The sequence below is a fragment of the Mustela nivalis genome (genome assembly GCF_964662115.1).
Source record: "Mustela nivalis genome assembly, chromosome: X".
NCBI classification, from domain to species: Eukaryota; Metazoa; Chordata; class Mammalia; order Carnivora; family Mustelidae; genus Mustela; species Mustela nivalis.
Genome location: NC_139040.1, coordinates 64,052,226 through 64,196,404, shown reverse-complemented (window position 1 = coordinate 64,196,404; position 144,179 = coordinate 64,052,226). Strand labels below are relative to the sequence as shown.

At 38.0% G+C, this 144,179-nt stretch overlaps 1 long non-coding RNA gene across 1 annotated transcript; it reads right to left on the bottom strand.

Annotated features, from left to right (window-relative positions):
• Nucleotides 1-22,948: 22,948 nt before the first annotated feature.
• Nucleotides 22,949-138,592, bottom strand: LOC309855605. The gene is made up of 8 exons (XR_014306879.1): nt 138,333-138,592; nt 136,472-136,548; nt 132,477-132,557; nt 130,892-130,992; nt 75,868-75,895; nt 72,535-72,739; nt 69,894-70,023; nt 22,949-24,046 (listed from the first exon to the last, which is right to left on the bottom strand). It is a non-coding gene; the product is annotated as an uncharacterized lncRNA (long non-coding RNA).
• Nucleotides 138,593-144,179: the final 5,587 nt, after the last annotated feature.

Genomic DNA, 144,179 nt, shown 5'->3' with positions numbered 1-144,179 from the left:
TAGCTGATCTCCTGCTAGCTGAAGTAGTCTCAGCCTGCTACTTCTCTGTCATCTTCCCTTACCTCCCTCTCATTCCTGGTTTTCAAGGTTGGTTCAATATTTGCAAATCAATCAGTGTGATAGAACAAATCAATCAGAGAAGAGAGAAGACCCACATGGTCCTCTCAATTGATGCAGAAAAAGCATTTTACAAAATCCAGCATCCGTTCCTGATTAAAACCCTTCCAAGTATAGGAATAGGGGGAACATTCGTGAACTTCATCAAGTCTATCTATCAAAAACCCACAGCAAATATCAGTCTCAATGGGAAAAAGCTCACAGCCTTCCCATTGAGATCAGGAACACGACAAGGATGCCCACTCTCACCACTCTTGTTCAACATAGTATTAGAAGTCCTAGCAACAGCAATCAGACAACAAAAAGAAATAAAAGGTATCCAAATTGGTAATGAAGAAGTCAAACTCTCTCTCTTTGCAGATGACATGATTCTTCATATGGAAAACCCAAAAGACTCCACCCCAAAACTACTAGAACTCATACAGCAATTCAGTAATGTGGCAGGCTACAAAGTCAATGTACAGAAATCAGTTGCTTTCTTATACACTAATAATGAAAATACAGAAAAGGAAATTAGGGAATCGATTCCATTTACTGTAGCACCAAGAACCATAAGATACCTGGGAATAAACCTAACCAAAGAGGTAAAGGATCTGTACTCAAGGAACTACAGACACTCATGAAAGAAATCAAAGACACAAAAAGATTGAAGAGCATTCCATGCTCTTGGATCGGAAGAGTAAACATTGTTAAAATGTCTATACTGCTAGAGCCATCAATACTTTCAATGCCATTCCAATAAAAATTCCACTGCCATTTTTCAAAGAGCTGGAGCAAACAATCCTAAAGTTTGTATGGAATCAGAAGAGACCCTGAATTGTTAAAGAAATGTTGAAAAAGAAAAACAAAACTGGTGGCATCATGTCGCCTGATTTCAAGCTTTACTGCAAAGCTGTGATCACCAAGACAGCATGGTACTGGCACAAAAACAGACACATAGATCAGTGGAACAGAGTAGAGAGTCCACATATGGACCCTTAACTCTGTGCTCAAATAATCTTTGACAAAGCAGGAAAAAATATACCATGGAAGAAAGACAGTCTCTTCATTAAATGGTGCTGGGATAATTGCACAGCTATATTTAGAAGAATGAAACTCGACCATTCTATTACACCATCCACAAAGATAAATCAAAATGGATAAAAGACCTCAACATGAGGCAGGAATCCATTAAAATCCTAGAGGAGAAAATAGGTAGAACCTCCTCAACATTGGCCACAGCAACTTTTTCAAGATATGTCTCCAAAGGCAAAGGAAACAAAAGTGAAAATGCATTTTCTGGGACTTCATCCAGATCAAAATCTTCTGCATAGCAAAAGAAACAGTCAACAAAACAAAGAGGCAACCCACAGAATGGGAGAAGATATTTGCAAATGACAGTACAGAAAAAAGGCTGATATCCAGGATCTATAAAGAACTCCTCAAACTCAACACACCAAAAACAGATAATCATGTAAAGAAATGGGCAGAAGACATGAACATACACTTTTCCAATGAAGACATACAAATGGCTATCAGACACATGAAAAAATGTTCATCATCAGTAGCCATCAGGGAGTCAAATCAAAACTACATTGGGATACCACCTTACACCAGTCAGAATGGCCAAAATTAACAAGAGAGTAAACAACAAGTGTTGGAGAGGCTGTGGAGAAAGGGGAACCCTCTTAAACTGTTGGTGGGAATGCAAGTTGGTACAGCCACTTTGGAAAACAGTGTGGAGATTCCTCAAGAAATTAAAAATAGAGCTTCTTTATGACCCTGCAGTTGCACTATTGGGGATTTACCCCAAAGATACAGATGTAGTGAAAAGAAGGGCCATCTGTACCCAAATGTTCATAGCAGCAATGGTCACAGTCACCAAACTGTGGAAAGAACCAAGATGCCCTTCAACGGACAAATGGATAAGGAGTATATGGTCCATATACACTATGGAGTATTATGCCTCCATCAGAAAGGATGAATACCCACCTTTTGTATCAACAAGGATGGGACTGGAAGAGATTATGCTGAGTAAAATTAGTCAAGCAGAGAGAGTCAATTATCAGATGGTTTCACTTATTTGTGGAGCATAAGAAATAATATGGAGGACATGGGAAGAGGGAGAAGAGAAGGGATTTGGGGGAAATTGGAGGGTGGATGTGAACCATGAGAGTCTATGGACTCTGAAAAACAATATGAGAATTTTGAAGGAGTGGGGGGTGGGAGGTTGGGTTAGCCTGGTTGTTGGTATTATGGAGGGCATGTATTGCATGGAGCACTGGGTGTGGTACATAAACAATGAATTCTAGTACACTGAAAAGAAATTTATAAAAAAAAAAAAGATTAAAAGTAGATTAATGGCAAAAACAAAAAGAAGTTTGATACCAGATTAAAGAACTTTCACTTCCTTATTGTATTTATTCCTATGTATTTTATTATTTTTAATGCTATGGTAATTGTGATCATTATCTTTATTTCTTTCTCAGATAATTTGTTTTTCATGTATAGAGGTACTACTGATATTTTATGTTAATTTTGTATCCTGAAGATTTTCTGAGCCTATCTATTAGATCTAAAGTTTTTGGTGAAGTCTTATGGAACTTCTATATATAAAATAATATTATGTACATTTAGAGGAAATTTTATTTTTTCCAGTTCTGACCCTTTTCTTTCTTTATTTTATTATTTTTTAAGATTATTTATTGGGCGCCTGGATGGCTCAGTGGGTTAAAACTTCTGCCTTCGGCTCAGGTCATGATCTCAGAGTCCTGGGATCGAGTTCTGCATCTGGCTCTCTGCTCAGGAGGGAGCCTGCTTCCTCCTCTCTCTCTCTCTCTCTCTGCTTGCTTCTCTGCCTACTTGTGATCTCTGCCTGTCAAATAAATAAATAAAATCTTTAAAAAATAAATAAATAACTCCTATTAAAAAAATAAAGATTATTTATTTATTTATTTGATAGGCAGAGATCGCAAGTAGGCAGAGAGGCAGGCGGGGGTGGGGGAAGCAGACTCCCTGCTGAGCAGAGAGCCTGATGCTGGGCTTGATCCCATGGCCTTGAGATCATGACCCTAGCTGAAGGAAGAGGCTTTTACCCACTGAGCCACCCAGGTGCCCTCTGACCCTTTTCTTTTTCTTCTCTGATTTCTCTGACCAAACCATCCTGTATTGTACTGAATAGAAATAGTGTGAATGGGCACTTTTTTTAAACTGTTTTTATCTTATTTTTCCTTTCCTTCATGTTCATCTATTTTTTTACTTAAATTCCACATGAGTGAAATCAAATGATATTTGTCTTTCTCTGACTGACTTATTTTGCTTAGCATAATACCATCTAGTTCCATCCATGTCATTGCAAAGGAGAAGATTTGGTTTTTTTAATGACTGAGTAATATTCCATTCTGTACATATACCACAGCTTCTTTATACATTCATCTCTCAATGAACATCTGGTGTCTTTCCACAGTTTGGCTATTGTGAAAATTGCTGCTATTAATATTGGGGTACATGTGTCCCTTTTTTTCACTACACCTATATCTTTGGAGTAAATACCTAGTAGTGCAATTGCTAAGTCACAGTTTAGCTCTATTTTTAACTTTCTGAGGAATCTTCATAGTGTTTTCCAGAATAGCTGAACCAGTTTGCATTCCCACCAACAGGGGAAACAGAGGTTTCCCCTTTCTCTGTGTCCTTGCCAACATCTATTCTCTCCTGAGTTGTTAATTCTAGCCATTTTTTTAAACCTGTGTCAGGTGGTATCTCATTGTGGTTTTGATTTGTATTTCCCTGATACTGAGTGATGCTGAGCATTTTTTCATGTCTGCTGGCCATTTGGGTGTCTTCTTTGGAAAAACATCTATTCATGTCTTCTGCTCATTTCTAACTGGATTTTTGTTTGTTTGTTTGTTTGTTTTATGGGTGTTGAGTCTGATATGTTCTTTATAGATCTTGGATACTATCCCTGTATCTGATAAGACATTTGCAAATATCTTCTCCCATTCCTTATGCTGCTTTTTAGTTTTGTTGACGATTTCCTTTGCTGTGCAAAAGCCTTTCATCCTGATGAAGTCTCAATAGTTCATTTTTGCTTTTGTATCCCTTGCCCGTGGAGATGTGTCTAGCAAGTTGTTGATGCCAAAGTCAAAGAGGTTACTGCATGTGTTCTTCTCTAGGATTTTGATAGATCCTTGTCTCATAATTAGGTCTTTCACACATTTTTAGTTTATTTTTGTTTATGGTGTAAGAAAGTTGTCCAGTTTCATCTTCTGCCAGTGGCTGTCCATTTATCCCAACACCATTTTTTGAAGAGACTGTTTTTTCTCCATTGGATAGTATTTCCTGCTTTGTTGAACATTAGTTGACCATAGATTTGAGGGTCAATTTATGGTTTCTCTATTCTGTTCCACGGATCTATGTGTCAGTTTTGTACCATTATTATGCTGTTTTGGTGATTACAGCATTGTAATACAACTTGAAGTCTGGAATTGTGATGCCTTCTGCCTTGGTTTTCTTTCTCCACATTCTGTTAGCTATTCAGGGTCTTTGTGGTTTCATAGAAAATTTTAAAATTGTTTGCTCTAACTGTGAAAAATGCTGGTGGTATTCTGACAGGGGTGGGATTAAATGTGTAGATTGTACTGGGTAGCATGGACATTTTAACAATTTCTGTTAACAATATTTGTTATATTCTGTGATATATTTGTTATATCCTGTGACTTTGCTGAATTCCTTTGTCAATTCTAGCAATTTTGGGGTTTAGTCTTTTGGATTTTTCTACATGGAGTATCATTTCGTCTATGAAGAGTGTATGTTTGACTTCTTTTTTGCCAATTTGGATGCCTTTTCTTTCTTTCTTTTCTTTTTTTTTTTGTTTTGTTTTCTTTCCTTTTTGTTGTTGTTGTTGTCTTATTGCTGAGGCTAGAACTTCCAGTACTCTGTTGAACAACAATGTTTAGATTTGACATCACTGTCATGTTCCTGAACTTAGTGGAAAATTCTCAGTTTTTTCCCATTGAGGACAATATTCACTGTGGGTTTTTCATAGATGACCTTTATGATGTTGGAGTCTGTTCCCTCTATCCCTAAGTGGTGGAGGGTTTTTTATCAAGAAAGGATGCTGTATTTTGTCAAACTTTTTTTTTTTTTTTGTATCTATTGAGAGGTTCACATGGTTCTTATTCTCTCTCTCTCTCTCTCTCTCTCTTTTTTTTTTATTAATGTGGCATATCACATAGATTGATTTGTGGATGTTGAACCACTCCTGCAGCCCAGGAATAAATCCCACTTGGTGGTGGAGAATAAACCTTTTAACTAACAATTAGCTAGTATCTTGCTGAGAATTTTTACATCAATGTTCGTTCAGTATATTAGTCTGTAATTTTTCTTTTTGGTGGGGTCTTTGTCTGGTTTTGAGATCAAGGCAATGATGGCCTCATATAATGAGTTTCAAAGTTATCCTTCTTTGTTTTTCTGGAAGAGTAACAGAAGAATAGGAATTAATTCTTCTTTAAATGCTTTGTAGAATTCCCCTGGGAAGCCATCCAGCCCAGGTCTCTTGTTTTTTGGGAGATTTTTAAATTTCTGATCAATTTCCTTGCTGGTTGTTGGTCTGTTCAGGTTTTCTATTTCTTCCCATTTTATTTTTTTCCTGTTTTGGTAGCCTATATTTTTCTAAGAATGCACCCATTTCCTCCAGATTGCCGAAATTATTGCCATATAATTGCTCATAATGATATCTTTTAATTGTTTTATTTCTGTGCTGTTTGTGATCTCTCCTCTTTCATTCATAATTTTACTTAGTTGGGTCCTTTCTCTTTTCTTTTTGATAAGCATGACTATAGGTTTATCAATCTTATTAACTCTTTAAAAAAACAGCTCCTAGTTTCATCTCTGTGTTCTGATTTTTTTAAAAATTTCTATATCATTGATTTCTGCTCTAATCTTTATTACTTCTCTTCTCCTGCTGGATTTAGGTTTTTTTTTTTAATATCTTTTTTCCTGCTCCTTTTGGTGTAAAGTTAGGTTATGTATTTGACTTTCCTTACATCTCGAGGAAGGCCTATATTGCTATATACTTCCCTCTTAAGACCACCTTTACTGCAACCCAAAAGTTTTGACTTATGTTTTCTTTTTCATTTTCCTCCATGTATTTTTTGCATTCATATTTAACTTTCTGGTCAACTTATTCATTCTTTAGTAGGATGTACTTTAACCATGTACTTGTGAAACTTCCAAATTTTTTCTTGTGGTTGACTTCAGGTTTCACAGGATTGTGGTCTGAAAATATGCATAAGATCTCTTTTTGTAGTGGTTGAGTCCTGATTTGTGACCCAATGTGTGATCCATTCTGGAGAATGCTCCACATGCACTTGAAAAGAATGTATAGTCTGCTGTTTTAGATTTAAATGCTCTGAAAATATTTAAGTCCGTCTGGCCCCGTGTGTCATTCAAAACCCTTATTTCCTTGTTGATCTTCTGCTTAGATGATCTGTCCATTGCCCTGAGTGAGGTATTAAAGTCCTTAATTTTATTGCATTATTATCAATGAGTTTCTTTAATTTTGTTATTAATTTGTTTATATATTTGGATGCTCCTAAGTTATGGACATAAATATTTGAAGTTGTTATATCTTCTTCTTGGATAGAGCCTTTTATTATAATATAGTGTCCTTCTTCATTTCTCATTATAGTTTTTGATTTAATACCTAGTTTGTCTGATATAAGGTTAGCTACTCCAGCTTTCTTTTAATGTCCATTAGCATGATAAGTTGCTCTCCACACCCTCACTTTCAATCTGGGTTATCTTGGGGTCTAAAATGAGTCTCTTGCAAGCAGCATATTGGCCGTTTTTAAAAATCCATTTTAATACAATGTCTTTTGATTGAAGGATTTAGTCCATTTACTTTCAGAGTAATTATTGAAAGATATAAATTTAGTGCCATTGTATTACCTGTAATGTCACTGTTCCTGTAGATTGTCTCTGTTCCTTTCTAGTCTTTGTTCTTTTGGGCCTCTCTGCACAAAGTGTCCCCTTTAGTATTTTTTTGCAGGGCTGTTTTAGGGTTCATGAACTCCCTTAGTTTTTGGAAACTAGTTTTAGAAACTCTTTATCTTTCCTTCTATTCTGAATGATAGCCTTGTTGGATAAAGTATTATTGGCTGCATATTTTTCCCATTTAGCACACTGAATGCATCATGGCAATCATTTGTGGCCTGCCAGGTCTCTTTGAACAGGTCTGCTGCCAGGCTTATGTGCTTATTCTTGTATATAAAGGACCTCTTGTCCCAAACTGCTTTCAGAATTTTCTCTTTATCTTTGTAATTTATGTTTCCCTATAAAATATTGTGGTGTTGACCTATTTTTGTTGATTTTGAGGGGAGTTCTCTGTGCATCTTGTGCTTAAATGTCTGTTCCCTTCCTTGGATTAGGGAAGTTTTCAGCTTTAATTTGTTCAAATAAACACTCTGCCCTTTTTTTCCTGTTCTTTTTTTAAAAAAGATTTTATTTATTCATTTGAGAGAGTGAGTGAGCCAAGGAGCATGAGCAGGGGGATGAACAGAGGGAGAGGGAGAAACAGACTTCCTATTGAGCAGAGAGCCCAACATGGGGCTTGATCCCAAGACCCCAGGATCATGACTTGAGCTGAAGGCAGATGCTTAATCGACTGAGTCACCCAAGTACCCCTTCCCACTTATCTTCTGGAACTCCTATAATAGGGACATTATTTTACTTTATGGAATGGTTGCATTCCCTAAGTCTCCCTTCATGATCTAATTGTTTTCTTTTCCTTTTCTTTTCAGCTTCATTATTTTCCATAATTTTATCTTCTGTATCACTAATTTGCTCTCCTGCTTCATTCATACTCATTTTTATGACCTCCACTTGGGACTGCATTTCAGTTACAGCATTTTTAATATTGGCCTGACTACATTTTAGTTGTTTTTTTTTTTTTATCTCTACAGGGGATTCTCAAGTGTCTTCTATGTTTTTTTCAAGCCCAGTTAGTATCTTTATAATACATGTTTTAAATTGTCATTCAGACACCTTACTTATATCTTCATTGATCAAACCCCTGGCTCTGAGTAGTACCTGCAGTACTTTATTTTGGAGTGAATTTCTCTGTCTCATCATTTTTCCCAGGAAAGAAAAAAAAGAAAAACAGAAAAGAAGAAAAAAAAGGAAAACAACAACAAAAATAACAATAACAATGGCAACAACAAAAAAGACAAAAACAAAACAAAACAAACTGGATCCTTGGTGTGTTTTGGTCTTCTTGTTGAAAGAAACTAGATCCCAAAATAAGAAAAAGTATATGTGTGTATACACATAAAGCAAATTGAAAGAAACAAAAATATATATAAAGTTCATAGAAAAATAAAAATTACAAATGAATTAAAAACACAATTGAAAAAACTAAGAAAATAACTGAAAAAACAATAAAAAAAGAATAAAATTTCAAAGGATGTTAGATACTATTTTCCCCTAGAGATGAAGGTTTGCAACCCTCTATGATCAGTAAATTTAGTGAGAGTGAGTTTTTTGTGTTGTTCAGAGGTAGGGGCCTCTTGCACTGATTCTCATTGCCCTAGTGGAAATGTTTCCAGTGCACAAGGAGGCAGGGCTTGGTGTAAGCTGCTCCAGACTCCACCAGGTGGTGCTGTTTTTTTAGCACTGACGGTGGGATGTCTTTTAGCACTGATGTCTTTTAGCACTGACGGTGGGATGAATATTTTGGCACCCTGCTCTCTAGCCCCAGAACTGGAAATTCATGCCCCCCACTCTTCAGTGAGCCCTCACAGAAGAGCAATCCATCACTCTTGTTTCTCTGGTTTCCATCAGAACTCTGTGTTCACCCTGCCTTTGTCTGAGCTTTTTTATTTCAGGCAGGAGACTGAGTTTCAAAACCAAATTTTAGGGACTCCCGCCACACTGACCTGTGCTGTTCCTCCCAAGGAGAGTCTCACCACACTTCTGCCTTTTCCTGGATGCATCCCAGGAAAGCAGTTGCACAACTGCTTCACAGTTTATGGCAACACAGATCAGAAAGCCGGCACCCAGACGACTGTTCTTAGCCAGTTTCCACACTCCTTTGCTGGGGAACAGTGCTGCATTTATGCATCACTTATTCTTGCGACCCAGGGAACCCTTGGATCATGGTGTCACACCCAGGATTCTGCCCTGCTTGGCTACCTTAACACCTTAAGCGAGACACACCCCCCCACTCTAGCAGACTTCTAAAAGTTCTGATTTTGTGCTCTGCTGCTTATAATATTTTGTGGTAGCCTCCTTAAACAGGCTCCTTCTTTGCTGCCATCTTTAGCTATATTGCACTGGATTCAAGACTTCACATCTCCTGGGGCACCTGGGTGGCTCAGTGGGTTAAGCCTCTGCCTTCAGCTCAGGTCATGATCTCAGGGTCCCAGTATCAAGCCCCGCATCAGGCTCTCTGGTCAGCAGGGAGTCTGCTTCCCCACCCTCCCTCTCTACCTGCCTCTCTGCCTACTTGTAATCTCTGTCTGTCAAATAAAAAAAAATATTTAAAATAAAAAGACTTCAAATCTCCTACTTTCCAAAAGGTGGTGGTTTTTCTACCTGTAGACTTGCAGTATTTGTTTTCTCAGACCTCTGATTTTTGGGTGTTCAGAATGATTTGATAACTATCTAGTTGTATTCAAGGGAGAAGAAAAACAGGGTTTCCCTACTCCGCCACCATCTTAACTCTTCTGCTGTCAGTGGGCACTCTTGTTTTTCTCCTAATCTTCAGGGAAATGATTTCAACCTCTCACTGTTGCCTATAAGGTTAACTGTGGCCCTGATATATGGTCTCTATTATGTTGAAGTGTATTCTTTCTATACCTAATTTGTTGAGAGTGTTTTTCATGAATGGCTGTTGGATTTTAGCAGATGTTTTTTCTGCATCCATTGAAGTTTTTTTGTAACTTTTTCATTCTATTAATGTATCATATTGTATTATTTAGCATATTTCAGTCCCATTTGATCATAGTGGGTGATCCTTTCAATGTGCTATGAAATTTGGTTTGCTAGAATTTCACTGAGATTGTTTGCATCTATGTTCATCAGGGATATTGGCCTATAGTTTTCCTTTCTTGTAGTGTCCTTTACTGGCTTTAATATTAGGGTAATACAGGCCTCACAAAATGAGTTTAAAATTGATCATTCCTCTTAATTTTTTTTTAGAATAGCTTGAAAAGTATTGGTAATAGTCCTAATTTAAACATTTGGTTAAATTTACCAGTGAAACCATCTGTTCCTCGGTTTTTCTTCATTGGGAGATTTTCTACTACTGATTCAGTCTTACTAGTAATTGTTCTGTTCAAATGTTCTATGTCTTTCTGACTCAGTCTTGGCAGGTTTTATGATTTAAGAATGTTTCCATTTCTTCTAGGTTGTCCAGTTTGTTGGCCTATAATATTTCATAGTATCCTCTTAAGATCTCTGTACTTCTGTGGTATCAGATGTAATGTCTCCTTTTCTATTTATAATTTTGTTGATTTACGTCTACTCTCTATTTTTGTTGGAGAGTCTAGCTAATGGTTTGCCAATTTTATTTACCTCTTGAAAGAAGCAACTTTAAGTTTTGTTAATTTCTTTCTGTTTTTTTTGCCATTCTCTACTTCTTTTATTTCTGCTCTAATCCTTATTTGCTTCCTTCTGCTAATTTTGGACTCAGTTTGTCTTTTTCTACTTCCTCAAGTTGTATGATTAGGTTGTATATTTGAGATGTTGTATATTTGAGATTATGTATATTTCTTGTTTTTAATGGGGTGATTACCACTATAACTTCCCTCTGAGATCTGCATTTGCTTCATCCAATAAGTTTTGTATGTTTTGCTTCCATTTTCTTTTGTTTCAAGATACTGTTTTTATTTCCCCTTTAATTTCTTCTTTAGCCCTTAGGTTTCTGAGGAGAGTGTTCTTTTAATTTCCATGTGTTAACAAATTTTTGAGTTTTCATTGTGTTATTGATTTGTAGCTTCATATTGTTATGGTCAGAGAAGATACTTGATATGATTTCAGTCTCTGAATTTTCTAAGAACTTGTGTGGGTTAACGTTTTGTCTATTTTAGATAATGTCTCATCTGTGCTTGAAAATGATGTGTATTCTGCTTTGTTGTATGGGATGTTTTGTATTTGTTAGGTTTATTGGTTTATGGTGCTGTTCAAATCTGATGTTTTCCTGCTATTTTTATGTCTGGATGATTTATCCATTAAGAATGGAGTATTGGGGCACCTGGGTGGCTCAGTGGGTTAAACCGCTGCCTTCAGCTCAGGTCATGATCTCAGAGTCCTGGGATGGAGCCCTGCATCGGGCTCTCTGCTCAGCGGGGAGCCTGCTTCCTCCTCTCTCTCTGCCTTTCTGCCTGCTTGTGATCTTTCTCTGTCAAATAAATAAATAAAATCTTTAAAAAAAAAGAGTGGAGTACTAAGTCTCCAACTAGTATTGTGTTGCTTTTTTACTTCTCCTTTTAGTTCTGTTAACATTGGCTTTATATATTTATGTGTTCAAATGCTGGGTACATAAATATTTATAATTATTACATTTTTGATTGACTGACTCCTTTTTTCATTATTTACTAAACTTTTTGGTCTCTTTTTACCAGTTTTAGTTTAAACTATTTATTCTGATGTAAGACTAGCTACACTTAATTTTGCTGATAACCATTTGCTTAAAATACATTTTCCCATCACTTTACTCTCAATCTATGTGTGTTTTTAAGGCTAAACTGAGTCTCCTGTAGACAGAATATTGATGAATCATGGTTTGTATTTATGCAGTAATCCGATGAATTTTGAGTAGAGAATATAATCAGTTTATGTTTAAGATAATTATTGATAAGTAAAGATTTACTATTGCCATTTTGTTAATTGTTTTCTGACTGTTTTGTGAGTCCATTAATCGTGGACCCCTGTCTTAATGTTTTATCATGTTTTAATGTCTTTTTGTATCAATATGTTTCCACATCTTTATCATATTCTTTTATGTAATTACCTCAGGTTCTTCCTTTGTGGTTACCATTAAGCTTGCATAAAATATCTAAAATTATAACACCATATTTTAAGCTGGTAATAACTTAATTTCAGTAGGATTTCTAAACTTAACATTTTCACATCTCATAATTGAGGCTATTGATGTTATAGTTACATATTTTTTATACTGTGAAACCAATATCAAATTATTATAGTTATCTTTATTTTTACTGTGTTTTATTTTAACTTTTAAGCTAAAGTTGTGAGTGACTTGCACTCTACCATATTCCATAATATTATCATATTACATAATCTAACTTTTACTGTATATCATCAACAATAAGTTTTATGCTACCTTTTAATGTTTTTATGATGTCAATTAGCATTCATTTATTTCCATTCAAATAACTCACTTTATTATGTCTTATAGGGCAGGTCTAGTGGTGATAAATTCCCTCAGCTTCTAATTGTTTGGAAAAATATTTATCTCTTTTTTTTCTGAAGGACAGCTTTGCTGTTATAGAATTCTTGATTGACAGGGTTTTTTTTCCCCTCTCCATATTTTGAGTATATCTTCTTTTTTTGGTAAATATTTTATTTATTTATTTGACAGAGATCACAAGTAAGCAGAGAGGCAGGCGGGGGGGTGGGGGGAAGCAGGCTCCCTTCTGAGCAGAGAGCCTGATGAGGGACTCAATCAAAGTAACCTGAGATCATGACCTGAGCTGAAAGCAGAGGCTTAACTCACTAAGCCACCCAGGTGACCCTTGAGTATATCTTCTTATTCTCTCCTGGGCAATACATTTTGTTGAAAAATCCACAACCAGCCTTATGGGTGTTCCCTTATATATAACTTCTCATTTCTCTTGCTGCTTTCAGAACTCTTTCCTTATCTTTGCCTTTTGATTATTTCATCATAAATGTCTCAGTGTATCTCTTTCTGTTTAACCTATTTGGAGTTCTTTGGCTTCATGGATCTAGATGTCTATTTCTCTCCTCAGGTTTGGGAAGTTTTCAGGAATTATTGTTTTATTTATTTTTTAGGAATTATTGTTTTAAATATACTTACTGTTTCTTTATATATCTCTTCTCTCTCTGGAATTTTCATAATGCAAATACTGTTTCTTTTGATTATGTCCTATAAGTCTCATAGTCTTTTTCTAATCATTTATATTATTTTCTCCTTTGATAATTTCAAGTGTTTTGTCTTCTAGACCTTTGATTCTGTTTTCTGCATGATTGAATCTGCTTATAAAGCTCTCTGTTAAATCCCTCTGTTCAGTCACTGTATTTTTCAGCTCTAGGATTTTTACATGGGTTGTTCTTAGTTTGTTTTTTTTTCTTTGTTAAACTTCTCATTTTTCTCATGCATTGTTTTCCTAATTTTGTTTAGTTTTCTGTCATGTGTTCCTGTAGTTCACTAAACTTCTCTAAAAGGACTATTCTGAATTGTCAGGCAGTTCATAGATATTCACTTCTATATAGTCCATTATTGGGAGCTTTATTAGTTTTCTTTGGTGGTGTCTTGTTTACCTGATTTTTCATGACTCCTGAATCCTTACCTTGGTATCTGTACTTTTTGAGTAATCATTTTCTTCTCCCAGACTTTAAAGCTTCACTTTGGCAGAAAGAATTCTTCAGTAGTCAGGTAATTTTGGGTTTTTGGACATGTCTACTGGTATCATCCTTGCAGGTGTATCTTGTCATCAGAGTCTATTTTTGTATGAAGCCATGACCAAGCTCTGAGGTTGGTTGGAAGGGGGTTGCTGCTGGATGAGAACAGTTGGCTTGGAAAAGACTTCTGGCTAGATTTCCTCCCAAGTGAAGATGAGGAATGGGCTCCAAATTTGCCTGACTTCTCTGTCCATACTTACTAGATAGTTGGGGCTGGATACTATATCCAATAGTATATAGTCCTATTAATTAACTTGCCTGCACTAGCAGGGCAACAGGACTAGCCCCAGGGGCTGAAAACCTGATTATTTGGGAACCTGAACTAGACAAGACTTCCCTGAATTGCTTGGCCAGGTAGAGTCACTGTCTTGCTCTATGCACAGGAAAAGACACAGACAGATCTATTTGTTCAGCTGGTACTGTAAAGAAGGCTGTTACATGTACTACCTGTGTGCTTTGCTTAAGTTCCCTGCTTACGTGGGCTGAAGGCTGTATTCAGCAATGGGCAGGGCTATGAATTAAGTTCCCTACTCAGACACAGTGTGAGAAATGACTCCAAATCCAGCAAACCTTTTGGTTTGTAGACTTAAGCTGACCCATGCCTCAAGTTTCCTAGCTGAACAGGACCAATAACTTTGCTTTGCGTATTAAAAGCTTTACCTGCCATACTCTTCTGTAGCATTTTTGGCTTATTTAAATTTCCAGGTGCTCTGGCCTGCCTTTTTTAATCAAGGAAGGCCAGAAACTAACACAGCAGTAGGCCAGGTTATTCCGCTACCCTGCCTGGGCAGGGGCAGGCCAAGTTGCAGGGCATACAAAATTCTTGGTTTGAAGACCCATATCAGACAGACTTACATCTCATGTCTCCTCATTAAATGGTGCCACTATCTTGTATCTGTAAATGAGCAAATCCATTGTTTGAAAATGCTACTTGGATGCTGAAGGTTGGAATATTGTTTGCCAAGATCCAAGTGCTGGTTCTTTAAAGCACTCTCTACTCCATCACAATTAGACTCTCAGTGGTCAAGCCCCATGGATTCCACTACAATCCCTGTGGAATTTGACCAGAATAGAAGTTTCCAAGAAATGACCCACAATTCTGGTGGAGCTTGACATCAACCTTGGGCACTCTTTTCTTGCTGGAGGAACTGTAGGCTCAGGGGAGACCTCTCATAGTGCTGAACTGCCCTAAGGATGAAGAAATGTGGTCAGTGTATAATCAATTCTCTTAACCTTCTAATGCAGGCTGTCTTGGTCTTTGTGGTTCAGAGAGTGGTTCAGTCTCTCCCACATATTCTAGTAGTCTCTCAGTGGTGTTTTGTTCATGAATAGCTGTTTATTGCTCTTTTTGTGAAAGGAAGCAAAGACAGAAACAACTATGGTGCCATCTTGGTGATGTCACCCTCCTGATCATTAGATTTTGAGAGTATTTTAAAACCTCTAACCACAATTTTTTGCATATCTATTTGTTCATTCAAGTCTGTAGATACTTGCTTTAATCCCTTTTGAGTCTGTATTGTTTGACATATATGTTTTTATTTTGGCTACAAATTACTTCCCTATTTTCTTTATCAAGTTTTTGTTTTAATTCTATTTTGTCATAAAAAATAATGCTATTTCAAAATTTTGCTACATTATTCCTTAAAATCCTTTCATTCCCTCCAGAATACAATCTAAACTCCCTATCATGGCTAATAATCATTTCAGGATACAGCTCTGGTCAAATCCTCCAACCTCACCTCCACCACTTAGCACAAATACCTTTATTCCCACTATTCAGAATGATTTTTATTTTCTTCAATATGTCCAAACCACTGTGTTCTGAGATTTATGCTTTCTGATGTTTTATTATACTATGACTCTTCCTCAGTCTCCTCATGTGCTTTACCTCTATCCCAACTGTCCTTCTGGTTTCATCTTTATCTCCTTCTTAAACTGCAGATGCACAAATGAAAAGAAGTAATTCAAATGTCTTTCTGACACTCAACTTTCTGGTCACCAGTAAAAACTGGATTCAAAAAGGTGATCTTTCTGAATGCAACGAGTACAAGTGACATAAGCCTTTACCTGAGGATCCATGGGAAGATGTCCCATGGCACATGCCAAAAGTAGTAGTGTGGTGTTAGCTCTGGAAAGAGAATACTGAGGCCATGAAAGTTAGGGTCCAGTCCTGTCTAAACTACTACAAATAAGCTAGGTGACCTGAAGCAAGGTTCTTGTCCTCATTGGGCCTCTGATTTCTCCGTTAACAAAAAAAGCTGATTTAACATTTAAGTTTCTTTTTTTTTCTTTTTTTAATTAATTAATTTATGTATTTATTTTAAGCATAACAGTATTCATTGTTTTTGCACCACATCCAGTGCTCCATGCAATCTGTGCCCTCTCTAATACCCACAACCTTGTTCCCCCAACCTCCCACCCCTTGCCACTTCAAACCCCACAAACTGTTTTTCAGAGTCCATAATTTCTCATGGTTCACCTCCTCTTCCAATTTCCCCCAACTCCCTTCTCCTCTCTAACTCCCCTTGTCCTCCTTGCTATTTGTTATGCTCCACAAATAAGTGAAACCATATGATAATTGACTCTCTCTGCTTGACTTGTTTCACTCAGCATAATCTCTTCCAGTCCCGTCAATGTTGCTACAAAAGTTGGGTATTCATCCTTTCTGATGGAGGCATAATACTCCATACTGTATATGGACCACATCTTCCCTATCCATTTGTCCGTTGAAGGGCATCTTGGTTCTTTCCACAGTTTGGCGACCATGGCCATTGATGCTATAAACATTGGGGTACAGATGGACCTTCTTTTCACTACATCTGTATCTTTGGGGTAAATACCCAGTAGTGCAATTTCAGGGTCATAGGGAAGCTCTATTTTTAATTTCTTGAGGAATCTCCACACTGTTCTCCAAAGTGGCAACATTTAAGTTTCTACTTAAGGAAAAACAATGTGTCCACAGAGACTTGTACTTTTATGTTCATAACAGCATGATTCATAGCACCCAATAAGTGACAAAAATTGGAAAAAACTCAAATGACCATTTACTGGTAAATGCTTAAACAAAATGTGTTATATTTGAATAATCAATTGATAAGATTATATATATATATATATATATATATATATATATATATATATAGCTATTACTCAGCCATCAAAAACAATGAAATCTTGCTATTTGCAACAACATGGATGGAGCCAGAGTGTATTATGCTAAGCAAAACAACTCAGTCAGGGAAAGGCAAATACCATATGATTTCACACGTATGCAGAATTTAAGAAACAAAACAGATGAACATAGGGGAAGGGAAAAAAGAGAGGGAGGCAACCCCATAAGAGCCTCTTAACTATGAAGAAGAAACTAAAGGTTGCTAGAGGGGAAGTGAGTAGAGGATGGACTAAATGGGTGATGGAGGGCACTTGTGATAAGTACTGGGTGTTATATGTAAGTGATGGGTTACTAAATTCTACTCCTGAAAGCAATATTGCACTATATGTTGACTAACCAGAATTTAAATAAAAACTGAGACAAAGGACATAATAACAAAAAACACACAAAAACGTAACAACAACCAAAAAAAAACAACAAGCAGTAAAATGCTATTCACCAATAAAAATAAATGAAGTACTGATCAGTGCTACAATGTGGGTGAATCTCAAAGACTTCATGCTAAGTGAAAAAGTTCAAGCCAAAAAAAAGCACATATTATATAATTCAATTTTTATGAAATGTACATAAAAACAAATCTACAGTGATCAAATATATTAAATTTTGCCTGGGACTGGGGTGGAAATGGGGAATCACTGCAAAAGGACATAAGGAATATTTTGGTAGTAATAGAAATTTTACAAAATTAAATTGTAGTGATGATAACAAAACCTTAAGTTTATAAAAATTCATTCAATTACACACTTAAAATAGGTGAATTTTATGTTATAAAAATCATAACTTGGTAAAGCTGCTTTTTAAAACAAGTAATCATAAATAATTCAAGTCTGTTCATATCAATCTCTTCAAAAAAAGTTTTTAAATATGGGGAAGGTGTCAAGATCTGTTGACAGACACATTGCAAACACTGTAATTTTGTTTGACAGTTTGAATTTTAACAAATAATGACAGTTTTTTGATATGCCAAACTCATTTGGTAAATGTGAGAAAATTTCTGCCAAATACTTCAGTTTTAAAAAAAATAGTCTGTCTACATCATTTTTTTCAAATTTACAAAAAGAATGCATAGAAAAAATGATGCTTGTTTAGCTTACAAATCAATCACATGAGCTTTTTATCAAGACAAGTATATACTAGTATGCAGTATAAATACTTCCCATTTCATCACACAGAATACTAAAAAAAAAAAAAAAGCTCATATTGACATATAATAAAATTAATCTTTTACTGCTTCATCAAGGGCATTTTAAAATGAAACAGGTTGTTTTTTTTTTCTGCAAGTGTATGAAGTGAAGAATAAATGAACTCCTAATACAGTTTGGTGACACTGGTTTTTTTGTTTGTTTGTTTGCTTGCTTATTTTTTAAATTTTATTTTATTTTTTTGGTGTTCCAAGATTCATTGCTCATACACCACACCCAGTGCTCCATGCAATATGTGCCCTCCTTAATACCAATCACCAGGCTCACCTAACCCCCCACCCCTCTCCCCTCCAAAACCTTCAGTTTGTTTCTCAGAGTCCACAGTCTCTCATGCTTCATCTCCCTCTTCTTTTTCCCCCAATCCACTTTTCCTTTCCTTCTCCTAGTGTCCTCCATTGTCGCCCTCGGCCCGCAAGAAAGACAATCAGCCTGGTATGGTGTTAATGCTTCATCCATTTATTTCGTCAACTTCCTTAGCTTATATGTGGCAGGGTGACCAATAAGGGGCCAAGCAATGGGGAGAGCCAATGAGAGTCCTGTTACTATGCTGATTAAATTTGAAACAGCCAATGACTATGTCCTCCTTTAGGCGGGTTTCACCAGAACGTTCGTTGTTTACTTGCAGCATATTTTGCTTGCAGTGAGCCAAGCGCCATCTTGTAATGGCGGGGACTTTCCCGGCTGGAGGCGGTCCCCGACATCTTCCCCTTTTTTGTTTTATGGCAGACATCGTGCCTGTCTTAGGTCGTCAGTAGCAGAAAACATCCTTACCCGTCATCAGACACAAGATATCGATGATCTCTGTCCTGTCTTAGGTTGGTATGTTTCTCTACTGATCTTACCCATCTTTACCGATCTAGCATGCTTAGCCATATCTGGGGAGATGTCCCAGCCTCTATTGACATAAGGGCTTGTACTATAGCTCGGCTCTGCTCTCGCTGCTGTGTTCTCCATTGGCGAACTTTTCTGAATAGAAGCAGAAATTCAATAAGAAGGAGGACAAGAAGACCAATTGTGCCAGCCCATTGTTTGGTGAACTGGAACATATTGCTGAATGTTTGAAATAGCTCTGGGAGGGAAGCTGGTTGCACACACGTACTATTTACTCGAGTTATCTCAGCCAGAAGGATTCGTGTGAAATTATTAAATTGAGAGAATTTTACAGGGGTAACACAAAGGGGTGGGGGTAAGACCCTGTAAGACGGTAACATTACCTTTAATGGCAGTGTGATTATATGGCTGAAAATGTCCGAGTGTTTGATTACTCAATTGGATACATGGGGGTGATGTTTGGTTCATGTCTAAGGTAAGGCCAGGCTTTAAGGATTGCTCACAATTCACGGGTCGCTATTGGTGGGAGGTGGAGTGTTAATGCTCCCCATATCAGTAGTATCAGTGGCATCTTCTTTAGCGCTGTCTTCAGGGTCTGGGGCTTGTCGGGTTAACTGCTCAGGAATCCAAATAGGTACTTCCTTGTCCTGTGGAAAAGCACAAACAGAACCTCTGCTCCAGATTAGTACAGGGTCTGGACCCTTCCACTGTCCTGTAAGAATATCCTTCCAAAGGATTAAAGGCTTGGGGGAGGAGTTGGTACGTGCTGAATGTCTCTCAGCTGCTGCATGTCCATTTTTATCAAGTGTTAGAATCGTGTTTAGTTTGTCTTTAGGGGACTGAAACGTGTCCCCTATTCCCCCTTTTTGTTTTAAAAGAGCTTGTTTGAGGGTCAAGTGGGTGCGTTCTACTATAGCTTGTCCTTGAGGGTTGTAGGGAATACCGTGATTTAAGGTAATATCTAGTTGGGCAAGGAAACTGCGGAATGATTGTGAAGTATATGCAGGGCCATTGTCCGTTTTTATTTGTCGGGGTTTACCCCAAGTGGCGAAGGCTTGAAGGCAGTGGGAAATAACGTCTTTGGTTTTTCTCCTGTATGGATAGAGGCAAAAATGACTCCTGAGCAGGTATATCTACCGAGACATGTACATATTTGAGTTTGCCGAATTCAGGGATGTGAGTTACATCCATTTGCCATATATGGTTGGGCAGTAAACCGCGTGGATTTACTCCTAGGGAAGGTGACGGAATCAGCGTCACACAGTTTTTACAGGATACAACTATGTCTCGGGCTTGAGTTTTTGTTATATTAAATTTTAATCTGAGTGTGAGTGCATTTACATGAAACAGTTTGTGAAAGTGTTTTGCTTGTTGTAATGTATCCTCTATTGTAAAGATAAACTGTTCTTTTGTTAGTAGATCCCTGGTGCGGTTACCTTCTGCTAGGGGACCAGGTAGAGTTGTATGTGCTCTGATATGACCTATAAAAAATGGGGCTTTTCTGTCCCATATTATTGTTTGGAGGTTTTTTAAGGCTTTGGTAATAGAGGATTTGGTACTAATATGACCTACATTTTCAAGAATGGAAATGGCTTGAACAACATATTTGCTATCTGACAAGAGGTTGAAGGGTTCATGATGAAATAGTTGAAAGGCTTTTGTAACGGTAAGTAGCTCTGTGACCTGTGGGGAAGAGCTCTGAAACAGGAAGGTCCAATTTTTTTCCTTTGTGACTACAGCACCCACCCCATGTTTGGATCCATCAGTGAAAACCAATTTAGCACCATCGAGTGGTTTGTGGCGAGTTGCCCTAGGGTAAATGAGTGGATGGGTTAAGCTAAATTGAAGCCATGGGCTTGTAGGATGATGATTATCGAACTTTGCTGTAACAGTGGTCATGGTTATAGCCCAATCATCATCACATGCTGCTAAGCAGGTTAATTGGTCTTGTGTATAGGGAGTGACGATGATGTCAGGTTGTCTGCCAAATGCTGTGACACTGAGTTTTACACCCTTCAGTATAATTTTTGCAATGGCGTTTGGATACCATGGCAGAATTTTTCCTGGGGAGTAGGCTAGGTTGACCCATGATATGGGTCCTTCCTGCCAGAAGACCGCAGTGGGGGCTCGTTCCACAGCGAGAATACAATAATATAGCGTTTTTGAATAATCAATTCTGTCAACCTGAGCAGCTTACAGTCTTTTTTGAATTAATTCGATAGCTGCTTGGGCTTGTCTGGACATATGACGGGGTGAATTGAGATCAGCATTTCCTTTGAGCGTTTCAAATAAAGGATGTAATTCTTGGTTTGTAAGCTTTAAATAAGGCCTAATCCAATTAATGTCTCCTAGTAGCTTTTGGAAGTCATTTAATGTTTTTAAATTATCTGTTCGTAGGGTTACCTTTAAAGGTTTAACTTTAGTATCATCAAGTCTACTGCCCAGATAGTCCTTGATAGATGTTTTTTGGATTTTTTCTGGTGCTATGTGTATCTCAAACTGCTTGAAATGTTTGACAAGAAACACGGATGAACAGCTAATCCTGTTAATGCTGTGGAGCTTCGCCCTAACAAGAGGCCCACGGTGTCTTGAGGCAATGGGCCTTTGAAATCCGATTCTACTATCTGGGTACCCATCTCAGGAGTTAATACAAGTCTGGTGGTGGCGCGGATGTCCAATCCGGTGCTCCCTCTTGTGGCCCGCCTGGGCTCGTCAGCGGATAATGTGAGTGGGCCACTTGTTGGAGCACTCCATACATTTGAGGGCCCTGGGGTGAAGGGCTCCGCTTCCCGTTTTTTGTTTTTTGTTTTTTTTTTTTTTTTTTTAGTCTTTGGGTGGTAGAGGATTGCCTTGTATATCTCTCACTGATCGACACTCGTTGGCCCAATGAGCACCTTTGCCACACCTAGGGCACAAGCCAGGTCATTTTTTTACCTGGTTTGGTCCCTTGTTCCCAGGGCACTCCTGCTTGAAATGCCCTTGGGCTCCACATTTATAATAACCCTCTGTGCCTCCCTTATTATTTCGACATTGGGGTCCTTGAATGCTTTGAAAACCTTGGGTAATGGCCGACGCTAGCACCTGCCCTTGTATAACACTGTCATTAATGTCTCTGCATACTTTGATATATGTACTTAAATCCTTAGCTTTCCATGGTCTGATAGCCTCTTTGCACCATTTATTGGCCTGTTCATAAGCCAGTTGTTTAATTAGAGGCATAGCAGTGTCTGCATCACCAAAGATCCTTCCAGCCGTTTGCATCAACCTTGCAACAAAATCAGCATATGCTTCATTTGATCCTTGTATTACCTTAGATAACTGACCTTGTAAGTCCCCACTACCCTGAAGTGTTTTCCACGCTTTGGTTGCAGAGGCTGCAATTTGCAAGTATACTGCAGGGTTATACTGTAATTGCTCATTCCTGCCCACATAGGGTCCCATGCCCATAAGCATGTCTAAATTCCACTGCAGGTTACCGGCTGCGGCGTTGTGCCGAGCAACATCTTGAGAGTGTTCTTGCCATGCTGTCTTCCATACCAAGTATTGTCCACCGGAAAGTGCGGCCCTTGCTAGATTCCCCCAGTCTTCTGGAATTAAGTTCATTCCTGCTATAGACTCCACTAAGGAAATAGTAAAAGCCGCTTGAGGACCATACTGCATAACTGCTTCCTTCAATTGCTTGACTAACTTAAAGTCAAGCGGCTGGTGGTATCGTTGGTGATTTTGGTCCTCTAAAACTGGGAAAGCTGAGGTGAGGCCAGCTTCTTTCCATTTAGTTGTCCAACTCTCAGTAGTAGGTGCATGACAACCACATATATCCCTATTCATACAAGTGTTATACGGTGGTGGGGCACTAGGGGTTGCTGTGGGCAAAGACTGTAAGGGCTCAGGTTTCTGCCCCACCTTTTGCTCTAACTCCTCCCCTGACATTTCCTCTTCCTTTTCGCTAGAACTGTTTCTTTCTGAAGCACGAAATGACCGAAATGACCGTTCCTCTTTAACTTCCTCAAGGGCCTCAGCTCCCTCCTGAATAGCTGACTCACATCTCGGCTTATGTCCCCCAAGGCATCCTCTGACCAGAGTCCATATAGCTAATGTTCCGGGCAGCAATGGTTTGCTTTTATCTCTTTTCTTAAGATCCTCTCCTAAATGGTCCCATTGCGGAATATTTAACAAACCCTCATCCAAAAACCAAGGTGCAACGGTTTCCACTCTAGAAATGCTCTGGCAGTTTTTGATTTCAGAGGTGCACTGTTGGCTTTGAGAAGGTCCTTTAAAGAACCCTCCAATCTAGATTTTGATAATTCAGAACCCATCTGGCCGCTTAGGTTAATTTCACAAGCAATAAGAAAATCCCGGCTCTATGGCCGCCCCTCTTCTTGTTGTGGTCTTGTAAAATCCTGGCTCTATGGCCGCCCCACTTCTTGTTGCAGTCTTGTACAAGATTCCCACCACTTTGATCGTGGTTCCTTTCCTGCTTACCTGCGGTTTTTCTCCTTGCAAGGTTTACTACTTGTTAACAATTCCCGGGTCTCAGCACCATTTGTTGCCCTCAGCCCGCAAGAACGACAATCAGCCTGGTATGGTGTTAATGCTTCATCCATTTATTTCGTCAACTTCCTTAGCTTATATGTGGCAGGGTGACCAGTAAGGGCCAAGCAATGGGGAGAGCCAATGAGAGTCCTGTTACTATGCTGATTAAATTTGAAACAGTCAATGACTATGTCCTCCTTTAGGCGGGCTTCACCAGAACGTTTGTTGTTTACTTGCAGCATATTTTGCTGGCAGTGAGCCAAGTGCCATCTTGTAATGGCGGGGATTTTCCCGGCCGGAGGTGGTCCCTGACACGACATGTTATTTCTTATGCTCCACAATTAAGTGAAACCATATAATTGACTTTCTCTGTTTGACTTAATTTCATTCAGCATAATGTCCTCCAATTCTGTCCATGTTGATACAAATAGAGCTACCCTATGTTCCAGCAATTGCAGTACTGGGTATTTATCCCAAAGACACTGATGTAGTGAAAAGAAGGGCCATCTGTATCCCAATGTTCACAGCAGCAATGACCACAACCGCCAAACTGTGGAAAGAGCCAAGATGCCCTTTAACAGACTAATGGTGACCCTGTTTTAATTCATGCAAAGATAGCACCAGTTTTACTCACTATTGCTTTTAAAACATCAGCGTAAATGTCAACATAAAAATGTAAATAATATAGTGATGTATTTATAAAAATAGTTCTAACCCTAAAAATATCATAAAAGGAACTTGGAGAGCCCCAAGGGTCCAGAGATCACAATTTTAGAACCACTGCTTTAAGGAATCTCTTGCATGTGTACACCAGGATACATTTATTAAAATGTTCAAAGTAAATTTATTTTTAATTCCTAAAAATTGAAAATTAAATTTTCAACAATAAAAGAAAAAATAATAAATCAAAATACATATCCAGATATTGGTATAATATACAGTGTTAAAAATTAATTAGCTATGTATAATAATACAATATCATAAAAACATAATATTGAAATTTTCCATCTCCAGTCATGATGAATTAACATGGACCAGATTTATCCTCCCGTCATACATAAACAGAAAACCTGAGAAACTATATTTTCATATATATTTTATATATATTTCATATATATTCATATTCATATATATTCAAATATATATTTCATATATTGAAATATATTTCAATATATTGAAAATTTCCATCTCCAGTCATGATGAATTAATATAAACCAGATTTTTTCTCCCATCATATATAAATAGAAAACCTGAGAAAATATATAGTACACCAGGTTTCAGACATCAGATAATAGGCAGCACAGGGCTGTAATCCAAGAATAAAAGGAAATAAAATGAAATAAATGCTAAAATTGGCCAGGCATTCTGAACCTTGGAGCAAGAAGAGTGATCCCAAACAGGACACTGGCCGAGTTAAATATCAGAGTTTGGAGATCTGGCTGCTGGAAATGGTGGGTCAAAATTACAGAAAGAACCATGCATAAAGAGTTCCAGAAATTTCCATAAAGATACCCTTGAGTTTATGCAAAATATTAAGAAATGCATACATAGAGTGATTCTAAGAGGCTGGGTAAATGGAAAACAGAAAATCCTGATTTAAACATCTCCCAAAGTTCACACAGGGAAGGAAGATATTTGAAATAAGACAAGCAAGAATACAGAACCCTTGTTAATCACTCAGAGAATTTGGGAAGGACCACAAAAGGACTCTGCCTTAGTATTGTAGCTAAAATATCACCAGAATAAAGGCCAATCTAAACTTATACAGAACATAAAAGCAAAAGTGAAACAATTAACTGGACTACCAGAAAGAAGCTCAACATTTTTAAAAGGAAAACAATAAAATCCAGACACTCTAAAACACAAAAGTGTAAGTGTAAAGGACCAAATTAAAATTTATTACACAAGCTCAAAGTCATGAAAATGTAGCTCACAACCAGAAGAAACATCAGTCAATAGAAGCAAAACCAGAAATGAAAGAGATGATGCATTTAGCAGGTGATACAAATTTATAAACAAATTTCAAATATTGAAAGAAAACCCTAAACATAGTGAAGAGAAAAAAATTGAAGATCAAATAAAACAAATTATCAATATACTAATAAAGGGCTCAAGATGGCAATGTAAAAAGAACCCAAACTCACCCCTCCCAACAACAAATTCACAGCTACATATGGAATAATTTTCTTCTGAAAAGGACCTGGACACTAAATAAACAATCTCTTACAATAAAGGACAAAAAAGACACATTTATAAAAGTAGGAAAGTTACCGTCATGGTCTCAGTCAGGATCCCACCCAGGATTCAGTGATCCCATAAGCATAAAGGATCCCCAAAACATGGAACACTCCCTCGAGGAGTGAAGGGATTATTCCCCACACTAGATACCCTGACCAAGGGGTCCAGCACTGAAAAAGCAATGTCCCAAAATGTCTTGTTTTGAAATTCAATGGGGATACCAGGAGACTCAAAAAACAATGGAAACAAAGATCCCACTCTTAATGGGCTCACACACAAACCGACTTACCCTGAGATCTAGCACAAAAGCAAGAGATTAAAAATTGACTACATCATAAATGACAGACACCTATTTATTAATTATATTATAATGAAATGGCACAAGATATCCCCTTAATAAACTAAGAAAACAAGAGCAAATTAAACCCAAAGTAGTAGAAGGAAGGAAATAAATATAGGAGCAGAAATCAATGAAAGTGGAACAAACATTAGAAAAATAAGTAAAAACAAAAGTTGGGTTACTTTAAGTGCTAAGTTAGAAGATAAATAAAATTTATGTACTTCTAATTAGATTGGTCAAGTAAGAAAAGGATGAGGACACAAATTTCCAATATCAGGAAAGAAAAAGTAATAATATATACATTATCAACATTAAAATTACAATAAAGAAATATGAGCAAAGTAATAAATTACACAACTTACATGAAATAAACAGGTTTTTTTTTAAAAAACAAGACTTACCAAACTAACTAAAAGAGAAATAGAAAATGGATATTGTTATATCTACTAAATAAATTGAATTTGTAATTTAAATCCTCACTACAAGGAGTTTCCTGGTTAATAAAAAAAATTCAAGGTGCTTTGAGAATTACATGCTGGAAGAATGCAAAGAAGCTCCATGCCAATCCCTGCCATCACACATTGCCCTAAATATCTTCCATTTGGCAGCCCTGAGTTGTATACAATTTTTCTTGTTTTGTACTTAAATATTTCTAAATAAAATTAACATTTACTCTTGACAAATAAAATGTATTTACACAAAATTAAAAAATAAAAACTGTATTACAAGAAAATGCCAAGATGAGGAGACTTCACTGGTGAATTCAATCAAGCATTTTGAGACAGATTAATACCAATTCTACACAAAATCTTTTGTTTTATTTTTTTATTTTATTTCATTTTAATCTGTATTGTGCTCATACAAAAACTAGATAAAATCAAGCAAAAAATTAAACTATGGGGAGGAAACAAGATGGTGGGGAAAGAGGAGGAGGCACCGTTTCAACCTGTACCCTAAAGTGAACTGATTACCTACCAAAGGGCTCTGATCACCCATGAAATCAGCCTGAGGTTAGAATTATACACTTCTAGATCTCTATGGGTGCAGAAGACATCAGTGGGCAGGTAAAGCTGAGTGGGAACATCGGACTGATATCAGAAGATAAACAAAAGGTGGAAGGAGCCACCAGAAGCTACCCATTGGAAAGTAATACCCCAATATGAGAGTGCCCTGTGATTGAGGACCAGCATTAACTTGGAGTCTGGTTGAAAGCACACAAAAAGAGCAAAGTATTGTGGGGGGAAATTGTGGCAATCAAGGCAGATAGGGACAGGGGCTTAAGTGCCTGGACCCAGGACATCCACCCTGGCTCTGAGCCAGAGTGTGGCAAAGAAGCCAGGTCTTGGTCCCTGAGCCACTGCTGCACCTGAGGGTGTCTGAGTGGTGGCTCCCGTGAGGGTGAGGGAGTCTTACCAGCTGGCAGAACCACAACCTTTTGTACTCTCCACACGTGCCGTGCTACCAGAGTCTGAGTTGTGGCCCACACCCACCCCTGAGAGAGGTCCTGTAGGCTCCAGCTGGTGCTCTCTTGGACCGTGGAGAATCGAGCACTCCCAGCTCAGGCCAGCGGGAAAAACTCAGTGTGCAATCACTGCTTGGGACCTCTCTGGTGGTCTGGAGCTGCTCAGACAGCTGCAGCTATCATGGTTTGGGGTACAAGTGGGAGTTCCTGTGCCCCAGAGACCGTGACTGGGAACGTGCTCTGCCAGCAGCAGAGAGAGACATTTATGTGATCTGGAGCACCCAGAGGGGAACAGACTGAGGCTTCTCTCTGAGAGGGAGGTCTGGGTGTAGTTTGCTTTCCTCTAAACCTCCAAAGACCATCAAGAGTTGCCAAAGGGAGAGAAAACAAATGAACAAAAAAACTAAAAAACCTCCAGAGAACAAAAACCTGTAAAACCCGGTTTCCTCAGAGCCCACCCCCTTGATGGTGGCAGGGGGACTTAATTCCAGCAAGACTCCCTGAAAACCCATGCAGCAGGCCTCTCCCCCAAAAAACAAAAAGCAAAAACAACAACAAAAACAACAACAACAACAAAAAAAACAAAAACCAAGAAAACCACCACTACTTCATAGATACAGCTTTTATTTTTAATTCATTCCCACTATTCTGGTTCATTTTTAAATATACATATAATTTTTAACCTATTTACCATCACAGTGAGATGTCCAGTACATAAAATTCCAAAATAACCTTTTAGCCTGAACTTTATTTTTGCTTTTCTATTTTTTAATATTTTTAATTTAATTTAATTTTAGTTTAGTTTATTTTTTTTAATATTCCTATAGAGTTAAGCTTCAAGATAATCCCCTTTCCCCAATCAATGCTACCCCTATAGGTGAACCAGTTTTTAATCCCCCTTTATCTTGGGAAAGTTGAGTCCTTTAACAAAGATATCAAGATACATCCAGGAAGAATCAAAATAACCTTCCTCACCCACACTTAAAATTTATAACCACTCTCCCAACTTTTCCTTCCACAAGTGTTTCTCTGTATTTGGTTTTGTCCTGGTAGTATATAAATCTTATACTTGGGGTTCTTTTTTTTTTTTTTTTTGCTGCTTTTATATATTTATTTATTTTTTCTTCTCATCTACTTTTGTTGGTCTTTTATTTGTCTGTTTTTGTTTGTATACTTCATAAATCTTACCTTGGGGCCCATTTGGGCTGGGCCTTCTCTTTTACTTTATCTTTCTTTTTTCCCTGTCTCTCTCTATGTCTCTCTTTTTTTTCTCTCTCTTTCTTTTGGGTGGAAACTCTTGATTGCTCAGAAGCATTCCAGGGTGCACCTTGCCTGCACCACAGTCTATATATTCAGCTACACATCTGTTCAACCATCTCTCAAAAAATGACCAGGAGGAGGAATGCCCAACAGAAGAAAATACAGAGGTTGGACCTTCTACAACAGAGCTAATGGATATGGACATAGACAATATGTCAGAAAGGGAATTCAGGCTAATAGTTATTCAGGCAAGAGCTGGGTTGTAGAAAGCCATGGATGACCAAATGGAATTGATTAGGGGAGAAGTGAAAGACACCAGGGATGATGTTCACAATGCTTTCAATGAGTTTCAATCTAATCTAAGTTCTCTAAAAGCTAGGGTAGCTGAGACAGAAGATAGAATTAGTGATCTGGAGGACAAACTGATAGAGGAAAAAGGATCAGGAGGAAGCCTGGAACAAACAGCTTAGAAGCCATGAAAACAGAATTAGGGGAAAAAATGATGCCATGAAAAGTTCCAACATCAGAATTATTGGAATCCCTTAGGGGGAGGAGAAAGAAAGAAGACTAGAAGATATAGTTGAAAAAATTCTCCCTGAAAAATTTTCCCAATCTCATGAATGGAACCAGCTTTCATGTAGTAGAGGCAGAACGATCTCCCCCCAAGATCATAGAATCTAGAAAGACTTCAAGACACATGATAGGGAAAATGATGAATCAAAATGGTAGACAGGAGCTCTTGAAAGCAGCTAGGACAGAGGCACCTGGGTGGCTCAGTGGGTTAAAGCCTCTGCCTTTGGCTGAGGTTATGATCCCAGGGTCCTGGGATTGAGCCCCACATTGGGATCTCTGCTTGACACGGAGCCTGCTTCTATCTCTCTCTCTGCCTGCCTCTCTGCCTACTTGTTGTGATCTCTGCATGTCAAATAAATAAATAAATTCTTTTTTTTAAGCAGCTACAAAAAAAGAACTTTCTTAGGTACAGAGGAAAGCCCATCAGAATAATATCAGACCTGTCCACAGAAACCTGGCAAGCCAGAAAGGGCTGGCAAGATGTATTCAGGGCACTAAAAGAGAAGAACATGCAGCCAAGAATACTTTATCCAGAAAGACTGACATTCAAAATGGATGGAGAGATAAAGAGCTTCCAATACCGGCAAGGTTTAAAAGAGTATGCGACCACCAAGTCAACACTGCAGGAAATATTAAGGGGGTTCTATAAGAGGAAAAATCCTAAGAATATCATTGAACAGAATTAATGGAGACAATCTATAGAAAGAAAGACTTCACAGGTAACATGATGTCAATAAAAACGTTTCTCTCAATAATCGCTCTCAATGTGAATGGCCTAAGTGTACCCATAAAATGACACAGGATTGCAGATTGGATAAAACAGCAGGACCCATCCATATGTTGTCTACAAGAGACCCATTTCGAATCTAAGGATACACCCAGACTGAAAGTTAAGAATTGGAGAAGCATCTTTCATGTCAATGGGCCTCAAAAGAAGGCTGGGGTAGTGATTCTCAGATCAGATAAATTAGATTTTAAACTAAAGACTATAGTCAGAGATACAGAAGGACACTACATAATTCTTTTTTTTTTTAAGATTTTATTTATTTACTTCACAGATAGAGATCACAAGTATGCAGAGAGGCAAGCAGAGACCGAGAGGAGGAAGCAGGCTCCCGCTGAGCAGAGAGCCTGAAACGGGGCTAGATCCCAGGACCCTGAGATCATGACCTGAACCGAAGGCAGAGGGTTAACCCACTGAGCCACCCAGGCGCCCTGACACTACATAATTCTTAAAGGGACTTTCCACCAAGAAGATCTACCATTGTAAATATTTATGCCCCCAATATGGGAACAGCCAATTACATAAGAAAACTGTTAATCAAGATAAAGAGTCATATTGATATGAATACATTAATAGAAGGATATCTTAACACAGCTCTCTCAGAAATAGACAGATCATCGAAGCAGAAAATCAATAAAGAAACAAGAGCATTGAATGACACATTGGACCAGAGGGACCTCATAGATATATACAGAACATTCCACCCTAAAACAACAGAATACTCATTCTTCTCAAGTGCACATGGAACTTCTCGAGAATAGACCACATACTGGGTCACAAATCAGGGCTCAAGAGACACCAAAAGATTGAGATTATCCCCTGAATATTCTCAGGTCAAAATGTTTTGAAACTGGAGCTCAATGACAAGGAAAAGTTTGGAAGGAATTCAAACTCCTGGAAGCTGAAGACCACCTTGCTTAAGAATGCTTGGATCAACCAGGAAATCAAAGAAGAACTTAAACATTTCATGTAAATCAATGAGAATGAAGACACTTCAGTCCAAAACCTATGGGGTACAGCAAAGGCGGTCTGAAGGGGGAAATACATAGCCATCCAAGCCTCCCTCAAAAACTTCGAAAAATCCAGAATAAACCAGCTCTTGTTACACCTGAGAGAACTAGAGAATCAACAACAAATTAGCCAACTCCACATGCAAGAAGGGAAATAATCAAGATTAGAGGAGAAATCAATGAGATAAAAACTAGAAATACAGCAGAACGCATCGATGAAACTAGAACCTGGCTTCGTGAGAGAATCAATAAGATTGATAAACCATTGGCCAAAGTAATCCAAAAGAAAAGAGAGAAGGCCCAAATTAATAAAATTATGAATGAAAAGGGAGAGATCACAACTAACACCAAGGAAACAAAAAATCATCAGAAGTTATTATCAACAGTTATATGCCAATAAGTTAAGCAACTTAGATGAAATGGATGCACTCCTGGAAAACTATAAACTTCCAAAATTGAACCAGGAAGAAATTGACAACAAGAATAGAATGATATCTAGTAACGAGATTGAAGCAGTGATCAAAAACCTCCCAAAAAACAAGAGCCCAAGACCTGATGGATTTCCTGGGGAATCCTACCAAACTTTCAAAGAAGAAATAACACCTATTCTCCTGAAGCTGTTTCAAAAAATTGAAGCAGAAGGAAAACTTACAGACTCTTTCTATGAAGCCAGCATTACCCTGATCCCCAAACCAGGTAGATCCCACCAAAAAGGGGAATTTCAGACCAATATCACTGATGAATATGGATGCTAAGTTTCTCAACAAGATCCTAGTAAAAAGGATCCAACAACACATTAAAAAGATTATCCACCATTACCAAGTGGGATTCATTCCTGGTTTGCAAGGTTGGTTCAACATTTGCAAATCAATCAATGTGATAGAACAAATCAATCAGAGAAGAGAGAAGACCCACATGGTCCTCTCAATTGATGCAGAAAAAGCATTTGACAAAACCCAGCATCCGTTCCTGATTAAAATGTTTCAAAGTATAGGGATAGAGAGAACTTTCCTGAACTTCATAAAATCTATCTATGAAAAACCCACAGCAAATATCATCCTCAATGGGAAAAAGCTCACAGTCTTCCCGTTGAGATCAGGAACACAAGGATGCCCACTCTCACCACTCTTGTTCAACATAGTATTAGAAGTCTTAGCAACAGCAATCAGACAACAAAGAGAAATAAAAGGTATCCAAATTGGCAATGAAGAAGTCAAATGCTCTCTTCGCAGATGACATGATAGTATATATGGAAAACCCAAAAGACTCCACCCCCAAACTACTAGAACTCATACAGCAATTCAGTAATGTGGCAGGCTACAAAGTCAATGTACAGAAATCAGTGGCTTCCTTACACACTAACAATGAAAATACAGAAAGGGAAATTAGAGAATCGATTCCATTTACTGTAGCACCAAGAACCATAAGATACCTGGGAATAAACCTAACCAAAGAGGTAAAGGATCTATACTCGAGGAACTACAGAGCACTCATGAAAGAAATCGAAGAAGACACAAAAAGATGGAAGAGAATTCCATGCTCTTGGATCAGAAGAATAAACATTGTTAAAATGTCTATACTGCCTAGAGCAATCTATACTTTCAATGCCATTCCGATCAAAATTCCACCAGCATTTTTCAAAGAGCTGGAGCAAATAATCCCAAAATTTGTATGGAATCAGAAGAGACCCCGAATTGCTAAGGAAATGTTGAAAAACAAAAACGAAACTGGTGGCATCACATTACCTGATTTCGAGCTTTACTACAAAGCTGTGATCACCAAGACAGCATGGTACTGGCCTAAAAACAGACACATAGACCAGTGGAACAGAGTAGGGAGCCCAGATATGGACCCTCAACTCTATGGTCAAATAATCTTCGACAAAGCAGGAAAAAATATATGGTGGATAAAGACAGTCTCTTCAATAAATGGTGCTGGGAAAATTGGACAACTATATGTAGTAGAATGAAACTCGACCATTCTCTTACACTGTACACAAAGATAAATTTGAAATAGATAAAAGACTTCAACGTGAGACAGGAATCCATCAGAATCCTAGAGGAGAACTTAGTCAGTAACCTCTTCGATATCAGCCACAGCAACTTCTTTCAAGATATGTCTCCAAAGGCGAAGGAGACAAAAGTGAAAATGCATTTTTTAGGACTTCATCAAGATCAAAAGTTTCTGCACAGCAAAGGATACAGTCAACAAAACAAAGAAGCAATCCATGGAATGGGAGAAGATATTTTCAAATGACAGCATAGATATCCAGGATCTATGAAGAACTTCTCAAACTCAAAACACTCAAAACAGATAATCATGTCAAGAAATGAGCAGAAGACATGAACATACACTTCTCCAATGAACACATACAAATGGCTATCAGACATATGAAAAAATGTTCATCATCACTAGCCATCAGAGAGATTCAAATTAAAACCACATTGAGATACCACCTTACACCAGTTAGAAGGGCCAAAATTAACAAGACATTAAATAACATGTGTTGGAGAGGATGTGGAGAAAGGGGAACCCTCTTACACTGTTGGTGGGAATGCAAGTTGCTGCAGCCAATTTGGAGAAGAGTGTGCAGATTCCTTAGGAAATTAAAAATAGAGCTTCCCTATGACCCTGTGATTGCACTACTAGGTATTTACCCCAAAGGTACAGATGTAGTGAAAAGAAAGGCCATCTGCCTAACGTTCATAGCAGCAATGGCCACGGTCGCGAAACTGTGGAAAGAGCCATGGTGCCCTTCCATGTATGAATGCATAGGGAAGATGTGGTCCTTACATAGTACAGAGTGTTATACCTCCATCAGAAAGGATGAATATCCAACTTTTGTACCAACATGGATGGGACTGGAAGAGATTATGCTGAGTGAAATAAGTGAAGCAGAGAGAGTCAATTATCATATGGTTTCACTTATTTGTAAAGGAGGCGGGGAGATGGAGAAGAGAAGGGAGATGAGGGAAATTGGAGGGGGAGATGAACCATGAGAAACTATGGACTCTGAAAAACAATCTGAGGGTTTTGAAGGGGCAGGGGGTGGGAGGTTAGGGGAGCCTGGTGTTGGGTATTATGAGGGCACATATTGCATGGAGCACTGGGTGTGGTGCATAAACAATGAATTCTGTTACACTGAAAGGAATAAAATAAAAATAAATAACTAGATTAAATAAGGAAAAAAAGGAAATTCTGATAAAAAAGAAAATTAAACTACCAACTGATATCCCTCATAAACAAAGAACCTTAACAAGACTTTAGCAAAGGAAATTCAGTAGTATATAAAAATGAAAACCACCGTGACAAAATAGGTTTAAGTCAGGACTACAAGATGGGTTTACCATTAAAACTACTGTCATTAAACATTTTAAGACAATAAGGGGGAAAAAATCTTATATGATTATCTGAAAGGATGAAGAAAAATTAATTGGCAAAATTTAATACACATTCATGATAAAAACTCTCATTAACTAGAATAGGAATAGAACTTTTTCAATCTAAGAAAGTATCTATTGACCAGAAAAACCTACAATTAGCACAACACTCTAATCTTAAAAAACAAAACATCCCCCTCCACCAAGATCAAGAACAAGGCAACAATGACCACTCTCACCACTCATATTTTTTTTAATATTGTACTTAAGATTCTAGCCATTTCAATAAAGGCAAAAGTAGAAAGCATAAATATTGGAAAGCAAGAGATAATAATCTTATTTTGTAAATGGAATGACTATCCATGTAGAAAATTCTGAGATATCTACAAGAAAAATCAACTAAAACCAAGAAGAGAGTTTAGTAAGGCCACAGAATACAAGACCATCATACAAAGTCATTTGCATGTCCATTGATAGTAATACAATATTATAAATTAAAATGTGGACGATACCATTGAAAATAGCATGAAAAATACAAAACACTTAAGGATAAATTTAAGAAAACACGTGTCAGACTTGTAGACAGAAAACAAAAACACTTTCTCAGAGAAATAAAAGGAGACAAAATAATTGAAGAGATACAACATATAAATGCGTTGGAAGTCTCAATATTTAAAGATATAAAATTTCCTCAGAACTGGTTTAAAAATTGAACACAATTCTGATCAATGTACTGGAATTATTTTGTGGAAAATTCCAAGCTAAATTGTAAACTGTACATGGAAATGCAAAAACAATAACAACAACAACAACAACAAACAAACAAACAAAACAGAAAACACCTAAACCAGGGAAAAAAATTTTTTAGAAAAGAACAAAAGTTGAGGGGGGGACAAGATGGCGGGGGAGTAGGAGGAGGCGCCTTTTCAGCTGGTACCCCAAAGTGAGCTGATTACCTACCAAAGAACTCCATTCACCCATGAAATCAGCCTGAGATCAGAATCATACACGTCTGGATCTCTATAGGGGCAGAAGATGCCAGTGGGCAGGTAAAGCGGAGCGGGAAGGCGGACTGATATCGGAAGATAAAGGGGCAGGGAGCCACCAGAGGCGACCAGTTGGAAAGTAATTCCCCCAATACGAGTGAGAGTGCCCTGCGTCTGGGGACCAGCATTAACTTGGAGACTGGTTGAAAGCACTCCAAAAGAGCAAAGGATCGCAGGGGAAATTGTGGGAATCAGGGTGGCTAGGGACAGGGGCTTAAGTCCCTGGTCCCAGGACAGCCTCCCCCGTGCTGAGGCAGAGAGAGTGCGGTGGAGAAACTGGCTCTTGGTCCCTAAGCCACCAGTGCGCCCGAGAATGCCTGGGTTCTAGTTCCTGTGAGGGGATGGGAGCCACGGCGGTGGGCAGAATGCACTAGCCCTACCACAAAGCCTGAGATATGCGCGCCCCTCCCTCATGCTCCCCTGAGAGAGTTACAAAGGCCCGGCTGGCGCTCTTCAGCCCACGCCATTGTTTCAAAGCCTAAGCCCCTTGCCCCAAACTCTCCCCTGACAGAGGTACACAAAAGCCCAGCCTGGTGCTCTCAGACCTGCGCCCTGTTCTCAGTGCCTGAGATGCGCGCGCGACCCATAGCCACCCTTGAAAGGGGTGCGCGCAAGCCGGGAACTCTTAGACCCAGCAAGACCAGGCACTCCCAGCCCCGGCCAGTGGCAAAATCTCAGTGTGCGATCGCTGCTTGGAACCTCTATGGTGGTAGGGAGCTCCCAGAGAGCCGCCACTGCTTTGGCTTTGGGTACAAGCAAAAGATCATGCACCCCCAGGGTCTGCAACTTGGAACCTGCTCTGCCAGCGGCCAAGGGGGAACTTATTTAGGCTCTGCAGCCAGACTGAGGCTTCTCTCTGAGAGGGAGATCAGGGTGTGGTTTTTTCCTCTGAAACTACAAAAACCATCAAAGGTGGTCAAGGTGAGAGAAAAAAAAGTGAACAAACCTAAAAACCGCCAGAGAACAAAAGCCTGAAAAAAACCAGTTTCCTTAGAGCCCACCCCCTTGAGGGGGGTGGGAGGACTTAACTCAGGAAACATCATTGACTGACAACCTATGTGGCAGGCCCCTCCCCCAGAAAACAAACCAAGAAAGAAAAAAAAAAAGAGGAGATAAAAAATGGACTACAAGAGAACAACCACTACTTCATAGGAAAACTTGTGGTGTTGACTCGTTCCCACTATTCCGGAACATTTTTTTTTTTTACACATAGGTAATTTTTTTAACCTATTTACCATCATAGCGACCTGTACAGTACATCAAATTCCATAATACACTTCTAACCTGAACTTTTTGATACATACACTTATGTTTTTCTTTTGCATTTTTATTTTTTGAACTCCTTTTTTTAAAATTTTAGTTTAGTTTAGTCTAGTTTATTCCTTTTTATTTTTATCCTCTAATATTCATATAGAGTTAAACTTCAAAGTAAACCCCTTTCCCCAATCAATACTACCCCTATAGGTAAACCAATTTTTAATCCCCTTCATTTAGGAAAGTTGAGTCCTTTAACAAAGATATCAACATACATCCAGGAAGAATCAAAACAACCTTCCTCACACACACTGAGAATTTATAAGAACTCTCCCATCTTCTTCTTCCATCAGTGTTTCTGCGTTTTTGTGTTTGTACTGATAGCATATAAATCTTACACTTGGGGTTCTTTTTGACGAGGTTCTTCCTTTATTTGCATATATATATATTTTTTCTCTTGTCATATACTTGTATCAGTCTTTTTGTCTCTTTTTCTTTGTCTACTTCATAAATCATACATTGGGGCCCATGTGGGCTGAACCTTCTCTTTCATCTTCCCTTTCTTTACTGTCTCTCTCTCTCTCTTTTTTTTCTTTTCTTTTTTTTTCTTTTTCTCTTTCTTTTCTTTTGTCTCTCATTTGTGTGGGGAATCCTGATTGCTCAGAAGTGTTCCAGGGTGCACCTTGACTGCACCACAGTTGATATATCCAGCTACATCTGTTCAATCATCTCCCACCAAAATGACTAAGAGGAGGAATGCCCAACAGAAGAAAAATACAAAGGATGGACCTTCTGCAACAGAGCTAACAGCTATCAACATAGACAATATGTTGGAAAGAGAATTCAGGCTAACAATTATGCAGGCAATAGCTAGGTTGGAGAAAGCCATGGATGACCAAGCAGAATTGATTAGGAATGACCTGAAAGCGATCAGACAGGATGTTCACAATGTTAGGGCGGAGCTTAAAGCTACCAGGGAGGAGATTCACAATGCTCTCAATGAGTTCCAATCTAATCTAAACTCTTTCAAAGCTAGGGTAACTGAGACAGAAGGTAGAATTAGTGATCTGGAAGACAAACAGAGAGAAAGGATCAGGAGGAAGCCTGGAACAAACAGATTAGAAACCATGAAAACAGAATCAGAGAAATAAATGATGCCATGAAGAGTTCCAACATCAGAATTATTGGAATCCCTGAAGGGGAGGAGAAAGAAAGAAGTCTAAAAGATATCGTGGAACAAGTCCTTCATGAAAATTTTTCCAATCTCGCGAATGGAACCAGCGTTCATGTACTAGAGGCTGAAATGTCTCCACCCAAGATTATACATTCCAAAAAAACATCACAACACCTAATAGTCAAATTGAGGAATTATAATTGTAGGCATAATCTCTTGAAAGCCGCCAGGGCAAAGAGGCTCCTTACTTACAGAGGGAAGCCCATCAGAATAACGTCAGACCTGTCCACAGAGACCTGGCAAGCCAGAAAAGGCTGGCAAGATATATTCAGGGAACTAAATGAGAAGAACATGCAGCCAAGAATACTTTATCCAGCAAGACTGACATTCAAAATGGATGGAGAGATAGAGTTTCCAAGACTGGCAAGGCTTAAAAGACTATGCAACCACCAAGCTGACACTGCAGGAAATATTATGTGGGTTCTATCAAAGAGGAAAAATCCTAAGAATAGCATTAAACAAAAATATAGAGACAATCTACAGAAAGAAAGACTTCAAGGTAACTAGATGGCAATAAAAACGTATCTATCAATAATCAGTCTCAATGTGAATGGCCTAAATGTGCCCATAAAACGGCACAGGGTTGCAGATTGGATAAAACGACAGGACCCATCCATATGTTGTCTACAAGAGACCCATTTTGAACCTAAAGATACACCCAGACTTAAAGTGAAGGGATGGAGAAGCATCTTTCATGCCAATGGGCCTCAAAAGAAGGCTGGGGTAGTGATTCTCATATCAGATAAATTAAACTTTAAACTAAAGACTGTAGTCAGAGATACAGAAGGACAATACATAATCCTTAAAGGGACTATCCACCAAGATGATCTAACAATTGTAAATATCTATGCTCCCAATATGGGAGCAGCCAATTACTTAAGAAAACTGTTAATCAAGATAAAGAGTCATATTGATATGAATACACTAATCGTAGGAGATCTTAACACACCTCTTTCAGAAATAGACAGATCATTGAAGCATAAAATCAATAAATAAACAAGAGCATTGAATGACACATTGGACCAGATGGACCTCATAGATATATACAGAACATTCCACCCTAAAACAACAGAACACTCATTCTTCTCAAGTGCACATGGAACCTTCTCCAGAATAGACCACATACTAGGACACAAATCAGGACTCAACTGATATCAAAAGACTGAGATGATTCACTGCATATTTTCATATCACAATGCGTTGAAACTGGAGCTCAATCACAAGGAAAAGTTCGGAAGGAACTCAAACACCTGGAAGCTAAAGACCACCTTGCTTAAGAATGCTTGGATCAACCAGGAGATCAAAGAAGAACTGAAACAATTCATGGAAACCAATGAGAATGAAGACACTTTGGTCCAAAACTTATGGGATACAGCAAAGGCGGTCCTAAGGGTGAAATACATAGCCATCCAAGCCTCCCTCAAAAAAATTGAAAAATCCAGAATACACCAGCTATCTCTACACCTTAAAGAACTGGAGAATCAACAACAAATCAAACCAACTCCACACTTAGGAAGGGAAATCATCAAGATTAGAGCTGAGATCAATGAGGTAGAAACCAGAGATACAGTAGAACGTATGGTTTTTTAAAACAATCAATAAGATCGATAAACCATTGGCCAAAGTAATCAAAAAGAAAAGAGAGGAAGCCCAAATTCATAAAATTATGAATGAAAAGGGAGAGATCACAACGAACACCAAGGAAGTAGAAACAATCATCTAAGCCAATGAGCTTAGCAACCTAGATGAAATGGATGAATTCCTGGAAAACTATATACTCCCAAAATTGAACCAGGAAGAAATTGACAACCTGAAGAGAACGATATCTAATAACGAGATTGAAGCAGTGATCAAAAATTTCCCAAAAAACAAGAGCCCAGGACCTGACGGATTCCCTGGGGAATTCTATCAAACTTTCAAAGAGGAAATAACACTATTCTCCTGAAGCTGTTTCAAAAAATTGAAGCAGAAGGAAAACTTCCAGACTCTTTCTATGAAGCCAGCATTACCCTGATCCCCAAACCAGGCAAAGACCCTATCAAAAAGGAGAATTTGAGACCAATATGACTGATGAATATGGATGCTAAGATTCTCAACAAGATCCTAGCAAATAGGATCCAACAGCACATTAAAGATTATCCACCATGATCAGATGGGATTCATCCCTGGGCTACAAGGATGGTTCAACATTCGCAAATCAATCAATGTGATAGAACAAATTAATATGAGAAGAGAGAAGAACTACATGGTCCTCTCAATTGATGCAGAAAAAGCATTTGACAAAATCCAGCATCCATTCCTGATTAAAATGCTTCAAAGTATAGGGATAGAGGGAACATTCCTTAACCTCATCAAATCTATCTATGAAAGGCCCACAGCAAATATCAACCTCAGTGGGAAAAAGCTTGCAGCCTTCCCGTTGAGATCAGGAACACGACAAGGATGCCCACTTTCACCACTCTTGTTCAACATAGTATTAAAAGTCCTAGCAACCGCAATCAGACAACAAAGAGAAATAAAAGGTATCCAAATTGGCAATGAAGAAGTCAAACTCTCTCTCTTCGCAGATGACATGATTCTTTATATGGAAAACCCAAAAGACTCCACCCCCAAACTACTAGAACTCATACAGAATTCAGCAACGTGGCAGGATACAAAATCAGTGTGCGGAAATCAGTGGCTTTCTTATACACTAACAATGAAAATACAGAAAGGGAAATTAGAGAATCGATTCCATTTACTATAGCACCAAGAACAATAAGATACCTGGGAATCAACCTAACCAAAGAGGTAAAGGATCTGTACTCAAGGAAATACAGAACACTCATGAAAGAAATTGAAGAAGACACAAAAAGATGGAAGACCATTCTATGCTCTTGGATCAGAAGAATAAACATTGTTAAAATGTCTATACTGCCTAGAGCAATCTATACTTTTAATGCCATCCTGATCAAAATTCCACCGGTATTCTTCAAAGCGCTGGAACAAATAATCCTAAAATTTGTATGGAATCAGAAGAGACCTCGAATCGCTAAGGAAATGTTGAAAAACAAAAATAAAGCTGGGGCCAGCACGTTACCTGATTTCAAGCTTTATTACAAAGCCGTGATCACCAAGACAGCATGGTACTGGCATAAAAACAGACACATAGACCAGTGGAACAGAGTAGAAAGCCCAGATATGGAGCCTCAACTCTACGGTCAATTAATCTTCGACAAAACAGGAAAAAATATACAGTGGAAAAAAGACACTCTCTTCAATAAATGGTGCTGGGAAAACTGGACAGCTATAAGTAGAAGAATGAAACTTGACCATTCTCTTACACCGTACACAAAGATAAACTCAAAATGGATAAAAGACCTCAACATGAGACAGGAATCCATCAGAATCCTGGAGGAGAACATAGGCAGTAATCTCTTTGATATCAGCCACAGCAACTTCTTTCAAGATATGTCTCCAAAGGCAAAGGAAACAAAAGTGAAAATAAACTTTTGGGACTTCATCAAAATCAAAAGCTTCTGCACAGCAAAGGAAACAGTCAAGAAAACAAAGAGGCAATCCATGGAATGGGAGAAGATATTTACAAATGACAGTACGGACAAAAGGTTGATATCCTTTCTTCTACATATAGCAGAGCACACACAGCACACACCATAGATACTCTCTGAAGTGTTAAGCCCTGACCACTACATTACATCTTCTTCATAAGGCCATTACTTTCAAGAGTAATAGACATAAATGGATTTTCTAACACAGAGAAGGCAGCAACTTAGACAAAAAGAGAAGACCGTAAAATTCACCCAATATCAAGGAACAAGATAAGGCCATAGCCAGAGATCTAAGCAAAACAGATATAAGTAATATGGCAGGTGAAGAATTTAAACGGAAAACTAATGATACTCAAGGGCTTTAAAAAAAAGAATAGAAATATTGGTGAAACCCTTACCACAGAGATAAAAGAGTTAAAAAAAGAATCAATCAGAAATGAACAGTGTAATAAATGAGATTAAAAATACACTCGATGCAATAAACAGCAGGCTGGAAGAAGCAGATAATGAATTGGTGACTGAGGGTAAAAAAGTAATGGAAAGCAATAAAGCTGAACAAAAGAGAGAAAGAAGAATTATGCAATATGAGAATAGACTTACAGAAGTCAGTGACTCTACTAATGTAATAATATTCAGATTATATCAATCCCAAAAGAAGAGAGATAAAGGGGGGCAGAAAATATGATTGAAGAAATAATAGATTTCTTCTCTAATCTGAAACAGGAAACAGACACAGATCAAGGAGGCACAGACACCTCCCATCAGAATCTAAAAAAATCAGGCGAACACCAAGATATACTGAAATTAAATTTGCAAAATATAGTGTTAAAGTAAAAAGTCTTACAAGCAGCAAGACAAAATAAGTCCTAACTTTCAAGGGAAAATCCATAAAGCAAGTTGGAGAATTTTTAACAGAAACTTGGCAAGCCAGCATGGAATAGCATGACATATTCAAAAGGGTGAATGGGAAAAAATCTGCAGCCAAGAAGACTCTACCAGTCAAGACTAGCATGTAGAATAGAGAAATGGAGGGGGGGTGGTTTCCCAGAGAAAGGGGGGCCGTTTCCCAGACAAAAACTAAAGAAGTTCATGACCACTAGACCAGCCCTGAAGAAATATTAAAGAGGACTCTTTGAGGGCAGAGGAAAGACCAAAATTGGTGAAGACCAGAAACAATCAGAAGAAACCTCCAGAAATAATAACAAGTAATAAAATGGCAATAAAGACATATCTACCACTAATGATTCTGAATGTGAATGGACTAAACAGTCAAATCAAAAAACATAGGATGTCAGAATGAATTTTAAAAAAGAACTATCTATATGCTGTCTACAAGAGACTCATTTTAGACCTAAAGACACCTGTAGAATGAAAGTGAGGGGATTGAGAAAAATTTATCGTTCAAACGGATATCAAAAGGAGGAACTAAGATGATGGCATAGGAGGACCCTAAGCTTACCTCATGCCTTGAATACAAATAACTATTACAGTTAATAGTTATCTGAAGAGAACATAGAACATAGATAACTATCAAATCATTCTGAATACACAGGAAATCTCCCTGAGGACTGACAGAACAAACAGCACAACTAGAAGTGGATAAGAGGACATATCAAGGAAGGTAGGAAGTGCGGAGATATGTTTTGGGGAAAAAAACAGATCATGGGTGCAATGGAGGGGAGGGAGCCTTGGCTAGAGTGAAGCATACAGAGATATGCACAAGGAAAACACTTCCCCAAACCCATTGCTAGTAAAATGAGAGAGACTGATTTTCATGAGTTTTTGCAACCAGCAGGGCTTAATCACTGGAGTTATAGAGGTGCCTGGGCTTGGCTGAGAGAGAGCCCTGAGGGCACTGCCCTGCTATTGAAGAAAAGATGGGCAAGCAACCCATAGCAAACAGCACAATCTGAGGTTCGAGTCAGGTGCATGGGAGGAGACTGTTCACTTTTCTTGAATACATCTGTGAGAAGTAACATTTCCTCGCAGGATAAAAAATAGCAGGCAGGTGCCATTTCCCTCCCTGCCCCCCTTGGCATAGGTGCAGAGACACCTACCCAGAGCAGCTAAATTGCATACTGGCTGTTTAGCTTGCTTTACTACAAATCCTATGGCTCTGTGCTCTAGTGCAACTTCCCTTCTCTGTCAAACATGCATCACTCCCAGTGTAACAAGACTCTCCCCCAGAAGACCAGTGAATATACCCACCACACCAAGACCCTAAAGTTTAGAGTTCAAAAAGTCAGCAAGCTTGGCTGAGATAGAGCTTAAAATGCACTGCATTGCTCCAGGCAGGCAAGTAAACTGGAGACAGTGTGAAAACAGCAATTCAAAAAAATGCCTGGGATGCACAAGAGGAACTAATTCACTCTTCTGGGAGTGCTTCCTGAGAGCAGCCAGCACTGAGTCCCCTATCTCGGGACAAAGAACTGGCCAATGCCATTTCCCTCAGCTGCCCCTCAGCATAAACCAACTTCAGTAAACAGCACAGTGCAAACACTGCCTGCCTAAACTGCTTACAACAAGTCGTGACACCCTGCACTCAGTACCGCTTTTCTCAGGCAAGTATGTCTATGGCCCAGAACAGCAAGCCCCTTCCCCAGATGACCAGGAGAAAGGTCTGCACATACCATGTCTACCAACCACAGAGTTCTACTAGGCTTTAGTTCTACTAGAAGTAAAATCAGGTCTCATTTAACAACTGGACTAGAGCATGCCTAGCTAAAACCTGCCACACTCTGGGTGAGGTCCAAACACTGCCCACTGAGAAAGGAAAGCCTCTACAGATGACTGACCTGTGGGATAAAGCAGCCAAACAGCATCAGAAGGCATGCAGCACACTCTAGAGACACTCCGTGAAGTATCAGGCCTTAAACACTATATAAACTCTTCTTCATAATACTGAGGTTTGAAGGAGGGGATGTAGGAAGAGGGATGGATTAAATATGTAATGGGTATCAAGGAGGGCACATGTTGAGATGATGCAACTGGGCATTGTATTTAAGTGATGAATCGCAAAATTCCACTACTGAAATCAATATTACACTGTGTGTTAGCTCACTAGAATTATTTATTTATTTATTTGTTCGTTGGTTTATTTATTATATTATGTTCAATTAGCCAACATATAGTATGTCATTAGTTTTTTATGTAGTGTTTAAAGACTCATTAGTTGCCTCTAAGACCCAGCTTATCACAACACACGCCCTCCTTAAAACCCATCACCAAGTTAACCCATCCCCCGTCCACCTCCCTCCTATAAACTTGTTTGTTTCCCAGAGTCCAGTCTCTCATGTTTAATCTATTTCTCTTATTTCTTCACATTCAGTTTTCCCTCCCTACCCTTATAGTCCTCTGTGCTATTCCTTATGTTCCACATATGAGTGAAACCATATAATTCTCTTTCTCTGCTTGACATAGTTTACTTGACATAATCCCCTCCAGTTCCATCCATGTCAATGCAAATCGGAGATATTCATCCTGTCTGATGGTTTGGTAATATTCTATTGTATATATAAACCACATATTCTTTATCCATTAATCTGTTGAAGAACATCTCAGCTCCTTTCACAGTTTGGCTACTGTGGACACCACTGCTATGAACATTGGGGTGCAGATGCCCCTTATTTTCACATCTGTATCTTTGGGGTACATACTTCATGGTGTAATTGCTGGGTCATAGGTAACTCTGTTTTTTAACTTTTTGAGGAATCCCCACACAGCTTTCCAAGGTGGCTGTACCAGCTTGCATTCCCACCAATAGTGTAAGAGGGTTCCTAGTACTTTGGGAATGGAGTCTTGTGGGTTTTCCACATAAAATATCAAGTCATCTGTGAAAAGAAAGTTTGTCTTCTTTGCCAATTGGAATGTTTTTCATTTTGTTGTTGTTGTCTGATTGCTGAAGCTAGGATGCTTAGTACTTTGTTGAACAATGGTGGTGAGAGTTGAGCATCCGTGTCATTTTCCTGACCTTAAGGGAAATCTCTCAAGAGCTTTTCCCCATTGATAATGATATTCACTGTGGACTTTTCATAGATAGCTTTTATGATATTGAGGTATGTTTTCTCTGTCCCTGTACTTTGAAGAATCTTATTAAAGAAAGGATGTGGTATTTTGTCAAATGCTTTTTCTGCATCAGTTGAGAGGGACATATGGTTCTTGTCTCTTTTGTTAAACAGATCTTTCGTGTTAGTTGATTTGTGAATGTTGAACCACCCTTGTACTCCAAGAATAAATCCCATCTGGTTGTGGTGCATAATCCTTTTATTGTACTGTTGGATCCTACTGGTTAGGACTTTGTTGAGTATTTTGGCATCCATGTTCATTAGGGATATTGGTCTGTAATTCTCCTTTTTAATGGGGACTTTGTCAGGCTTGGAGATCATGGTAGTGCTGGCTTCATAGAACAAGTTTGGAAGTGTTCCTTCCATTTCTATTTTTTGAAAGAGCTTTGGTCTTTGCTGAGAGTTCCTCCTCCTAATCATTCTGTCAAGAGATGGCTGAGTGAATGAGCAGATCCAAAATATCAACTACGATCCAAGCAAGATGCACCCTAGCAAAATCTGGAGTGGTCAGAAGCCACCACTGAAAAAACAAAGCCAAAATGAAACACAAAAATAAAATTTAAAAAATGAAAAAAATTTTTAAAGGTGGTGGAGAAATAAAAGGATATAGTAGGGTGTTTCAGTTGTTCCTGGGTGTATTTTGGTCTGTGTATTAGAGGACACTATGCCCCAAAATTACAAGAAAGTTAAACTTGTATGTATAAAAAGGTAAAACTGAATAGTGAAAAAAGTACTACAATAAAGCACAGATCTATAAAAAATTTAGTTGTGAAAAAATACAAGTTGAAAAGTGACTAGGAAATATAAGTTGATATAATAAACATCCAGTTGAAATGAGAAAGTAAAAGGGAAAAAGAGGAAAGTATAAGAAGGAAAAAAGAAAAGAAAATTCTGTCTGAATAATAAACAAGTCATGAGGCCATACCTAGAGCTCAATATAGAATTTTCTCCTAGCATTGGGATTTTACAGTCTTATAGGATCCATAGACTTGTCCTCCAGGTGTTCTTCCAGCCTGTCTTCCGGGGGAGGGGCCTGCCATACTGTTTCTTAGTTAACTCTGCCTGTGTGAAGTTGCCTACTCCCCCCCAATCCCAATCCCATCAGGGGGATGGTCTCTGTGGAAACCTGTCTTTTCTGTGGCTTTTGTTTCCTGGGGGCTTTCCACTCTTCGAACAAAAATGGCCACAGCCAAACCTCTGGCCCAGAGCAGAAAATTCAGTCTGCCCTTTAATAAACACTCCAAGACAAATAGTCCCCACTTCTGCATGCACAGCCTTCCATGGTGTCCACAGCAACTCTCTCAGAGGTAGTCCCTGGGGCCCAGAAGTGTCACTGTCCTTTGTGATTCTAAAACCACATGTGTCCTTGGGCTTGTGTGCACACCCAAAGCTCCTGGATGGTGTCTGTGCGTGGCTGTAAAGCCCTTTCCAGGCTGCTACTGCTCTGCAAGTTTTTTCCCTGTCTCGAGCACAGGTTCCAGATTTTTTAAGGCTGCACAAAAGAAGAGCGATTATCGACTAGCCCAGCTCATGGTTTAAATGGTGATCTGAATGAAGAGTGCCTTTCTGGACTTGCTGACCACAATCTGCTTCCTGGCTTTGCTGCTGGGGCTGTTTACTGGTTCAGCAACATCCTTTTGCCTATTGATCCTCATATCATGAGACGACTATGCCCTACCTAGAATTCTGTCTTTTCATTTCCAGAATCCCTTACAGAGAGGAATGTCTCTCACTAGAGCAGATTTCTAAGGGTTCTGATTTTGTGCTCTAGTGTTATATCACTTTTGAGAAGCCAGCTTATGGAGGCTCCCTCTCCCTTGTTTGTCTTCTGATATCTCCCCAGAGATTCATGATTCTGTATGTCTTATCTTGCAAAAAGCAATGTTTTTCTGTTTGTAAGGATCCAGATATATATTCTTACATAACAGGCAGATTTCTTGGGTGTTCAGAATGGTTTGGTAGACATCCAGCTCATTTCAGGGGACCAGTAGAAATGGGGTCTCCTACTCCTCCAATATATTGCCTCCTTTTCCAGTCTACCAATTTAAATGTTAATCTCATCCATTACAGTCTGAAAGAAACACCCCAAATAATGTTTAAGCAACTATCTCCATATCTCCATGGCCCAGTCAAGGTGACACATAAAACTAACCATCACAGTAACCATCTAGGATGAGTCTGGTGTGATTTACTCTTTTTTTTTTTAATTTTATGGGATTTTATTTTTTTTAATTTTTTATTTCTTTTCAGCATAACAGTATTCATTGTTTTTGCACCACACCCAGTGCTCAATGCAATCCATGCCCTCCCTAATACCCATCACCTGGTTCCCCCAACCTCCCACCCCCCGCCCCTTCAAAACATTCAGGTTGTTTTTCAGAGTCCATAGTCTCTCATGGTCCACCTCCCCTTCCAATTTCCCTCAACTCCCTTCTCCTCTCTAACTCCCCATGTCCTCCATGTTATTTGTTATGTTCCACAAATAAGTGAAACTGTATGATAATTGACTCTCTCTGCTTGACTTATTTCACTCAGCATAATCTCTTCCAGTCCCATCCATGTTGCTACAAAAGTTGGGTATTCATCCTGATGGAGGCATAATACTCCATAGTGTATATGGACCACATCTTCCTTATCCATTCATCCGTTGAAGGGCATCTTGGTTCTTTCCACAGTTTGGTGACCATGGCCATTGCTGCTATAAACATTGGGGTACAGATGGCCCTTCTTTTCACTACATCTGTATCTTTGGGGTAAATAAATACCCAGTAGTGCAAAAATGAACTTTTAGGACTTCATCAAGATCAAAAGCTTCTGCACAGCAAAGGAAACAGTCAACAAAACAAAGAGGCAACCCATGGAATGAGAGAAGATATTTGCAAATGACAGTACAGACAAAAGGTTGATATCCAGGATCTATAAAGAACTCCTCAAACTCAACACACACAAAACAGACAATCATATCCAAAAATGGGCAGAAGATATGAACAGACACTTCTCCAATGAAGACATACAAATGGCTATCAGACACATGAAAAAATGTTCATCATCACTAGCCATCAGGGAGATTCAAATTAAAACCACATTGAGATACCACCTTACACCAGTTAGAATGGCCAAAATTAGCAAGACAGGAAACAACTTGTGTTGGAGGGAATGTGGAGAAAGGGGAACCCTCTTACACTGTTGGTAGGAATGCAAGTTGGTGCAGCTTCTTTGGAGAAGAGTGTGGAGATTCCTCAAAAAATTAAAAATAGAGCTTCCCTATGACCCTGCAATTACACTACTGGGATTTTATTTTTTAATTGAAGTATAATCAACATAAAATGTTATATTAGTTTTAGGTGTACAGCATATTAATTCAACAGTTCCAGGGGAGCTGAAATGGTAGAGTTAGAGGAGAATCCTACACTTGCTTTATCGCTTGAACATGGCTAAATAGATATCAAATCATTCTGAATACCCAAGAAATCAATCCGAAGACTGACAAAACAAACCATGCAACCATAAGGAGAAAAGAGGCCACATCATGGAAGGTAGGAGGTAAAAAGATGTGAGTTTTGGGAGAAACAGATTGCAAGAACTACAGAAGGGAGGAAGCCACATTGGTGACAACGAGAAGCAAGAGAGAGAAGACTGAAGAGGGGACCACACAAGGAAAACACTTCTCCAAAGCAACTGACTGAGAAAAATGAGAGGAGCTGATTTTCATTAGTTTTTACAACTAACAAGGCTCAAATACTAGAGTTTTAGAAGTTCATGATGGCCCCTGTGAAGCTCTGAGGGCACTGCATTGCTCCTGTAGAGAAATAGGGCAGATAGCCTGGGAGCAGAAGGCACAATCTGAGGATTTGCTGGGATTCACTGGGAAAAATGGTTCTCCCTTCTCTAAGAGCACATTTGGGAGAGGTGGCATTGACTCTCTCGGGACAAAAGTGCCATCAAGCACCATTGCCTACTCTCACCCTTCAGCAAAGGTGCAGAGACACGTACTGAGGGTAGTTAACCTGGACACTGGCTTTTTACTGTGCTTTACTCCAAAATACATACCACTGTGCTTTAGTGAGACTGCCTTCCTGGAACAAATCTACCTCAGTCCCAGAGCAGTGAGACCCTCTCCCAGAGGACCAGCACAGGTCCGTACCATACCAGATCCCTAAAGTTTGGATTTTTAAGACTCAGCTGACCTGCCTGATATAGACTCCAAGATGCACTCCACTGCTGGGTGGGCAGGTGGCCCAGACAGACGGCGTGTGGAGAGCGATCTGAGAGATGCCTGGTACATACAAGGGGAGATTTTTCACCCTTCTGGGAAGGATTTCCAGACAGCAGGAAGCATGATCTCCCCTCTCCAGGTACAAGGGAGAGGGCTAGTATGATTTATTTTCCCCACCCATCAGCATAAACAAATATCAGTAAGCAGCACAGTGTCAATGGTGATGGCCTAAACTAATTACAGAAAGACCCATGCCCTATGTTCCTCAGATGCTGCTTTTCTCAGGCAAGTGCCTGAGAAGCAGGGCTGTGCTCACCCCCCAGAAGATCAGCACAACCATCACCCCACACACACCATGTCTACTGACCATAGAGTTCTCAAAGCTTCAGCTCTACTGGAAAGAGCATCATGTTTTCTTTTAATGAGCAGACTAGAGCACACCTAGTTAAAATGTGCCACACCCTGCCCAAGGTCCAAACACTCCCCACTGCAGGGAAGGAGAAACTCTACAGAAGACTGAGCTTATGCAAAAAGCAGTCAAACACAGTAGCTGAGTGCACACAACATATACCAGAGACAAATCCTGAAGCACCAGACCCTGGACATTATATGACCTCTTCTTTATAAAGCCATAATAGGAAGCATCATAGCTTAGGAGCAGGAAACAAAAAGATTTGCTAACACAGAAGAAAGCAGAGACCTAGACAAGATGCCAATAGGGAGGAATTATCCAAAGGAAAGAATAAGAAAAGGTCATCGCCAGGGATCCAAACACATATAAATTATATACCTGATTCAGAATTTAAAATGACAATCACAGGAATACTATTTGGGATTTGGAAAAGCACAGAATACACCAGGGAGTCCCTTACTACAGAGATGAAAGACCTAAAAACTAGTCAAGCTGAAATGAAAAATGCAATAGTCAAGATTTGAAACTAACTGGATGTAATGACCACAAAGATGGAAGAAACAGAAAATAAATAGGTGATACAGAATAAATAAGTGATATAGAAAATATAATTATGGAAAACAATGAAGCTGAACAAAAGAGTGGAGGAAAAATGTTAGATTATGAATGTAGACTTAGGGAACTCAATGACCATAAAGTGTAATAACATTCTTATCATAAGAGTCCCAGAAGAAGAAAAGAGGGAAAGTGGGCAGAAGGTTTCTTTGAGGAAATTACAGCTGAAAACTTCCTTAATGTGGGGAAGGAAATAGACATCCAAATCCAGGAAGCAGAGAGAATTCCTATCCAAAAAAAAAAAAAAAAGCAGGCCAACAACAAGACACATCATAGTCAAATTTGCAAATATAGAGATTAAAAAAATTCTAAAACCAGCAAGAGAAAAGAAGTTCCTAACTTACAAAGGAAGACAAATAAGGTTAGCAGCAGATTTATTCAGAGAGACTTGGCAGACCAGAAAGGAGAGGCATGATATATTCAAAGCACTGAATGGAAAATACCAGCAGCCAACAACAATCTATCAAGAAAGACTATGATTCAGAATAGAAGAAGAGACAAATAGTTCTCTACACAAACAAAAACTAAAGGAGTTTGTGACCACTAAACTAGCTCTGAAAGAAATATTAAAGGGGACTCCTCAAGTGGGAAATAAAGAATATAAGTGACAAAGACTAGAACAGAACAGCAAAAATCTCCAGAAACAATAACAAAACACGTAATAAAATGGCACTATATTCATATCCATCTGTAATCACTCTGAATGTAAATGGACTAAATGCTCCAGACAAAAGACATAGGGTGTCAAGATGAATTTTAAAAAAATCTATATGTTGCTTAGAAGAGACTCATTTTAGACTTAAAAGTACCTGCAGATTAAAAGTGATGCTAATGGACATTTTTTAAAAAGCCAGAGTAGCCTTACTTATATCAGAAAAATGAGATTTTAAATTAAAGACTGTAATAAGAGATGAAGAAGGGCACTGTGTCAATAAAAAGGTCTCTCCATTAAGAAGAACTAACAATTGCAAATAGTTATACTCCCAAGTTGGGAGTACTCAAAGATATAAATCAATAACAAACATAATTAAACCCACTGATACTAATACAATAATAGTAGGGGACATCAACATCCCACTTATAGCAATGGGAGAGATCATCTATGCAGAAAAACAAAAAGGAAACAATGGATATAGAGACACACTGGACCAGATGGACTTAACAAATATATTCAGAACATTTCATCCTAAAACAGCAGAATACTCTCCAGAATAGATTACATGTTGGGTCACTAATCAGGCCTCAGCAAGTACAAGAAGACTGACATACAATGCATATTTTCTGACCACAATACTGTGAAACTTGAAAAATTTGGGAAGACCACATATACATGGAGGTTAAAGAGCATCTTACTAAAGAATGAAGGGGTCAATCAGGAAACTGAAGGGATAAAAAAATACATGGAAATAAGTGATAATGAAAACGAGACAGTCCAAAACCTTTGGGATGCAACAAACATAGTAATAAGAAGGAAGCATATAGCAATACAGAACTACCTCAAGAAGCAAGAAAATCTCAAATACACAACCTAAACTTACACCTAAAGAAGCTAGAGAAAAAACAACAAATAAAGCCTAAAGTCAGGAGAAGATAGGAAATAATAAAGATTAGAACAAAAATGATACACAAACAAAAAATACCAGTAGAACAGATCAAGGAAACCAGGAGCTGGTTTTTGAAAGAATGATTCAAGTGATAAACCCCTAGCTAGACTTCTCAAAGAGAAGAGAGAAAAGACCCAAATAAATGAAATCACAAATGGGAGAGGAGAGATCACAATCAATACCACAGAAATACAAGTATAAGAGAAGATTATGAAAAATTATATACCAACAAACATGACAAACTGGAAGAAATGGATAGATTCCTAAAAACATATAAATGAAAAAAACTAAAATATGAAGAAATCAAATACTTGAACAGGCCAATTATGTGGAAGGAAATTGAATCAGTGATCAAAAATCTTCCAACAAACAAAAGTACAAAGCCAGATGTTTTTCTAAGGGAATTCTACCAAACAATTAAAGAAGAGTTAATGTCTATTCTTCTCCAACTATTCCCCCCAAAATAGAAATGAATGGAAAATTTCCAGACTCATTCTATGAAGCCAGGATTATCTTGATTCCAAAAGCCAGACAAACACCGCACTGAAAAGGAGAACTACAGGCTAATATCCTTAATTAACATGCATGCAAAAATTTTCAACAAAAGGGGCACCAGAGTGTCCCAGTTGGTTAGGTGTCTGACTCTTGGTTTCAGCTCAGGTCCTGATTTCACAACCCTGGAATCCAGGCCCATGTCAGGCTCCTCACTCGGTAGTCTGCTTGAAGATTTCTCTACCTGTGCCCCTTCCCCTGCTCTCCTTCTCTCTCTCAAATACATAAATAAACCTTTCAAAAAATTCTTAACAAAATACTAGAAGATCAAATCCAACAGTACATTAAAAGAAATTTATCCATTCTGATGGAGGCATAATATTCCATTGTATATATGAACCATATCTTCTTTATCCATTCCTCTGTTGAAGGGCATCTCGGCTCTTTCCACAGTTTGGGGATTGTGGCCATTGCTGCTATGAACATTGAGGTACATACGGTTCCTCTTTTCACTACATCTGTAACTTTGCAGTAAATACCCAGTAGTGCAATTGCAGGGTCAACTTTTGTATCAAGATAAACAGGACTGAAGGAGATTATGCTGAGTGAAATAAGTCAAGTAGAGAAAGTCAATTATCATATGGTTTCACTTATTTGTGTAACAAAAGGAATAACATGGAGGACATGAGGAGAAGAAAAGGAAAAGTGAATTGGGGAAAATTGGAGGGGGAGACGAACCATGAAAGACTGTGAACTCTGAGAAACAAACTGAGGGTTTTGGAAGAGAGCTTGGTGGTGGGTATTAGGGAGGGCACGTATTGCATGGAGCACTGGGTGTGGTGCATAAACAATGAATCTTGGAACACTGAAAAAATAAAATAAAATAAATAAAATAAAATAAAGTAAGAAAGGAAAAGAAAAGAAAGGAAAGAAAAGAAAAGAAATTTGCCACAATCAAATGGAACTTTTTTTCATCGATTGCAAAGATAGTTCAATGTTTACAAATCAATGAATGCGATATATCACATTGATAAAAGAAGGGATGGGGCACCTGGGTGGCTCGGTGGGTTAAAGTCTCTGCCTTTGGCTCAGGTCATGATTCCACTCAGGGTCCTGGGATCGGGCAATGCATCCGGCTCTCTGCTCAGTAGGGAGCCTGCTTCCCCCCACCCCCGCCTGCCTGTCTGCCTACTTGTGATCTCTGTCTGTCAAATAAACAAATATTTTTTTTTAAAGGATAAGAATCATATGATCTTCTCAATGGATACAGAAAAAAACATTTGACAAAATATAGCATCCATTCATGATTAAAAGCCCCAACAACGTAGGGACAGAGAGAACATGCCTCAGTATCATAAAAGGCATACATGAAAGACCCTTAATATGGGGAAAAACTGAGAGCATTTCATCTACGGTCAGAAAGAAGACACAGTTGTCCACTCTTACCACTGTAATTTGATATAGTACTGGAAGTCCTCGACTTAAAAATCAGAAAACAAAAAGAAATAAAAAGCATCCAATTTGGTAAGGAAGAAATGAAAATTAGACTACTTACAGGGAACATTATACATTATGTAGAAAACTCAAAAGACTCCACCAAAAATTTGCTAGAACTGATACATGAATTCAGTAAAGTTGGAGGATATAAAATCATTGCACAGAAATCTTCTGCATTTCTATACAACATAATGAAGCAGCAGAAAGAGAAATCAACGAACTGATCTCATTTGTAATTGCACCAAAAACAATAAGATAAATAGGAATAAACCTAACCAAAGAAGTAAATGATCTGTACTCTGAAAACTATAGAACACTTATGAAAGAGATTGAAGAGGACACACACACACCAAAAAAAGGAAAAAAACATTCCGTGTTCATGGATTGGGAAAGCAAATATTGTTGAAATATATATAAAAACAAGAAAAATTGGCATATTTAATGCAATCCCTATTAAAATAACATCAACATTTTTCACAGAGCTAAAACAAACAACCCTAAAATGGATGTGTAACCACACACACACACAAACCCTAAATAGCCAAAACTACCTTGCAAAAGAAAAGCAAAGCCATACATTAAATTACTTGCCATTCCAAGTAGTCAAGATGGTGGAGAAGTAGGAGGCTGAGACTACTTCAACTAGCCGGAGATCAGCTAGATAGCTTATCTAAAGATTGCAAACACCTGCAAATCCATCGGCAGATCGAAGAGAAGAACAGCAATTCTAGAAAGAGAAAAACAACCACTTTCTGAAAGGTAGGACCGGCGGAGAAGTGAATCCAAAGCGACGGGAAGATAGACCCCGGGGGGAGGGGCCGGCTCCCGGCAAGCGGCGGAGCAACAGCAAACAAAATCAGGTCTTTTAAAAGTCTGTTCCGCTGAGGGACATCGCTCCAGAGGCTAAACCGGGGCGAAGCCCACGCAGGATCAGCGTGGACTCAGGTCCCACAGGGTCACAGAAGGATAGGGGGTGTCTGAGTGTCGCAGAGCTTGCGGGTATTGGAACGGGAAAGCCGGCTACAGAGACAGAGACGACAGTAAGCTCGCAGCTCAGTGTTACCTTGATCCGGTCGCAGGCTCAGTGAGCTCGGAGCGCGGCCGGAGGTCAGGCAGATGGGAGTAACTGGGCGCTGTTCTATGAGGGCGCACTGAGGACTGGGACCCTGGGCTCTGGGCTCCACCGGGCCGGAGACCAGGAGGCCGCCATTTGTATTCCCGTCCTCCAGGAACTCTAAGGAAAGCGCTCAGGGAACAAAAGCTCCTGAAAGCACATCCAAGCGGATTACTCAGCCCGGCCCCTGCTAAGTACAGTGCAATTCCGCCTGGGGCAAAGACACTTGAGAATCACTACAACAGGCCCCTCCCCCAGAAGATCAAGAAGAAATCCAGCCGAGACCAAGTTCACCTACCAAGGAGTGCGGTTTCAATATCAAGGAGAGCAGGAGAATTCCAGAGAAGGAGAAAGCAAAGCACGGAACTCATGGCTTTTTCCCTGTGATTTTTTTGAGTCTTGCAGTTAATTTAATTTTTTTCTTTTTCATTTTTTGTTTTTTTTCTTGCCTTCTGGTAAAATTTTTTTTTTTACTTTTACCTTTTTCTTTTTTAACGTTTTTTAACTAGTTTATCTAATATATATATTTTTTTCTTTATTTGTTTTCTTTTTTTAAACTCTTTTCTTTTCTTTTTTCTTTTTTTTTCTTTCTTCCTTTTTGAACCTCTTTTTATCTCCTTTCTCCCCACTCACGATTTGGGATCTCTTCTAATTTGGTTAAAGCATATTTTCCTGGGGTTGTTGCCACCCTTTTAGTATTTTACTTGCTCCTTCATATACTCTTATCTGGACAAAATGACAAGACGTAAAAATTCAACACAAAAAAAAGAACAAGAGGCAGTACCGAAGGCTAGGGACCTAATCAATACAGACATTGGTAATATGTCAGATCTAGAGTTCAGAATGACAATTCTAAAGGTTCTAGCCGGGCTCGATTAAGGCATGGAAGATATTGGAGAAACCCTCTTGAGAGATATAAAAGCACTTTCTGGAGAAATAAAAGAACTAAAATCTAACCAAGTTGAAATCAAAAAAGCTATTAATGAGGTGCAATCAAAAATGGAGGCTCTCACTGCTAGGATAAATGAGGCAGAAGAAAGAATTAATGATATAGAAGACCAAATGACAGAGAATAAAGAAGCTGAGCAAAAGAGGGACAAACAGCTACTGGACCACGAGGGGAGAATTCGAGAGATAAGTGACAACATAAGATGAAACAACATTAGAATAATTGGGATTCCAGAAGAAGAAGAAAGAGAGAGGGGAGCAGAAGGTATACTGGAGAGAATTATTGGGGAGAATTTCCCCAATATGGCAAAGGGAACGAGCATCAAAATTCAGGAGCTTCAGAGAATGCCCCTCCAAATCAATAAGAATAGGCCCACACCCCGGCACCTAATAGTAAAATTTACAAGTCTCAGTGACAAAGAGAAAATCCTGAAAGCAGCCCGGGAAAAGAAGTCTGTAACATACAATGGTAAAAATATTAGATTGGCAGCAGACTTATCCACAGAGACCTAGCAGGCCAGAAAGAGCTGGCATGATATTTTCAGAGCACTAAACGAGAAAAACATGCAGCCAAGAATACTATATCCAGCTAGGCTATCATTGAAAATAGAAGGAGAGTTTAAAAGCTTCCAGGACAAACAAAAACTGAAAGAATTTGCAAACACCAAACCAGCTCTACAGGAAATATTGAAAGGGGTCCTCTAAGCAAAGAGAGAGCCTACAAGTTGTAGATCAGAAAGGAACAGAGACCATATACAGTAACAGTCACCTTACAGGCAATACAATGGCACTAAATTCATATCTCCCAATATTTATCCTGAATGTTAATGGGCTAAATGCCCCTGTCAAAAGACACAGGGTATCAGAATGGATAAAAAAAAAAAAAAACCCATCTATATGATGCCTCCAAGAAACTCATTTTAAGCCCGAAGACACTTCCATATTTAAAGTGAGGGGGTGGAAAAGAATTTACCATGCTAATGGACATCAGAAGAAAGCAGGAGTGGCAATCCTTATATCAGATCAATTAGATTTTAAGCCAAAGACTATAATAAGAGATGAGGAAGGACACTATATCATACTCAAAGGGTCTGTCCAACAAGAAGATTTAAGAATTTTAAATATCTATGCCCCCAACGTGGGAGCAGCCAACTATATAAACCAATTAATAACAAAATCAAAGAAACACATCAACGATAATACAATAATAGTAGGGGACTTTAACACCCCCCTCACTGAAATGGACAGATCATCCAAGCAAAAGATCAGCAAGGAAATAAAGGCCTTAAACGACACACTGGACCAGATGGACATCACAGATATATTCAGAACATTTCATCCCAAAGCAACAGAATACACATTCTTCTCTAGTGCACATGGAACATTCTCCAGAATAGATCACATCCTCGGTCCTAAATCAGGACTCAACCGGTATCAAATGATTGGGATCATTCCCTGCATATTTTCAGACCACAATGCTCTAAAGCTACAACTCAACCACAAAAGGAAGTTTGGAAAGAACCCAAAAACATGGAGACTAAACAGCATCCTTCTAAACCGGGAAATTTAAAGAAGAATTGAAAAAAATCATGGAAACAAATGATAATGAAAAAACAACGGTTCAAAATCTGTGGGACACAACAAAGGCAGTCCTGAGAGGAAAATATATAGCGGTACAAGCCTTTCTCAAGAAACAAGAAAGGTCTCAGGTACACAACCTAACCCTACACCTAAAGGAGCTGCATAAAGAACAAGAAAGAAACCCTAAGCCCAGCAGGAGAAGAGAAATCATAAAGATCAGAGCAGAAATCAATAAATTGAAACCAAAAAAACAATAGAACAAATCAAGGAAAGTAGGAGCTGGTTCTTTGAAAGAATTAATAAAATTGATAAACCCCTGGCCCGACTTATCAAAAAGAAAAGAGAAAGGACACAAATAAAGAAAATCATGAATGAAAGAGGAGAGATCACAACTAACACCAAAGAAATACAAACAATTATAAGAACATACTATGAGCAACTCTACGCTAACAAATTTGACAATCTGGAAGAAATGGATGCATTCCTAGAAGCATATAAACTACCACAACTGAACCAAGAAGAAATAGAAAGCCTGAACAGACCCATAACCAGTAAGGAGATTGAAACAGTCATTAAAAATCTCCAAACAAACAAAAGCACAGGGCCAGACGGCTTCCCGGGGGGAATTCTACCAAACATTTAAAGAAGAACTAATTCCTATTCTCCTGAAACTGTTCCAAAAAATAGAAATGGAAGGAAAACTTCCAAACTCATTTTATGAGGCCAGCATCACCTTGATCCCAAAACCAGACAAGAATCCCACCAAAAAAGAGAGCTATAGACCAATATCCTTGATGAACACAGATGCGAAAATACTCAACAAAATACTAGCCAATAGGATTCAACAGTACATTAAAAGGATTATTCACCACGACCAAGTGGGATTTATTCAATGGAATACTATGCAGCCATCAAAAGAAATGAAATCTTGCCATTTGCGACAACATGGATGGAACTAGAGCGAATCATGTTTAGCGAAATAAGTCAAGCAGAGAAAGACAACTATCATATGATCTCCCTGATATGAGGAAGTGGTGATGCAACATGGGGGCTTAAGTGGGTAGGAGAAGAATCAATGAAACAAGATGGGATTGGGAGGGAGACAAACCATAAGTGACTCTTAATCTCACAAAACAATCTGAGGGTTGCTGGGGGGAGGGGGGTTGGGAGAAGGGGGTGGGATTATGGACATTGGGGAGGGTATGTGCTTTGGTGAGTGCTGTGAAGTGTGTAAACCTGGTGATTCACAGACCTGTACCCCTGGGGATAAAAATACATGTTTATACAAAATAAAAAATTAAAAAAAAAAAGAAAAGCAAAGCCAGAAGCATCACAATTCCAGACTTGAAGTCATATTATATTGAAGCTATATTCATCAAGACAGTATGGTAGCATGAGAGACTGTGGACTCTGAGAAACAAACTGAGGCTTTTGGAGGAGAGGGGGTGGGGGATGGTGAACCTGGTGGTAGGTATTAAGGAGAGCACGTATTGCATGGTGCACTGGGCGTAGTATTAAACAATGAATCTTGGAACACTGAAAAAAAATTTTTAAAAAAATTTAAAAAAGACAGTATGGTACTGACAAAAACAGAAACAAAGATCAATGGAACACAATAGAAATCCCCAAAATGGACCCACAATATATGGTCAGTTAATCTTCACCAAAGCAGGAAAGACTGGAAAAAAAGAGACTGTCTTTAATAAATGGTGTTGGGAACACTGGAGCAACATCCAAAAGAATGAAACTGGACCACTTACTTACACCATACACTAAAATAAAATCAAAATGGATGAAAGACCTAAACTGGAGACAGGAAAGCATCAAAATCCTACAAGAAAACACAGGCAGCTATCTCTTTGACATAAGCCATCGCAACTTCTTTGTAGATATATCTCCTGAGGTGAGGGAAACAAAAGCAAAAATAAACTACTGGGTTTTCGTCAAGATAAAAAAGCTTTTGTACAGCAAAGGAAACAATTGACAAAAATATTAGGCAACCTATGGAATGGGAGAAGATATCCACAAATGACATATCTGATAAGGAGTTAGTTTCCAAAACTCTATAAAAACATACCAATATTAACACCCCAAAAATACAGTCAAGAAATGGGCAGAAGACATGAATAGACATTTTTTGAAGGAAGACATACATATGGCTAACAGACACAGAAAGGATGTTCAGCATCACTCACCATTAGAAAAATACAAATCAGATTTACAATGAGATATCACCTATCCACATAAACAAAGTAGATAGAATATAATTTAAGTTTGTCTTAATGACTCAGGGTTGCCATTAAGGGCATGAATTGCCGTACTATGCTTTGTTACACTAAGGTGATAGTAAGGTATGTAGGTAAATTAGCCCCTAAACTAATTCCATATTAGTAGTCTTAAATAATTCTCTCTGCTTTAATCTCCTCCTCACTCTAAGCTGCCCCTTCTTCTTCTTTTTGTAAGCATGTCTGACTCTAGATGAATGGCTTCTTTCTGCTGTACAGTGGATTAACTAGTTATCTCATTAGCTAATTGAGCTAAAAAGTAATGGATAAAAATAGTTTAATATCCTTTATGGATCTGTCAGCCTTAAATGACCCTAAACTTTCTAAGCTATGTTCTTATCCTATACACTACCTCTTAAAATAGCAAGCTCCATGTTCTTATCACCCTTTCTATTTTTCTGAATTTACTTGAAAGTTTGGTATGCAGGAATATAGGCAGCCCAGTGAAAGATTCTAGAATTTGGTAAACAAATCCAAGTTAACCTAATCTACAACCTTAACAGACATCAGTGAAACCTCTTTTATTTCTGTCTTTCTGGATAACAAGTTCCCACCTTTTAGACTACCCTTATATGATGTCTTATATGATATGATCCTTATATAACATCTTTTTCTACTGGTAATTTTTTTGCTTTTCTTCCTTTCCCACAGTTTTTCCCCCCTTTTCAGGATTATCACATCATTCCTCACACAATGATAAGGTATTTGTGCAATGCTTCTCTGTATTAGACACTGCATATATCAGTGTCATTTATTTGTAGTAGATGTCAACCTATGTTGCTCTTTATCTTTTCATCAATAGCAGCCAACATTTAATAAGTGAGTGACACAGAAAGGAATAAGCATCTGTTTTTCAGGGTACTGTTAATTTCAAATAGTCTACCTAAATTTTAAAATGATATGCTTTAACTTTTGGGTTATAAAATATCACACAGTAAATATTTAGATAAATGCAATTCAGTGCTAGAGTCAAAATAATTGTAAATAAGAACTAGAGGGGTTTAAGGAAAAAACATACCAGTGTTACCACTACCACTACCAGTGAAGCAACTAGCAGGGTTTCAACACAGGAGATAGGACTGAGTGGGGTTTAGAACAGGTAGGTCATAATTGGAACAGTGGTGAAAGAAATGGAATGATGGTCATCATCTAAGCAGACTAAAGGGCCCACTTATATGGCTGTCAAATCCTACTTAGCAGCATCATACCATACCAACCAATTTCTTTTTTAAAATTTTATTTATTTATTTTCAGCATAACAGTATCCATTGTTTTTGCACCATACCCAGTGCTCCATGCAATCCGTGCCCTCTCTAATACCCACCACCTGGTTTCCTTAACCTTCCACCCCCCACTGCTTCAAACCCCTCAGATTGTTTTTCAGAGTCCATAGTCTCTCATGGTTCACCTCCCCTTTCAATTTCCCCCAACTCCCTTCTCTTCTCTAACTCCCCTGTCCTCCATGCTATTCGTTATGCTCCACAAATAAGTGAAACCATATGATAATTGACTCTCTCTTCTTGACTTATTTCACTTAGCATAATCTCATCCAGTCCGTCCATGTTGCTACAAAAGTTGGGTATTCATCCTTTCTGATGGAAGCATAATACTCCATAGTGTATATGGACCACATCTTCCTTATCCATTCGTCTGTTGAAGGGCATCTTGGTTCCTTCCACAGTTTGGTGACTGTGGCCATTGCTGCTATAAACGTTGGGGTACAGATGGCCCTTCTTTTCACTACATCTGTATCTTTGGGATAAATACCCAGCAGTGCAATTGCAGGGTCATGGGGAAGCTCTATTTTTAATTTCTCGAGGAATCTCCACACTGTTCTCCAAAGTGGCTGCAGCAACTTGCATTCCCACCAACAGTGCAAGAGGGTTCCCCTTTCTCCACATTCCCTCCAACACATGTTGTTTCCTGTCTTGCTAATTTTGACCATTCTCACTGGTGTAAGGTGATACCTCAATATGGTTTTAATTTGAATCTCCATGATACTAGTGATGATGGGCATTTTTTCATGTGTCTGATAGCCATTTATATGTCTTCATTGGAGAAGTGTCCGTTCCTATCTTCTGCCCATTTTTTGATATGATTATCTGTTTTGTGTGTGTTGAGTTTGAGGAGTTCTTTATAGATCCTGGATATCAACCTTAAAGACCCTACCAAAAAGGAGAATTCAGACCAATATCCCTGATGAATATGGATGCTAAGATTCTCAACAAGATCCTAGAAAACAGGATCCAACAGCACATTAAAAAGATTATCCACCATGACCAGGTGGGATTCATTCCTGGGCGACAGGGATGGTTCAACATTCACAAATCAATCAATGTGATAGAACAAATTAATAAGAAAAGAGAGAAGAACCACATGGTCCTCTCAATTGATGCAGAAAAAGCATTTGACAAAATCCAGCATCCGTTCCTGATTAAAACCCTTCCGAGTATAGGGATAGAGGAAACATTCCTGAACTCCATCAAATCTATCTATGAAAGACCCACAGCAAATACCATCCTCAATGGGAAAAAACTTGCATCCTTCCCGTTGAGATCAGGAACATGACAAGGATGCCTACTTTCACCACTCTTGTTCAACATAGTATTAGAAGTCCTAGCAACAGGAATCAGACAACAAAGAGAAATAAAAGGTATTCAAATTGGCAATGAAGAAGTCAAACTGTCTCACTTTGTACCAACCAATTTCTTTGCACCTACATTAGATTCTGAGATCAATTGTCAGAAGGCCCTTCTCTGTCATTCAGAAGTTTCCTTCTTGATCCTACATCCTATTTTGCCAATTCATTTCCTGGCCTAATCCTGATGGGCTCTGGTTCCATTGGTCAATCAAAAGTTTGCCAAATCAGTTTAGTTGTTTAGATGGACTAGAAATGCTCCAGCTAGAGAGGATAAAGAATTCCAAAAAGTTATTTGATATGACCTTAGCATTCAAAGGTCAGACTAATTTGACTTTTTTTTCTTCATCTCAAAATTGGTTTGGGGTAGTTACATAGCAGACAATGTTAACATAAACCAAAATGTAGATCATTTCAAAATAGTATATGAAAATATGATAAACTTAAGCAGGAATCAAATATGTAGAATGAAATATTTACACCATGTATAGACTGAAGTGGGAAAGTGAACAGGGACAGGCAAGAAAATTTCATGTTTAGACAGAATGAGGTTTGTAAACTTATTAGACTTCTTTTGAGTGACCTAGGAAACTTTGAAGGCTTTAGGGTATCAAAACTACTTGGATAAAGTCTAATGATGTGGGGGGAAAGGCAAGGGATCTTGGGCTACAGCTTGTGAACAGGACTAAGAATATTTGGATGAGGCCTTAGAGTATCTGACAAAAAAGATTCCCTTTATTTTAATTTACTGGTTTCTTTTTTTCCTAGTACCTCTTAAAATGAGCATGTTCAAAGCCCTGCATCATCCAATAAATAGTAAAAATCTAGGAACCCATGAGAACTATGCAAATAAACTCTATTATTACTAGAATTATGGTTAATTATGGTTAATATCTAAGTATACAAATAAATAAGTAGAATTATTAAAACAAATGTTATAATTCAGGATGGCATGGGGATGGCAAGTGTGCATCTTGAAGATTTCTTAAATATTTCAGGAAGTTGCTAGTTGCATATATGTTACAGACATTGTGAACAATTTCTAGGAATGACTTACAAACATTATACACATTGCCTAGGAATTGTTTACGATTCCTGATTTAACATTCTGCCTGTAACATAAATACCAGTTAAATTTTAAGAAACTTGATCATACACTGGCATCAAATCAGAAGGCAGTATTTCTTCAGACCTGTCATATAATCAGAAGGTTGATTTGCATATTGAAAATGTAACAGTGTAGGTAATGGCCAAATAACTACACTGTGCATTTTAAGACCCATATGCAGAAAATTACATATAAATCAACTGAAAGAACCTATGAGCAAAGAAAATTTTGATTCAGTGTTTTTTAAAGTAAGCTAATTTTATAATTATTTACTGAATTGTATGACTTAAGTCCAAACATAATAAATACATACACATTTCTTACTTCACTGTTTTTTAAACAAATTAACTGCTAATTTAATATTTAACAACATACCAGAACTTGTACATCCAAATGCATGTTGTACTTTTCAAAGTAGTCCCCTTGAAGATCTAACTATCTGTCATCTATAAACTTATTATTATTATGCTATTATTGTTCAGAATATTTTCAAAATGCTGTTTTTAGAGCTGCCTTCAGAGCCAGTTTATGAACTACACAATTAAAAGTCACATTACTTTCTAACATATTTCAATATACATCAGCTATACAACATATATTAGCTATATAATTTATATAAACCAGAGTCATCTGATAAATTAAAATAGTCATATTATTATTAAAGCCCTTTCCCAAACTACCCTCTGAGACTTTTCTCAGGCTAGATTCAAGACCATCTCCTCCCTCTCCACCCAAACATGCCTCCCCGAAACATGTTCAGTTGAAAATTATTGACTATAATTTGTTTCAAAAAGGTGGACTGAACTTACCTCAATAATATTTCTTAGAATATTACATTTGGCCAGACCAGGCAGCTAGACTATGAGTTTCATAATAGCAGGCATGTTTGTTTGGCTTGTTCAATGCTTTATCCTCAGTGCTAAGAACAGTGTCTGGCATGTTTTAGTTGCTCAATAATTATTTGTTGAATGGATGGATAGATAAATGAATGAATTAATTAAATTCCTTTAAAAGACATTATGGATGAACAAACATAGATGAGAAAATGTGAAATAATAAGGAGATGGCTATATTGAAAGTAAGACCATGCTCCCAATGACAATGAGCTCAAGTTATCACTGGCAGTGGTTAACAAAAATTCTGGTAGTGGTTATAGCATGTCTCTGGATTAGGAGCCAGTTAGCTTGGTGTGGCTTTAGAGACTGGTATCATGCCCCATGTGGACCAGTTTAGCTATATATTCCATTCACAGCTTAGGCCTCTGGTATAGCCAGGAGACTTGCAAATAAGTTTCAGTGACATTTTATTTTCAAGGGTAGTTACTGAAACTTAGAGATCTAAAGTGGCTTGGGCTATATTGCATAGCAAACTAAAGAAGAGTGGAAGAGCTTGGGTCTGAGATAAAAGAAATACAATTCTAGGTTCCTGTACTTCTTTTTTTAAAATATTTTATTTATTTATTTGACAGAGAGAGAGAGATCACAAGTAGGCAGAGATGCAGGCAGAGAGAGAGGAGGAGGAAGCAGGCTCCCTGCTGAGCAGATAGCCCGATGCGGGGCTCGATCCCAGGACCCTGGGATCACGACCCGAGCCGAAGGCAGAGGCTTAACCCACTGAGCCACCCAGGTGCTCCAGGTTCCTGTACTTCTTTGGTATTTTCCCTATTCTAAGAGTTACAATCCTGTGATCTTCCTTGATATTACTACTTTCTACATAAGTTAAGGATGTTGGGGTACCAGGTGGTGGGTATTATAGAGGGCACGGATTGCATGGAGCACTGGGTGTGGTGAAAAAAATAATGAATACTGTTATGCTGAAAATAAACAAAAAATAAATAAGAAAAGAAAAAAAAATCATGAACTTGAGGTATTCAACTTCCCAACTCATTTGGGAAAAGCCCTCATTACCAGTAGTAGTAGTAGTAATAGTAGCAGCAGCAACAGCAGCAGTAGTAGTTTTTGTAGTTGTTGTATAGTGAAGTAATTATAATAGTAATAGTAGAAGAAGCAGTAAAGATAAAAGTACTTCTAGTGGTGATATTAATAGTAATATTGTCTAGGACTTATTGAGTGCCTAATACATGATATGCACTATGCACACTCTTTATATATAGACAGATATTTCCTTTTAGTCCACTTCATAAACCTATCAAGTAAGCAATGTTATTGCCCTCATTTTACAAATGAAGAAAACTAAGGCTCTGAGAGATTAAGTCACTCAGCTAGTCAGGTGTCTAAGTCTTTGCCTGCCTAACTCTGAAGTTGAGGCACTAAAACACAACAAAATGTTGCCTCCTTAGCATTATCCCCTGTTATCTAACCCACCCTTTCCCTGGCCCACAATAAACTACAAGAAAAATCTGAAAAGCCACCATGGTTCAAACCTTGAACTGATTTGGTTCTTATAGCATTCAATAATACTGGCTGCAAAGCAACAATCCTCCTAGAGACTGAACATCTGTTTTAAGACGTTGAGTATGTTTTTCTGGAATATCCCCTTAGAAATGTTTTTTGAACATTTGTTCAAACAAGTTAAGGTCTGGACACCCTCTCATGCCTTTCTTGATTGGTTGTATGCCAAATATGACACCATCCTTCTGCATGTGGTTTGAGTTAGATGGAAGCATTGTACATGCCTTGGACACTGGGAAAACCCTCCAGACCAGACCCTAGATCCAGACAAGCAGGCCCACTGACTAAATGGCAGCCATGAGGTTACTGGGCTGGGTCACACCATAACCCCCACTGAGGAGGCAGCCTTTGTCTGATATTCTGCGTTCTCTCGACCTTTCCTTTGCCTCTGCCTGGATATTTTCCCGTCTTTGGGACAGGTTCCAGAAACACCTAATGGACTTCTTATGCTTTGTGGCTTAAGAGTTTCAGGATCACTGAGGCCAAACATCTAGCCCAATGCTGCTATGGCCTTACATTCTTACTACAAGCCAACTGAGCTCTATCTGATGCACTGTGAAATCATTAGGAAACTGATTAATGACATTGGCAGGTGCTTTGGTGCACATAACTGGAAGGGACTACAATTCTAGACAGTTTTACAGCTTTGGCAGGATGGAAGTATACTCTGGATAGATTGAATGTCACCTCTTGGCCTGTGTTTGTGGGAGATGGCTGCAGAGCCCATCAGCAAATCTGCCACGTGGCCAAGTACATGTGAGTGATGGAAACATGACTGTAGTAAGAGGCGAAGGTTGGTAATGAGGGAGGAGACACTAAAACCTAAGGGGAATCCCTGAATTCCCAACACCTGTGAAATGGATCAGATGAGGCTAGAGAGCTTTTTAGCAACAGAAAAGCATTCAGCTGATATAGGTGTATTAAAAAAAGAAGCAAAGATCAAATTTTCTCTTGTGGCCAAAAGTAAAGCTATAGATGTCAGGTCTATTTTAACATCCAAATTAGGAGATAAAACATACAGCGAGAGTGCTTCGGAGTTAGAAAAGAATCTAATTATTCAAGCATCTTAGTCCACTTAAAACTCCTGAAATTTCCTCTATTTCAGGAAGTCCAGCAAACTAATGCCATTCCTTATTCATGTCTCTGATAAAAAAAAATGCACATGTACCTCTAAAAACTTGGTCTAACACTACTGGTGAAACTACTGGTGGGAAAGGAAACTAAGTTAAATGTTGCTCTAGGATTTTATTGATCGAAGTTGATAAGGTTTCAAAGGAATGGACCAGATAAAAGCTTATTAAAATATTTGAAATGAGAAATTAGGAAGGCCTAAATGAAGGCGAAGATAGTAAGTATGCATAGGAGCTTTTGCTCATGAGAGATATTACGGTGGAATAGCAACACAATGTGGCGACTGACTGTGTTTAGTGAGGCAATGGAAGAATCAGAGATACTGCCAAAGTTATTCATCTTAGTAATTGGGGAAATAAAAATGATGGTGCCAGTTATAGGAACAATGAATCCAGGAGAAGAAAAGGGTCTTGAAGGGAAGATGAATGAGTTTGAGATGCCATACTGAGAGATGGAACAGGCAGTTTGAAATTCTAGGCTTGGACTCAGGAAAGGTTTGGCTTAGAGATAAAAATTCAGGCAGACATCAATGACCTTCTACTTCACCTAAGTCTAAACTTTCTGGCTCCCAATCCCCACCAGCAGAGGCCGTACATAAGGGATACTTGAAACTTCCTTCTCTCTACTTCTTCTGCCATTCCTCCCTACTCCCCAGATTCTTCTTCCCTACAATTATCTCCAGAACATTATAGCTGAGAAGCCTCATTTGCTTGTCTATTCTAAACATCCAATGTACATGTCTAGTTTTAAGCATGATTTTTTGTATTCCCAAACACATGTCATTTGTGAGTAATAAGTGATCCATGCATATTATATTTATAGAAAGTTTCAATTGCTTTAAATATTCCTTATGCCAATGAAAAAATTCATATGCATTAGAAAAAAACCTAGAAAGGAAACATAAAATGAGTGCTACAGAGTTATGGCAACCATATTTTCTGAAGCAAAAATAAGGGATTTTTTTTTATTTTATTGAAATTCAATCAGTTAACATATAGCAGCATATCATTAGTTTCAGAGGTAGAATTCAGTTATTCATCAGTTACATATAACACCCAGTGTTCATTATATGTGCCTTCCTTAATGTCCATCACCCAGTTACCCCATGCTCCCCAACCTCCCCTCCAGCAACCCTCAGTTTGTTTCCTATAGTTAAGAGTCTCTTATGGCTTGTCTATCTCTCTGATTTTCTAAGGAAACGTGTTCTGAAGTTTAGAAGGCAGTTTAGAAGATTCAATTGGAATGGTAAAACATTACAATTACCAGGATATTTGGACTGTTTATAGGGAAAATAGGACAAGATATTTATCCTGCGAAATCTGGAAAGTACATAGAGTAAAATACTAGTAACACAATAATACAATGCATAATTCATACTTTCTGTTTTGGTACCGTAAAATTATTTTATTATCTTATATTCCTTAACTTTCTGTTTATGATATCTGACAGTCTTGGTATTTGCTCCCTCTCTAAAGAAATTTGAGGACCCAAAATATTGAAAGTCAGAGTGAGAAAGTAACCTTGGAAATCAGTTATTCCAGCCACTTTTTTAATATTAAGAAAGTGAGGGTCACAACTAAGAGATTACTTTCCCAAGGTCACATATCAAGTCAGTGACAGAACTGGGACTAGAATCCAAGTATCTTGACCTCCAGAACATCCTTTTTACCAAATATCAAAGTTCCATTTGAGCAACAGTCTTTCTACTCTTTTTTTTTAAATTCTCAAGAATGGCTTTATTTACATTTATGAGATGACAAAAACTCTAATTTTTTCACTTTAACTTTTAAGATTTTTTAAAGTTAAATATTTGTCTACCTATGAACTTTATGCACTATTTGTACTGAATTGGTAACAGATACCACTATCTAGATTGTTTTCTCCTTCACATCTCATCCCTAGTCTTTTTCCTTGAAAATCCTGAAGGAATGGAGCCCATTGTTAACACTGCAGAACATCCAATGCCTGTTATCTCAAATGCCTGTAATCCGCAGCAGCAGTACCCTCTCCCCTCACCCAGACATCTTTCTCTCTATCAGCTAAAACACACACACACACACACACACACACACACACACACACACCCCTGTTATAGCAGATGTCTTAGGGATAAATGGGGCATCAAGGAGAAACACAGGTGGAATTTGGATACCTGATATTCCCAGAATTGCATTCCTAGATGATTACAGGTTGAGAACTTTGTACACACCAAGACTGCTAGAATGTCAGCACGTTTCATGCTTTCCAAGCTTCTCTCAAAATTGCTGGAAGAGTCAAACATCCTATTGAGGAACAAATATTCACCATAAGGAAAAAATTCATTGATGGTTATACCTCATTCCTTGAAGTTTGTTCAACTCTTCCCTATGGTTAAGCAGGAAAATAATATTACTTTGCATCTCTTGCAAGAAGCGACTTGCCCAAAATCAAAACAACAGAACTGGAACCCATGACTTACACTGCACCTATCTAAATTCTCTTCTCTATTCCCTTTGGCCTCCTATGGCTGTCAGAAAAACCGGTGGCCAAGAATGGCTCACATGCCCTCATGCATAACTTCTTCACATGGAGCAGGCTCCTATAATCCCATTAACCGTGCAGTACACTTTAGAATTTTCCCTTCTGGGATGATGAGTTTTTGAGCTTCTTGAAGAAAGGACTGTAGATAGATTGGTTTGTTTATCTACAGGGCCTAGGATGTGACCAATCACAAACACTCAAATAAACATATATGGAACTAAACTGAAAGAATAAGCATAATAGATTAGAACAGAAAAACGGGCCAGGACCAGAGTGTGGAGGACTTTGAATGACATTCTTGGAATCTATATTTTCCACCATGGTCTCTGACTGTGCATCTTTGTGTGTTATGTAAAACAGAACTCAACATTTGAGTATAACTCCATGACAAGGAGGAATTTTGAGAACTATTCCCCTCTTTACCTCAGTGCCTCTGTAAGTAGTATTCAGCCTTCTTTTAATATACGAAGAACTCATAATTCCTAAGCACTCACTCCAATATGTCATAAGCAATTTGATTGAAGTATTGCACACACTGTGGGCCTGAGACCAAGTGTGAGAAATTCTACACTCTAAAAAAAACCATTGAGGCAGCTTAAGGCAATGGAAACTGGTGCTTTGGACTAAACCTGTCTCTTTCCATTTCTGTTTTTGGTGCCTGAATGATGTCTCTGAAGGAAAAAACAAAGAGTATGTAGCTTTAATACTCTGGAGTTAAAGAGAGAAGAAAGATTTAAAAAAGAGAGGATATGAAGCTATGTTCTAGTCTTTAATACAGGTCCCAATGAGATCTTAAAACTAACATACAAAGAACACTTTCAAATTAGCGGGATCCCACAGGCCACTATTTTCCATGATCACAACCCAAGCTTAGGATATCTGCTTTGTAGAGAAAGACAAAAAAGGATAAGAGAAAATCTTCAGAAACAAGCACAAAAAAAGTAATAAAATGGCAATAAACACATATCTATCAATAACTACTTTGAAAGTAAATACACAAAATGCTCCAATCAAAAACATAACATTGACAAAATAGATTTTAAAAACAAAACCCAACTAAACTAAAATTTTTTAAAAAAGAAATTTAAAAAATAGAAATTCAAAAGGAAAACACAGGTGTATGTATCAAAAAGTTCAGGTTAGAAGGTTATTATAGAATTTGATGTACTGGACAGCTCACTGTGATGGTAAATAGGTTAAAAAATTATCTATATAAAAAAATGAGCCAGAATAGTGGGAACGAATTAAAAATAAAAGTTGTCCTATGGAGTAGTGGTGGTTGTTCTCTTGTCATCTTTTTTTTTTTTTTTCTTTCCTGGTTGGTTTTCTGGGGGAGGAGCCTGCCAAGTGGGTTTTCAGTCAATGATGTTCTCTGAGTTAAGTCCTCCCGCCTCCCTCAAGAGGTTGGGCTCTGGGGAAACTGGTTTTTTCAGGCTTTTGTTCTCTGGAGGTTGTTATGTTTGTTCACTTTCATTTTTCTCTCTCACCTTGACTGCTTTGGATAGTTTTTGTAGGTTTAGAGGAAAGCAACCTGCACCCTGACCTCCCTCGCAGAGAGAAGCCTCAGTCTGGCTGCAGAGCCCAAATAAATCCCTCCTTGGCTGCTGGCAGAACAGGTTCCCAGTCACGGTTCCTGGGGACACAGAATTTTTTGCTCGTACCCAAAACCACGGCAGAGGTGGCTGTCTGGGCAGCTCCAGACTGCCAGAGAAGTTCCAAGCAGTGATCACACACTGAGATTTTCCCACTGGCCCTGGCTGGGGGCTGGGAGTGCCTGGTCTTTACTGGTCGAGAGCACCAGGCTGGTGCCTGTGCGCACCTCTCTCAGAGGAGGGCATGGGGGCGCAACTTGGACACTGATAGCACGGCAGGGTACTCGCATGGGGACTGCAAAAAGGTTGTGCTTCTGTTGGCTGACGAGGCTCCCAGCCCCTCATGGGAGCTGGGCCCCACGCGCTCTCAGGCACGCTGGTGGCTCGGGGACCAAGACCTGGTTTCTCCGCCACACTCTCTCTGGCTCTGTGCCAGGGGTGGCTGTCCTGGGTCTGGGGACTTAAGCCCCATCCCTAACACCCCATTTCCTACAACCCTCCCCCCCCCGTGATCCTTTGTTCTTTTTGAGTGCTTTCTACTAGACTCCCAAGTTAATGCTGGTCCCCAGATGCAAGGCACTCTCGTATTGGGATATTACTTTCTAATGGGTCACCTCTGGTGGCTCCCTCTCCCTTTTGTTTATCTTCCAATATCAGTTCAACTTTTCCACTCCGCTTTACCTGCCCACTGGTGTCTTCTGCTCCGCTAGAGATCCAGACGTGTATAATTCTGATCTCAGGCTGATTTTGTGGGTGATCAGAGTTCTTTGAAAGGTAATCAGCTCACTTTAGGGTACAGGTTGAAAGGGCGCCTCCTCCTACTTCCCCGACAACTTATCTCCCCCGACTATGACGTCTTTGTGTCTTCAGTGTCCCAGAATGCTGCCTAGAAAATAGCAAGCGGTCAATGCCCTTCAATGGATGAATGGATAAAGAAGATGTGGTCCATATACACTATGGAGTATTATGCCTCCATCAGAAAGGATGAATACCCAACTTTTGTAGCAACATGAACAGGACTGGAAGAGATAATGCTGAGTGAAATAGTTCAAGCAGAGAGGGTCAATTATCATATGGTTTCACTTATTTGTGGAGCATAACAAATAGCATGGAGGACAAGGGGAGATGGAGAGGAGAAGGGAGTTGAGGGAAATTGGAAGGGGTGGTGAACCATGAGAGACTATAGAATCTGAAAAAAATCTGAGGGTTTTGAAGGGGTGGGGAATGGGAGGTTGGGGGAACCAGGTGGTAGGTATTAGAGAGGGCACGGATTGCATGGAGCACTGGGTGTGGTGCAAAAACAATGAATACTTTTACACGGAAAAAAAAAATTAATTAGGGGCGCCTGGGTGGCTCGGTGGGTTAAGCCTCTGCCTTCGGCCCGGGTCATGATCTCAGGGTCCTTGGATCGAGCCCCACATCGGGCTCTCCGCTCGGCAAGGAGCCTGCTTCCCCCTCTCTCTCTGCCTGCCTCTCTGCCTACTTGTGATCTCTCTCTCTCTCTGTCAAATAAATAAAATAAAATAAAAATATTTTAAAAAAACTAATTAAAAAAAAACCAAGACCCATGTATATGCTGCCTACAAGAGACCCATTATAGTTCTAAAGAACCTGAATATTGAAAATGAAAAGATGGAGGAACATCTATCATGAAAATGGATACAAATATTTACAGCGGCACTATTCATAATAGTCAAAACATGGAAAAAGCCCTAATGTCTGACGACTGATGAATGGAGAAAGCAGATGAGGTGTGTATGTATGTGTGTGTATGTATACACACATATACACACATACATATATATGTATGCCATATACATACAATGAAATATTACTCAGCCATCAAAAAGAATAAAATCTTCCCATTCGCAATGACATTGATGAAACTAGAGTGTATCATGCTAAGCAATATAAGTCAGTCAGAGAAAGACAAATACCATATGATTTCATTCATATGTGGAATCTAAGAAACAGGACAGATGAGCATAAGGGAAGGGAAGGAGAAATAAATTGAGATAAAGAGAGGGAAGGAAGCAAACCATAATGACTCTTAACTCTAAGGAACAGACTGAGGTTTCTGAAGGGGAGGTGGGTGGGAGGATGGGGTAATTGGGTGATGGGCATTAGGAGGGCACTTGATGTAATGAGAATTGGGTGTTATATGCAACTGATGAATCAATAAATTTACCCTGAAACTAGTACTACACCATATGTAAACTAACTGGAATTTAAATAAAATCTTGAATGAAAAAAGCCAGAGTAGTAGTACTTACACTGAACAAAATGACTTTAAAACAAAACAAAAAAAATATGTAACAAGAGACAAAGAAGGACACCATATAATAATAAAGGGGACACTCCAAGAGGAAGATATAACAATTGTAAGTATGTATGCACTCAACATAGGAGCACCCAAATACATAAACAGTTAATAACAAACACAAAGGAATTAATAATAATACAATAAAAGCAGAGGACTTTAACACCTCACATCAATGGACAGATCATTTAAACAGAACATCAAAAAGGAAACCATCACTTTGAATGACACAATAAAAGAGGTAGGATTTAGGAAATGTATTCAGAACATTTCATCCTAAAACATCAGAATACACATTCTTTTCAAGTCCACATGGAACATTCTTCAGAACAGAGCACATATTACCCCACAAAACAAACCTAAACAATTTCAAGACCAAATCATACCATGCATATTTTCTTACCACAATAATATGAAACTAGAAATCAACTACAAGAAAAAATCTGAAATGATCACAAATACATGGAGATTAAACAACATACCACTAAACAATGAATAGGTCAACAGATAATCAAAGAAGAAATTTAAAAGTACATGGAAAGAAATAAAAATGAAAGCACAACAGCCCAAAACCTTTAGGCTGCAGCAAAGTGGTTATAAGAAGTAAGTTAGCAATACAGGCTTTCAAGAAGCAAGAAAAATCTCAATTAAATAACCTAATGTTATACCTTAAGGAGCTAGAAAAAAAGAACAAACAAAACCTAAAGCCAGCAGAAATAAGGAAATAATAAAGATTAGAGCAGAAATAAATGATATAGAAGCTTTAAAAAATGATAAAACAGATCAATGAAACCAGGAGGTTTTTTTTGAATCAATAAAATTGCCAAAATTCTAACTAGACTTATCAAGAAAAAAAAAAAAAAGAAAGGACTCAAAATCACAAATGAGAGAAGAGAAGTAACAACCAATACCACAGAAATACAAGTGAACATAAGAGAACATTATGGAAAACTACATGCTAACAAACTGGAAAACTTAGAAGAAATGAATAAATTCCTAGGAACATAAAAACTATCAAAAGTGAAACAAGAAGAAATAGAAAAGTTGAAAAGACTGGTAAACAGCAAGCAAATTGAGCCAGTAATAAAAAAATAAAACTCCCAATAAACAAAAGTCCAGAACCAGATAGTTTCACAGGTGAATTCTACTAAACATTTAAAGAAAAGTTAATACCCATTCTTCTCAAACTGCTCCAAAATAATAGGAAAGGGAAGGAAACACCCAAATTCATTCTGAGGCCAGCATTACCCTGATACCAGAACCAAATAAAGACACCACTGAAAAAGAGACCATAGTTCAATATCCCTGATGAACATAGATGCAAAAATTCTCAATAAATTACTAGCAAGCTGAATTCAACAATACATTTAAAAAGTCATTCACCACAATCAAGTGGGATTTATTCCTGGGTCACAAAAGTGATTCAGTATTTTCAAATCAATCAATTGTGATATGTCACATCAACAAGAGAAGGGATAAGAAAAATATGATCATTTCAACAGATGGAGAAAAAAAGCATTACAAAGGTCAATATCCATTCATGACAAAAACTGTCAACAAAATGGCTTAGAGGGAGTGTATCTCAACATAATAAAAACCATCTATGAAAAATCGACAGCTAACATTATTCTTAATGGGGAAAAAGTGACAGCTTTGCCCCTAAGGTCAGGAACAAGACAAGAATGTCTACTCACCATTTTTACTCATCATAGAACTGGAAGTCTTAGTCACAAACAATCAGAAAACAAAAGGAAAAAAAAAAGAATTCAGTAAAAAGAAGTAAAACTCTCTCTGCAGATAATATAATACTATTTATAGAAAATCCAAAAGACTCCAAGAAAAAACTGCTAGAACTGATAAATTCAGTAAACTTGTAGAATACAAAATCAAAGTACAGAAATATGTTGAATTTCTACACACAATAATGAAGCAGCAGGAAGAGAAATTAAGAAAACAACCCCATTTACAATCGCACCAAAAATAATAAAATAGCTAGGAAAAAAACTTACCAAAGAGGTGAAAGACCCATATTCTGAGAAGTATAAAACACTGATGAAAGAAATTGAAGCTGACACAAATAAATGGAAAGACATTCCATGCTCATAGATTGGAAGAATAAATATTGTTAAAATGCTATGCTACCCAAAGCAATTGACACACTTAATGCAATCCCTATCAAAATACCAATAGTATTTTTCATAAAACTAGAGCAAACAATCCTAAAATTTGTATGGAACAACAAAAGACCCTGAATTGCCAAAGCAATCTTGAAAATGAAAAGCAAAGCTGGAGGGACCATAATTCTGGACTTCAAGTTATATTACAAAACTGCAGTGATCAAGGAAGTATGGTACTGGCACAAAAATAAACACATTGATTAGTAGAAGAGAATAGAAAATTCAGAAGTGAATCGACAATTTTATAGTCAACTAATCTTTGACAAAGCAGGAAAGAACATTCAATGGGTAAAAGTCTCTTCAGCAAATGGTGTGGGAAAACTGGACAAAATCATACAAAATATAGCTGGATCATTTTCATACACCATATACAAAAATAAGTTCAAAAAGGATGAAAGACATAAATATGGGACCTGAAATCATAAAAATTCCTAAAGCAGAGTACAGACAGTAAACTCTTTGACATCAGCTAGTTAGGACAACAACGTGTGAATTTGGAGTGATACAATTCAGTCCATAACAGTATTTTTTTTTAAGATTTTATTTATTTGTCAGAGAGAGGGAAAGAGAGCGAGCACAGGCATACAGAATGGCAGGCAGAGGCAGAGGGAGAAGCAGGCTCCCTGCTGAGCAAGGAGCCCAATGTGGGACTTGATCCCAGGACGCTGGGATCATGACCTGAGCCGAAGGCAGCTGCTTAACCAACTGAGCCACCCAGGCGTCCCCAGTCCATAACAGTATTAACCATACTTTACTAAAGAAGAAACTGAGGCTCAAAGAAGTTTTGTGATTTATACACACTTATAAGTATATAAGCCAAGACTGGAATTCTAGTCTTGTGTCCTTTCTACTATATTATGCTGCATTATGGGATTCATTTTTTTAAAGATTTTATTTATTTGACAGGGATCACAAGTAGGCAGAGAGGCAGGCAGAGAGAGAGAGAGGAGGAAGCAGGCTCCCTGCTGAGCAGAGAGCCCAATTCAGGGCTCTATCCCAGGACCCTGAGATCATGATTTGAGCCGAAGGCAGAGGCTTTAACCCACTGAGCCACCCCGGTGCCCCGCATTATGGGATTCATTAAGAAATATTCTTTCTGCTTTTATTTTCTGGAGAGATTATACAGAATTGATACATGTTTTATTTATGTATGCATGTATGTATGTATGTACAATTAGCCAACATATAGTACATTGTTCATTTTTGATGTGGTGTTCAATGATTCATTAGTTGCATATATATTCTTTTTAAAATATTTGGTAGAATTCACCAATGTACTCATCTGTGTCTGGTACTTTCTGTTTTGGAAGAATATTATTGATTTAATTTCATTACCAAAAACAGGCTTATTTACATTCTCCCTCCATGTCTGAGTTTTGGTAGATTGTATTCTTCAAGGAATAGGTTCATCTTACCTATATTATCAAATTTGTGGTCACATAGTTTTTGTGTTTTCTGTTCATAATATTCCTTTACTATCTTTTAAATATTAATGTGATTAGTAGTGATGGTAGCTCTTTCATTTCAAGTATTAGTAATTTGTGTCTTTTCTTAGCCTGGTTAGGGGTTTATCAAACTTATTAATTTTTTTCAAAGGAATAGCTTTTAGTTTTGTTAATTTTCCCTACTAATTTCTCATTTTCAATTTCATTGATTCCTATAATAATTTCTATTACTTCCTTTCTTCTGCTTACTTTGAATTTAATTTGCTCTTTTCCTAGTTTCCTAAGGTGGAAGCTTAGATTATTGATTTTAGATCTTTCTTCTTTTCTAATATATGAATTCACTACTATAAATTTTCCTCTAAGTGCTCTTTGCTGCATACCACAAATTTTGATTTTATACTTTTTCATTTAATGTGAAATATTTAAAAAATGTTCATGAAACTTCTTCCATAGTCTATGTGTTATGAATAAGCGTGTTAATAGTCAAGTATTGTGGGCTTTTCCAACCATTTTTCTGTTATTGATTTTTATTTTTTTATATTTTATTTATTTATTTGACAGAGAGACACAGTGAGAGAGGGAACACAAGAAGGGGGAATGGGAGAGAGCGCATCAGGCCCCCCGCCGAGCAGGGAGCCTGATGTGGGACTAGATCCCAGAACCCTGGGATCATGACCCAAGTGCAAGGCAGACACTTAATGAATAAACCACCCAGGTTATTGATTTTTAGTTTAATTCCATTGAGATCTAAGAACATAAATTTTTATTTCTGTTCTTGGAAAAATTTGTTAAGGTTTGTTTTATGACCCATAGTATGGGTTTATCTTGGTGAATATTCTGCATGATCCAGAGAAGAATGCACATTCTGCTGTTGTTGGATAAAGTATTCTGTAAAATACTTATAGAATTTGGTAATCCTGTTGATAGACGGTGCTGTTCAATTCAACTCTGTCCTTACTGATTTTCTGCCTGTTGGATCTATCACATAAGATAAGAAATCTCCAACTATAATAGTGGGCTCCTCTTTTTTTCCTTGCAGTTCTATGAGTTTTTTCCTCATGTATTTTGATGCTTTGTTGTTAGATGCATACATATTAGGGACTTTTATGTGTTCTTGGAGTATTGATCTTTACCATTACATAATGCCCTTGTTTATCTTTGATAATTTCCATTACTTTGAAGTCATCTTTGTCTTTTATTATTTTAATAAACATATTTTATTATTATAATTCTTTCAGAATTCTTTTATGTTAGCACAGTATATCTATCTCTATTCCTTTACTTTTATCTATCTTTGTCTTTATATTTAAAGTGGGTGTCCTCTAAACAACATAGAGTTGAGCCTTTTTTTTTAAAGATTTTATTTATTGATTTGACAGAGACACAGCAAGAGAGGGAACACAGGAAGAGGGAGTGGGAAAGGCAAGCTTTCTGCTGAGCAGGGAGGCCAATGTGTGGCTAGATCCTAGGACCCTGGGATCATGACCTGAGCCAAAAGCAGATGCTTAAAAACTGAGCCACCCAGGTGCCCTGAGCCTTTTTTTAGTCCACTCTTAAAGACTAAAATCTTTTTTAATTTGTCTAAAGTTGACACACAATGATACATTAATTTCAGGTGTACAACATAGTGGTTTAACTTCCCTATACTTCATTCTATGCTTACCACCAGTGTAGCTACCATCTGTCACCATACAATACTCTTAGAATATTATTGATTATATTCCCTATGCTGTGCTTTTTATTTCATGACTTATTGATGCCACAACTGGAAGCTTGTATCTCTCACTCCCTTTCAGCCATTTTGCCTGTTCCTCCCTTCCCTCTACAATAATCAGTTTATTCTGTCTACTTATGGGTCTGATTCTGCTTTTTGTTTATTCTTTTGTATTATTTTTTAGAGTTACATATAAGTGAAATCATACAGTAGTTTCTTTCTCTGTCTTACTTATTTCACTTAGCATTATACCCTCTAGGTACATACATGTTATTGCAAATGGCAAGATCTTATCCCTTTTATGGCTGCATAATATTCAATTATATAAATACCACATCTTTTTTATCTATTCATCTGTCAATGGACACTTAGGCTGCTTCCATATCTTGGCTATTGTAAATAATGCTGCAACAAATATAGGGGGTAGATATATATTTTTCAACTAGTCTTAGGACTGTCTTTTAATTGGGTTATTTAGACCACTAACATATAAAGTGATTATGATATAGTTGGCTTAATATCTACCCATATTTTTACTGCTTTCACTGTGTTGCCTTTGTTATTTGTTTCTTTTTTTGTCATTCTATTTCTGCCTTCTCTGCTTTTAAATATTTTATATGATTTCATTTTCTCTCCACCTAGCATATCAGTTGTATTTTTTTTACTTTTTCTAATAGTAGCCCTAGAATTTGCAATTTATATTTACAACTAATCCTAGTACACCAAGTACATCCAAGTACAATGAATATAACATTGTGTGCCAACTAAAATTAAAATATATATATTAAAAAATACACACCCTCCAAAAAACCCACAAATAATTTCATACCACTTCACAGGTAGTAAAACACCTTATAACAGAGCATTACCAATTCATTCTCCCTATATTTTATAACATTGGTGTCATTCATTTCACTTATGCATAAGCTATAACTATCAAATACATTATTACTTTATTACTTTGAATAGTTATGTATCACATAAAATAAAAATAATATATTTAATTTTACCTCCATTTATTCATTCTCTAATGCTCTTTCTTAATGTAGATCCAAGTTTTTGACCTATATCATTCTCCTTATTTCTGAAGAACTTTTGAGCATATATACTGGTGATAAATTCTCTCAACTTCTGTCTAAGAAAGGCTTTATTTCTCTTAAGCTTTTGAGGTATAATTTCTCTGAATACAGAATTCTAGGTTCACAGGCTTTATCTTTCAATACTTGAAATATTTCATTCTACTCTTCTTGTTAGCATAGTTTTTGAAGAGAAATCTGATGTAATTCTTACCCTCTGTCCTCTATAGATAAGGTGTTTTGTTCATTAGGCTTTTTTCAAGATTTTCCTATGCCTTTGATTTTCTCCAGTTTGATTATGATATGCCTAGGAATATATTTTTGGTATTTGCCTTGTTTGGTCTTCTGTGAGATTCCTGCATCTCTAGATTAATGTATTTCATTAGTTTTAGAAAAATTTGTAGTCATTATTACTTTGAATATTTTTTCTGCTCTTTTCTCTCTCCTTCTAGTATTTGCATTGTGTATGTTACAACTTTTGCAATTGTCCCACGGGTTGCATATTCTGTTCTGCCCTTTTCATTCTTTTTTCTGTTTGCATTTTATTCTTAGAAGTTCCTATTGACAATCCTTCAAGTTCACTGATTCTTTCTTCAGCTGTGTCCAGTCTATTGTTTTTGATGTGTCTATCAAATGTAATTCTGTATTTCTGTTTTTGATTTCTAGCATTTCCTTTTGATTCTTTAAGAAAGAGTTTCCATTTATTTGCTCAAATTACCCATCTGTTCTTGCATGATGTCCATTTTTTCCATCAGAGCCCTTATTATATTAATATAGTTGCTTTATATTCTCAGTCTGATAATTCCAACATCTCTGCTGTATTTGAGTCTGATTCTGGTGCTTGCTCTGTCACTTCAAACTGTATTTTTTTTTTTTTGTCTTTTAGTATGTCTTTTATTTTTTTACTAGTAGCCAGACATGATTTACTTAGTAAAAGGAACTGAGGTAAATAGGCATTTACTATGAAGTTTTATGTTTATCTGCTAGGTGTTTTACTGTGTTTACTATTTGCTTTAGCTGTAGATGTCAGAAACCATTTTTTCTGGTGCACTTGTGTTTTTGTTTGTTTGTTTTGTTTTGTTTTGTTTTTGTTTTGCTCTCTCTCTCCTGTTAAGACTTCTTTTTTTTTTAAGATTTTATTTATTTATTTGCCAAAGAGAGAGAGAAAGAGAGACAGCACAGGCAGGCAGAGTGGCAGCAGAGGCAGAGGGAGAAGCAGGCTCCCTGCTGAGCAAGGAGCCCGATGTGGGACTCGATCCCACACCGCTGGGATCATGACCTGAGCTGAAGGCAGCCGCTTAACCAACTGAGCCACCCAGGCATCCCAAGACTTCTTTTTTAATAAAGATTTTTAAAAATTTATTTATTTGACAGGGGTGAGAGGGAGAGGCAGGCAGAAGGAGAGGGAGAAGGAGACTCCCCACTGAGCAGAGAGCCTAACATGGGACTCAATTCCAGGACCCTGGGTTCATGACCTGAGCTGAAGGCAGATGCTTAAATGACTGAGCCACCCAGGTGCCCCGAGACTTCTTAAGTAATATCTGAGACACACAGTTCTTTCAGCTGCATTTCTCTGTTATAATACAGAAGCACTCTTGAAGTAATGATGAGGTGTGGGGAGAAGGGAAGCATTCTATAGTCCTATGATTAAGGCTCAGTCTTTTAGTGAGCCCACATTACTAGCCCATGATCTTCACAAGTGCTTCTCAGTTTTTATCCCCTTGGGTGAGACAGAAAGCCTAGAGGGGGTTGGAGTTTGGTATTTCCTTTCCCTGGGACATTTTGGCTCTGGTAAAATCCCAGTCAGTTAGGCTTTGATAGAATAGTTTCCTTTGAGGGCAGGCCTTTTTAAAAAGAGCAGAATTTTCTGGGCATAGTTCAAAATGGTTATTCTCCCCCTTCCTCTGCTGGATGCACAAGGGGATTATTATTATTATTATTATTATTATTATTATTATTATTATTATATCTTCACTGTGAAAATTCAGTAGGGAATCTAGAGATAAAACTCGTGAAAATGTGGGGGCTCCCCTAAAACTTGTCCCCTCTGGAGTTTTTAACTAACAAGCTTGTCCACACTGAGCCTCCAACAATGTGCCAACTACAGTTTGTTTTCCTAACTCATTATCACTACCAGGGGCACTTTCTGCTCCTGGGATTCTGCTCTAATAAATTGTGTTCTGTTTTCCCCTGTCTGACTATCCAACTGGGGGTGGGTAAGCAGTTTTCTTGAGATCTCAATTCTCTAGCACATGTAAGAAGGGTCAATGATGTTTAGTTTATTCCTTTTTTATTGTTATTAGAACAGGAGTGATGACTTCTAAGCCAGAGGAGAAACCAGAAGTTTCATGTTGTCTCTACATATAAGTCTTATTTTTCCAGTTCCAGCCACTTTTAGCTTTGGGCTCTTTAGTTTTTACTTGGAGTTTCTAGTCCCAGGAAACCCTCAAGCTTATCCTGCTTAGTTTCAAACCCCCTCCACTCCATATCTCACCCTTTTTCAGATCAAAACTGTCCAGGCTTCACCATCAATATCTATTTCTTACTAGAAGCTATAATTAAGAGATTTACTCTCCTGGGCATTTACCCAAAGAAAATGAAAACACAAAATCAAAAAGATATACACAGCCCTGTGTTTACTGAAGCATGATTTACAATACTCAATTAGGGAAGGAACCCAAGTATCCATTGATAGATGAATAAATATAGATGATGTGAAATATATATTCAATGAAATATTACTCAGCCATAAAAAGGAATGAAATCTTGACATTTGCAACAACATGGATGTACCTAGATGGTATAATGCTAAATGAAATAAGTTACAGACAAATACCATACAATTAACCCCATATGGGGGAACTTAAGTAAAAAATAAACAAATTAAAAAGAAAAACAAACAAGAGAAAAGACTTCAATATACAAAATAAACTTATGGTTGCCAGAGTGAAGGTAGGTGGGAATGGGTGAAATAGATAAAGGGGATTAAGAGTACACTTAGCTTGATGAGCACCAAGAAATGTATAGAATAGTTGCATCATTATATTTTATACCTGAAACAAAAAAATTGTGTTGCTCCATTACTAGTTTTGTTTCTGGTCCACTAGTTAGCTATTTCTGTGTACTAGTTCAAAGACCTTGTTTATGTATATTTTTGTATTTATTATAAATTTTGGCACATAGTAGGTATGGTACAAATAGGAATTTTTTTAGGGTTTTTTTGAATGACTAGGGAAAATGTAATATTGTGTATGATCAATTCCATGTGTTTGAAGACAGCCTTATGTTTGGAAATGATCAAGAAAGGCTTCATGATGGAGGCTGAAATTAAATCTTGCCCTAAAGAATGAATAGGATTTATAATGATTGAGAGGAGAATGAAATGGCATTTCAAATTTTGAGCACAACATGAGCAAAAGTTTAGAGACAGGATAAGAATGAACATCTGCTTCTGAGGGACATATTCTGTTTGCTGTTAAGAAGAGCTGTTATTGAGATAGCTTGGGTGACTTGAAAGTTTTGAAAATATTAACATTCTTCAGAGTTGATTAAGGATGGAGAAATTATACCCAGCTTGGAAGATACTGACTGAGTCAATGATCAAAGCCTTATTACAAACTACTTACTAGTTAATCATTGCTGCTCTGGTTTAAAATATTTTCTGTGATATTGGAAGATCTCAATTTCCTATGTGGACCCAGGTAGAGGCATATATATAGCATAATTTGCTAGCTGAAGTTCAAAGAGATAAAGCAATTTCTTCAGTAAGGTGTAGAGCCAGGATTTAAACCCAGATCCAACTTTAAAGAGATCATAATGTTTAAATAACACTGTGTTTTGTCCAAGTAAGAGAAGTGCAACAATGGAATGGGCTGCCTTGTAAGTGAGTACACCTTAAACTCCAAGTGTGTAATGAGAGGCTGGATAACTATAAGAAAGGAATTTCAGAGAGGTAATTAAAACTTAGAAGTTAAGGAATGGGATGTCCTTTCTGCTTAACTATTAAAGATCTGGCAGGCGTTAAGATGGTAGTGGAGTAGGGGGACCTTAAGCTTTCCAAATCCCTCAAACACAGCTAGATAAATGTCAAATCATTTGGAACATCCAAGAAATCAATCTGAAGACTGAAAGGACATAACTACACATATACAAGTAGAAAAACAACCACCTTGTGGAAGATAGAACTGTGGAGAGTTAATTTGAGGGAGAAAAGGACTGCAGCTGCTGTGAAGGGGAGAGAGTCCTGATCATGGAAAGAGGAGTGAGAGACAGAGAGAGAGCATGAAGCAGCAGGTAGGGGAGTGCACAAGAAAAATTCTTTAAAACCACTGACTGAGGAAAGGAGAGGAGCTGACTACTGGAAGTTATTTTAAGCAGCAGACCACAAAATCTGAAGTTTTAGAAGTCCATACCACCACTGGGGTCATCCCTGGCAGGCTTAGCAGTGCTACTACAGGGAAGAAGGACAGATACTTGGGAGCGAGCAGCATGGTCGGAGGATCTTCTGGGTTGCACATCGAGAAACAGTTCCCCTTCTTGGAGTGCATTTGTGAGTAGTGGAACAGCCTCTCTGGGGACAAAAGAACAGGCTGCCTCTTCCCTAGTGTAAGGGGACCAAAGACACAAGCTGAGGGCAGCAAACCTCAGTGCCTTTTTGTTCCACTTTTAAACTCTGAACCACTGGACAGTCATGTGACTGTTTTTCTGGGACAAAGCAGCAAGTGGCAAAAGCACAATGAGGCCTTCACTCGGAGGATCAGGACTGGTCCATGCTGCATTGGTCCCTAAAATTTGGTTTTGAAACCCAGCTGTGTCTGAGATAAAACATAGTATTGGGCCACATCACAGGTAGACAGCTTGGACACAAACAGGGTGAAGGCAGGAACTTGACAGAAGCCAAGTACAAAAGAAGGGTGATTATTTACTATTCTTTTTTTTAATTACTTTTTTTAAATTTTTTATTTTTTACAAACATATATTTTTATCCCCAGGGGTACAGGTCTGTGAATCGCCAGGTTTACACACTTCACAGCACTCACCAAAGCACATACCCTCCCCAATGTCCATAACCCCACCCCCCTTCTCCCAACCCCCCTCCCTCCAGCAACCCTCAGCTTGTTTTGTGAGATTAAGAGTCACTTATGGTTTGTCTCCCTCCCAATCCCATCTTGTTTCATTGATTCTTCTCCTACCCACTTAAGCCCCCATGTTGCATCACCACTTCCTCATATCAGGGAGATCATATGATAGCTGTCTTTCTCTGCTTGACTTATTTCGCTAAGCATGATACGCTCTAGTTCCATCCATGTTGTCGCAAATGGCAAGATTTGATTTCTTTTGATGGCTACATAGTATTCCATTGTGTATATATACCACATCTTGATCCATTCATCTGTTGATGGACATCTAGGTTCTTTCCATAGTTTGGCTATTGTGGACATTGCTGCTATAAACATTCAGGTGCAAATTCCCCTTCAGATCACTACGTTTGTATCTTTAGGGTAAATACCCAGTAGTGCAATTGCTGGGTCATGGGGCAATTCTATTTTCAACATTTTGAGGAACCTCCATGCTGTTTTCCAGAGTGGTTGCACCAGCTTGCATTGTGTAGGAGGGTTCCCCTTTCTCCGCATCCTCGCCAGCATCTGTCATTTCCTGACTTGTTGATTTTAGCCATTCTGACTGGTGTGAGGTGATATCTCATTGTGGGCTTGATTTGTATTTCCCTGATGCCAAGTGATATGGAGCACTTTTTCATGTGTCTGTTGGCCATCTGGATGTCTTCTTTGCAGAAATGTCTGTTCATGTCCTCTGCCCATTTCTTGATTGGAGATTATTTACTATTCTGTGAGGACTTCCTGAAGAGTGTTGTGCCTGAACTCCCCAATCCAGGGATGAGATAGCTGAGCAAAGCCACTTTCGCTTCTGCCCACCAGCAATGACCAAATTCAGCACAATACAGTGCCCCCAATTGGAGGCTTGAGCCACTTACAACAAGCCCACCCCCCTGGGCCCTGCAGGTGCATATACACTAGGGCAATTCCTCCTGAGAAATCAGTGCCACAGACCCCTCCCTGAGAACACCAGCACAAACCCCCAACATGCATCAAGTCTTCCCATCATAGAGTGCTGCAAAGCTTCAGTTCTATGGGAAATAAGATCTAGCATCTATCTCTCTCTCTTTTTTGATCTAGCTTCTTTTACAAGCAGACCAAATCACACTTAGTTAAAACTTGCCACACAGTGGACAACATCCAAACACCCCTCACCCCACTGCAGGCCAGTAGAAACTCTGCAGAGGGCTGATCTGAGGGTAGCAGCGGCCAAAAAACAATAGCAGACTACACATAGGAGCCCCCTCCCTTTTTTACCCTCTTCTTAATATAGCCATTACTCACAGAAGCAGGAATATAACATGTTTTCCTAACAATCTCTCTCTCACACACACACACACAACAGTGACCTGGAACAAATGACAAGTTGGAGGAATACACCCCAAAAGAAGTAACAGGGAGAAGTCATGGCCAGGGATTTAATCAATACAGATATAAGTAAGATGTCTGAAACAGATTATAGAACAATTATAAGGATACTAACTGGGCTTGGAAAAAGCATAGTGAACATTAGAGAATCCCTTACTTCTCTAGTAAGTAAAAGTACTAAAAACCAGCAAAAAGAAAATTAAAAATGCTATAGCTGGGATTTCCATCTGGAAATCCAACTGGATGTCATAACAACAAGGATGGAAGAAGTAAAGGAACTAACTAGTGATATAGAAAATAAAGTTATGGCAAATAATGAAGCTGAAAAGAAGAAGGAAAGAAAGAATGAAGACTTAGGGAACTCAATGGCTCCTTAAAGTGTCATAACATTCTTTTTTATAGAAGTCCCAGAAGAAGAAAAGAGAGAAAAAAAAAAAAGCAGAAGATTTATGTGAGCAAATTGTAGCTTAAAACTTCACTAATCTGGGTAGGACACAACATTAAAATCCAAGAAAGACAGAGAACTTCCATTAAATTCAACAAAAGCCAACCAATCACCACCAAGACATATCATAGTCAAATACACAAAATACACAGACAAGGAAAGAATCCTGAAAGCAAAAGGGAAAAAGTCTTATCCCACAAGGGAAGACAGATCAGGTTAACAGCAGATCTGTCCAAAGAAACTTGGACCAAAAGAAAGAAACATGATATATTCAATGTGTCAAATGGGAAAAATATGCAGGCAAGAATACTCTTTCCAGCAAGGCTATCATTCAGAATAGGAGGAGAGATAAGGAGTTTCCCAAACAAAAACTAAAGGAGTTCATGACCGCTAAATCAGCACTGCAAGAAATATTAAAAGATACACTTTGAATGGGGAAAAAAGACCAAAAGCAACAAAGACAAGAGAGGATAACACTAGAAATAGCAACTTTACAGATAATGCAATGGCACTAAATCCATGTCTTTCAAAAATCATTCTGAAAGTAAATGGACTAAAGGCTCCAATCAAAAGACATAGAGTATTGATGATACTGAGGTATGTGCCCTCTATCCCTACGCTTTGAAGAGTTTTGATCTAGAAAAGATGTTATACTTTGTCAAATACTTTTTCAGATTCTACTGAAAGTAGCATATAGTTCTTGTTCTTTATTAATGTATTGTATCATATTGATTGATTTGCAGATGTTGAACCAACCTTGCAGCCCAGGAATAATTCCCACTTGGTCATGGTGAATAATCCTTTTAAAGCACTGTTGGTTCCTATTGGCTAGTATTTTGGTGAGAATCTTCGCATCTGTTCATCAAGGATATTGGTCTGTAATTCTCCTTTTTGATCTTTTTTATTGAAGAGGCTGTCTTTTTTCCACTGGACATTCTTCCCTGCTTTGTCGAAGATTAGTTGACCATGGAGTTGAGGGTCTATTTCTGGGCTCTCTATTCTGTTCCATTGATCTATGTGTCTGTTTTTGTGCCAGTACCATGCTGTCTTGATGATGACAGCTTTTTAATAGAGCTTGAAGTGTGGAATTGTGATGCCACCAACTTTGGCTTTCTTTTTCAATATTCCTTTGGATATTCGTCGTCTTTTCTGGTTCCATATAAATTTTAGGATTAATTGTTCCATTTCTTAAAATAAGATGGATGTTACTTTGATAGGAATTACATTAAATGTGTAGATTGCTTTAGGTATCATAGACATTTTCACAATATTTATTCTTCCAATCCAGGAGCATGGAACATGTTTCCATTTCTTTGTGTCTTCCTCAATTTCTTTCATGAGTACTTTATAGTTTTCTGAGTATAGATTTTTGGTCTTTGGTTAGGTTTATTCCTAGGTATCTTATGGTTTGGTGTTAAATTGTAAATGGGATTAACTCCTTAATTTCTCTTTCTTCTGTCTTGTTGTTGGTGTAGAGAAATGCAACTGATTTCTGTGCATTGATTTTATATCCTGACACTTTACTGAATTCCTGTACAAGTTCTAGCAGTTTTGGAGTGGAGTCTTTTGAGTTTTCCACGTATAGTATCATGTCATTGGTGAAGAGTGATAGTTTGACTTCTTCTTTGCCGATTTGGATGCCTTTAATTTCCTTTTGTTGTCTGATTGCTGAGTCTAGGACTTCTAGTACTATTTTGAATAGCAGTGGTGATAATGGACATCCCTGCTGTGTTCCTGACCTTAGTGGAAAGGCTTTCAGTTTTTCTCCATTGAGAATGATATTTGTGGTGGGTTTTTCATAAATGGCTTTGATAATATTGAGGTATGTGCCCTCTATCCCTACACTTTGAAGAGTTTTGATCAGGAAGGGATGCTGCATTTTGTCTAATGTTTTTTCAGCATCTATTGAGAGTATCATATGGTTCTTGTTCTTTCTTTTATTAATGTGTTATATCACATTGATTGATTTGTGGATGTTGAACTAACCTTTCAGCCCTGGAATAAATCCCACTTGGTCGTGGTGAATAATCCTTTTAATGTACTGTTGAATCCTACTGGCTATTATTTTGGTGAGAATTTTCGCATCTGTGTTCATCAAGGATATTGGTCTATAGCTCTCTTTTTTGATGGGATCCTTGTCTGGTTTTGGGATCAAGTAAAGCTGGCCTCATAAAATGAGTTTGGAAGTTTTCCTTCCATTTCTATTTTTTGGAAGAGTTTCAGGAGAATAAGTATTGATTCTTCTTTAAATGTTTGGTAGAATTCCCCTGGGAAGCTGTCTGGCCCTGGGCTCCTGTTTGTTGGGAGATTTTTGATGACTGCTTCAATCTCTTTACAGGCTATGGGTCTGTTCAGGTTTTCTATTTCTTCCTAGTTCTGTTTTGGTAGTCTATTATTCTCTAGTAATGCATCCATTTCTTCCAGATTGTCAAATTTACTGGTGTATAGCTGCTCATAATATGTTCTTATAATTGTTTGTATTTCTTTGGTGACTTTTGTGATCTCTTCTCTTTCATTCATGATTATACTTATTTGGGTCTTTTTCTTTTCTTTTTCATAAGTCTGGCCAGGGGTTTATCAGTCTTATTAATTCTCAAAGAACGAGCACCTAGGTTCATTGATCTGTTCTACTGTTGTTTTGGTTTCTGTTTCATTGATTTCTGCTCTGATCTTTATTATTTCTCTTCTCCTGTTGGGTTTAGGCTTTATTTGCTGTCCTTTCTCCAGCTCCTCTAAGGGTAGGGTTATGCTGTGTACTTGAGACCTTTCTTGTCTCCTGAGACAGGCTTGTATCGCTACTATACAGCCTTTGCTGAGTCCCAAAGATTTTGAACAGTTGTGTTTTCATTTTTATTTGTTTCCATGAATTTTTTCAATTATTCTTTAATTTTCTGATTGGCCCATTAATTCTTTAGTCGGATGTTCTTTAACCTCCATGTATTTGAGTTCTTTCCAACTTTCCTCCTGTGATTGAGTTCTACTATCAGAGCACTGTGGTCTGAAAATATGCAGGGAATGATACCACTCTTTTGGTACTGGTTGAGACCTGATTTGTGACCCAGGATGTGATCTATTCTGGAGAATGTTCAATGTGCACTAGAGAAGAATGTGTATTCTGTTATTTGGGGATGGAATGTTCTGAATATACCTGTGATGTCCATCTGGTCCAGTGAGTCATTTAAAACCTTTATTTCCTTGTTGATCTTCTGCTTGGATGATCAGTCCATTTCAATGAGAGAAGTGTTAAACTCCCCTACTATTATTGTATTATTGTCGATGTGTTTCTTTGATTTTGTTAAATGGTTTATATAGTTGGCTGCTCCCATGTTAGGTGCATAGATAATTAAAATTGTTAATTCTTCTTGTTGGACAGACACTTTGAGTATGATACAGTGTCCTTCCTCATCTCTTATTATAGTTTTTGGCTTAAAATCTAATTGATCTGATATAAGGATTGCCACCCCAGCTTTCTTTTGATGTCCATTACCATGGTAAATTGTTTTCCACCCCCTCACTTTAAATCTGGAGATGTCTTTGGGTCAGAAATGAGTTTCCTGCAGACAGCATATTGATGGGTTTTGGTTTTTTATCCATTCTGATACCCTGTGTCTTTTGATTGGGGCATTTAGCCCATTTACATTCAGGGTAACTATTGAAAGATAGGAATTTAGTGCCACTGTTTTGCCCCTAATGTGACTGTTACTGTATATTGTCTCTGTTCCTTTCTGTTCTACTACTTTCAGGTTCTCTCTTTGCTTAATGGACCCCTTTCAATATTTCCTGTAGGGCTGGTTTGGTGTTTGTGAATTCTTTTAACTTTTGTTTGTCCTGGAAGCTTTTCATCTCTCCTTCTATTTTCAGTGACAGCCTAGCTGGATATAGTATTCTTGGCTGCATACTTTTCTCATTTAGTTCTCTGAATATATAATGCCATTCATTTCTGGCCTTCCAGGTCTCTGTGGATAAGTCTTCTGCCAATCTAATATTTCTGCCATTGTATGTTACAGACTTCTTGTCCTGTACAACTTTCAGGATTTTCTCTTTGTCACTAAGACTTGTAAGTTTTACTATTAGATTAAAAACTCACAGTGAATATCATTCTCTTTGGAGAAAAACTGAAAGATTTTCTCCTAAGGTCAGGAACACAGCAGAGCTCTCCACTATAACCACTGCTCTTCAACATAGTACTAGAAGTCCTAGCCTCAGCAATCAGATAGCAAAACAAAATAAACGGCATCAGAATCGGCAAAGAAGAAATAAAACTCCCCCCCCCTTTGCAGAGGATATGATACTTTACATGGAAAACCTAAAAGACTCCACCCCCAAACTGCTAGAACTCATACAGGAATTCAGTAAAATGTCAGGATATAAAGTCAGTGCACAGAGATCAGTTGCATTTCTATACAGCAACAACAAGACAGAAGAAAGAGAAATTAAGGAGTCAATCCCAATTTCAATTGCACCAAAAATCATAAAATACCCAGGAGTAAACCTAAACAAAGAGGCAAAGAATCTGTACTCAGAAAACTATAAAGTACTCATGAAAAAACCTGAGAAAGATACAAAGAAATGGAAAAACTTTCCATGCTTATAGATTGGAAGAACAAATATTGTGAAAATGTCTATACTACCTTAAGCAATCTATACATCTAATGCAATCTCTATCCAAATACCATCAATTTTTTTTCAAAGAAATGGAACAAATAATCCTAAAATTTATATAGAGCCAGAAAAGACCTCGAATACCCAGAGGTATGTGGAAAAAGAAAGCCAAAGTTTGTGGCATCACAATTCCAGACTTCAAGCTCTATTACAAAGCTGTCATCATGAGGACAATATGGTACTGGCACAAAAACAGACCCATACATAGATTAATGGAACAGAATAGAGACCCCAGAAATGGCCCCTCCACTCTATGGCTTAACTAACCTTTGACAAAGCAGAAAAGAATGTCCAATGGAAAAAAGATAGTATCTTCAACAAATGTTTTGGGAAAATTGGACAGCCTCATGCAGAAAAATGAAACTGGACCATTTCCTTAAACAACACACAAAAATAGACTCAAAGTGGATGAAAGAGCTCAACGTGAGACAGGAATCCATCAAAATCCTTGAGAAAAACACACGCAGTAACCTCTTCACCCTCAGCCACAACAACTTCTTCCTAGAAACATTGCCAAAGGCAAGGGAAGGAAGGGCAAAAATGAACATTTGGGACTTCATCAAGATCAAAAGCTTTTGCAACCTAGATGAAATGGATGCATCCCTGGAAAACTATAAACTCGCAAAATTGAACCAGGAAGAGATTGACAACTGAATAGAATGCTATCTAGTAATGAGATTGAAGCATTGATCCAAAACCTCCCAAAAAACAAGAGCCCAGGACCTGATGGATTCCCTGGGCAATTCTACCAGAATTCCAAAGAAGAAATAACACCTATTCTCCTGAAGCTGTTTCAAAAAATTGAAGCAGAAGGAAAACTTGCAAACTCTTTTTATGAAGCCAGCATTACCCTGGTCCCCAAACCAGGCAAAGAACCCACCAAAGGAGAATTTCAGACCAATATCCCTGATGAATATGGATGCTAAGATTCTCAACAAGAACCTAGCAAATAGGATCCAACAGCACATTAAAAAGACTATCCACCATGACCAGGTGGGATTCATTCCAGGGTTACAAGGATGGTTCAACATTCACAAATCAATCAATGTCATAGAACAAATCAATCAGAGAAGAGAGAAGACCCACATGGTCCTCTCAATTGATGCAGAAAAAGCATTTGACAAAATCCAACATCTGTTCCTGATTGAAATGCTTCAAAGTATAGGGATAGAGGGAACATTCCTGAACTTCATCAAATCTATCTATGAAAAACCCACAGAAAATATTATCCTCAAAGGGAAAAAGCTCACAGCCTTCCCATTGAGATCAGGAACATGACAAGGATGCCCTCTCTCACCACTCTTGTGCAACATAGTATTAGAAGTCCTAGCAACAGCAATCAGAAAACAAAGAGAAATAAAAGGTAATCAAATTGGCAATGAAGAAGTCAAACTCTCTCTCTTCACAGATGATTTAATAGTTTCTATGGAAAACCCAAAGCCTCCACTCCCAAACTACTAGTACTCATACAGCAATTCAGGAATGTGGCAGGCTATAAAGTCAATATACGTAAATCAGTTGCTTTCTTATACGCTAACAATGAAAATACAGAAAGGGAAATCAGAGAATCGATTCCATTTACTATAGCACCAAGAACCATAAGATACCTGGGAATGAACCTAACCAAAGAGGTAAACGATCTGTACTCGAGGAACTACAAAACACTCATGAAAGAAATTGAAGAAGACATAAAGAGATGGAAGACATTTCCATGCTCTTGGATCAGAAGAATAAACATTGTCAAAATGTCTATACTGCCTAGAGCAATCTATACTTTCAATGCCATTCCGATCAAAATTCCACTGGTATTTTTCAAAGAGCTGAATCAAATAACCCTAAAATTTGTATGGAATCAGAAGAGACCCCGAATTGCTAAGGAAATGTTGAAAAAGAAAAACAAAACTGGTGGCATCACATTGCCTGATTTCAAGCTTTACTACAAAGCTGTGATCACCAAGACAGCATGATACTGGCATAAAAACAGACACATAGACCAGTGGAACAGAGTATAGAGTCCAGATATGGACCCTAAACTCTATGGTCAAATAATCTTTGACAAAGCAGGAAAAAATATACAGTGGAAAAAAGACAGTCTCTTCAATAAATGGTGCTGGGAAAATTGGACAGCTATATGTGGAAGTATGAAACTCGACCATTCTCTTACACCATACACAAAGATAAACTCAAAATGAATAAAAGACCTCAACGTGAGACAAGAATCCTAGAGGAGAACTTAGGCAGTAACCTCTTCGATATCAACCACTGCAACTTCTTTCAAGATATGTCTCCGAAGGCAAAGGAAGCAAAAGTGAAAATAAACTTTTGGGACTTCATCAAGATCAAAAACTTCTGCACAGCAAAGTAAAAAGTCAATAAAACAAGGAGCCAGCCCACAGAATGGGAAAAGATATTCACAAATGACAGTACAGACAAAAAGTTGATATCCAGGATCTATAAAGAACTTCTTAAACTCAACACACACAAAACAGATAATCATGTCAAAAAATGGGCAGAAGATAAGAACAGACACTTCTCAAATGAAGACATACAAATCGCTATCAGACACATGAAAAAATGTTCATCATCACTAGCTATCAGGGAAATTCAAATTAAAACTACATTGAGATATCACCCTACACCAGTTAGAATGGCCAAAATTAGCAAGACAAGAAACAACATGTGTTGGAGAAGATGTGGAGAAAGGGGAACCCTCTTACACTTTTGGTGGGAATGCAAGTTGGTGCAGTCACTTAGGAAAGTGAATCTCTTAAGGAGATTCCTTAAGAAAGTAAAATAGAGCTTCCCTATGAAGGGAAGTGCAATTGCACTACTGGATATTTACCCCCACGATACAGAGGTGATGAAAAGAAGGTCCATCTGTACCCCAATGTTTATAGAAGCAATGGCTATGGTTGCCAAACTGTGGAAGGAACCACGATGCCCTTTAACAGACAAATGGATAAGGAAGATGTGGTCCATGTACACTATGGAGTATTATGCCTCCATCAGAAAGGATGAATACCCAACTTTTGTAGCAACATGGATGGGACTGGAAGAGATTATGCTGAGTGAAATAAGTCAAGCAGAGAGAGTCAATTATCATATGGTTTCACTTATTTGTGGAGCTTAACAAATAACATGGGGGACACGGGGAGGTGGAGAGAAGGGAGTTGAGGGAAATTGGAAGGGAAGATGAACCATGAGAGACTGTGGACTCTGAAAAACTATCTGAGGGTTTTAAGGAGTGGGGGGTGGGAGGTTGGGGGAGCTAGCTGGTGGGTATTAGGGAGGTCACATATTGCATGGAGCACTGGGTGTGGTGTATAAACAATGAATTCTGTTATACTGTCAAGTAATAAATAATTTTAAAAAAATATAAAAAGCTTTTGCACAGCAAAGGTAACAATCAAGGAAAACAAAAGACAACTGACAGAATGGGAAAAGATATTTGCAAATGACATATTAGAAAAAGGACTTGTGTCCAAAATCCAAAATGTACTTATCAAATGCAATAGCCAGAGAACAAATAATCTAGTCACGAAATGGACAAAGGTCATGAACAGGCATTTCTACAAAGAAGACATCTAGATGGCCAATAGACACATGAAAAAGTACTCAATATCCCTCGGCATCAGGGAAATACAAATCAAAACCACAATGAGATACCATCTCACACCAGTCAGAATGGCTAAGTCAGGAGATTACAGATGTTGGAGAGGATGTGGAGAAAGGGGAACCTTCCTACAACGTTGGTGGGAATGCAAGCTGGTGCAACCATTGTGGAAAACAGCCAGGAGGTTCCTCAAAAAGTTGAAAATAAACTACCCTACAACCCAGCAATCACCTCCTGGGTATTTACCCTAATGATACAAATGTAGTCATCTGAAAGGGCACATGCACCCAAATGTTTATAGCAGCAATGTCTACAATAGCCAAACTATGGAAAGAACCTAGATATCCATCAACAAATGAATGGATAAAGAAGATGTGGTATATATACACATGAACAGGCATTTCTGCAAAGAAGACATCCAGATGGCCAACAGACACTTGAAAAAGTACTCCACATCATGGCATCATGGAAATACAAATCAAAACCACAATGAGATACCACCTCACACCAGTCAGAATGGCTAAAATTAACAAGTCAGGTAATGACAGATGCTGGCGAGGATGTGGAGAAAGGGTAACCCTCGTACGCTGTTGGTGGGAATGCAAGCTGGTGCAACCTCTCTGGAAAACAACATGGAGGTTCCTCAAAATGTTGAAAATAGAATGACCCTATGACCCAGCAATAGCACTAACTGGGTATTTACCCTAAAGATACAAAGGTAGTGATCCAAAGGGGCACGTGCACCCGAATGTTCATAGCAGCAATGTCTACAATAGCCAAACTATGGAAAGAACCTAGATATCCATCAACAAATGAATGGATTAAAAAATGGTATATATATGCAATGGAATACTATGCAGCCATGAAAAGAAATGAAATCTTGCCATTTTCAACAACGTGGATGGAAGTAGAGAATATTATGCTGAGTGAAATAAGTCAATCAGAGAAAGACAATTATCATATGATCTCCCTGATATGAGGAATTTGAGAGGCAGAGTGGGAGGTTTAGAGGATAGGGAAGGACAAAATGAAACATGATGAGATCAGGAAGGAGACAAATCATAAGAGACTTTTAATCTCACAAAACAAACTGAGGGTTGCTGTTGGAGGGGCTAGGGAGAGAGTGGTTGGGTTATGGACATTGGGGAAGGTATGTGCTATGGTGAGTGCTGTGAAGTGTGGAAGCCTGACAATTCACAGACCTGTACCCCTTGGGCAAATAATCATTATATTTCAACAAAAATAATTGATTAAAAAAAAGACATAGTGTATCAGAATGGATAAAAAAAATGTCCCATCTATATGCTATCCACAAGAGGCTCATTTTAGACCTAAAGACACCTGCATATTGAAATTGAGGGGATGAAGAACCATCTATCATGCTAATGGACATTTAAAAAAAAGCTGGAGAAACCATACTTATATCAGTCAAACTAGATTTTAAACCAAAGATTGTACAAGAGATGAAGAAGGACATTATATCATAGTCAAGGGGTTTCTCCATCAGGAAGATCCAACAATTGTAAGTATTTGCCCCCCAAAAAGGGAGTACTCAAATCCATAAAACAATTAATAACAAACCAAAAATAACTAATATAGAACATTAATAACAATACAATAATAGTAGGGGACCTTAAAACACCACTTACAACAATAGACAGATCATCTAAGCAGAAAATCAACAAAGAAAAAATGGCTTTGAAAGACACACTGGACCAGATGAACTTAATGGATATATTCAGAACCTTTCATCCTCAAGCAGCAGAATACATATTCTTTTCAAGAGCTCACAGAATATTCTCCACAATAGATTACATCCTGGGTCACAAATCAGCCCTCAAAAAGTACAAAAAGATAGAGATTTTATGATGCATAATTTCAGACCACAGGCCTATGAAACTTGAGTGAACCACTAGAAAAATTTGGAAAGACAACAAATACATGGAGGTTAAAGAACATCCTACTAAAGAATGAAAAAAGAAATTAAAAAAAACACATGGAAGTAAATGAAAATGAAAACATGATAGTCCAAAACCTTTGGACTGCAAAGGCAGTCTTAAGAGGGAAGTATTTCGATACAGGCCTAACTCAAGAAGCAAAAAGTCTCAAATACAAAACCTAACCTGAAACCTAAAGGAGCTAGACAAGGAAAAGGGGGGGGGGGGCTAAAGTCAGCAAAAGAAGGTAAAATAATAGAGATTAGAGGAGAAATATATGATATAGAAATTATAGAAACACACAAAAAGAAATAGAACAGACCAAAGAGACTAAGAGCTGGTTCTTTGAAAGAATGAATAAAACTGATAAAACTCTAGCCAGACTTATCAAAAAGAGAAGATACAGAACCTGAATAAATAAAACCACAAATAGGAGTACCTCGCTGGCTCAGTCTTTAGGTGGCTGCCTTTGGCTAAGGTCATGATCCTGACATCCTGGGATGGAGCCCCATATCGGGCTCCCTGCTCAGTAAGGAGCCCACATCTCCCTCTCCAGCTCCCCCATACTTGTGTTCCTTCTCTCACCATCTCTTTCTGTCATAAATAAAATCTTTTTTAAAAAATTTAAAAACCCACAAACAAAAGAGGAGAGAGTGTAACCAATACCACAGAAATACAAACAATTATGAAAGAATATTATGAAAAATTATGTGCCAACAAACCGGGCAATCTGGAAGAAATGGACAAATTCCTAGAAACATACAAAGTACCAAATCTGAAACAGGAAAAAATAGAAAATTTGAATAGACCCATAACCAGCAAAGACAATGAATCAGTAATCCAAAATCTCCCCAAAAAACAACCGTCTAGGGCCAGATGGCTACTGAGAGGAATACAACCAGACATTTAAAGAGGAGTTAATACCAATTATTCTCAAACTATTCCAAAAAATAGAAATAGAGGGAAAACTTCCAAGATCCTTTTATGAGGCCATCATTACCTTGATACCAAAACCAGACAAAGACCCCACTAAAAAGAGAATTACAAGGCAAAATCTCTGACGAACATGGATGCAAAAACTGTCACCAAGATACTAGCCAGAAAGATCCAACAGTACCTTAAAACTTTTTTCACCACATTCAAGTGGGATTTATTCCTGGGCTGCAGGGTTGGTTCAATATTCACAAATCAATCAATGTAACACACCACATTAATAAAATAAAATATAAGAACCATATGATCCTCTCAATAGATGCAGAAAAAAGCATTTGACAAAATACAGAATCCTTCCTTGATAAAAACCCTAAACATGGGAGGAGTCAAGATGGCAGAAAAGTAGCAGACTGAGACGACATCAGGTAGCAGGAGATCAGCTAGATAGCTTATCTAACCATTGCGAACACCTACAACTCCAATGGGAAATCAAAGAGAAGAGCAACAATTCTAGAAACAGAAAATTGATCACTTTCTGAAAGGTAGGACCAGTGGAGAAGTGAATCCAAAACGAGGGGAAGATAGACTGGGAGGGGAGGGCCCGGCTCCTGGCAAGCGGCGGAGTAACGGAGCACAAAATCAGGACTTTTAAAAGTCTGCTCCACTGAGGGACATTGCTCCAGAGGCTAAACCAGGGTGAAGCCCACGTGGGGTTCAGAGTAACACCGGGTCCCGCGGGGTCAGAGAAGGACCAGGGGTGTCTGAGTGTCACAGAGCTCACAGGTATTAGAGCAGGGAAGCCGGCTACAGCGACAAAGCCGAGGAGTGAGCTCTCAGCTTGGGGTTACCTTGAACCGGCCACAGGCTGGGTGAGCTCAGAGCGTGGCCAGAGGCCAGGGAGACGGAGTGACTGAGCACTTTTGTCCAAGTGCGCGGCTGGAGGCCAGGGAGATGGAAGCAACCAAGCTCTTTTCTCCAAGAGCATGGCTGAAGGCCGGGGAGACAGGAGTGATTGGGTGCTTTCCTCCAAGCGCAGCCAGAGGCAAGGGAGACGGGAGTGACCGAGCACTTTTCTCCAAGCGGGAGTGATTGAGCACTTTTCTCCAAGCATTGGTGACTGAGTGCTTTTCTCCAAGCACGGCCAGAGGCTAGGGAGACGGGAGTGATTGATTGAGCACTTTTCTCTGAGGGTGCACTGAGGAATGGGGCCCCGAGCACTCAGCTCCTCTGGGCTGGATATTGGGAGGCCACCATTTTCATTCTCATCCTCCAGAACACCACGGAAAGCGTTCACAGAACAGCTCCCGAAAGCAAACCCAAGTGGATTACTTAGCCTGGCCCCGGTAAGGGCGGGGCAATTCCGCATCGGGCAAAGACACTTGAGAATCAATACAAAAGGCCCCTCCCCATAAAATCAAAAAATCCTGTCAAGACCAAGTTCACTTACCAAGGAGAACAGTGGAATTCCAGAGGAGGAGAAAGCTAAGCAAGGAATTCATGGCTTTCTCCCCATGATTCTTTAGTCTTGCAGTTAATATTTCTTTTTCTTTTTTCTTCTGCTAAATTTTTTTAAAATTTTACCCTTTCCTCTTTTAACTTTTTTTTAAACTAGTTTATCTTAACAATACCTTACCAAAAAAATAATCTTTTTTGAACTTTCATTATTATACTCATATTTTATCTTCCATTGTATCTAACTATATTTTTTGTATACACATAGGGCTTTTTCTTCTAAAAAATTTGGGTACAACTTCTCTTAATAGATCAAAATATACCCTAAATCTAGCTCTGGGTTTGTTTTAGTCTCCAGCCCAAGCAAATTCTCTCCACTCTCTTTTTCTTTATTCTCCCAACCAACTTGCTTTATCAACTCATTTTTTAAAAATTAAAAAAAAAGGGGCGCCTGGGTGGCTCAGTGGGTTAAGCCGCTGCCTTCGGCTCAGGTCATGATCTCAGGGTCCTGGGATCAAGCCCCACATCGGGCTCTCTGCTCAGCAGGGAGCCTGCTTCTCTCTCTCTCTCTCTCTCTCTGCCTGCCTCTCCATCTACTTGTGATTTCTCTGTCAAATAAATAAATAAAATTTAAAAAAAAAGAAAAAAAAATTTAAAAAAAATTTCTCATCTTTATAGGCTTATTCCATCCCTTCATTGTGCCTACGCTTATATATGTTTTTAATCCTTTAAAATTTTAGGAGGTAGCTTCTTCTAAGAGACCAAAATATTCCCAAAATTAAGTGAATGACCCTGTTCTAGTCGCCAGAACTAGATTTTTTAATATTTTAAATATTATTTTTATATTTATGATACTTATATTATATATTTTTATTTTAAAATTTATTTATTTTTAAATATTAAAAATATTTACAATATTTTAAATATTAAATAATTATTTAATATTTTAATAATTTTTCTTTATTTGTTTTCTTTTTTTTTTTCTTCTAAACTTCTTTTTTATCCCCTTTCTCCCTCCCACGATTTGGGGTCTCTTCTGATTTAGTTAAAGCAAAAATTTCCTGGAGTCTTTGCCACCCTTTTAACATTTTATTTGCTCCTTTATATATTCTTATCTGAACAAAATGACAAGGTGGAAAAACTCACCACAAATAAAAGAACAAGAGGCAGTACCAAAGGCTAGGGACCTAATCAATACGGACATTGGTAATATGACAGATTGAGAGTTCAGAATGACAATTCTCAAGGTTCTAGCAAGGCTCAAAAAAGGCATGGAAGATATTAGAGAAACCCTATCCAGAGAGATAAAAGCCTTTTCTGGAGAAATAAAAAAACTAAAATCTAACCAAGTTGAAATAAAAAAAGCTATTAATGAGGTGCAATCAAAAATGGAAGCTCTTACTGCTAGGATAAATAAGGCAGTAGAAAGAATTAGTGACAAAGAAGACCAAAAGACAGAGAATAAAGAAGCTGAGCAAAAGAGGGACAAACAGCTACTGGACAACAAGGAGAGAATTCGAGAGATAAGTGACACCATAAGACAACACAACATTAGAATAATTGGGATTCCAGAAGAAGAACAGAGAGGGGAGCAGAAGGTATATTGGAGAGAATTATTGTAGAGAATATCCCTAATATGGCAAAGGGAACAAACATCAAAATCCAGGAGATTCAAAGAATGCCCCTCAAAATCAGTAAAAATAGGTCCATACCCCGTCACCTGATAGTAAAATTTACAAGTCTTAGCAACAAAGAGAAAATCCTGAAAGCAGCCTGGGAAAAGAAGTCTGTAACATATAAGGGTAAAAATATTAGATTGGCAGTGGACTTATCCACAGAGACCTGGCAGGCCAGAAAGAACTGGCATGATATATTCAGAGCACTAAATGAGAAAAACATGCAGCCAAGAATACTATATCCAGCTAGGCTATCATTGAAAATAGAAGGAGCGAAAAAAATCTTCCAGGACAAACAAAAACTGAAAGAATTTGCAAATACCAAACCAGCTCTACAGGAAATATTGAAAGGGGTCCTCTAAGCAAAGAGAGACCCTAAAAGTAGTAGATCAGAAAGGAACAGAGACAATGTACAGTAACAGTCACCTTACTGGCAATACAGTGGCACTAAATCCCTATCTTTCAACAGTTACCCTTAATGTAAATGGGATAAATGCCCCAATCAAAAGACACAGGGTATCAGAATGGATAAAAAACCAAAACCCATCAATATGCTGTCTACAAGAAATTCATCTTAGACCTGAAGACACGTCTGGATTTAAAGTGAGGAGGTGGAAAACAATTTACCATGGTAATGGACAATCAAAAGAAAGATGGGGTGGCAATCCTTATATCAGATCAATTAGATTTTAAGCCAAAGACTATAATAAGAGATGAGGAAGGACACTGATTCATACTCAAAGTGTCTGTCCAACAAGAAGAATTAACAATTTTAATTATCTATGCCCCTAACATAGGAGCAGCCAACTATATAAGCCAATTAACAAAATCAAAGAAACACATCGACAATAATACAATAATAGTAAGGGAGTTTAAAACTTCCCTCACTGAAATGGACAGATCATCCAAGCAGAAGATAAACAAGGAAATAAAAACTTTAATTGACACACTGGAAAAAGGGCTACTATCCAAAATATATAAAGAAATTAGCAAACTCAACACCCAAAGAACAAATAATCCAATCAAGAAATGGGCAGAGGACATGAACAGACATTTCTGCAAAGAAGACATCCAGATGGCCAACAATCACATGAAAAAATGCTCCACATCACTCAGCATCAGGGAAATACAAATCAAAACCACAGTGAAATTCCACCTCACACCAGTCAGAATGCTAAAATTAACAAGTCAGGAAATGACAGATGCCATCAAGGATGTGGAGAGAGGGGAACCCTCTTACACTGTTGGTGGGAATGGAAGCTGGTGCAACCACTCTGGAAAACAGCGTGGAGGTTCCTTAAAAAACTGAAAATAGAGCTACCCTATGACCCAGTGATTGCACTACTGGGCATATACTCTAAAGATACAAACGTGGTGCTCCAAAGGGGCATGTGCACCTGAATGTTTATAGCAGCAATGTCCACAATAGCCAAACTATGGAAAGAACATAGATGTCCATCAACAGATGAATGGATAAAGAAGAAGTGGTGAATATATACAATGGAATACTATGTAGCCATCAAAAGAAATGAAATCTTGCCATTTGTGACAACGTGGATGGAACTAGAGGCTATTATGCTTAGTGAAATAAGTCAATTGGAGAAAGACAACTATCATATGATTTCCCTGATATGAGGAAGTGGAGATGCAACATGGGGGGTTTGCGGGGCATAAAAGAAAAAATGAAAGAAGATGGGATCTGAAAGGAGACAAACCTTAAAAGACTCAATCTCAAAAAACAGACTGAGGTTTGCTGGGGCGAGGTGGGGATGGAGAGGGTGGTGGAGATATGGACACTGGGGAGGGTATGTGCTATGGTGAGTGCTGTGAAATGTGTAAACCTGGCGATTCACAGACCTGTACCCCTAGGGATAAAAATACATTATATGTTTATAAAAAATTTTAAAAATTAATATAAAAGAAAAAAAAGATGAGATACCACCTCCCACCTATGAGAATGGTTAAAAGTAACAACTCAGGAAATAACAGATGTTGGTGAGGATGCAGAGAAAGAGGAAGCCTCTTACACTGCTGGTGGGAAGGCAAACTGGTACAGCCACTTTAGAAAACAGTGTGGAGATTCCTCAAAAAAGTTAAAATATAACTACCCTATGGCCTAGCAATTGTACCACTTGGTATTTATCCAAAGGATAGAAAAATACAGATTCAAAGGCACACATGGACCCTGATGTTTATAGCACCATTATCAACAATTGCCAAACTATGAAGAGAGACCAAATGTCTATTTACTGACGAATGGATAAAAAAAATGAGGTGTCACAGACAAACATACACATACACACTGTGGAATATTACTTGGCCATCAAAAAGAATGAAATCTAGCTATTTGCAATGATGTAGATGGAGATAGAGTGTAATTATCCTAAGTAAAATAAGTCAGTCAGAGAAAGATAAATACCATACAATTTCACTCATATGTGGAATTTAAGAAACAAAACAGATGAACATATCAGAGAAAGAAAAAAAGAGAGAGAGGGAAACAAACCAAAAGAGACCCTTGAGGGTAGAAAACAAACAGATTTGATGGAGGGTGGTAGGTGAGGCAAGGGTTAAATGGGTGATGTGTATTAAGGAGGGCATTTGTTATGATGAGCACTGGGTTTTATATGTAAGTGATGAATCCTTAAATTCTACTCCTGAACCCCATTTTATAGTATATGTTGACTAACTAGAATTTAAATAAAAATCTGAAAAGGAAAAAAAATAAATATCCCCTCCAGAACACCAGGCTAGCTCAGTCAGTTAAGTGCTTGCCTTTGGCTCAGGTCACAATCCCAGGGTCCTGGGATTGAGTCTCATATTGGGCTTCTTCCTGAGTGGGGAGCCTGGTTCTCCCTCTTCCTGCTGCTCCCCCATGTTTGTGCTATCTCTCTCCCTAACAAATAAATAAATAATTTTTTTTTAAAAATCTCTTCCAACTCAGAGAATCTGATCTGTCCAAATGTCTTAAGGAGATTTTTTAGTCTTATATTTTCAAAATAGATACACACACACATACACACACACACACAGAGAGAGAGAGAGAGAGAGAGAGAGAGAGAGAAAGAGAGAGAGAGAGATAAGCACACTAACTATACAACAAATGACTTTTCTTCCTCAACAAAATCCCCTGAAAGTATTATTCCTTGAACTTACATATCAACTTCCTAAAGTTTTCATTTATAAGGTTTTCTTACTGGCAAGTATGAGTTTTTAGAAGGCTTCCTTTATTCTGAAACAAATCATTGGACCCTCTACTCAGGAATGTTGACCCTGCTGACAAAACTCAGATCACAGTTGCTGCAAGGTAAATTGGCTGTCTGTTGTGTACCCTGGATGTACACAAAATAGCTGAACCTATCACTGAAGTAATTAGAAACATCATAGAAAAAAATGGGCCTCCATTGCTTAAACTGAAATCAAAGATATCAATGGTGTCACTGCAGAAGTTTGGGAGCTATTAAAATCTTATAATGCTATTGTGTTTACTTAACACTATTAGTATGTCCCATTTAGCACCATCAAAGAAAAATAAACATTTACAACACATGGTAATCATTGTACTCTGGTTATGAAAACATCTATGGGAAATATCTTCGGTGATAGGGCCTCTGATTTCCTTTCTGAGCCCCCATCCTGGCTGTAGGACAAATTGCAATTTCATAGCTATATATATAATGATCAAACAAATTTTAATAAAATGGATTTTCTGATTCAGACAGTTAGATAGAGGGAGATGGCTTGAATCAGGCCTGAACAGTTGTCAAGAAAAATATCTTGTGTCATCTCTCTTCCTTTCCACCCTCTGAGTTTAGGGTCTATCACTTGGAGCTGGAATAAACTTCAGGAGCAAATCTTTATTTCAGACAACATAAGAATTTGTAATGCTTTTTTAAAATGACAACAGAATTTATTTTGCTTAGCATAACCTAATTGAATTATCCTATTTAGATCTTCTCCATAAATTCTTTTTTTTTTTTTACTTCTTTTGCTTTTGAATGAGTTGTGCCAAGCTCCCTCCTTCCCAATGTCTCCTTCCCTCCCTTTCCCATCACCTCTCCCCTACTCTCTCTTTCTCTCCTTGTCTCTGTCTCTCTTTTCCCCCAACCAAAATTATAAGAATAATCATTGTTCAGATCAGTCAACCAAACTTCCTTTTATAATTATACACAAAAGATGGGGAATGCCTCTCCCCTACTTTAACATAAATTATTCAGAAAAGACCAACCACAGTTTGACAACTCTAGAGTCCCCCACTAGTAATGAACCTTAATATCATAGTATTGAAAACAACAACAACAAACCAGGTCTGTGCTATCTATGTTCACCTTCACTGCATTTCTACCAACCCCATTCACTTACAAGAAAACCAAAGTTATAACACAACTGTCAAATGTAAAGATTTGAAATAAAATCACCACTTGGCCATAAATTAGAAACAAGCTGGAGTTACAAGATGTAGCCTATGGTGAAAGCCTCAAAATCAGGGCAAAACAAAAACAGTTGTCTATATCCAATGGTCTTTCTCCAGAACTGAACCTGACTGAAAATCTTCCAGAGCAGATTTTGAGCAAATTTCTTTGAGGAGTCAATCTTCCAAAGATTTCCCAAAAGGCTATTGCTAAGCCTAAGACCGTGAATTCAATTTTCCCTTTGTCCAGCTGCAATTCCTCTACTGGATATCATCTTGATATTAGAAGAAAATGAACTTGATTCTTACAACCTGTTCTTTTGATTCTTAATGTTTCTGAGTTTATGCAGCATAAAATCCTACCTAGCTATGTTCTTAAACCCAAAAGGAATAATATCACAGCTTTGGGCATCTTTTATGAGATCTTATCTAATGAGTGAGTGAACTTTTCCAACTATTATATATATTACATTAGGAAGAGAAGAACAAGCCATAAAAAAATAATGCATTTTTATTAATGATTTCATACATTAACTTTATCAAGGAATGAAAAGCTTAGCTGAGATGAAAAGGAGACAAGAGCAGACCTAAGATCTGAGCTGCCATCATGGGATTCATTGTCAGTAGAAATGCTAGATACTGAGTAAGAAAAATAACAACAACAAAAAGGAAAGCAATATTTTTACTGAGCTTTTATTATGTATCTGCACTATTTCAATGGGCACAGGAAAATAAAAGACAGTCCTCAAGGAGTTCTTACAATCTTCCAGGGTAGACTCTCCCAGACACTCCAGTTTGTGCTTCTCTATCACTGTGTCCATAGAATAATTAAAACTCTTTTCTCATCTCTATGTTCATAATGAATGTCTCCCAACTGGACTGTGACGTCCTTGAGGGCAGTTTTTTTCAGTTTTATATCCAGCAAAGATAGTGGACAGCCACTGAAAAATGTTTGAATGAATCAAGAAATTAGCAGATCAAGACGAGTATGAACTAGAGAATACAAAATTAGGAACAGGTCAATGTTGAAAGATTCTAATCTTATTTTTCTCCAATATACTCTCTACACTACTAACAGTGTGAAATTTCCCATAAATCTGATCAGATTGCCACCATAGCTGAATGGGTCTGCATCGTCTTGGGGATAAAACCTGAACCTTCTAAGTGTCCTGTAAAAGTCCATCAAAGATCTGTCCTCTGCCTGCCTCATCTCTCACCATAGCATGGGTCATATACTATTGTGTCCATGGCTGATTCTCCAACTAGACTTTAAGTTCCTTGAGGATAAGAATCTTATCTCTTTTACTGGTATAGTACCACTGCATAATGTAGTGTGTCTTAATGCCTACTAAACATTCACTATGTACCAGATCCTTCCAGTGGCACTGGGATATTACCGCATATTCATTTATCTTCATATTATCTTTCATTTAATTGTGCCTCAGAGCCCTCATAAAATTTGCCAAGTAAACAATAAGTTCATATGCCCCTTTATGAATCAGCTAACTCAGCTTCTACTTCTGGTTGTCTAGCTATTTAGATAAATTTATCTCTGCCTGTTTCCTCAGTCTAATAAGAAATAGAATACCACCTACACTTTTTACCTTACTTGATATTCTATGCTGACATACTTTCTGGAATATGATGGAGTATAAACGAACACCCACATATACAAATGTTATTATAAACAAATAATGTAATTATATTAATGTAAAGTAGTGAAGTTATAACTCTTTATATGGATTGACTGGGTCCGGAGCCAGATTGCCTGGATTCAAACCTTGGCTCAGCCACATGTGATCAAGGGTTCTCTGTTTATCAATTTCTTTATCTGTAAAGTACAGATAGTAATTGTACCTACTCTTAGGGTTGTGTTAAATATTAAATTAGTAAATTTTATGTAAAATGCTTAGAATATTACCTAGTATGGAGTAGATACTCAACAAGTGTCAGCCATTTTTTCCAGTTTTCTGTGACTTGATTGTGGCAGTGAATGTCAAGTTATCTGACATCAGCTATACATATCTGATGGCTGCCCAAGCCCTAAGAGATAAATTTCAGCATGCTCAGAGAGATTCACCTCTAAATTCTACCCAAAGTGTAATATACATGGGGAACTCTTGAGAACTTTCCAAACACTTAAGGTATGCCATCTGATCCTCAAAATTGAGCATATTTTCATTTACTTAGAAACTTCAAGAATTTGCCCCAATAACCAGAGACAGCTCCAAGTTTACATATTTCCAATATAAGAACCAACTCCCTGAAAGTAGTTGTGATATGAGGGGTTTCCCCAACCCTGTTTTCCAACAAATCCCTGAAAACTTCTCTGTCCCACTGCCCTCAGCCTTGATAAGAAAGTCAATTGTCAGAGTCCACTTGAGTCAGCAAGAACTTCAAAGAATGAGAGATTGGGGAGATATTTTTATGTTTATTGCCTCTAAGAGTTGCAAATAGAGTAACTGAACTTCCTTGTGTCAGTTTAGTTAGGATTATATCTTATGAAAGTTTCCCAAATCTGTTGAAAGGATAGCTAGAGAATTTGATTTGAAAGGGAAATCAGGAAGAAGGATTACACACAGAAAGTAAACGTTTAATTTTAGACATTTGAATTTGCAGCGTAGGTAGAACAAGCAGTTCTTATTGATCCTAAAGCTACAGACTCTAAGGGATGGAAGATTTTCTACTATCTCTCAAAACAAAACAAAATTTGAAAAATGCAATTTGAATGGACAGTAAAAACTAGGGGTAATTTTGAAAATACAAAAGAGACTTGAGTTCTATAGTACAATATTAGTTTCAGGTGTAGAATGGACCTGTGAAGAAAGAGGGAAAGTGTTCATCAAATGGCTTCCTCTAGAAAAACTGATCTAAAGATGAAATAAAAAATAGGAAGTCATGTTGGCCTCACTCTGCCTCATCTCTATCCCAGCCACTCATCTACCAGAAGATAGGGTCGTATTATTTTGGTTTCCATAATTCTGTTAAAGTTGAATTTATGTTGCTTGCAATAAATTCTAAGTGTGTTTTTAATATGTATGTTTTTCTCTACCCTCCTCCAATGTACTTACTTCTGATGTTACTTTTGAAATGACCTATTTCGTTTGCCTCTGCAGATCACACACAATTCCTAATAACTAATTTTAACTTTCATCTGATTTCGAGAACAAGCCAATACCTAGCAGAGATCTGGTGTTTTTCTTGGAAAACTGCTCTCTCCCAAAAGATAAATGCAGCATGACCCTCCAATTCATTAGCCCAATGACTGTCTCTGGGTGGTTAATAAGCCTAAATCCTAAATAGGAGACACATGATGTCTAGCCCCAAAATTCTCAGAGTTTCAGAGTTATTCCTTTTGAACTCCTACACTCTAAGGAGACAAAAATGTCCAACTCTGTAATTCATTTCTAACTTTGCTTAAAATTGGTCAAGGAAACATTCTGACAGTCAGTTCAATTAAGCAATTACTTCAGTCAAATAGATAACTCAGTCTAACAGTAAGTTCTGCCTCACGACTAATTAATTCAGTATAGCCATTTATCAGTTGTCAATCAATTTATTCAACATATCAAACAACCAGATTTAACAGATTCTATTCACCCTACTCCCCACTTGATAAGCTGAAAAGAATAAACAGAAATGCTTAGGAGTGAGATGTTCGGGAGAGGATACACAGTGTTCCCACCTCCAAAGTAAGAGGATGCTTTCCTGGTATGTATTAAATGTGCTTAGCCACAGCAAACATAGAAACCCTGAACTGAGTGAGGGATAATGTGTGGGAAAATAAAATTGCAAGTAATGGTTTATTGTTAATATTATATACTCAAGATAGAGTGGAAGGAATATTTTTAGATGTATTATTTACACCTTACAATATTGGTTCGGAGTTTTCAGTTACTGTGAGAAAGAATTTTTATCAGTTATATCCTTAATAGACCATTCCATAAATGTGGCCATTCCATAAATTCCATAAATTTTAGATATATTATTCACACCTTGACATACTAAGAGTTTTCAGCTTCACTGTGAGAAAGCCCTCTGAAAGAGGCAGCATTTTAGCTAAGCATCAATTCAGATTTTTATTCAGCCATTCTGACATCAGGAACTCTTTGACCGAGTTAATTTAACCCAACCGTTTTGGTGTGGCCTAAAACAACACACCGTTACAGTTTAAACTGTTTTATAAATTACCAGGTAATGTATAAAACAAATAACCTTACCTCATTCTGACACTCACCCTAACACCAGCTTCTACACTTGGGAAGAGTGAGGTTTGAAATGGAGTGGGAATTTGGCATATTTATGTTTTTTCATATACGAAGAGTGGTGTGTTGACCACCTGCGGTCATCTTGTAAGGGGCCATCAGTTATATTCAGTAATCTATCTTCTCACTTTCCAAGAATTATATCTTGATAAACACTTCAAATAACCTGATTTTCCCTTAAAAGTCAAAGACATTGGGGAGAGAAAGTATTTTAGCCACATTATGATCTCTCATTCTGAGATCTAGGCTGTACAGGAAATCTTTGGTTGGATCTCTCACAGTAATCTCAGACATCTCAGTAATACACATATATTTAATATTATGATGTTCATTTTTTTCATTTTATTTTATTTTTTCAGTGTTCCAAGATTCATTGTTTATGCACCGCACCCAGTGCTCCATGCAATACGTGCCCTACTTAATATCCACCAACAGGCTCACCCAACCCTCCGCCCTCCTCCCGTCCAAAACCCTCAGTTTGTTTCTCAGAGGCCACAGTCTCTCATGGTTCGTCTCCCCCTCTGATTTCCCCCAACTCCCTTCTCCTCTCCTTTTCCCAAAGTCCTCCATGTTATTCCTTATGCTCTACAAGTAATGTTCCTTTAATCAAAGAGTTTCAAAAAACATGATTGGCACGTCATCTAACAGATATCTGTTAGAGCCAGATATATATATATTGATATATATATATATATCTGTTAGAGCCAGTCACGCTAATTTCTAAGGACATGCCAGATAGATAGATACATAGATACATAGATACATAGATCTTTAATTCTTTTTTAAAAATATAAAGGTAATATGCTCATCAAAGTTTTTAAAATAAAAAAATTAAAGAATAAAGTGAAAGACTCAGACAACTAGGATTGGAGTTAGGTAGATACGTATGCTGTAAATATCAACTGATAAGTTTAAAACAATAGTAACTATTCATAGTTGAAACAGTTTCTTCAAAATGACTGTATCATAATGTTCTGCTTTGGATTTTTGATAGTAGAGATGGTAGCTGATTTGGAAAATATGGGGGACCAGAATAAAAGAGACTAATTAGTTAATGATAACTAAGAACATTTACCAGAGTAAGGAAAACTAACCAAATAATGCCAACATCATACAGAAAGATGTATAGTGGTTTTAGCAAATGAAGAAGTAGGGGTGTTTCAATACTCTATGGAAGTGAGAAATACTTAAAGCAATGAAGGTAGGATGAAATTAAATAATGACACAAAATAGATAAGAAAGCTTTAAATTTGTATATCTGTGTTTGTATTTCTGTAAACCTTATTCTACATTATGAATTATGGCATATCTAAGGAAAAAGAAAGATTAGTATTTATGTTTTTATTTTTTCCACACCCAACTATTCTGAACTAGAGCATGTCTAGCTAGTGGGTCTACATGTTGAACACAAAAGATTTCATCATTCCCCTGCTAACCAATACCTAAATATCAGGAAAAGAAACTAACAATGAACCAATCCAATAAATTTGAATCTATGTAGCGGTACTTCTTAACTTTCAAAGGATTTCGGATCTTTAGTGAATCTGATCAAAGGTAAAGACTCCAGAAAATTGCACATATGCATATAAACATGAATTTTTTTGCTAATAACTTCTGGAGTTTCATAAACTTGAGATTAAATGCCTCTCTCTTGGTTTCTTTTGGCCTTGAGCACAATGCTTCCTTTCCTGGCAAAACATATATCATTTTTATCTGGATGCTACTGAGGTCATTTTCCAGTGACATGTTCCTTGCTTCCTCTGTGCCTTAGGTACTATGATGATGTGTGGATAGTGACACAGCTCAGCTTCACTTGGGGTCCTCAGGAAACGAATGTTGCCAATACTGGTAACCCTGTCTTATAAGCTAATGTGCCATTTTCTTGCATAACAATGACATAGTAAAAATAACAGAACAGGAACTCCCCAAACTATTTTTTTTTTTACCCAGTACATTAACAGACATGCAAAACCTGACTAGAGGTATAATTTTTTTTGCCTTCTTTCTATATTAATTTTCTTCCTAATTTCAATTAGCCAAACTTGAATGGAGACTTTACAGACAGTTCAACCCCACCTCAGAGAGTTTCAGACAGCTCTTGCTGCCAAGCTGTCTATCACCAAGACAACTAGTCCAATGTGCTTTGCTCTGGGTAAATACTTCATCATGGCCAGTTGCAAAAGGAGTCTCTGCAATGACTTTCTTTCAGATCAAATACTTACTCCTAGCAATTGAAAATATTTTTTTGAAAGTACATGGGGGTATAAATAATCATTAACATTTAAAAATAATTATTTATGCTGATTAACAGGAAGCTATTTCCAGAAATAGTCTCTCATGAAGGTAGGCTCATTCAAGAGATCTAGAAAAGCTCTCTCCTCCCCAATAAGTCTGAAGTTCTATTTGTGAGACATTATATTTTTTCCTTTGCATTAATTATAACTTTCTTCTAACATCTTCTAAGCCACAAACTCCCCTGAAGTGGTCATCAGTAGTTCATCAATTTTCAGTCTTTAGTCTCTTCTTTTTAAACATTTTGAATAAGATGAGATGACAAATGGTGAGGTAGTTGGCATTCTTACCTCAAGTGAAAAATAAAGGAGATAGGTTAACTCCTTGGACACAGTGGCATTCAATAAAGTGATGTTTTTGACATGTTCAGTACATATAAATGAGTTAAAAACAGAAAAACTTAACATTCAGTAGATTCAAAGAAAGTTTTTTTTTAAAAACTGGGTTTTGGGACTTTATGGACCCATAGAGGTGCCAAATCATTGTATTCCTCCCATCCAGGCTCCACTACTGTTGATCCACCCTCAGGGGTTTTCTGAGCAGCCCCTCACAGCTTTATTGTTTGCTGGTCTCCTAGGTGGCAGGTGTCTTTTAATCAAAGACTTAAGGTGTGTGGGGGGGTTAGGCGTCACCCCTGACTGGAAGGAAAACTTTCCATTTAGCCTTGGGCAACAATATTGGAGCTTTTTTGAATGTTGTAATCAACTCTGTGCCAAGTGGGGCCCAATCTCCCCCTACACAGCCCCAGGAATCCAAAGAAAGAAGTGTTTTAAATTCTCTTCAGAATGTCTGATCTTCCACACTGCAGACCAAATAAAAACAGTCTGGGCCAATTGTGTCTCCTCCTACCCCCATTTACTGTGGAATCCGCCTGGGAGAAATGGGAAAGTTGGCTTCAGGCCAGCACTGGCCTTCTGTAGAGGCAGAAAACTTCCCTTACCTTCCTTCCATGGTCTGTCAGAAATCAAAAGGAGAACCTCCACCTCAGATATTCCACAGAGAGGGGCAGCTGTGGGGGTCAGGGCAGGACCTAAGATGACAGCTGGGACATCAAGGCCTAAAATGTTCGAACACTTGATTTGGAATTTCAGTGTATATATTAGTTTGTTACTGCTATTTTCTCTTATTAAGTAGACTGGGAGGAAAACTGGAAAGAGTTGCTTGGGAGTTAAAATGGCTACAGACTGAATCTCAGCATCAATACTAACAGACCATAACATCAGACAACTTATATAGACCAAGGCTCTCACCCCATTTCTCCCACTGACTAGCTCTGTGATGTTGGCCAAATCCCTACAACAACACTGGTCACCTCATCATAAAAATGAGGAGGATGCAATAAAAAATCTCTAAAGGCCTCTTCAATCCTAATAGTTTAAGTTACTTCTGGGATCCTGAATTTGGAAAACATCCAAGTGGGATTAGATACTTTGAAATTTAGATTAGACACATTGGAAATTAGTGTCTGCCCCATCCACAACCTCCACCAACTTCAATGGGTTTTGGCCATAGTTCTTCAAGACATTTTTCTTGGGGGACCTACTGGGCCTAAGAATGGGGAGCAAGAGTAGGAAATGCAAGGCCAGATCCACAACAACAGTCCCAGTGGCCATGCTCAAAGTAACAGTAGCTCAAAATTACAGGTTTCCAGGCCAGAAATACCAGTTTACGAGCTGAAAATAAGATAATAGCAACTTTTCCCCAAGAATTTTACCAAGCAAAGCTTGTCAGGTGACTCGAGGGTACCCTGGAGATTATGGCTCAAAACTGCCATAGCCAAGGCTCATACAGAGGCTGCTGCTAATACATCCCAATGTTAAAGGAAGAACAAGTGGTCCAGTGAAAAGGAATCAGAGAACATGAAGCTGGGAAAGTTTGGGGGGACTGAATTATAGAAGGGAATACCTCTAAGAATCCAGCAGAAGGACAAAAGGAGAGAAAGCCCTTTCATGCTATAGTGATTATCAACTATGTGCTAGATGAGATGATGCCAAAGGCCTGTTTAAGCCACAAATACTGAAATGAAGACTCTTAGAAACTAAAATTTCTTTAAGGACCTAAATGAACAAAGCCAAATTTCAGGTCTTATCATAGTTTGTTAGGGAAAACAGTTTGGAAAGTCGAATGAGCTAGTGATGTTGTAAAGAATCCCACAGAACTCCTTTTTTTGTTCTTAAGATAGAATCGTCACAATTGAAAGCTGTAGGGGGTAGGAAAGTGAAGGAGAATATAGTGGAATTCTAAACAATACGATGTTCATAGTAGAAATACAGGCTATTTCCATACTCAAAATATTTGCCTGAATATATTAAAATAAAACTAATTAATAAATCAAAAATAAAACTAAGTTAAAAAAGAATAAGGCTAAATTCAAACTTATTTTTCTGTGTTCATGACACTAAATAAACAGATTTTAGTGAATTCTCCCTTTTTAACTAGTTGGTTGGTATTGTGTAGATCCAGCCAGCATTTAATATGCTTTCAATTGTGTCTTCAGCCCTCAAGACCCTGGGGGTCTGAAATCTCAGCCAACTTTGCAATTTAATCCAAAACCCAAAGGAGTTCAGGTTCCAAGTAACCTGTTACCCTCTGTTAGCAAAACATCACTTGTGGTTTGAAAAATAGCATTTTTAATAACCCCTTTTCAGTTTCCTGGCAGGCCCCCAGCTTTACTTCAAAGTTGATTTTCCCCAGTGAGAGTACAGCTGGAAGAATCCAGAAGTGCACTGTGCCACAATCCCACTACCTAGGGCTGGGAAGGCCCAGCTCTAGGGCAAAGAAGGCTGGGGTGGGAATGCAGGTGGGGGGTGGGTTACAGGCTGGGGGTGGTGCAGGTTGTGGATCACAGAGAAATGGCCTCAGTTAAGGCCTTTCCAGAGACAAAACAATGCATCACTCTCAGTAGTGAGCAACTAATGAAACTGAATCTAAATTGAATTGTGGATTATATCATTTTGGCTTGTTTTTAAATAAATTTGATAAAAAGAAACCACTATAATTTGGGCTGCTTTTTGAATGCCATGTTTTTTTTCAATGACACACCCTTCAGATGTCATGTGAATAAATGTCAAGAAAACAAACTATGAAGAGAGACACTGGAGGCAGGAGTGGGGGCAAGAGAACAGACTTTCATCTTCAGACCTAGGATCTCTTAAGACAAGTGCAGACTGAGCTCTCCTTAAACTCCAAGACAGTAGTCTTGGAGTCCCGAGTTTGCTCTTGTATTTCTTGCCCAGGACTAGTAAAGTTGAGGTTGCCAATAAAATGACCACTTTGCTCAAAATGTTGCATTTAAAATCCAAGTATTCTTAAAACTTGAACTAAAACTAAAAAAGTGGAGTAGGATTTGGGCCAGAAAGTGCTTTCTAGTACAAACACCAGTACACTTTTACAAGGCAGGTGAAACTCAAAATTATGTTGCTAATTAATTTTATAGTTCCTCTAGCTACCTAGAACCAAGTGTAGCCCAACATTCTTCAATTGGGGTTTGGCCAAGAATTCAGATAATGCCATTTATGGACCATGCCAACAGCTGAGGTCATGCTTTCTGTCAAAAGAGGAAAAAAGAAAGAAAAAAATAAATGTGGAAGGATTCATGGAAAGTACATATTAGGGGATAGGAGCAGAAGGGAGAAAAAAAAACAGATAAAAACAGATAAGAGGTAAAAAAAATCTTTACATAGCAACCAATGCCAAAGAGAAATGCATACCAGAGGAGAAGGCTTATAGACTTTGAGTTTCCATTGTTTTGAGGAAAAGGTGAAGCAAAACAGGAGAATGCAGTGATTGTAGTAAATGCTAGAGAAGCAACAGTTTGATATCAAAGAAATAACCTTTATATCCCCCCCAATACAAAAAAAAAAAAAACATGAGAAAAGGGAAAGGCCTGATGTCTTGCATCATGGCTGGTACAAATATTCTGTTATGTGCATACTAGGAATGTGAATTGCGTGCTACTTGATTTGGGGTTCTGTAATTATCAGTCTTCTTTTTTTTTTTTCAGCACAAACTAGATTCCAAGAACTAGAAAGAACCTCAACAAATACAAATTACAGTATATTGAACATTAGAGTTAAAAAGGAATTTGGATCTCATCTAATCTATCTCCATTCTAGGAATGAGGAAACTGAGATAAATGGAGAAAAAACTTGGCCAGATGTCACACAATAAATTAGTCAAAATTAGAACCAAGATATAGGAGGGTAGTTCCTAAATATCAGTTGATAATAAACATCACTGGTCCAAGGAAAATATGAGAAATACAAGAACTATGTAGTGATTATTTTATTAAATTAAAAATTTTAAACTATTTTTAATTTTGAGATTATGTCCATTTTTTTATTTTTTAAAAAGATTTTATTTATTTATTTGACAGAAAGAGAAACAGCGAGAGAGGGAACACAAGCAGGGGGAGTTGGAGAGGGAGAAGCAGGCCTCCTGCCAAGCAAGGAGCCTGATGCCAAGCTTGATCCCAAGACCCTGAGATCATGACCTGAGCCAAAGGCAGATGCTTAACAAATTAGCCACCCAGGTGCCCCATGAGATTATGTCCATTTTTTTATGTTAAAATATCCTTTCTTTTATGAAATAATGATAAACACAGAAAATACTTGTTATTTTTATAATGTCCTTAATTGACAAAAATAATAAATTGTCAGCCTCATGTGAAGTCTCAACATTTTTTGGAAAATATTTGATGTGTGAAAACTTGAAGTCTTCTACTAGCCTAGTCCAATCTGGTGTCAGGCAGGATATCATCACTTAATCCAAGGTCTCTTCTGACCCCAAACGATTTTGCACCCATTGAATATGCCACTGAAGTGTCATATACTGAGCAAAGTGTCAGAAAAAGACTGGTTTGACTGGGATGTGGAGAGGAAGACAAATAAGGAAAAAAAATGTACATGGCAGAACATGGAGAAACAAACTGGTTTGCAATCAATGCATCACCCTGTTTTTTGTTATGGTAACTTCAAGTTACCATACTATCCTGATTTAATATGTAATAGCTTTTTCACCACATATTTATATTTTTCATTTGTGATTCAATTCAAATTTTTATTATGAGGAAAAAAGACACAGACACTCAATTTGTATGAGGTTGGCATATTGTATAGAAGAAGCTAAGAGAGGTTAAGTGACTTTTCCCAGACAAATTGGTTCACATGGGACTGAACAAGGACTAAAGTCTAGAATTTCATTCTAGATCTCATAATCCTTTCTCTTATCCACGTTTCTATCCACTGCACATCTTAACTCAGTTTCTTGATATGACCCATCAGCTGGCCAATGACATTGTGGTATAATTTGTTATATTATATGATTATATATTATATGATTTGTCCCGAAAGTGCCCAACATCACCACTCTAGGTGCCAGACCCAAGTAGCACGAGACTCCAGGACCCAGAAAGATTACAACGTTACTGGGAATATAAAGGCCTCTGGCTCCTGGCTAGTCACTGGTATGATTTGTGAAATACAGGTGGTGCAAGAGCCCTATCACTGTTGCCACCTGTTGTTACCACTTCTGGCCAGATAAAGGCCAGAGGAGAGAACTGATGTATCAAAATGTTCACACAAGTGTCATCATCATTATCATTATTACCAAATTGTCAGTGATTTTCATTGAAATAACTTGACTTATGAATTACCTAAATTCAATATTTCATCCTAGCTATTACCTTCCACCACTCAATCAAGACCCAATCTGATATCTAAAAGATTTTAACATCAACTTAAGCCACACAGAATTTTAAAGGTAAAGCAAATAATACCAAGCAAAACTACCACATAATATGCTCCCAAGTCAAACTGAAGGTCACTGTTTGGGATTGCTTCTATTTGGGATTCCAGCAGTTTAGGACAATCCTTATCCCTGCACCCATTTACATGGGCTGGAATCACAGGTTTTTTAAAAACAAGACCACCTTCTGGCTACTGGTTAGGTTAGTAGTTAACAACTTCCAGGGTCCTGACTCAGCAGAGTATCAAAAGGAACTACATAGTACTCACTTAGCTGTGGCCCAGCCAGTAACTGCCTTCAATCATAATAAATAACTCTTTTTTAAAAAAGGTTTTATTTATTTATTTGACAGACAGAGATCACAAATAGGCAGAGAGGCAGAAAGAGAGGAAGGGAAGCAGGCTCCCTGCCGAGCAGAGAGCCCATGAGGGGCTCGATCCCAGGACCCTGGGATCATGACCTGAGCCGAAGGCCGAGGCTTTAACCCACTCAGCCACCCACACACCCCTAAATGACTCTTGAAAGAGAAAACAGTATCTCCATCTGGACAGGCACCCTCTCAATACAGAACTCAGACCTGGCCAATCAATAAATGTTTATCTCTCAGACCCTGGTAAAATAAAACAGGGCTCAGGGGCTCCGGATAAAAACAGTCAGGTTGGGGCGCCTGGGTGGCTCAGTGGGTTAAGCTTCTGCCTTCGGCTTGGGTCATGATCCCATGGTTCTGGGATGGAGCCCCGCATGAGGCTCTCTGCTCAGTGGGGGGCCTGCTTCCCTTTCTCTCTGCCTGCCTCTCTGCCTACTTGTGATTTCTCTCTGTCAAGTACATAAATAAAATCTTTAAAAAAAAAAAACAGTCAGGTTCCCAGACTCACTTGGGAAAAAAGTTAATATGGTGGTAATGAGCCACTTAAATGCCTGTCTGCATATGTTACAATAACATACCCTTTTCATTCTTTCCAATGGCTCCCAAAGGGTGCTGTGGACAGCCACATTTTGTGGGTACTTCTTCCACTCCACACACCTACCCACAGAAAGCAAGTCACTTCGGTCTTTCCCAAGCTTGATTTTATAGTTATCGGAGTTTCCCCTTTCCTTAAGTTTTTTCTTTTTCTTTCTTTTGTGCTTTTTGTCCTTCTTTGGGGATTTTTTTTAATCCTTTTTAGTGCTGGGCTATTTTATTGCCCTTTGTTGCTCTTGTTGCTGCTGTTGCTGATGCTGTTCACTGTCCTTGCCTTCTCTTTCCCATTGGTTTTCTTCTTTTTGTTGCAATTTGGGGAATATCTTCCTCTGTTTGGGGCATTCATTTTACTTTTATGTGTTTTCAGATTTTTCTTTTATGGGTTTTTTCTCTGGTTTGTTTGTTTCTTTTTGTTTGGGGTTTTAACTTTCTTCCTGGGTTTTGTATTTTTTCTTGTTGTTTACTCATTGGGGGGGGGGATTTTTCTTTTCTATGCTTTTTTCCCTTTGGGTTTTGAGTTTTGTTACATTTTTCTTTATATTTTAAGGCGTATAAATTTTTTTTTTTTTAGAATTTAGGATTTTTCTTTTTCTGTTAAAGTTTTCCCTTTTTTTCTCTTTCTTTAATTTAAAAAAAATTATCTCCTTTCAGTTAAGTGGGTTTTTTTTTTAACATTTTGCCTCTTTTTTTAACTTTTAGTAATATTTTTACATTGGAATCATTTTAGATTTACAGAAAACCTGTAAAGATAATACAATGGGTTCCTATATACTCACCTAGTTTTCCTTATATTAACATCTTTCGTTAGTATAGTACATTTGTTACAATTAATGAACCAATTCTAAAATGTTATTGTTAAGTTCATACTTTATTCAGATTTCCTTAATTTTTATCTAATGTCCTTTTCCTATTTCAACATTCCATTTAGGGTGCAATATTACACCTACTTCTTAGGTTCCTCTTGACTTAGTTTCTCAGGCTTTCCTTCTTTTAGATGATCTTGATGGTTCTGAGGTACTGGTCAGGTATTTCATAGAATTCTCCTCAATTGGGATTTCCCCAATGATTCTTTCATAATTAGAATTGGGAAATATGTTGGAGAGAAAGACCACATAGGTGAAGAGCTCTTCTCACCCATCAAATGATGGAACACACTATCAACATTACTTACCACTATGTTATCTGTCAGTAATACCTTTTTTAAATATATATTTTTTATTTTTACTTTTTAATTTTTTTAAATTTCACATTTTTATTTAAATTTCAATTGTTTAACATACAGTGTAATATTAGTTTCAAGTGTAGAATTTAGTAATTCATCGCTTACATACAACAACTAGTGCCCATCTCAAGTGCCCTCCTTAATACCTATCACCTATTTAACATATCCCCCTGCCAACTTTCCCTCCAACAACCCTCAGTTTGTTCTTTATAGTTAAGAGTATGTTTTATGGCTTGCCTGTCTCTTTTTTCCTCCTTTTGTTCATTTGTTTTATATCTTAAATTCCACATGTGAGTGAAATCATGTGGTATTTGTCTTTCTTTGAGTTATTTCACTTAGCATAATACTCTCTAGCACCAACCACGTGATTACAAATGTCAAAATCTCATTCCTTTTATAGCTGTAAAATATTCCATTGTATATGTGTGTGTGCATCTATCATCTATCTATCTATCTATCTGTCTACATATGTATACCACTTCTTTATCTATTCATCAGTTGATGGGCATTTGGACTTTTTCCATAATTTGGCTATTGTTGACAATGCTGCTATAAACATTGGGGTGTATATATGGTTTTGAATCAGTATTTCTGTTTCTTTTGGTAAATGTCTACTAGTGCAATTACTGGATCATAGGGTAGTTCTGTTTTACACTTTTTGAGGAGTCTCCATACTGTTTTCCAGAATGGCTGCACCAGTTTGCATTCTGGCCAACAGTGTAAAAGGTACATCTTTTCTGCATCCTTACCAACATCTATTGTTTCTTGTGTTGCTAATTTTAGCCATTCTGACAGGTATAAATTAATATTTCATTGTAGTTATGACTTGTATTTCTCTGATGATGAATGATATTGAGTATCTTTTCATGTCTGTTAGCCATCTGGATAGCTTCTTTGGAAAAATGTCTATTCATGTCTTCTGTCCATTTTTTAACTTGATTCTTTGCGGGGGGTGTTGAGTTTTATAAGTTCTTTATATATTTTGGATACTAACCCTTTATCAGATATGTCATTTGCAAATAGCTTCTCCAATTCCATAGTTGCCTATTAGTTTTATTGACTGTTTCCTTCACTGTATAGACGCTTTTTCTCTTGATGAAGTCTGAATAGTTCATTTTTACTTTTGTTTCCCTTTTCTTAGGAAACCTGTCTAGTAAGAAGTTGCTATGGCCAATGTCAAAGAGGTTTCTATATACGTTCTCCTCAGGATTTTGATGGTTTACTGATCACATTTAGGTCCTTCATTCATTTTGAATTTATTTTTGTGTGTGGTGTAAGAAAGTAGTCCTGTTTCATTCTACCACATGTAGCTGTCAAGTTTTCCTAACACCATTTGTTAAAGAGAATGCCTTTTTTCCCACTGGATATTCTTTCATGGTTTGTCAAGGATCAATGGACCATAGAGTTGTAGGTCCATTTCTTGATTTTCTCTTTTGGTCTATTTGTCTATGTGTCAGCTTTTATGCCAGTACCATACTATCTTGATGACTATAGCTTTGTCATATAGCTTGAAGCCTGGAATTGCAATGCTTCCAGACTTGCTTTCCTTTTTCAAGATTTCTTTGGCTATTTGGGGTCTTTCATGGTTCCATACAAATGTTAGGATTGTTTGTTCTAGCTCTGTGGAAAGTCCTGGTCATGTTTTCATAGGGATTTCATTAAATTTGTCTATTGCTTTGGGTAGCATAGATGGCTCATTGCTCAGCAGGAAATCTGCTTTTCTTTCTACCTCTGCCTGCCTGTAGTGTGTGTGTGTGTGTGTGTGTGTGTGTGAAATAAATAAAAATCTTTAAAAATTTTTGCAAAATATAGAGCTAAAGAAAAAAGTCCTAAAGGCAGTAAGACAAAAGAATCCCTTAACACACAGAGAAGACAAATAAGTTTAGCAGTAGATCTCTCCAGAGAAACTTAGTATGCAAGAAGAAAGTGGCATAATATCTTCACTGTCCCAATTAGAAAAAGTATGCAACCAAGGATACTCTATCCAACAAGGCTATCATTTAGAATAGAAAGGGAAGCAGAGTTTCCCACACAAACAAAAAGTAAAGGAGTTTATGACCAATAAACCAGTCCTGTAAGAAATATTAAAGGGGACTCCTTTGAGTGGGAAAGAAAGACCAAAAGTGACAAAGACTAGAGAGGAACACCAAAAATCTCCAGTAACAACAGAACAATTAATAAAATGGCATAAATTCATATCTATCAATAACTACTCTGAATCTGAATGTAAATGGACTAAATGCCCCAATTATAAGACAAAGGGTGTCAGGATGGGTTAAAAAAAAAACACACACAAACAAGACCCATCTATATGCTGCCTAAAAGAGACTCATTTTGGACCTAAAGACACCTGCAGGAGTTTGGAGAAATATTTACCATGTAAATGGATGTCAAAAGAAAGCTGGAATAGCCATACTTATATCACCGAATATTTTAAACCAAATACTATAACAAGAGATGAAAAAGGATCCTATATCATAATAAAAGGGTCTATCCAACAAAAGGATCTAACAAATGTAAATATTTATGCTCCCAGCTTGGGAGTACCTAAACATATTCAACAATTAATAACAAACATAAAGGAACTCATTGATAATAACACAATAATAGTAGAGGATTTTAACATCCCATCATTTAGCAGAAAAATCAATAAGGAAACAATGGTATTGGATGATACATTGGAACAGATGGACTTAAAAGATACATTCAGAACATTTCATATTAAAGCAACAAAATACACTTTCTATTATTACCTTCAGTCGGCCAATATATACTTTTTGAGTGCATGTGACATTCTGAGGAATAGATCACATACGTGGTCACAAATCAGGCCTCAACAAGTACAAAAAGACTAAGATCATACCAAGCATCACTTCCAGTCACAATGCTATGAGACTTGATGTCGATCACAAGAAAAAAAAAGACAAAATCTGGAAAGACCACAAATACATAGAGGTTAAGGAACATTCTACCAAAAAATGAATGAGTCAACCATGAAATCAAAAAAGAAATAAAAAAATACATGGAAACAATAATGAAAACATGATGGTCCAAAACTTCTGGAATGCAGCAAATACAGTCATGAAAGCAAAATACATAGCAGTACAGGACTTATCACTATTGATATTAACCTTGATTACCTGCCCAAGGTGTGTTTGCCAAGTTTCTCCACTATAAAGTTATTTTCATCCCCCTCGATACTGTACTTTCTAAAATCAAGTCATTAAGCCTCATCTATATTTTGAATGGAAGAGACTAAGCTCCATCTCCTGGGGTAGGGGGCAGGTATCCAAGTAAATGATTTGGAATTAAGTACTGCATTATCTATTTTGTTGTTCCAATTGTTCAACTTTGGTTATTGGATGCTCTTTCAGGATTATTTCTGTGCATTTTCTTGACATGACCTCTTCTTTTTATTTTTTCACTTGTTAAACTTTTTAAAATTATTTCCTACTCCTTTTTCTTTTACATTTGCTAGAGTTTCCTTTTTCATTTCTATTGTCCTTCTGCTTCCATTTTCCCTCTCCTTTTCTCTCCTCTGTTAGCTTTTAATATTTTCTCCTTCCTCCTTTTTTCTTTTCCACTTGTATTTTTAAAATAATTTTCTCCTTTCCAATATTCAATTTCCAATTTTATATTTTTTCTTTTTTACATACCATTTTGTTAATGAAAACTTTTAATAAATTCTACATTATGATGAATTCACCATAACTAGTAAAACAATATAAGTTGCAAAAAGAAAAATAAACCCTCATTCCCACCCTCTCAACCTCACTGCTAAAATTCTTAGTCATCTACCAGAGTTTACAACACCCCTGTAAAGCTCTATGCTCCCTCACAGGAATGACTGGAAGACTCTGTGTGGTAGTTCCGGAGGCTCTGCTAGTTTTTTTGAGAATTTTATTCCTCTAAAGGTCATATTCATTAAACTGAAGATTAGTTGAAATACTAAAGCAGTAATCATACAATTTAATATATTCCTTATATAAAAACATCCACATTGAAATTACTTTGGCTGGCTATGACTAGAGAAGTGTTCTATAAAGACTTTATCTAGGACCTTCTAGTTCCTAACATCAGGAGAGTATGTATATGTATATGCATGTATTCCCATGCTCTCTGCCCTCAAACTCAGGGAGTTATTGGGAACCAGGAATAAGAAGTGAAAGGAATTCCAGGGGAACTTAGGGAGAAAATTCTTTTAGAAATGAGATATTCACATAGATAGAAGGTACCAGGAAGACATTAAAGGCTACATTTCTGTTCTCCAAGAACAGAAATGGCTTATTTGAAGGCCCCATTCTGTCTTCATGCTCTCATCTTAACTGTTTCCTCTCTGTTTAGATTCTAAGCTTAAACCCATGTGCAGCTAAATTGGCAGGTAAAGGTGGGTCCCCAAATTCCTTTGCTTTTTTGTACTCCAGTTTCGCTGGGTTGAAATGGAAATAACAATCCACCTTTCCTGACAAGTCCTGACAAGTTCAGCAGTTAAGAGCTTATTTCAGGTACAATCCTGCATGGGAGCTAAGGGTGAGAGAGAGAAGAATGAGGTGAATTAGATGACCTTTAGAACCTACTTCTAATGATGTAACTCAGTCATCTGATGGCTTTTGTAGTTGCTGTCAATTGAGGTTGACACCAGGGGTCAAGCAGACTCTGTGAGCTAGGCTAAAGTTGGATCACTTTTGGAGCTAGGGAGAGGAAATAACATCATTATAGATCTTACCAGAGCCTTCTACTGTTCCCTTTCATTATCATGCCAATTATTCAGAAGAGAAGCCAGAAACCATTTCATTAAAAATCATGTCACATCCTTCCAAGCAAGGGGTTCCTTCCAAACCAGCCTGATTTGGAATGGTGTTCCCAGTCTAGGGCCCTAACCTGGAGCAGTTTGCTGACAAGTAGATATCCATTCCACAGTGTCAGAGAGTTTCCCTTCCTGTCTTTTACTTTCACATGTATATAGCCAAGGTCTGATATTGGCTTCTAGACTTGAGACCATGTGACTTTATTGTCCTTAAATATGGTATTAATTTTCCCCAGAGGAAAAAAAGTGACTAATAAAATCAGGCACTTAAGGTAACAAGGACAGTTTTGCCTTAAGGTAAAGCATAAGGCTTTGATTTTTCTCAGAATTCTCAACCTGATTCTGAGGTCAGCAGCAACTAGTCTGGAGGAAGTACAAATATATCAGGTGAAGCCTTTAGCCCAGGACCTGGAGCAAGAAGCATCCACTAGTTCAATAACACAGTGGCTTTAAGTGATATTTATTTTGGAGGTCTTTTCAACATGTGGCTGTAATCTTCATAGTGACCAGATTGAGCAAACCACCTTTGAGTGGTAACTTCAAGAGGGCAAAAGTAATGTTGGGGTTTGGGGGGATGCAGAGGTATCAAGGGAAGCTCTAGAAGAATGATAAGACTTTCTGTTTTGTTGGTCCTTTCCTTGCCTACAGCTTGTGAAGAATCACTGTTTACAAGGGCAAAGGGGAATATTAGGAAGGCCTCTACCTGAACATCAACCTCTTTAGGACCAGATATTTCACTATTAATGTTAACAATTTGCTTCTTTGGTTTAAACAATGTGAATTCCCTGAGATGTCTCTGGAAAAAAAATATATTCACTCTTTGACACCATAAATCCTAAGAAAGGTGGAAAAGGGTGGCCAAGAGGGAGGATTGTCCTTTGGAATGTGAAATACTTGCTTTAAGTGAACCAAAGACTTAAAGTGGATGTGACCTAATGGATCATTTAATTCACCTTGAAACTTAACAATAATAAACAGGCTAACAATTAAAATAAGGTTGAGGGTCTTACTGGAAACAGAGATAGGCTCTAGGTTGTTTACAGGGTTTGAACCAGAAAAATATTTTAATTTTTAGGGGCTTTGGTATACAACCTTAAAGGTAAGAGACAAGATAGTACCAAGAAAAATGAAGGGACACAGGCAAAACTAGGCCAGTGTATATCGGGCAACAGTGTGTTGAGGTCTAATATTTGAAGAGAATTTGTAATGAATTTCAAGGGAGCAGAGAACTCTTTTGAACGGCCAGATAGCTACAAGATGATTTTCTTTAGTTTAGATCTCTCAGGCTAATTGAAATTGAATATTTCTATTAAAGGAAACACCTAGTAGACCTTAGACCTAGTTATACCCCCACTCAAATAAAGGTATAGGTCAGAATGGTGGCAAGTAGCTATGCTATTCTCTATTTTGAATATAAAATATAGAATTTATACTTTCAAAGTTTGTTATGGAACTATTTTGAATGTTACAAGGTACAATAAGCCCTCTCGGGGAAAAATGGCAAAATTGTAGCAGCAAGCTCTATGCCTATTAATTTTACTTTCCTTACCTTAAGTCCTATCATGCAGTGTTAGAGCATTATTTAGGGGAAAATGGAAAGGAAGAAATGGAATTTTCAAAACAGTATTTGCAGAGTTTACAATATGCATTTTTTGTTTTATTTTTAGTTTTAAAAGGATAATCTATGCACATGGTAAACATGTACACAGTAATACATGCACACAGTTAACCTCACTAGAGGAAAACATTATTCAAAATTTCTAAGCATATATATGCATATTATTATAATTTTAGATGTTATAAAAACTTCTGTGAAGTTTCTTTCTGTCAGGTTTGCTTCAAAGCAACACCTGATTTCCACAGCATGGTCCAAACTATAAAGCCAAAACTATCTGCAAAGATTCAACCAAGCAACAGTCTCTAATGTACATACCCAGGACCCAGCAGCAGAGTGAGAATAAATCCTGGGAAAACAATGTGTACTTCTTTTAGGAAAATGGGGATATTAATACCTATCTCACAGGATTGTTATAATTCCTGAAAAAAATAATGTACACAAAGTGCTTAAACATTGCCTGGTATAGAGTAAATGCTTTGTAAGTGTTAGCTGCTGTCATTTGGATTGTTATTTGCCACTGTTACTTGGATAGGATAGCTTGGGCCTTCTTGAAGCTATTCCCTATTTTCTCTGAGTTTTCTTCTTAAGTACCTCCGAAGTTGGGAGCCTCTATTTTGTTACTATTCTTCCTCTGGGATACCTCTCCCACCAGGATATAAACTCTGGGGCCAACTGATAAACAAAACTATACCTGAAAATCTGTCCTGGACACAAGGAAATCTTAGTCTCACTACCTGATGCTTCTTTCATGGTCTCAAGGAGATAAACTTTTATATGTTATAGTTCACTACTGTTCTTATAAAGACCATGGAAATGCATGGACAGATTGGCAGCTCGCCACACTTTCTGGGGAATTACTCAGCCCAGAACATATTGTTTCCATCTCCTTTATGTGATTCAGTCCCTCTTCATCCCTACACCACTCAGTGCTTCTGAGGAGTTGCATGTTATTGGCTAGCCACAAATACCATACTGGTCTGGTTTACCCTGCAGACTAGATCTTTAATAAGCTGGTGCTGCTGGGACAGGTTGGACTCCACAGTCACAGGTTAAACATCTGAATCTACCATCTCATTCCCTTAGAAGCTCTTTGAGGAGGGAAAGCCAAGCACATAATGTTTAGCACAATTTCTATCACTTATCTCCTTATCTGGAAGGGTAGGTGAATGAACAAGTGAAACACTAGCTTTCTCCTACTTGTTAGTCTCATCAGTTGCCTCTGCCTACTTCCTGGTTTCTTCCAAACATTAATTGTATATTTGGCTCCTGATACAAGTCTTTGTATCATTATGGAGAGACTTAAACATCCATGAAGATAAACCTCAGAGTACCACTTTCTCGGCTCAATTCCAGTGACCTTTCCCTGCATTTCAGTTGTCCACAACCAATGGTAAGAAGTCTACAAGGATCTTTTTACCATTCAAAACCACTCTACCTCTAAAATCTTATATCCATATATTCCACTCTCTAAATACATTTTCCCATTAAGGACTTTTTACTTCCTCATTCCTACTACTCCTATTATTTGGTCTCCTCCCAATTTACCAGTCCCCTGCAGCCTAATTTTCTTCCGTGACTAGCATGGACACAAAGACCATTATTTTATCCACTATCTTCCATACTCTTGACTTCCCATATTTTGACCTAGTATCACCCCAAAATTCTCTTGCTTCAGAAAAATTCTTAGTGCCACACAATGATTCTTCCAAGAATTCCTGGTCAGTTTTATCTCCCATCACTTCCTATACCCTCAGTGATCTCTTTTCATCGATTACTGCCTTTATTTCTTAATCTTTACTCTTTCCCTCTCTGCTGTTTCTTTCTTCTCTATGCAAAAATATCTTCAAATCTCTCATTATTTAAAAAACAATCCCTGAACCCTGTCTCTCTGTTTCCTGCCCTCTGTCTCCTTTTCTTCTTAACCAAACTGTGTCTCAAAAGAACAGTCTACATTCAGTGTCTTCACTTCCTCTGTCCATATTTACTCCTCAACACACTATAATCTGGCTGTTTCTGGAGTAGGTCCCCTCCTACCCTTGTTTGTAACTCTGTCTTGAACCCATCACTTTATTATAACCACTACTAAACCTAAGCACCTGAAAAGGCAAGACCTTGTCTAACTTATCTATGTGGTCCCAGAGCCTAGCACAGTGCTTGATTGATAGGAGGTGCTCAATAAACGAATTATGTCACAAACACTTACTGAACACCTACTAGGAACCAAGCACTGTAGCGGTTCTGTCAGAATCCACTACACTTGGACTCTCTTAATCCAGCCCCAGAATTATATCCAAGCATCCTTATTCTTACAGAAACTTTCTTTCTTTAGTGAATATCAAGTCAGTACATTCAATTAACCACACAACCCTTGCTGTATGCTGTGCCTTACTCATAGTAATCACTTAACATTTGTTGAAGGAATGCCTGATAGATCTCAGCAGACCCAAGAGCTGCTATTGTAAATGGCTACAGAGGGGCCTGTCTGGGCTCTGGTTCCTCACAGACAGCATTTTGGTTTTTTTTAAACACCATTTATAAACAGTTTCCTAGAAACACATACATTTGCAACTCTATCTCAATATTGCTGATACTTAGTGTAAGCTAACAGCCTGTTTACAAACTCTCCTTTTCCTTTATCTTCAACTTCTCTCCAAGCTTCTTCCCCTCTACCTATAAACAGGTACAAAAGTGACTCATAGCCACAAATAAATAACCTAAACTAGAAACCCTCTCTTAACCCCAAAGTCCCATTTTACCCAATACCCTTCCTTTCTCCACTAATCTTTACAAAAGTAGTCAATACTTATTAGCTCAAATTTCCTTTTTCCCACTGGCATCCACATCAAGTGGGAAGAAAGGATAGGATATGGGATTGTCAGAGAAAAGCTTCACAGACAACAGGACACAGGGGAAACTCTAAGATTAATGTACAGGAGATGTAAATGTATTGTAGCTGTAAGACATTTTTTTCCCATTTTATCTTTAATCTATTTTATAATGTTTCTTTTTTAAGCACATAACTTATGTATATGACACACAGTTCAAAGTGTACAAAAAATACAGGGTGAAAAGTGTTTTTCCCACTTCCACCCATGTCCCCTCTTTGCAGGCAAAATCACTGTCAAAAGTTTCTTGTGTATCATTCCAGAGATAATCTATGCATTTACAGATATTTACATAGATGGAGTCTCTATGCACAGTGGTAAAAAACAATAGAAATTGCCAAGAGACAGGTGAACTGATAAGGATAAGAGGAGATGTTGAAGAATTAGGAAATATCATCTTCCCTCCAAAACACTCTTCCTCTTCAGTACCCACCTCCATTAATAATATTTCCACCCTCCCAAGTTGCCAAAGCTCAAAGCTTCTGAGCATCTCTCGTTGGTATAATGGTCTACAGTTTATAGAGCATTGTCATAGCCCTTATTTCATCTAACTTTATGGCATAACACTGTGAACTGAGCGGTGTTTCTGCACATTACAGTTAGGCTGATTAATAATTTCTTTACCCTTCCTACTGCTACATTCAAGTTTATTTCCAAAATGTAAATTGCATATATCCATTTCTCACCACCTCCACTATTTTACCCTTCTTTAGGCCTTCATTACTTGTCATTTGTAAAATTGGAATAATTGCCTACTTTATGGGGTTGTTAAATGGACTCATTAAAATTAAGTAAGAACTGTAACACTACAACAAATCTTTGTTCTCAACAAATATCTGTTCCTTTCTCCTTTTCACCCCCAAATCTCTCCAACTTTAATCCATTCTCCACATTACATACCTGATTCATCAAAATGATGTAGAATTCTTGATTTTTTTTCTATGTCCATCCTCTATTGATCCCAACATCAGGGCATCAGAATATGACAACGCACCTGGAATCTGAGGGAAAGCACTAGAAAATTCTGGGTGCAGTTATATCAAAGGAAAATCATTCTCATTGACTCTCAAAGGCATGCTTTTACAATCTGTGGTAGCATCATTGGCATTTAGAAGCTAAGAAGGTCAAGGTCTGCCCTGCATTTTCTACCTAGAAAAATCCTGCATATCTTTTATTACTCAGTTCAAATGTCACCTTCTTGAAGTCTTCTAAGATCCTGCTCACATTACCTCTTTACCCAAATCTGAATGAATCTTTCTTTTCTCTGCATTACCAAAAGTGGAGGGAGGGAAAGAGAGAAAGAGGGAGAGAAACAGAAAGAGGGAAAGGAAGTGAAAGAGAGGGAGAGAAAGGAAGAGGGAGAGGGGAAAGGGAAGGAGAAGAGAGGGAGATGGGGAAAATAGATATGTTCGATTGGCTTAGTTCAGGCAGAGTTATGTTCCTGTGAGACATAGTCACAACATTTTTGTCAATAAATCAATACATACATTGTTTATATGGGTTTCTGTTTAGAGACAACATTATTTAACATGTATTGTTGATTCATTAATATTGAACTCACAGCCGATAGCACTGTAACTTATGCCTGAACTAAGCTAATCTAACATATGTATTTTCTCTGTAAGGCATATCACAGACTTCTTGTGCTCAAGAACACTACGCAGCACTTTAGCATCACACTTGGGGGACATTATAAACAGCAAAATCACCAAGAAAAATGGGGCCGGGGTGGTTCAGTCAGTTAAGCATTTGCCTTCGGTTCAGGTCATGATTCTAGGGTCCTGGGATTAAGCTCTGGGAATGGCTCCCTGCTCAGCAAGGAGCCTGCTTCTCCCTTCCCTACCATGCTCTCTCTTGCTATCTCTCTCTTTCTCGCATGCATGCATGCACTCTTAAATAAAATCTTTTTAAAAAATTGCCAAGAAAAAGCACAAAAATGTGAAAAACATGGCACTAAATTGACTGAAAATACACTTATTTACAGCATGAGAGCTAAAAGAAAAAGACAAGCGAATCATCTTGTTGGACCTCAGAGAGGAATGTGCACATCAGGTAATTCAAATGTTGCCACTGTGTATATCTACAAATGACCAAAAAAACACCACAGGTATTGATTTCAGGATTACAAATAAATTTTAATGACTAAATGAATAGGATCCACAAATGAGTATCAACTGCAATTGTCGTATTTGTTGCAGTTTTTCAGTTTATCATCTGTACTTCATATTTTTCATGTTTTATATTTACAGAGATTTTCATTTCTATATATAAAAATATATAAACCTTTCCTTCATGACACCATATATTACTTTAAGCATATGCGAAGAGGAAATAATTTATTCACCTACATTTCCTTCTATTTTTTAAATCTTCAATATTTTGCATAAAACTGTTTAATATACCTGACATTTGGTTTTTTTGATAGTGTATTAAATTAGGGTTGGGGGAGGTAAGAAGTCACTAATCACCAATCAATGAACTTTACCTTTTGAGCCCTCTGTCATTCTGGCTCACAATGATGTGCCCTTCTAAATACTGGTAAGCCAGTTCCAGAGTACCTAAGAAGCTTTTTTAAAAAAATGAAAAAGCAAGGGAAAAAAGTTTTATCTTTTCCACTAAATCCAAGTGTTGGTTATTAGGAAATTAAATGGGGCTGGTAATATCCCACAACAACTTCATGCCTGCATTTAGCAGTGAGGCAAGACCGGGTAGGGAGCTAGAAGCTATGTCAAACTATGTCAATGCCAAGGACTAGAGTGGTTCAAATGCAGTTCTCTCTATGCCATAGGACAGTATTTCTCAAGGTACTGTCAAGGACAACCTCCATCAGAGCCACCAAAAATGTATAGTGAATAAAATGAATAAGTTAAGGGTTTTGTACTTAACTCCATACCATACCAGGAATACTATGTTTAAAACACCACACCTCAAGACTGATAAAACCAAAACATAATATGTCCTCAAAAGGACAGTTTGGCTGATGTAGAGGCTAGAATTCAAGACATTCAGAAATATCTTTGATCTAGGGATGCCATGCCTAGAGAATTGAATAATTGGGATTACATAACTGTCAACTTCAAAGAGCTAAAGAGTCATCATGTGGAAGAAATCCTTCTGCTAGACAATGCCATCCATGCATGTGGCTTTATGTACCTTCCCTTTGGCTGTTGATTCTCAAATCTGTATCTCTAGATCCAGTCATTCCCCTGAGCTTCAGCCTTCCCTTAATCTCTCTACCTGGATTTTTCAGAAGAACCTCAAACTCCACATGTTTAAAATAGAGCTATTATTCCTATATTCAAAGATAATGAATCTGAGTCTCAAAAAAACTAAAGAACGTCCCATGGGTTCCAGTAAAGGAATTAAATCTAATCTTTCTGATTCTAAACTAATGCTCTTTTAACTTATATGATGCTGCTTTCTATAATATGGTGGGGGGAGGTGTAGAAACCAGAACATTACCCACCCATATTGTAGTTCTGAAATAGAGTAGCACATTTCACAGGGGAGTTGGTCCTTTCTGAAAAACAAATCAGCTCCAAGAAGCTCTAGTCGTAAATTTGCTAAATTGCATTTTTAAAAATAACTTCCTTGGCAATATCAGGAGCAAATTCATTAAGTGAAACAGGTTTGAAAAATCCTTCTCCTCTCTCGAGCACAGTCTTCTGTTTTTCAAAATAGATAGATTTATCTGGACTTTGAAGATCTTCATATCCTTTGACAGCTGTGCCATTCTGTTCCGTATAAGGTACAGACATTATGAATAAACAGTCATGCCATTTAGCCTGTGTAATAGCTCAGTTGCATTCCAACACTATCCTCCAGGATCTGTTGGACTAGAGGCTGATCATATATCTTTATGATATTCTCATCTACTCCAGGCACCCAGCCCAGCATGACATGCTTGTCCACACAGTTTTGACTTGCCTCTGGCAATACCAACTCTTCACTCAACTGGAGAAGTGTTCAGGTAACAAGTAGAAATTCTGTCACATCTTTCCCTGCACAGAGCTCTGATATGCTCCCCCAAAGTCACTTACTAGCTGCATGAACCTGGGCAAGTCACTTAAACTTTCTGAACCTCCTTTTTCTCATTTGTAAAAGAGATGCTAATTATATATAATTCACCTGATTGTTGTGAAAACTAAGAAATAATACAGGTAAAATCACCAGGCATGTATAGGGTGCTTAGTAAGTGCTTTTATGCCTTCAGTATCATCCTTGGCTGAGCCACACCAGCTAACACCAGGGTTTTCTTGGATTAAAAGATTATCATCAGGGTTACCTTATACCTCTCCTTTCTGATCACCACCCCCTCCAGCAACCAGACAACATTCAAGAAATGCTCAATGAAAATTCTCTCAATCCACTGAACTGTAGCAATAAGACTACATTTGAGGTTTTGTAACAAATCTCAAATCCCTAATAAGTAGTCAGCTAGTCTCTGCTTAAATATTCCCTGTGACAGGGAATTCATTCCCTTCCAACACAACCCATTTTATCTTCAGACAGTTCTGCCGTAACTTCCACCTAACAATCTTAATTCTGTCCCTTGGGGTCACAATTGTGCAGATAAAATTCTCTTTCTTATGACAGCCTTTTAGATAATGGAAGATAGCAATCATGTCCCACTTCACCCTTCAAGCTTCTTTTCTTAACCTCTATTTTGTTTTTGTCCCTTTTTAAGAGATAGCTGCCACTACTAACACAATACTTGAGGTGTAGTTCATACAAACCTAGAGAAGAGTGGAATAATTACCTCCTTCATTGTAGACTCTCTACTACTATTAATGCAGACTGAGTATGCATTAACTTTTCTGGCAGACATATTAAATTTAACCTATCCTATGGAATATTTTTTAAATTTTATTAAATTTGTGCAAGATGTCATATTTACTCTTATCAAATTAATTTTGCTTTTTTGAACCATTGTTACAGTCTAGTAAATGTTTCTTGAATTCCTGGTTCTGGTATCCAGTATATATACTACCCCCCCACTCCAGTTGTCTCTTAAAAATCTGATGAACATACTATTCTACTTCTCCATCCAATTGTTAATTAAAATGCTAAAACCAAGATGGAACCCGGTACAAAGTCCTACAGCTCACCATCAAGGATCTCCCTTTGCAATATTGAAGCTCAACCTTTTTCCTCTCTTCAACACACCTTAGGGCCCTTCCTTTCACTCTTTCACAATAATCACAGTAACTCACAAAACATCTAAAATACCCAAGGAGGGGTAGGCCTTCTGTAGTACTTCTAAGGAAAGTACTATAATGGGGGAAATGCCTACATGGTTCCAAAAAACTTTCATTGAGGTGATTCTACTAAACCCCTCAGAAAATGTGCCTTCATCCTCCCTTTCATTCCACACACACTTCTCAAGAATTTCTGCTCCACATAAGGAATAACATGGAGGACATTAGAAGAAGGAAAGGAAAAGTGAATTGGGGGGGAGTCAGAGGGGGAGTTGAACCACGACAGACTGCAGGACTCTGATAAAAAAACTGATGGCTTTGGAAGGTGAGGGGGTGGGGGATAGGTGAGCCTGACGGTGGGTATTAAGGAGGGCACGGATTGCATGGAGCACTGGGTGTGGTGTATAAACAATGGATCTTGGAATACTGAAAAAATAAAATTAAGCTAAAAAAATTAAAATAAAAAAAATAATCCTATGCTATGGAGCAGGAAAAAAATTTCTGCTCCAGAGAAACTTAGAATTAATTATTAGTGTCCTTTGTAAATGGTTTTCCCATCTGTATGATGAAGCTAATTACACATAGATAATAAGGCTTTTTTCAGGATGAAATGATTAATGCATAAAGTACTTAGCAAAATGCTTGGTACATAGTAAGTGCTCAGTGAATAGTATACTTTAAAAAAAATCTTTCAGAGTCCAACTAAAGGAACAATGTCACAGCTCTAGTTTTCTCCATCTTGTTAACCAGGATGTCATAAAAATAAAAATCTTTATTATACACCTTGCAGTAATACAGGTACACTAGCTGTAACTATCAAACACTTGCATCTATTAGTCAACCTTATTTTAAAAAGGCCACATTTCCAAGCCCACAAATCTGTATGCAGAACACAGCTCCTTAATGGGGCCATTATGGTCAAAAATATATTAAAATCTAATGTTGGTTTTCTCCAGCTCAAGCTCTGCTGCCTTATTTGGCTCCCATCCCCATCACCTATGAATGGCAGAATCAGGATTTCCATATTCATAAAGGTCTACATTATTGTCCTTCCTGTTGCTCCTTTACCTGATCCTGCTGTTTTCAAGGAGGATGACAGAATCCAGGGGAAGTAATCCAGGTTTGTCTTGTAAGAAATAATTTCAAGATGTTTATGGCTGAAGGACAGTTTGTTACACCCTACCCTGTTTACATTAGTCCATACCTATCACCTATATCTCTGACATGATTCTTCCAACTCTTATCCACCACCTGCATCACCACAATTTATGATGGTGCATACCACATCTCAGGGCTTCTAGTGGCCACAGGTCCAGGATGAAATAGGAACTGAATCTGGATCCAGAGATCTCTATGAATCTGAAACACAAGGAGCCATTTTATGCTATGGATTTTCTGAGTGTCACTTAATAATAAAAAATTATTATAAAAATAATAATTTCTGACATCTATTATATTTTTAGTTTAGCTTCATTTGGGTTTAACATTGTTGAAAGACTTTTTAAAAACTGTCTTTATCAGGGCACCTGGGTGGCTCAGTTGGTTAAGTGGCTGCCTTGGGGTCCTGGGATTGAGCCCCACATAGGGCTCCCTGCTCAGCAGAGAGTCTGCTTCTCACTCCTCCTCTGCCTGCTGCTCTGCTTACTTGTGCTTTCTATCTTTCTGTCAAATAAATAAATAAAATATTTTTTAAAAATTAAAAATAAATAAATGTCTTTATCAAACTAAATTGTGTATTATTTTCCCCACATATACACAAAAATAATCCATCATACAATTTAGTTTATTCATACAATGTTGAATGGCAGTTACTTTGCTCCAAAAGGCATTAAACTCTAAGGTTATTTTTCTTTTAGGACAGATGATATTAACTTTATTTCACAAATGAGGAAAGTAAGTCTTTGGGAGGTTAAATAATTTGCTCAAGGCCCATGTAGCAAATAGCAGAAACAGGATTTAAAGCCTGGGTCTTCTGAATCCAAATCATTTGATTTTTTTTTTCTACCTTGACATTTGGAAGTGCCATTCAACTGTCTTGACAAAAATGGTCTCCTTTCTTCCAAGTCAAAAAATAGGCAGTGGCTAATTGAATCCATTTTCCTAAAAGACATCTTTCAAATTACAGGATCCTAAGCCAAATTCCTTCATAAAAGGATCAATTTCCCTCCCAGTCAGCAAAGTTCTTATACCATTCTAAGAATACTTCCTTTTTTTAACCTGTAAATAGCCATAAAGCCTCATCTATCTGCAAAAAAGATGTTGAGACATCCTGCACCAAACCAGAGCCCCAGCCCCACCCTCAATCTTGCAGCGTTCTGTCACTCATCATCAAAGCCTCTGGCCTTTGCCAACTGTCCCTCTGCAGAAATTTTGCTCAAATTAGAAATTAGAAATGCTATATTTTTATAACTATAAAAATTCCATTTTCCAGACTCCATTTCTTTCAATATCTACTACAGTCCTAGTAAAGGACAGGACAACCACCTGGGAGAAATCCAGAAAATGCAGGCCAATTTTTACTTCAGTCAATAATAAGATGATAGATAACCAGTCCCACAGGAGAAAGATTAAATACTGTTCTCAACTTGCCACCTTCTTTTACACATATCTCTGAAAAATTGCAAGGTATAGTCTTCAACTCAATTCTAATTAACCAAGTTTTGCACTTAATGATTATCTACTGTAATTAGTTTTTCTTCAAGGTTTACCAATCCCTTCTTCTAAACTAAATAACATCCCTAAACAGCTAAAAAGCATCATGACCATCCACAGTTAAAGGGGTGGAAATGTTGTCATTTGTGGTTTGGGACTCTAATAATTGCAACTTGAGATGAGGCCAAACACAAAGAATAGCAGAACCAGGTATCACTGGGGCCACATATAACCCAGTCTCAGCTCCAGCTGGATCGGACTGCTGGATGGTATCAGCTTCCATACTGCTTCCCAGACATACAAAGGCAGAGCCCAAAATCCTGCACTACCTCCTCAAAATTGCCTCTCACCTTTCAAAAAAAAAAAATAGGTTTGGGTGCAACTAATCTCTTTTGAGCTTCCCTCAACCAACTCTGGCTCCTACATTTTACTCTCTCATTTCATCTATTTTCTTTCCTAGTTTTCAGCCCAGTTTCAACTTTTGTAAGTACCTGATTCCTTGCTTTGGCTCAAATCAGCATCGTCTTCAGCCGTCTTCCTGAGTTTACCAACCTCAGGCTCCAGCTCTGCAGAATTACATTAAACTGGTCAAAATAGATTAGAACTGGTCAGAACTGATTTTTCCGTGTGAGAAAAGGTTTGAACTGGTCATGAGCAAGTTCTGACCACTTTAAAACCATTTGGGCCAGTTTTACGTTGCTAGTGTAAGAACGAGCCACTGAAGGGATCAATTTGAATCAGGAATGAGATGAAGCAGCTTCAATCTGCTTCGAAGACCAGTGTGGGATACAAAAAGAACCTGATGCTAAGGACCATACCATTTGTGGTGGCGATGTTAGAGGGGGAATCAGAGAGGACCTAATACTTTGTGAGGCAGGATCAAACCACTGTAGACCCCGGGGGAGGAGCTAAAAGAAACTGATGCTCAATGACGTAGGATCAAATTATTGGTGTAAGACAGAAGAGGAAAAGATGCTGATGTTCCCCAGACAGAATCAAACCACTGAGATCTATAAGGAGCAAAACAAGGAGGCTTTTCTATAAGGTGTCATCAAACCACTTCGGGGTAGGGATTGAAGAAGGGAAAGTAAGAACATAAAAGGCCTAGTAGTCTGTGAGACAGGATCTTCACTACTGTGAAGTGGCAGAAAGGGAATGCAGTTCTAAGAAACAGGATCAAACCACTGTTGAAGGGAGGGGAGCAAAAAAGGAGCTGAAATTTCCTGAAGCAAATTTAAATTCCTTTTAGTAAAGTAAAAAAGGATATGCTATTCTGTAAAACAGAATCAGATTCTGCTTGTATAATAAATAAGGGGCATTTACATATATTATCTCTTTTGCTCTTTACTCTGCCCTGGTGGTTGGGTGAGACCATCTTCCCCAAAAGGCCCCTGCAGTAATTTGCAGCTGTCCCCCATGGTTTCTAGGCAACAGTACATCTGCTGCTTAATGAACTCTGCCCTTTGACATTAACTCCTGGGTTTCTGAAAGGGAAAGAATATGCACAAATATGAAAAAGATGGGGAGCAAATTAAAACAGTATCATCAAATGTTAGGTGGATAAAAGTGGAAGACAACCACACAGACTTTTAAAAATTAAAGGAAGACAGCAGGTAGTTGGGAAATGATGGTTATATAGAGGAAGAAAAACTTACAAAAGCACAGTCCCGTAGACTTAAAAAACCTCAAATCCAAGCCCCCACAAAATCTTTGAGTCCTCTTATGATATCCTTAGTCAGTGGTGCTTTAATATCTTCAGTGGAAAAGGAGTAGGTTTAACTTCCTAGGGAATTTATTACATTTTCCAATAATCTTGATTCTTTTTTAAAATTTTAAGCCAAACTCAATCCCCCATAATATCCACCCAGTAATCTAAATTCTGTCTTCTAGAGTGTAGGTTAGCAAACTAGGGCTTGCCAGCCACGTTCAACCATCACCTATTTTCTGAAAAGTGTGAGCTAAGAATGGCTTTACATTTTTAAATGGTTGAAAAAATCAAAAGAAAAATATTTTGTGACATGTGAAAATTATATGAAATTCAAATATCATACCATAAATAAAGCTTTCTTGGACCACAACCATGTTCATTTATTTACATATTATTTATAGCTGCTTTTCTGCTACCATGGAAGAGTTGAGTAGCTGCATCTGAGACAGTATGGCTCTCAGAACCTAAAATATTTACTATATGGCTTTTTACAGAATAAGCGTGCTGACTCCTGATCTACAGCAACAGAGAATCAGTTTTTTTTTTATAGAGCTCTGCTTAAGTAAGAATGTAATGATAATGTTAGATATGAAAGGGAATGAAGAGACCTCATGAAGAATGTCAAATTCTCAAACAGATGACAGGGACTGGTACCAAAGTCTTCTGAGACCACAAATAACTTTAAGCCATTTCTCATGGCCTTCAGGGGACAAGATGGAGATTTAGGCTATATGAAATTGCTGAGAGTCTCCAAAAAGAATGAGAGAACGTAAGGAAGGGAAGTTTCAGAGTGTGAAAGGCCTTGAACGCTGAATACAGTTGCTTGGCCATCCTGAAAGCAACAGAAGAGCTAGTATTGGGTTTCAAGTTGGGAAACAGTGGAGCAGCAAAGTAACAGAAGAACTTGAGAAATGTGATTCATGCCTCCAGGTATCTAATTCTCTTCCAGCTCTAGACAAGTTGTAATATCTGAGAAGACCACATCATTTTGGTGATGCGAACTCAAGTTCAGAACAATCTCAATACAGGTATCCTAGTGAATATAATCTGGTTGGAGACCGGGATTCTATACTAAATCAAATATATTTTTGAGTCAGTTTCAAAGGATTTCTGCCTTAGGAGCATAAGAAAACTCTCATCATATCTTTATCTTGTTCTTAGTCACTCTTCAGGACCCATCTAAACCTATATCTCTCCTAGCCCTTTTGCCCTCCTCTGAACTCCTTTAGCACTTCTTTGTGCTATTCACATGAGCTTCATTCTACCCTGTCTAGTACTAAAGGTACCTCTTTGTGAAAATGGTTTGTTTCCCCAAAAAGACTTCGAGATCTCAGAAAAAAAGGAACCAAACTGATACTTCTCTGTGTTCCTGTGGTATATGGTTGGTTGGGAAGGTTATTGATCCAGCCTTCTAGTGGTCGCTCAGTGTGTGGAGGCCCCCATTTAGGGGGGCTCAGGCACTTCAGGAGCTATGTCAGCTCTAGCCACACATACACCTTCCTAGATTGGAAGACCTGGGAAGAGATGAGGCCTAGTGATATATTACAGCCAATCCTGGGCTTCAATGACCATGCAAAGAGCAGTTAACTCTCTCTGGCCCTGATACCACAACTACCCCAGTTTCCATCATTCTTACTTTCACAGGCTCAGGGAAGAATGTCCTGGTCAGGAAGACAAAACCCACAGTTCTGGCTGCCAGGCATCCAGTCCTATTTTCCACAGCCTCTGTTGATACTGGATCTTGACTTCAGGCTGGACTCAACAGATTCAAGATGAAAATAGGCCCTTGGCTGGGAAGACCAGCTTTCCACAAAGTGCTCTTTCCCCCAATGGCCAAAGCAAACGCCGCCAGCTGGCCAGGGCTAAAAGCCAGCCGGCCACTCCCGACCTCTGCTGGCCAGCCCCAAGGAGGCCCAGAGTCAACAGTGCATGGACAGGTCTGCTATTCTATTCCTTATACCTCTGACATCAGATTCCCTTCAGTGAATCTAAACAACCAAATAGAACTAAAGTCAGATCTAGCCTCTAGGAAAATGTCAAAGATACCTCATGGGCCTCAACTGCTAAGAGTTGGAAATTCAGCACAGCCTTTACCTTTATTCTCCTCAGCTTCCTGTGTCCAAGCCCACAGGCCAACTTCTGGAGTCTCTCTGTTTAAATTGTTTTCCTATGCTCCCTCAGGGGAAGGGAAAGAAGAATACAAGAATGAACTATCATTACCCACTGTTCTTACTGGTTCACAGACCAAGCTGAGATTCAAAACAGAGTTCAACCAATCACTTTTTTTTAACTTACTATCAAGCATCCCTTCATTATGATGGAGATGGGGCCAAGTCTCAGACACTGGCTGAAAGAAATATGAAGAGAGGTAGAGGAGGAAAGAGAAGGAAAAGGAGAGTAGAAGAGGCCAGGCAGAAACATAGGAAAGTATATTTTTTAAATCTAATACATAGAAGCCTCTTCTGAAAGAGTGATTTTTGACTAGAAATCACTAGAAGCTAGAAAAGTGCACTTCCTTTGAGAATGAAGTTTTCTTCTCCATGCACATAGAAATTACCCTCCCCTCTCAAGCTAGGGTTATTTGGTCCTAACTTAAGAGAAAACCTGAGGCTAGAAGATATTACTACCAAAAAGGGAAGCATCTCTCCTCAGGGATATTCAACATCTGAATCAAACTAGTAGGTCAGTATCCTCTTTGGTAATAACGATTTAATAACAATAACATATATTCTAATAACAATCACAGACATTTTATAATAATAACAAATACCATGTATTTAGCACCAACTGTTTGCCTGGCAGTGTTCTATTCCCAAACTGTGCACCAAGGCACACCAGGGTGCCATAGCCAACTCACAGGGCTACTATATTTTACTTTTTTGAGGGAAACACAGTGACATCTGTCGGGCAGAGCATGAACTACTACTTACTATTATGTGTTATGTTCTTAATACAGCAGAAGGGTTAAATAATTCCTTTGGCTTGGGGATGCTGTGAAAACAGTTACTAATACAGGAAAGGCACAGTGAACCAAGAAACTTGGGGAGCTTCTGCCATATATATTACATGGATTATCTCATGCAAGCCTAAAACCTTATGAGATAGGTATTAATATTATTTCCATCTTATAGATAAAGAAACCAAGGCTCCAAGAGATGAATTAATTTGTCCAAGGCAGCCAGCTAAGTGATGGCAAAGCGGGGTTGAGAACCTTGATGTGGCAGACTTCAGAGATTGCTCATAAACCATTTGCAACACTTCCCTCTCATAATTAACTTTGTCCACTACTCTCATTATATATGCAGGCTATGAAGAATGCCTTGATAGAACAAGTGACCTTTGTGTTATAGAAATAGTATTACTATTCTGAAGTCCAGAATGTGACCTATAAATCAAGACACATAAAAGACATAGGAAAAGGGACATTATTTATTTATTTTTTAAGATTGTTCTTTTTTTGAGAGAGAGTAAAAGAGCGTGCATGCACATGTGTGCACAGACAAGCAGGGGAGAGGGGCAGAGGGAGAGAGAGAGCAAATCTTAAGCAGACTCCACATTCCGAGCAGAGCCCAACGCAGGGCTCACTTTCATGACCCTGAGATCACAACCTGAGCTGAAATCAAGAGTCAGATGCTCAACTGACTGAGCTACCTAGTCACCCTCATTGGGACATCATTTAAAAAGCAAGAATTAAGCGAAAAAGAAACAAAGCCTGAAAACGAGACTGCCCTTAAGCTATTGAATGGTTCAACTGCTTTTAACTAATGTTTGGGAGACGCCCCCATGCTTACTATAATCTTACCCTAAATTTTATCTGTCCTGAACCACTAAAGTTCACTTTTGTGTTACAGTGTGAGAAACAATTCCTCACTGCCTCACTGAATATAAAAGAAGAAGCATCCACCCTCGTTGCCACTGGTTTCCCTTTTGCAACCATAAGGGAAACGAGGATGAGGACAAAGCCAACATATAAAAGAGGGCAGAGTCAAGAGAATCATAAAGAAAAGAAGCAAAGTAATGACTAAACCATGATTAAAGCCTCTCCTATCTCTATATTTTCCTGTTACATGAGTCAATAAGTCCCTGATCTGTTTCAGCCAGTGTGAGTTGGGTTTTCTGTATTTTATAACCAAAATCATCCTGAGTAATAATTACTCTCCTAAAACATCTAATATAATGCTAGTACATTCATCCATAAGAACTCAGTCCAATGTCAGTTACTCAATGAAGCTTGTTTGGAACCTCCAAACAGAATTTATTGTTCTTTCCTTTGTGAACTCAGAGTTCACTCTATAGATCTTTACTGTACAACATAACACCTTGGATCATACATTTACAGTTTCTTCTTTATCTATTGTCTCTTCCACTGTAAGATGAACCTGTGGTGCCATATAAAATGCCAAGCACATGGAAGATACTCCATAGGCATTTTTTAAAAAGATTTTTTATTTATTTATTTGACAGAGAGAGAGATCACAGTAGGCAAGCAGAGAGAGAGGAGGAAGCAGGCTCTCCGCTGAGTAGAGAGCCCGATGGGGGGCTCAATCCCAGGAGCCTGAGATCATGACCTGAGCCGAAGTCAGAGGCTTAACCCAGTGAGCCACCCAGGCGCCCTCCATAGGTATGTTTT